The 136,838-nt window shown below is 47.4% G+C and overlaps 3 protein-coding genes across 4 annotated transcripts; 1 reads left to right on the top strand and 2 right to left on the bottom strand.

The window, feature by feature from the left end:
* The first annotated feature begins 24,631 nt into the window (after positions 1–24,631).
* Positions 24,632–45,366, top strand: csdc2a (cold shock domain containing C2, RNA binding a). 2 transcript variants are annotated; one of them, XR_015752570.1, is made up of 5 exons: positions 24,632–24,658; positions 25,254–25,453; positions 37,339–37,461; positions 40,615–44,462; positions 44,552–45,366. XR_015752570.1 is itself a non-coding variant. In XM_087978350.1 (4 exons), exons 2-4 carry the CDS (start codon positions 25,278–25,280, stop codon positions 40,775–40,777), a joined length of 462 nt encoding a protein of 153 aa, XP_087834476.1. In that variant the 5' UTR covers positions 24,632–24,658; positions 25,254–25,277; the 3' UTR covers positions 40,778–45,207. The 2 variants fall into 2 exon arrangements, 1 of the variants encoding a protein (XP_087834476.1); XM_087978350.1 differs by having other exon boundaries at positions 40,615–45,207.
* An 8,272-nt stretch (positions 45,367–53,638) lies between these two features.
* On the bottom strand, positions 53,639–113,198 carry LOC122542026 (phosphomannomutase 1-like). Its single transcript, XM_087978349.1, has 8 exons — positions 113,019–113,198; positions 110,940–111,057; positions 109,016–109,092; positions 103,711–103,802; positions 101,194–101,293; positions 98,360–98,435; positions 94,820–94,935; positions 53,639–55,492 (listed from the first exon to the last, which is right to left on the bottom strand). The coding sequence occupies exons 1-8, from the start codon at positions 113,109–113,111 to the stop codon at positions 55,391–55,393; spliced, it is 774 nt and encodes a 257-aa protein (XP_087834475.1). The 5' UTR covers positions 113,112–113,198; the 3' UTR covers positions 53,639–55,390.
* A 1,829-nt stretch (positions 113,199–115,027) lies between these two features.
* Positions 115,028–136,564, bottom strand: LOC122542285 (desumoylating isopeptidase 1-like). Its single transcript, XM_043679877.2, has 6 exons — positions 136,440–136,564; positions 126,297–126,318; positions 126,103–126,172; positions 124,489–124,598; positions 123,182–123,304; positions 115,028–122,223 (listed from the first exon to the last, which is right to left on the bottom strand). The coding sequence occupies exons 1-6, from the start codon at positions 136,522–136,524 to the stop codon at positions 122,133–122,135; spliced, it is 501 nt and encodes a 166-aa protein (XP_043535812.1). The 5' UTR covers positions 136,525–136,564; the 3' UTR covers positions 115,028–122,132.
* Between the last annotated feature and the right edge of the window lie 274 nt (positions 136,565–136,838).

The raw sequence follows: 136,838 nt of genomic DNA, 5'->3' as shown, positions 1-136,838 counted from the left end.
CACTGCACTAGAGAGTTGTATAGTCTGTAATGTACAGATATAGATAAAGGAGTGATACAATACATAATGAGTTGAAGAGTCTGACTCAGAGATAAGATGCCAACAGCCTTAGGGACAGTGTATATGCAGTCTCAATGTATTTCAGACTGATATCTTTTCATTTGATTTATTATTGTTACATGTACCTAGGTGCAGTGAAAAATTGTGTTTTACATGCAGATCATAACATACAACGATCACGTGGTGATAGAACAGAGTGAGGAATACAATGTTACAGCTGCAAAGAGGGTGCATAAAAAGCAAGATCAACATTGGATTTGAAATTTGAGAGGTCCATTCAGCAGTCTAATAACAACTGCATTGGAGAGTTGTACAATCTATAATTTACAGATAGAAATAAAGGAGTGATACAGTACAGAAGGAGTTAAAGAGCCTGACTTAGAGATAAGGGTGCCAACTGCCTCGGGGGCAGTGTATATGCAGACACCCTCAGTCTCAATGTATTTCAGATGTCTCCATGTACAGGAAGCCGTCTTGGCTTAAAGCAAGAGATAAGACACTGGTTCAAGCAATTAAAGATGGGCAGCAAATGCTGGCCTTGCCAGGGATACCCACATCCCTGATAAAATTGAAGGACAAAAGGACAGCTTACGAACCGATCAGCCAAGGTATCCTCCCAAAGCTTTTGCTTGCTCTGTGATGCCCTTCAATTTCTGCCCTGAAATGTCAGAATCAATTTGTGATGTGCTGGCAGGAGAGGAGAGGGATGGTTATCTGGGTTACCAGTCTCTGGTGGCACTTGTGTGAAATAGAATGTGCCAGCTCATACTGGTGAACACGCCAACACTATTTCTACCTTGAGTGACCTAATTGCGAGTTGGAAAACGATTAGATTGAAAAGCGAGAATCCCCCCACAGAGCGAACGAGAGGTTTAAATGCCAAGTTAAAGATGCTGGAAAGAAATTGGAGAGGGTCACTAGGGAAGTAACCCCATGCAGGGAAGCTGGGAGAAGGGTGCAGAATGGCATGGATGGGATTGTTCCATAGAAAGCTGGCTTTTCATCCCATTTGTCCCTGGGATGTGGGCGTTACTGATGAGGCTATCCCTAATTTCCCTGAGAAGGTAGCGTTGAGTTGCTGTCCAGATACTACTGTTGTATAGGGTGACGGTTCTGAAAGGGTTAATAGAGTCATTGAATTGTACAGCACAGAAACAGGCCCTTCGGCCCAATTCATCCATGCCGACCAGGTTTCCTACACTGAGCTAGTTTTACTTGCCTTCATTTGGCCCATATCCCTCTGAACCTTTCCTATCCACATATCTCTCCAAATGTCTTTTAAATGTTGTAAGTTTACTCACCTTTATCTCTTTGGAGAATGTGTTGGTCATGAAAAAGCAGACCAATCAGCTTTCGATCCCAATGGGGTCAGACGTGTTCTCTCTGGCTCCTGATTGGTGAGTTAGACATCATTACTAAGACAATGTAACTTTTATCTATTGCTGTCATGTAATAAACTACATCTTGTTGCCAAGGCAAGTTTGCCTACTCATTAAGACTCGTGGGTGGTTCATCCTCAATTAATAGTAACAAAACAGCCTATTAGACATGGCATCAGTGGGTAGTGTCCCTATCTCTGAGCCAGGAAGCTTGGGATCAAGACCCACTTGCTCCAGAGGAAGGTAATACCATCTCTGAGTAGGTTGCTTAGAAAACAAGAGGAGGATTTTGATAGCACTCCACCGATCCTATCCACAAGGGTGTTCCCACACAAATAGGCCAGGTACATCCACAGTGCTGTTAGGGAAGGAATTCCAGGATTTTGACCCAGCGACAATGAAGGAATGGTGATATATTTCCAAGGCAGGGTGGTGAGTCACTACAGGGGGTGGTGCGTCACTACAGGGGGTGGTGCTCCCATATATCTGATGCCCCTGTTCTTCGAGGTGGAAGTGGTCATGTGTTTGGAAGCTGCTGTGTGAGGATCTTTGGTGAATTTCTGCAGCGGATCTTGTAGGTAATACACACTGCTGCTGCTGAGCGTCGGTGGTGGAGGGAATGGATGCAATGCCAATTAAGCAAACTGTTTTGAACTGGGTAGTGTCAAGCTTAGAATCATATAAGCCTTACAGTGCAGATGGAGGCCATTTGAGCCATCAAATCTGCTCCAGTCCTTCGAAGGGCTGCCCTTAAACATGTAACCCCACATTCACCATGGCTAACCCACCCAGCCTGCACATCCCTGGATACTATGGGCAATTTAGCATGTCAATCCACCCTAACCTGCACATCTTTGGAAGGAAACTGGAGCACCCAGAAGAAACCTACGGAGAATGCACAAACTCCACATGGACAGTTGCCTGACGGTGGGATCGAACCCGGGTCCCTGGTGCTGTGAGGCAGCAGTGCTAACCACTGAGCCACCGTGCCTCCCAAGCTGGTTGACTGTTGCTGGAGGAAAGTTAGAGTTTTCCCTCACATTCCTGACTGGTGCCTTGTCGATGGCAGACAGGCTTTGGTAAGAAGAGAGGGAAAAACAGCTTCTGCTGGGCTAGCAAGTGTCGGACTGGGGCAGTATTATAAAATAAACCCAGGCCAGGCCATTCGGAAATGGGAGAGCAATAGGCAGCACCATTCGGAAAACTCTTCTGCAGACAGTAGTTGATGCTAGATCAGTTGTTAATTGTAAATTTGGGATTGGTGGATGTTTTTAATGGACGTGGGGCAAAGGCCAAGTGGGAGTTGGGATTGACAATGATGGGAATGCAGAGCTGAGCAGATTGGAGAGGCAGTGGGTGACTGGGACTGGATACAGGTTAGGGTATTGTAGTAGGACCAGCTTTAGAGAACAGAAATGCCTCACAAAGACCACGGCACCCCGATAGCCTTTGATTAGACTCCCTACAGTGTGGAAACAGGCCCTTTGGCCCAACAAGTCCACACCGACCCTCCGAAGAGTAACCCACCCAGACCTATATGATTAATGCACCTAACACTGTGGGCAATTTAGCACGGCCAATTCACCTGACCTGCGCATCTTTGGACTGTGGGAGGAAACCAGAGCAAACCCACACAGACACGGGGAGAATGTGCAAACTCCACACAGACAGTTGCCCGAGGCTGGAATCGAACCCGGGACCCTGGCACTGTGAGCCACCATGCCACCTTTGCTGTATTGCTGAGCATGAGCAAGCCATAATGAGGCAACACCAGCTCTTAACTCAACAAGATATTTTTTAAAAATCCAGCAGTAGAACATAGAACAGTACAGTACAGGCCCTTCGGCCCTCAGTGTTGTGCCAGCCTTTTATCCTACTCTAAAGATGAGAGAAGAATAGAAGGTTTATAAAAGCATGAGGGTTATAGATAAGGTGAATGACAGATGTATTTTCCCTAGGATGGGGGGTTTTAAGACGAGGGGGCAGATTTTAAAGGAGAGAGGAGAAAAATTTAAATAAAAGACATGGTGGGGGAGTCAACGTTTTACACAGAGGGTGGTTTGCGTGTAGAATGACCTTCCTGAGGAAGTGGTGGTTAAGGGTACAGTTACAGTTAGCTGCATGAATAGGAAAGGTTTGCAGGGGTACGGGCCAAGTGCAGGCAGGTGGGGACTGGTACAGTTGGGATGATGTTCAGTATGGACGAGTTGGACCAAAGGGTCTGTTTCTGTGCTGTGTGACTCTGTAACTCCATGAGTCAAAGTAGGACACCAGGAGAAAATGTTGTTCTTTTATGTTCTAAAAGAAACCCGTTAGCCACCTTATTTATCCCATATGAAAGAACTTGCATTTTTGTGGCGCCTCCGGCCATCCCAGAGCGCTGGGTAATGAACAGGTCCAATTAATTGTGTCGTACATCCTGTGGTTTTGTTTCATCAACCCAAATCTCACTTTACAAAAGCCTGCCTCATTATCTCCTGTCCTTTTTACATACCCACTAATCCCATCGTGAATTACAGAGGCCCGAAATGTAACCTAATTGTGATTAGTCAGCCTGTAATCTCCTTGTTTGATTCCCTTGCCTCTTTGCTTTTTTTTTTGGGAACATTTTTCTGGCTGTGTTAGTTTGACACAATTCCAAAGACATCGCTCCAGAAATCAGGCAATGTTCCGGCAATCTCCTGCCAAGCTGTCCATTTTCATGGACTAATGCTTCCAGAGCAGAGAGGGCAAGTGAGGGTTATTCCCAGAACAGAGAAGGTTAAGAGGAGGGTTTTTTTTCTTGACTTATTATTGCCACACCCACCTTGGTACAGTGAAAAGTTTTGTTTTGTGTACAGTACAGGCAGCTCATACCTTGCAAAGTGCAAAAGGGCAATAGAACGGAGCGAGGAATACAAAGTTACGGCTGCATAGAAGATGTACAAAGAGTGAGATCGACATTAAATTTAAAATTTGAGGGGTCCATTCAGCAGTCTAATAACAGCGGGGAAGAAGCTGTTCTTGAATCTGTCGGTACGTGTCTTTAAGCTTTTGTATCTTCTGCCTGGGGGGTCTTTGATGATGTTGGCTGCCTTCCCAAGGTAGGAAGAAGTGTAGATGGAGTCAGTAGATGGAAGGTTGGCTATGTGTGACAGACTGGGCTATATTCAGAAGTCTCTATGATCCTGGGCAGAGCATTTGTTGTACCAAGCCCGTGATGCATCCAGAATGGATGCTTTCTGTGATGCACCTGTAAAAATTAGTAAGGGTCTTTACCGACACGCCGAATTTCCTTCACCTCCTGAGGAAGTAGAGGCGTTGATCAAGGGGTTCAAAATCATAAGGAGAGAAATTATTCCCATTGGCTGAAAGATCAGGAGTCGGAGATTTAAAGGGATTGGCAAACTCGGCAGTGATGACCTGAGGAAAATCGTTCCCATGCAGGTGATGAGGGTGAGGAACGCAATTCCTTAGACTGCGGTGGGGGCAGGTTCAATCGAGGCTTTCAAAAAGGATTGGTTATCCTTTATCCGGAGGGGAGATCTTTTCAGGTCCACGAATAAAAGGCAGGGGGAATGCAAAGAGATGAACTGCTCCAGCAGAGAGCCAATGTAGAAATGATGGGCTGAATAGCCGCTTTCTATGCCATATCCGTTCTCCAATTCAGCTATTCATTGTCCTCAGCTGCAAAATATTTGCGGCTGCAGACCTTTCCATTTAGCTTTGGACGGCACGGTGGCTCAGTAGTTAGCACTGCTGCCTCACAGCGCTGGGGTTTGATCCCAGCCTAGGGTGACTGTCTGTCTGTGTGGAGTTTGCACATTCTCACCATGTCTGCGCGGGTTTCCTCCCACAGTCCAAAGATGTGCAGGTCAGGGTGAATTGGCCACACTAAATTGCCCCTAGTGTGAGGTACATGAGTAGGGGAATGGGTCTGGGTGGGTTACTCTTGGGAGGGTCGGTGTGGACTTGTTGGGCTGAAGGGCCTGTTTCCACACTGTAGGGAATCTTTTCCTTTTGGGATATTGACCTCTTGTGGTGGGTCTGGTTCATCCTCCTCAGTGTCACTGGTAGAACCATGGGTAGTGTGTCCTGTGCCTGTGGAATTATCAAGGAAATGGTGGCTTATGCAGGACCGTGTCTCCATGTGTGATCACGGCATAGCACAGGAAGCAGCAAGAAAATTGTATTTACGGTAGACGAGGTGTTGCTTGATGAAGAGCTCCGTACCTGCATTGGAAAATCAGGCATCAACTTTGGCCAACTAACACGGTCATGGGAGAACAACAAATAGACCCACGAGAGCAGGATGCTCACCAGTAAGGCCTGTATTCTTGTCCGGTACGACAACGAATCCTGAACAAACTGCGTCTATGAAGACAAAAGACTCACTAACAAGCATCTCCAGGATTAACGACATTTCGTTGGCATCACAAGCACAGGCCCTGATGAAGTGGTCCTCTCTGGGGCAAACATGGCGCGCGTGTCAGTGCTAAATCAAGCAAAGTAGGCCTCACACAGGCTTGGGCCTGCTCACAAAATGGTCAACAGCTGCATCCCCGAGGATGGGCTACACAGGGGGATAACCCAAAGCAAGAGCCTGTGAGGGAGGCCAAAGCTTTGATTCAAGAATGATGTCCAAATAGGCACAAAGTGACAGCCGTCAACAACAATGATGACAAGTGGGAAGCTCTTGCTATTGATCGACACGAGTGGCAGCACCAGTTACGGGCAAGATGTAGTTCCAAACTCTCCCGCTAGTAATCCTGAAGAAAATGTATACAACTTGGAATGTATTCCTCTGATGGTTTAACCACCCGGGTTGCTGGCTTATTTCTTGATCTCATTATTTCAACCAATTATTTGATTTTAATCAGTATCTATGAATCAGGGAGAAGAAAATCAGCCAGGATTTTGAAAAGAAAACATTCTTTCCCAGGATGTGGGCTGTCACTGGCTGGGCCCAGCATTTATTGGCCGTCCCTAGTTGCCCGTTAGAAAGGGAGTGCTCGGATTTTGACCCAGCGACACTGAAGGAACAGCGATTTACAGGTGTTCCCCCGTATCCACGGGTAATACGTTCCAAGGCTTACCGCGGACGCCTGAAACCGTGGATAATAGCGAACTCTATTAATTTAAATGGGAAACCTACCTCCCCAGCAGCCCCTGGAATTATTTCTGGAATGTCCGATGTAATATTTTCACTCCACAGTAAACCGTGGATACGGGATTCTACAGTATTTCCAAGTCAGGATGGTGAGTGGCTTGGAGGGGAACTTGGTGGTGTTCCCTACACCTGCTGCCCTTGTCCTTCTCAATGGAGGTGGTCACAGGTTTAGAAGGTGCTGTTAAAGGAGACTTGGTGAGATGATGCAGTGAATCTTGTAATTAGAACACACTCTTGGCATCGGTGATGAAGCTGGGGGATGTGGTGCGGTCAAGCGGGAAGGTCATCAATGAAGCAGCTGAGGATGGTTGGACTAGGTTTCCCTGCCCTAGCCCATATCCCTTGATGTCATTAGTAACCAGAAACATACTGATTTTGGCCTTGAATGGGCCTCCACATTCCAACAATTTCCTGCCTTCTGAGTGAATGCATTCCTCATAGTCACAGGATAATATCCTTTATCCTGTGACTATGATCCATAGGTCTAGGTCCCACACTGGAGTGAGAGTTGTTGAAAGGAACACAACACACATAAAATCCCTACACTGTAGAAACGGGCCATGTGGCCCATCAGGTCCACACTGACCATCTGAAGAGCATCCCACCCAGACCTACCCTTCTTCCCTATCCCTGTAACCCTGCATTTTCCACTGTCAATTCACCCTGACCTGCACTTCTTTGTGATTGTGGGAGGAAATTGGAGCGCCCGGAGCGCCCGCAGACACGGGGAGAACGTGCAAACTCCACACAGAGAGTTGCCCGAGGGTGGAATCGAATCTGGGTCCCAGGCCCTGTGAGACAGCAGTGCTAACCATTGAAATACTATGCTGACTGATGTACATGGACACTTGAAGAAGATGGATTAGTCCTTAAATAACATAATGATAAGTCAGAGCCTGGGATATTGAGGATGGCCATGAACTTAGGATGAAAGATTAGTCAATCATGTTGATTGCCTTTGAGTTTATCTTCTCCTTGACTGGTGTGGCTCCAGGCTAAACCCATACAGTGCCATCAAAGAGCCTCAGAAAAGACAGTCCTCCTGATCCACAGGACGAGCTGAGCTGAGACTGTGCCACATCAACAGAGGGCCACAGCAGTTGACTCAGCAGTTAGTTCCCTTAATTGTGAGTCAAGAGATTGTGGGTTCAAGCCCCACTCCCGACACTGGAGCTCCAAATCCCAGGCTGACACTCCAGCGCAGGACCAAGGGAGTGCTGCCCGTGCAGAGAATGGGCATTCGGCCTCTCGGGGAGGAGAAAGTGAGGCCTGCAGATGCTGGAGAGTCAGAGCCGAGAGTGTGGTGCTGGGAAAGCACAGCCGGTCAGGCAGCATCCGAGGAGCAGGAGAGTCGACGTTTCGAGCATAACCCCTTCATCAGGAATTCCTGACGAAGAGCTTATGCTCGAAACGTCGAATGTCCTGCTCATCGAATGCTGCCTGACCGGCTGTGCTTTCCCAGCACCACACTCACTCAGCCTGACAGGCAAGGGTTGACGCAGGGCAGCCTTGTTGACGTAGCCAATCATTAGTTTAATGATTAAATGGATAAGTGTGAGGTTATCCATTTGGATGGATGAACAATAAGACAATTAAGTGGAGAGAAGCTCCAAAACAGTGCAGAGGAATGTGTGTCTCCTCATACGTGAGTGACAGACAGTTAGTCTGTGGGTGCAGCGGGTAATACAGAGGGCAACTGGAATTTTGACAATTACTGCTAAAGGAATGGAGTATAAAAATAGAGATGTGTTGTTGCAGCTATACAAGTCAAAGACATTGGTGAGACTGAACCTAAAGTATTGTGTATGGTTTTGGTCCCCTTCCATGATGTAATTTGCATTAGAGACAATTCAGAGACGGTTTCCTGGATTAATTCCACAGTTGACAGACTTCTCTAATAAGGAGAGAATGAGTGGGTTTAGAAGAATGAGAGGCAATCAAATTGAGCTGCGTAAGATGCTAAAGGAATTGACAAAGTAGATGTAGAGAGGATGCTTCCTCACGTAGGGAGATCTAGAACGGGAGCTCAGAGCTGAGGAGAGACTACTTTGCTCATAGGGTGGTGAATCTGTGGAACTCACTCCCCAGAGTATGGTAAATGCTGGGACATTGAGTAAACATAAGGAGGAGGTAGACAAATTTTTATCTAGTAATGGGTCGGAGGGCGACAGACAGGGGGTAGGAAAGTGGAGTTGAGACTGAGATGAGATCAGCCATGATCGTATTAAATGGTGGAGCAGGCTTGAGGGGCCGAATGGCCCTACTCCTGCTCCTAGTTTTATTTCCCCAAATACATAATCTGGCCATTTATCATGTTGCAGTTTGTGGGAGCTTACTGTGTCAAAATCAGCTTGTTTGAGCTGACTGGAGACTAATTTCTCATCCTGACAATGTGAAATGCAATGGAAAACTGGCTACTTCCTTGCAGTCAGCTATGTACGGTTTCTCTCCTGTGGGGATGGTGACAAATGTTTTTGAAATCATATAATGAGTGGTTTTCCATGAGTGTTTTTTTTGGGGGGGGGGGGCGGGGTGGTGGGTGCAGGGTAAACACTGACACAAGGATTTTGATACAAGCTTTAATTGGAGTCAGTGGAAGCAAAATAAGGCTGGGAGCAAGGTATCTGTCGTGTGCTTTTCCTGTTCAAAATGAACAGTCAAAATGAAATGCTGTGTGGGAGGAATTCAGAGCATTTTATGAACTTACACTGAATTTTAACAGAAACAGAGCTTTTGGCCCATCTGGTTTCTACTGGCATTTGTACAATACACAAACACCCCCCTCCCCGCCACCCAATCCTCCTTTATTATACGCATTTACTCCCATTGCATTTTTCCTCATTTTGTTACCGTCTCCTTAGCTGGACCCACTATATTAATACTTGGGGTCTCGAGCAGGTCAGAGACTGGGAATACTGCAGTGAGTAATACTCCCCAAAGCCTGTCCGCCATATGCAAGGCACAGGTCAGGAGTGTGATGGAATATTCCCCACTTGCCTGGATGGGTGTAGCTCTAACAACACTCAAAACGCCTGACACTATCCAGGATGCTTGATTGGCAACACATCCACAAACATCCACTCTTTTCACCATTGACGCTTAGTAGCAGCAGATGGGTGCCATCTATAAGATGTACTGCAGAAATTCAGCAACAATCTTAGACAGCACCTTCCAAACCCGTGACCACTTCCAACTATAAGGAGAAGGACAACAGATACATGGGAACACCACCCCCTGCAAGTTCCCCTCCAAACCCCTCACCATTTGACTTGGAAATATCTCACCATTCCTTCGCTGTCGCTGGGTCAAAATCCCGGAATTCCCTCCCTAAGGTCATTGTGGGTTCAACCCCCAGCAGGTGGGCTGCAGCAGTTTAAGAAGGCAGCTCACCCCCATCTTCTCAAGGGGCAACTAGGGACGGGCAATAAATGCTGGTCTGGCTGAAGGTTGAATAACAATGTGACTTGCGTTGGAAACTCCGTACATTGTGTAAGGAATCTGGTTAAAACCATGTCACAACCTAATAACAAAAAAACACAATCAAATTTAGCAGGCAAGTGGTATAGAGGATGTTTAGAAAACGTTTCCATAGGGTTTCGACAGGGCAGCATTTGTTAGCCGTCTCTATTTGCCCGTGTCTTGAATGGTTTGCTTGGCCATTTCAGAAGAGTCGAGCTTCCCACATCTATGTGCATGAAGCATCAATCATGTGCTTTCTGACTGTGCCCTCTGGTGCCCCTCAGGGTTGGCTGTTGCTTAGACTGTGGCCAGGTCCAACAACTTTCTCCAACTCCTTTAGTTGTCTCATAGAGTTGCAGGTAGATAGGATAGTGAAGAAGGCATTTGGATTCCTTTATTGGTCAGAGTATTGAGTACAGGAGTTGGGAGGCCATGTTGTAGCTGTACAGGACATTGGTTCTTCAGCCAATTTCAACCTACTGCGAATCCTCTTACAAGGATGCCTTCCTTGAAGAAGCTCTCTTCCTCCCTCTACAAAGATTTCAGTGAGTCCCTCTCTCACTGCACCCCCCAGGTCATCTCCTCTGCACAGAAGCTCTTCAGCCATTCACCTGCACCTCCACACATATCATCTATTGCATCCTCTGCACCCGATGTGGCCTCCTCTATATTGGGGAGACAGGCCGGTTACTTGCGGAGCGTTTCAGAGAACACCTCTGGGACACCCGGACCAACCAACCCAACCACCCTGTAGCTCAACATTTCAACTCCCCCTCCCACTCCACCAAGGATATGCAGGTCTTTGGACTCCTCCATCGTCAGACCACAGCGAAACGACGGTTGGAGGAAGAACGCCTCATCTTTCGGCTAGGAACCCTCCAACCACAAGGGATGAACTCGGATTTCACCAGTTTCCTCATTTCCCCTCCCCTCACCCTGTCTCAGTCAAATCCATCAAATTCAGCACCGCCTTCCTAACCTGAGATCTTCTTCCCGACCTCTCCGCCCCCACCCCAGTCTGACCTATCACCCTCACCTTGACCTCTTTCCACCTATCACATTTCCGACGCCCCTCCCCCAAGTCCCTCCTCCCTACCTTTTATCTTAGCCTGCTGGACAAACTTTCCCCATTCCTGAAGAAGGGCTTATGCCCGAAACGTCGATTCTCCTGTTCCCTGGATGCTGCCTGACCTGCTGCGCTTTTCCAGCGACACATTTCCGGCTCTGATCTCCAGCATCTGCAGACCTCACTTTCTCCTCTCCCAGGACATTGGTTAGGCCACTGTTGGAATATTGCGTGCAATTCTGGTCTCCTTCCTATCGGAAAGATGCTGTGAAACTTGAAAGGGTTCAGAAAAGATTTACAAGGATGTTGTCAGGGTTGGAGGATTTGAGCTATAGGGAGAAGCTGAACAGGCTGGGGCTGTTTTCTCTGGAGCGTCGGAGGCTGAGGGGTGACCTTATAGAGGTTTACAAAATCATGAGGGGCATTGAAAGGGTAAACAAAATAAAGTCTTTGCCCTGAGGTGGGGGAGTCCAGAACTAGAGGGCATAGGTTTAGGGTGAAAGGGGAAAGATATAAAAGAGACCTCAGGGGAAAGTTTTTCATGCAGAGGGTGATACATGTATGAAATGAGCTGCCAGAGGAAGTGGTGGAGGCTGGTACAATTGCAACATTTAAAAGGCATTTGGATGGGTATATGAATAGGGAGGGTTTAGAGGGACATGGGCCAGGTGCTGACAAATGGGACTAGATTGGGTTGGGATATCAGGTCGGCATTGACGGGTTGGACCGAAGGGTCGGTTTCCATGCTGTACATCTCTAGGACTCTACGACAGTCTGGAACACTTGGCTTTGCTGACTGAAATTCCACACTGAACTGGACGTGTCAGATGTCAGGTCTGTGACCCACTGAGCTGTTTTACAATCATTCCCGATGAGTCAGTGGGTGAGTCAGACAGACAAAGGCAGAAATTGCTGGAGAAACTCAGCAGGATCTGGCAGCATCTGTGGGCAGAAAGCAGAGTTAACCTTTTGGGTCCAGTGACCCTTCTTGAGTGAATCTTCGGGATGATCGTGGCTCAGTCCCTCTTCAGACAGATGGTCTTTTGAATAAGACCTGAAACTAAGATCACTTGTATCCTCTTGGGTTGAAGATTTGGTCGGTTCTTCACTGACCTCTCTCTCTCTCTCTCTCTCGGCTGACATTAAGAATAACTGACTACTCTGGTCATTCTCACGTTGCTGTTTGTGGGAGCTTCTCTTTGTTAATTTGACAGGAAAAACTGAGGACTGCAGATGCTGGAGATTAGAGTCGAAGAGTGTGGTTGCTGGAAAAGCACAGCTGGTCAGGCAGCATCTGAGGAGCAGGAGAATCAACGTTTCGAGCATAAGCACTTCGTCAGGAATGAGGTCAGTCCTGATGAAGGGCTTATGCCCGAAACGTCAACTGCGCTCTTCCAGCACCACACACTTCGACCTTGTTAATTGGATGTCTTGCTTGGCTCAACATCATGGGCCGAAGGGCCCATTCCTGTGCTGTACCATTCTACATTCACCTCGGGGGCCCTCATCATCATTTTGGGAGCCCAGGGAGGGGGGAGTCTAGCGTGAGCCTTTCCTACTAGGTAACATCTTCAGTCATCCAAATAATCTCCCAGTTTACTCGAACTGTTTAATTGTGTCATTTTCTCTGAAAAAAAGGACTTGTTGGGCCTTTCCTACTAGGTAACATCTTCAGTCATCCAAATAATCTCCCAGTTTACTCGAACTGTTTAATTGTGTCATTTTCTCTGAAAAAAAGGACTTGTTGGGCCTTTCCTACTAGGTAACATCTTCAGTCATCCAAATAATCTCCCAGTTTACTCGAACTGTTTAATTGTGTCATTTTCTCTGAAAAAAAGGACTTGTTGGGCCTTTCCTACTAGGTAACATCTTCAGTCATCCAAATAATCTCCCAGTTTACTCGAACTGTTTAATTGTGTCATTTTCTCTGAAAAAAAAGAATAATTGATTGGTCAATCTTTGTGGCATCTGTTCTGTCACTGTTCTTTTGAAGGTGGACACCATGTTATCCTCCCAGTAATTCCTCAATGTGTCCACTGACTGTCACTATGGTAACATATCTCTTCCTGAGGCTGACTGAGCTCTCTGGGATAAATATCAAGATGGTTTATAAAAGAGCAACCTTTTTCTCCTGGTGTCCTACTTTTGTTTTGTCTCCTCCTTGGGTCACTCTTTTGGGTCCCTTGCTTCCACTCCGGTTCACTTGATTCAGAGACTGTTGATAGTCCAATGCATGACCACACACGCGGGGGTGTTTGAAAGTTGGGGTGGATGGGCTTTTTGGAGGTGTATGCGTTCCCTCCTGCACATTCCCAACAGTCGGTCTCAACTCCTTCCTTCTCCGTTTCGGTCGGCCACAGACTTCCATGAGTTGACAGGGGGGTTAGATTAGATTACCTACAGTGTGGAAACAGGCCCTTCGGCCCAACAAGTCCACATCGACCCGCCGAAGGGCAACCCAACCATACCCCTACACTTACCCCTTCACCTAACACTACGGGCAATTTAGCGTGGCCAATTCACCTAACCTTTGGACTGTGGGAGGAAATCGGAGCACCCGGAGGAAACCCACGCAGACGCGGGGAGAGTGTTGCTGAAGCTCTTCAGGGATGTTTGAAGAGCCCACCCCCCCCGACCATTCCAAAGACACTTGTGTTGGCCTCCTGGGAGCCTCCCATTGTGACTGAGCACTGAGTTGAGCTTTTGTTTCAGGAGTCTGGGGTACGATCGGTGTGACCCACCCAGCAGAGCTGCTTTTGGAAATGTTCCTGGGAAGCACCTTGAGATCATTTATTATGTGAAAGGTGCTATATGAGTAGAAAGTTGTTGTTGTAATCCACAGCCTCAAACAACTCAGTCAATTGTATCAGGCCTTTCTTTGTTTCGTTCAGCTTTGGTCGCTGTTCTTCATCATTGTCTCCCCTTGGGGAACCGTGGCGTCTGTTTCCTGTATCTGATTTGGATCATTAATCAGGCATTTACACTAACTCTCTGCCTCTCAGCCACTTGTGCTGATATCCCCTTCTAACCAATGTTTCTTATCCTCCAATCTCACAGCAACCAGGAGCAGTAGGCCATTCAGCCCCTTGAGCCTGCCCTACTATTCGATAAAATCGTGCTTGGCTTGAGCATGACTCCAGGTCTACTTTGTTGCCTGTCCCCCTTGACCTTTGACTCCCTGTTCATATAAAATCTCTCTAACTCAGACTTGAATATGTTCAGTGAGGCAGTCTGCACTGCTCGCTGAGTTCCACAAATTGAAAGGCTGATCCAGAATATTTTGGCTGATTGTGACACTGGGTCCACCCCGGTCCCTGACGCGCCACATGATAAACTCACTCAGTAACCTGTGGCACTCCTCAGGATTGCCCTATTTAGCTACCCAATCACCTTCTGCACCCTGGCAACCAACCTTTGACCCTTGCTAACATGGAGGCCAGTCTTATCTTCCTGAGTGATGGGCCAGTTGCAGCTTTCTCTCTCAAAAGGGGAAAAGGCCAGCTTTAGCAGAATCACCGAATTGTTAACAGAGTGGAAGGAGCCCACTCAGCCAAGTTCTGAAGAAAAGTCATATAGGATATGAAGCATTAACCCTGTTTCTCTCTCCGCAGATGCTGCCAGACCTGCTGAGTTTCTCCAGCACTTTTTGTGTGTTTCTCTTTATCTCTTCCTGGTTCTTGATTCATTTTGACTTGCCATCCCTGAGTGTTCTTCCTCGTTAAATAACTGTCCAGTTCCCTTTTGAAAGCCTCAATTGAACTTGCTTCCCCCACACGCTTGGGCAGTCCATTTCAGACCCGAGCCACTGAGTGTGTGAGGGAAATTTTCCTCCCATCCTGTTTGCTGTTTTTTTTTTGTTTGCCAGTTATTTTCAATCTGTGGCCTCTACTGTCATCGGTGGGTAACAACTTACTCCCTCTGTCCACACCCCACAGCATTTGAAACACCTCCATCAAAATCTCTTCAACTTCTCCCAACCATCTCCATCACCAAAGTTCCTCATCCCTGGAACCGTTCTCTTCAATCTTTGGCTCAAAGGGAGAGTGGTTGTTCAAAGTGACGGAGGGAGGGGTAAGCGTTGGGGCTGGGGGCGGAAGGCGAATTTGAAGGAATTATGGGTTATGTTTCTATGGTGCTGTCTCTCCATCACTCCGTCCCCTCATCGAGGGTTTGAGGGCATTCTGAAGGCGATCTTGTTGTCACCCTGGGAGTCTCCAGCCCACGATGGAGTCCTGAGTCATGGAAACTTGCTTTTCCCCAGCACAGGTCACCACCTTTGGGAGAGAAATGGAGACGGAATGGTGGGGTGGGAGAAGGGCCAGGGTAACAACAAGCATCTCAAAATGGGATTGATCTAGTTAGGTTGGTGCAGACTCAATGGACCGTGGGGCCTCTCTGTGCTCTATGACTCTAAGGCAAAAGTCAGTATTGCAGATGCTAGGGATCAGAGTCAAGATTAGAGTCATGCTTCTGAGGAGCAGGAAAATCGACGTTTCAGGTAGGAGCCAAGGGCTGTCTCGGACACTGCCTGACCTGCTGTGCTTTTCCAGCACCACTCTAATCTGGTCTATGACTCTATGCCCGATGTCATCACATTTGGAAGTTTGCCTGATGCAGACAGAGTGAACCTTTGGCCTCACAGTAGTCATCATCATCCAGCACAGAAACAGACCCTTCGGCCCAACCAGTCCATGCTGACCCTGTTCCCAAGCTAAACTAGTCCCACCTGCCTGTTCCTGGCCCGTATCATAGAACATAGAACAGTATAGCAATGTACAGGCCCTTCGGCCCTCGATGCTGTGCTGGCCTTTCATCCTACTCTAACACCAGACTAACCTACATACCCTTCATTTTTCTATCATCCATGTGCCTATCCAATAGTCACTTAAATGTTCCTAATGTATCTGACGCTACTATCACCTTTGGCAGTGCATTCCACACTCCCACCACTCTCTGAGTAACGAACCTACCACAGACACCTCCCTAAACCTTCCTCCAATCACCTTAAAATTATGCCTCCTCGCAATAGCATTTTCTGCCCTGGGAAAAAAATCTCTGGCTATCCACTGTATCTATATCTCTCATCATCTTGTACACCTCTATTAAGTCACCTCTCATCTTTCTTCGCTCCAGTGAGAAAATCCCTAGCTCCCTCAACCTTTCCTCATAAGACATGCCCTCCAGTCCAGGCAGCATCCTGGGAAATCTCCTCTGTACCCTTTCTAAAGCTTCCACATCCTCCCTATAATGAGGCAACCAGAACTGAACACAATATTCCAAGTTGGACCCCATTTACCAGCCCCTGAGAAAAAGAACAGGAAATGACATCACCATGGGAAATGTACGTTACCACCCCAAGGAAGCCCAAACATATAAACAGAAAGCAGGGAACACCAGTCCAGAGGCTCACTGAAGATGTTACCTAATAGGGTGACGAAACATCTGAAAATGAACCTTCCAGCTCAGCGAGCAAACCTACATCCAGAACCTCAACCTGAGCTACAAATCTTCTCAAACCTTGCTAATTCAAAGTGTGGTCCAACCAGAACTCGATAGAGCTGCAGCATAACCTAGAGGCTCATAAACTCAATCCGCTAATGAAAGCCAACACACCATACTTTTTCTTAACAGCCTTATCAACCAGGGTGGCAACTTTGAGGGATTCCACTTCCTGATCCAAGTCATTTATAAAAATCACAAACAACAGAGTCTCAGAACCGATCCCTGCGGACTACCACTGGTCACCGAGCTCCAGGCTGAATACTTTCCATCTACCACCACCCTCTGTCTTCTATGGGCCAGCCATTCTGTATCCAGACGGATGGGTTTCCCTGTATCCCATGCCTCCTTACTTTCTGAATGAGCTTCCATGGGGAACCTTATCAAATGCCTTGCTGAGATCCCTGTACACCACATCCACTCCTCTACCTTCACCAATGTGTTTTGTCACATCCTCAAAGAATTTAATATCCTTCTAAACCTTTCCTATTCATGAACTTATCCAAATGTCTTTTGAACGTTGTAACTATACACACATCCTCTGGCAGTTCATTCCACACACAAACCACTCTCTGTGTGCAAAAAGATTGCCCTTGTGTCATTTTAAATCTTTCTCCTCTCACCCTAAAAATACGCCCCTAGTTTTGAAATCCCCCACTCTTGGGAAAAGACCTTTGATATTTACTTTTACTATACCCCTCATGATATTATAAACCTCTATAAAGTTACCCCCCAACCTCCTATGCTCCAATGAAAAATGTCCCAGCCTATCCCTTTATAACTCAAACCCCTCCCCATTCCGGGTAACGTGCTGGTAAATCTCTTCTGAACCCTCTCTCCAGCTTGATAATATCCTTCCTGTAAGTGAGCCTAAAGCTTTCTGACTGAGAAGGTGCAGGGTTCAAATCCTGTCTTGGCTATTAGAAACTGCTCTGCGTTCTGGTTAATTAATCGTCTTTGTGTTGATGTGTGTTTGTGTGTGGTCCTGTTCTCATTGTACGGGCGGAAGGAAGCTCGAAAATCCTTCCTGTTCTGTTGGACTGGCTTCCCTGTCGTCTGGAACGAAGATGCTCACAGCTGTAGGGGGAGCGTTTGTGTTGTAGCCTGCAATCAGTCCATAACTTGGCACTTCTCTCTCTGAGGGGAGCAGCAGAGAATTCAACACCATCAGCGTTATTGCTCGTGGGTAATAAAGGCTGGATACTCATTATTATTCTGATCTATGCTGTTGCTATGTCATCGCTACAGTCTGTTGCTAGGATCCATTGTGATGTAGGGCACTGGCTGGGATGGAAAGAAGGGCCAATTCATTCAGATTTCTCTTGCTCTTTATTTAATTCATTTACTTCCCCTTTTTGTTCCGTCCCTCCTTCTCAGATCCCAGGCTGCTGGTTTCGACTTGGCCTGTGACTTGCTGAGCTGCGGTTCCATTTACCTAGGCTTGGATATGGCTGATCCTATTCCTGATGAAGGGCTTTTGCCCAAAAGGTCGATTTTCCTGCTTCTCGGATGCTGCCTGACCTGCTGTGCTTTTCCAGCGCCACTCTAATCTAGACGATGGCTGACCCTTGACACTGCGTCATTACTGCTGCTCGACTGCGGGGGCCATCACATCTGATGCACCATTCCAGCAGCGGGAAATGGTTAACTGGAATTTTTGGGGTCCGACCCCAACCCCTAAGACTGAATATATCCCCTAAATGCCCAACTGTAAATTCAAGAATTGGATCTTGGACATATTTCTGCTCTGTCTAGGCCAGCTTCAGATTGGATAAGTCTCTGAGTCATGAGGACTGTCAACTAGCAAGGGATTCTGTCAGATCGGGGGTTAGTTTAGCTCGGTTGGCTGGACAGTTGGGTCGTGAAGCAGTCATGAACCCACCAACAGTGTGGGTTCAATTCCCATCACCAGCTGAGGTTACTGTGAAAAATCTTTCTTCTCGCCCTCTCCTCAGGTCAAATCACCATCAGTCATCTCTGTCTAATGAGAGAACAGCCCTAAGGTCTGGTAAGACGATGATGACTCGCTCTTTCAAATCCCTTTCCAACCTTCTCACTTCATTCCTTTGACCTCCCCATCCCAATCAGTTCGGGCAATCTCGTGAGAAATCAGTTCAGCGCTGGGATCAAATATTCCGGCCTAAGATTGCTTTGATGAAGATGACCCAAGACTAACTTCAGCTCATCAGTCTGCCATCCCAAATGTACACATCACCCCCTTTCACAATCCCAATTACCCCATTACACTACCCTAGCTCTCCTTATCTGTGCAACATCTCTATCCTATTTTATTATTACATTATTTCATGGGGTGTGAGTGCCACTGGCTGGCCCAGCGTTTGTTGGCCGTCCCTAGTTGCCCCCTTGAGAAGGTGGTGGTGAGCTGCCTTCGTGAACTGCTTCAGTCCACCTGCTGTGAGTGGACCCAAAATGCGCATTCCTGATGAAGGGTTTATGCTCGAAACATCGACTCTCCTGCTGCTCGGATGCTGCCTGACCTGCTGTGCTTTTCCAGCGCCACTCTTTTCGACCCACAATGCCCTTAGTTCCAGGGTTGTGGCCCCGTGACACCGAAGGAATGATGATATATTTCCAAATCAGGACGATTTGGGTGAAACTTGCAGGGGGTTGGTGTTCCCATGGATTGTCCTTCTGGATGGAAGTGGTCGTGGGTTTGGAAGGTGCTGTCTGAGGATCTGTGGTGAATTTCTGCAGCGCATCTTGTAGATGGTACACACTGCTGCTACTGAGCGTTGGTGATGGAGGGAGTGGATGTTTGTGGATGTGGGGCCAGTCAAGTGGGTCATGCCACCATTTCATGTCCTGGATGGTGTCAGGTTTCTTGTGTGTTGATGGAGCGGGAGTGTTCCACTCTTGACTTGCATCTTGTAATGGTGGAGCCAGGAGGTGAGTTACTCACTGCAGGATTCCCAGCCTCTGACGAGTTCTTGTAGCTACAGTACTAATACACAGTCATGTTGATGGTATTGTCCAGGATAATGTTGATAATGGGGTTTCCAGTAATGGTCATGCTAATGAATGTCAATGGGCAATGGTTAGAATCTCACATTGATGTTGGGCTATTGTTTGGCACTTGGTGATATCTAATGGGCTGTGACCTGTGTTCTTGTTGTGGATCAGAAGGGTTGTGGAGAAAGTTCCAGAAACTGTCTGTAGGCCCCTCACCACTACAGACTGGGCGGAGCAGTCTGTCCGTAAAAGCTCACTTGTAGGTCCCGTGATGCCAATTTGTCTGTCTGAAACTGGGCGACTACACTGGGCATCCAAGGTAAGACCTGAATGGAATTGGCAATGGCGGGACTGCCTGGCATCGATTGGTGGTAAGTTTACCATCCCCAGCCTGAGTTAGTTTCTGCCACATTTTCATCAGGTGAGCTGGGGGGGGCAAACAAGAAGCCAGTGCCTCATCACCTCTCTGTCACAGGGGTCACAGCCTCCCACCAGCAGGTCGGCCATTTAGGATTAAAACAATGAGTAATTTCTTCACTTGAACGGTTGCAAATCTTTGGAATTCTCTCACATTGAGGCCAAGAGGTGCATAGAACGTGGAAAAGTACAGGCCCTTCGGTCCACGATGTGCCGAGCATCTATCTTAATTTAAGATCAACCTAACCCACAGCGCCCCCCCTCAATTTACTGCCGTCCCTGTGCTTGTCCAGCAGTCACTTAAATGTCCCTAATGTCTCTGGCACCGCTGACAGTGCATTCCACACACCCACCACTCTCTGCAGTATGTTCCAGACTCAGAGCGATAGGTTTTTGCAAAGATAGCATTGAGAGACAAGATCAACCACAATCTTACTGAAGTTTAGAGCGAGCTTGAGGAGCTGAATGTCCTGTCCTGCCTACGTTCACTGTGTGTGCCACATTTGTGCTGTCAATGAGTCACTCTGTAACTCTCTCTGACAAAGAGAGAGTTCTGAGGAAGGGTCACTGCATCCGTAGCATTAACCCTGATTTCTGTCCACAGATGTTGCCAGACCTGCTGAGATTTTCCACTCTCTCACATTTGTCTCTCACAATCTCTCTCTTACTCACTTCCTCTCACACTCTCTCTCTTACACTCTCTCCCCCTTTCTCTCTCACACACACTCTCTCTCACTCACACACACACACACAGTCTCTCCCTCTCTCTTCTCACCCTCTCTCTCGCCCCCTCTCTTTTCCCCCTCTCTCACTCCCCCATCCCCCCTCTTCCCTCTCCCTCACTCCCCCTCCCCCTCTCTCTCTCTCCCCTCGCTCTCCCCTCTCCAGTCTCTCTCTCTCTCTCTCTCCCTCCTCTCTCTCCCCACCTCTCTCTGTCTCTCCCTCCTCTCTCTCCCCCCTCTCTCCCCTCTCCCTCTCCTTCTCTCACATTCTCTCTCTCTCTCTCCTTCTTTGGGATCTTCCTTTTTTCTGGCTGCTGTATCTGCATTTCTTGTTCAGTCTGTCCGTGAAACTAAGTTGCTCCTTTTCCAGCTGTGTAATGTCGCAAGAGAGAGAGAGAGAGAGAGAGGTCTGCACTGTGCTGATGAGACACTCAAGGGGGTTAAAGACCTCTGTCTGCTACCAAGGTTAATCCCTTGGAGGAGGGAGAGTCTGGGAATTTCAAACTGCAGCACGTATTCAGATGAAGCAGACACGCAAGCCTGAGAGAATCCTGGCACCAGCTCTGCAGTCGGATCTCAGCTGCTGTGCGCGAGAAACGCTCTCCTCTCTGGAAGATTTCTCACTCTCTTTGTTCTCCTTATTTACCCTTCACTTTAACTTCCTCACTTTTATAACTTGGACCAGGTAGGCTGGTGGCCTCCTGGTGTTGTTGCTAAATGATTGATCCGGAGACCCAGAGGGCAAACTCAGTTCGCAATCCCACCAATGGCAGAATTTGAAGTCAACAGAGAGAAAAAAAAAGCAAAACCTGGAATTAAGAATCTAATGAAACTGTTGATGGGGGGGGGAATAGACCATCTGTTTCATGAATGAATTTAAGGAGGGAAATCTGCCGTCCTTACCTAGTCTGGCCTATGTGCAACTACAGATCCACAGCAATGTAGTTAACTCTGTATTGCCCTCTGGTCAATAAACACTAACTGAGCCATCACCTCCCACATCCTCTGAATGGATAAGAAAAGATCCTCTGTCACTTTCTTAGTTGTCCATTGGATACACCCACTAGCTTATTATCTACGTGTGTGCACCTCTGTTTGTCATTGCTTTCTCTCCCTCCTCCCACCAAACACTTTCTCCTTTTGCCTTTCCTTCCTCTCTGTTGTGTGTGTGTGTCTCCCTTGCTGTCCTTCAGGCTGAACCTCACCCACTTGGTGCTGGATAAACCTATGTTCTTTTTCTGATGTGAGTATGAATGTCTTATTTGATAGTTTTATGAGCTTGTGACTTTTTTTTTAGGGGATTTTGAATGTCCCTTTGCTTATTTGGAAGTTTTATGAGCATTCCAAGCCTTGCTAGTGTTATTATACAGCCCATTGCTTCTGTACTTAGAGGATGCTGAAAGGACAAGATGAAGAACGCTTGGGAGGTTTTGGAAGTTTGTGGAGATATGGAAAATGTAGAGTGGGTGTATGGAATGTTGGGAAGGGATGTGTAAGGGTTTGTGCAGATTTGGGAGATGGTCAGTGGGTTAAGGGATGAGGGTGAGTGCGAGGGGCCCCAACAGCCCAGAATAGAATGGGCCCATGTTCCAGCCCAGAGAGGCAGGCCTTATAGACTGCCAGACTCTACATTCACCGAGCTCCCATGCTTCCTCAGGCCTATTTCGAGAAGCAGTGCCTCTAAATCAAGTTGACCCCTGCTCCTTGAATTCCCTGTGAGTGGGTGATGTTCTGAAGTGGGCAATATGACCTGAGGAAGTAGCCCAACTGGCAGTTCCCATTGCTGAGGGGAAATGGAGGCCATTTGTATCACCCACTGTCTGCTTTGTATGTGTATCTCTCTCTGTCTCACTCTGTCTACCACACTCTGTCCTTCTTTTCTTTCTCTGGCCATTATTCTCTCTCTCTATCGGTCTCTATCTCTCTGTTGGTCTCTCTCCCTGTCTGTCTCACTCTTTCTTTGTCTCTCTTTCTCTTTCACTCTCTCAGTCTCTCCCTCTCCAAACATCGCTCTCTCTCTGTGATTCTGACTCTCAGTCTCTCCCTCTTCAAACATCGCGCTCTCTGTCTCTCTCCACATCTCTCGCTGTCTCTCTCCACATCTCCCTCTCCCTCTCTCTCTGTCTGTCTCTTTCTCTCTCTGTCTCTCAATCGTTCTCCCTTTGTATGTATCTCTCTTTGTTTGCCTCTCTCTGTTCCCTGTTTCTGTCTCCCTCTTTCTCCGTCCCCCTGTCTCTCATTCTTTCTCTCTCTGTCTCTCTAGCTGTAACTGGATCAGCTCAGGTGGACTCTCAGTGATACCTCTCTCGTTTCCAGGTCTAGTTGCCCGGGAGCCTCCAGGTACTCACCTGGATTTACTGGCCAAAGGTCCAGGAACTGGAACAGTTCATGTAGCAAAGCCTCCAGGAATTCTGACATTAGTCGAGGAGAGTTTAATACAGAGCTGAGTCCCTGCTTTCTGGTGAATGAATTTGAGGCAAGGTAGAGCTAAGGGACATATGTTGCTTTGTAAGTGATGATGTGAGATGGAGTAATCCCAGTGCGTTGACATAGCCAGTGGTCAGTTTTACCTAATGGGCATCTCCCTAACTGTAGCTTCCAGGTCTTGGCAAGTCTACCCACGTGCAACACTGTGCCATTGTTAGAAAGCCCCTGAATCCCAAACGCTGGTGCTCGATGTGTATCATTAGTTATACTGATGAGCTCAAAGATACATGGTGGAGGAGCTTGATTGATTGAGTATCTTGAGTACACATAAAGAGAGACCGTTGGAACACTGGGTGAGTACCTCAATGGCAGACACTTGTAAAGATTCATTTTGTGAATAAGTTAACCGTCAGCGAACTGGTCTCATTTCAAACTTCACCATCCATGTTCAGATCCATGTAACATTTGACTAGCTCCCTGTGTGCAGTCACTGAGTCTACAGTGGGCCCAATGTGACCAAACTGGTTCCTGGTCCAGGGCACTCGTCTGTTTGGCTTCATGTGATATTTCTTGGTCTCTCTTTCTCTATACCACTCTCTTTCTTTCTCTTTCTCAGTCTTTGATCCCTCTCTAACCTGGTCACTATCTCTCTCTCTCTCTCTATCTCTCTCTCTCTCGATTTGGAGGTGCTGGTGTTGGACTGGGGTGGACAAAGTTAAAAATCATACAACGCCAAGTTATTACCAGATAGTGAGGACTGCAGATGCTGGAAATTAAAGTTGAGAATGTGGTGTTGGAAGAGCACAGCGGGTCAGGCAGCATCCGAGGGGCAGGAGAGTCGACGTTTCGGGCAAAAGCCCTTCATCAGGATTCCTGATCTGCTGTGCTCTTTCAACACTACACTCTCAACACCAGGTTATAGTCCAACAAGTTTATTTGGAAGCACTAGCTTTCAAGGCACTGCTTCTTCATCTCTCTCGCTCTCGGTCTTGGTGTCTCTTTCTCTTTCTCCCCCCCAAGGTCTCCTGTCTCTCTCTCTCTCTCTCTTTCTCTCAGTCTCTCTGCCAGGTGATGAGGTTGAGAGGTCATGTTATGGAGGTGGGTTAGGGGAATTCATAGGGAAATGAATCTGTGCCACTGATGTGCAGCAATGACAAAGGCCTTTCAGGTTGGGTATCTGTCGGAGAAATTTGCCCAATAGGTTAGAGAGCACAAACCACAGCTCGAAGTGAAATTCACAAACAGTTTATTGCAAGCGATATCGCTGGAAGAGAAAGCAGACCAGCTGACGCAGAACTGACCGTCTGTACAGGTAGATCAGAGTTCTCTTCCCAGAGCTGAGGATGAGACTAGTTTTATAATAATGCTACACAATGAAATGGGAAACTACAATGTATCTGGGAATGGAGTAATCTAGTTACAAGGATGCTAATTGGAAAACAATGAACGTCCTGTTCCTTCACACAGTGCAACATCCTGACAGTATCGATGGTTCCATTCCTCTTTGCAGGTGGGTGTTAATGTCTCCTCTGAAGTGGTGAGGTGCTTCCATTGTCCTGTTCCTGGAGCATGTTCTTGCTGGTGCCTGTCTGTCTGACCTGCTCTTTGTGTGGCATTGGTATTGCTGGGTTGTGAAACTGCCCTTAGTTAGGGCTTTGAGATATCTGTGGTGCTCTATCATGTCCATGGGAGCTTAAAGTGTATTCCCTTGTCTGTGTGGGCTGTCCGATTCGGCTTGTGAGCTGCTGGGGAATTCTGGGTGTTCTGGTACAGTTTGGCCAATTTTGCTTTTGTGGGCCTGTCGTGGGTTAGCATATCTTTTCCCACAATACCAAAGTTACTAGAGCCATGGAAACATGGCTTCAGAGAGTTTTAAGTGAGCAAGAGGCAGAGAGAAAAGCGAAGAGTGGACAGGACTGGAGACTCGATAAGGGTTTGGAGAGTTGTAGGACGATAGCTCTTGAGCACCTCCTAGTGGTCACCTGTAGGGGAGGGCCAGGGTAGGGCTGTTACTGCCCTCCAGTGAGGATGATGAGTGGTGGGTTCAGGGAGGGGAAGAAAGAGCAGATAGGATTCTAACATTGGTCCCTCTCATTCTTTCCCAGACAGGAATCCTCACGAAAAGCATCATGTCATCGGAACAGGGGGAGATGTCACCTTCACAGCCGCCTCACTCCCTCAAATCATCAGTTTCCCCGCCTCTATCGTATCTCCGTGACAACATCAAAACATGGGAACGAAACAGCTCTCTACTGGCGGATCTGCCCAGTCCCCTCCCTACCAAACGTACCCGCACCTACTCTGCGTAAGTACTCCCAGCGCACAGTCAGGGACTTTTACTGAAGACCGTTGATCAATAAGCGTCTTTCGCGTTGGATTGGCAGTTTATTCAATGCATGTTATTGCTGTATATACTTAAGATAATACTCATAACTGGGGTCTTAAATGTGTTACAGTTCTGTAGAAATAGTGTTCAGTAGCTTGGTCTTTTACGAATCCAAATCCTCATTGCAACCTGCAACAGTTTGTCATGAGACCATTAGACAAGAAGATGGGCTATTCAGCCCATCGAGTCTGCTCCACTGTTCAATGAGACCTTGACAGATCTGATAATAAAGTCATAGAGATGTGCAGCACGGAAACAGACCCTTCGGTCCAGCTTGTCCATGACGACCAGATATCTTATCCTAATCTAGTCCCATTTGCCAGCACTTGGCCCATATCCCTCTAAACCCTCCCTATTCATATACCCATCCAGGTTCCTTTTTAAATGTTGTAATTGTACCAGCCTCCAACACTTCCTCTGGCAGCTCATTCCATACACGTACCACCCTCTGTGTGAAAGAGTTTCCCCTCAGAGGCCTTTTATATCTTTCCCCTCTCACCTGAAACCTTTGCCTCCTTAACTCCACTTTCCTGTCTCTCCAGCATAACCTTGTTCCTTTTTTGATGAAAGTTCCATCACAGGCTAGAGTGACCCTACTTAACGACCCAGCCTTGACAGCCCTTTGCGGTAAAGAATTCCACAGACTTACTCCCCTCTGAGAGATGGACTTCCTCCTAATCTCTGTCTTCAATGGGTGACCCGCTTACTTTGCGCTCTGGACCTGGACCCTCCCACATGGGGATGCAGTCTCCCCATATCTACCCTGTTGAACCCACTAAGAATCTTGTTAGTTTTAATAAGACCACCTCCCATTCTTCAAAACTCCAATGAGTTCAGGCCCAACCTACTCAACCTCTCCTCATAAGTCAGTCACTCCATACCAGGTAGCCTGGTGAACCTTCTCTGGACTGCCCCCAATGCCAGTAAGTCTTTCCTTCGATGACTTAATGATGACCATGAAACTATTGCCAATTGTTAGAAAAACCTGTCTGGTTCACTAATGTCCTTTTGGGAAGGAAATTTGCCATCCTACATGTGACTCCAGACCCACAGCATTGTGGTTGGCTCTTCAACTGCCTTCTGGCCAATTTCGGGACGGGCACCAGCTGAATTTTGGTGCTAGCTTTTTGTGATTCATGGGCCAGACTCCCAGGTCAGTCTGTAACTTTCTGCAGTCTTTCTCCATTTAAAAATATTCAGCTCCTCCTTTCTTGCTGCCAAAGTGACTCTCATTTTCCCACATTATATTCCATCTGCCAAATTCTTTTACCCATTCACTTAACCTACTTGGATCCCTGTGCAGAGACTTCAATCTTCATCTCACACTGACCACATTCTATTTCACCGTCTCTGCATTCCACAGACAGGACAACACCACAGGGATTGGTGCTGGGGACCTCGTTGTGGCGGTGTACATTAAGAATTTGGAATGAAATGTAGGTGGTGTTATCAAAAGCCTTTCAGATTGTGAGGGTCCAAGATAGGGTAGACTAGAGAATCTGTTTCCCTCGGCGGAGAGTTTAAGGACCAGGAATCGTAGATTCGAGCAAAGTGGAGAAGGATTAAAGAGGTGAGGGAAACAGTCTTTACATGGAGGATGAGTGGGTGTCTGGAACTTGCTGCCTGAGTTGGTGGAGGCAGGTGACCCTGAACTCTTTGAATTCAAGTGATAAAAATAGGCTGGGTCTTCTTTCACTGGACTGTCAGAGGCTGAGGGTAACCTTATAGTGTTTAACAAAATCATGAGGGGCATGGATAAGGGGAATAGCAAGGATCTTTAACACAAGGTCGGGGAGTTCAAACCTTGCGAGTATATTTTTGAATATGAGAGGGGAAAAATCTAAGAGATCTGTGGGGCGACATTTTCTTTTAAACAGTGGTTAGTGTGTGCAATGAACTTCCAGAGAAAGTGGTGCATGCAGGTATAGTTAGAACATTTTAAAAGACATTTTGGATAAGCAGATCAATAGGAAAGGTTTGGAGTGATATGGGCTCCAAGTGGGACTGGTTTAGTTTGGGAACGTGGTCGGCTTGGATTAGTTGGACTGAAGGGTCTGTTTCCGTGCTGTATGACTCGAACACGAAAACATTACATACCATCTCACACAAGGAGAATTCATTTAAACTTGTCCCTTCTCTAACTGTAATCGCGAACCTTCTTAATTTAAAGCTCTTTATCATGTTGGGCTGATGAGATCAGTGTGAGCGTGGCATAGTTACATTTATTGCAAGCTGAAAGAACATACAACTCAGAGGCAGTTATTGTCGGACGTACAGTAACACGTCAAGGAGATGATTGAGGGGTATTGCACGTGTCAGCAGTTGAAAGTAACACTGAACAGGTAGAAAAGAAACAAACCAAAACCAATCACTAAAGGGTGTCTCTCTCACCAGCTCCACAGCGATGTAATGAAGACGTAAAACTGCTGGAGATTGTAGGGTCATAATGTAGATCCTGAGCCATTGGAAAGGAGAGATTTACCATGACCATACTTGATCTCCTCCATTGTCAAAGCGAATCTAACTGCAATATGGAGGAACAATGCCTCATCTTCCGCCTGAGCAGCCTACAACCTGGAGGACTCAACACTGAGTTCTCCAATTTCAAATAACCTCCCTTCCCATCCATCCCCGAATCCCTCTCCAGTCCCTCCCCCTCCCTTCCATTCCAGACCGACCCTTCCTTCCAGCTACTGACCGGATTCGTTCCTGCCAACAACCCAATACCCAAGTTATCACTACCCCACCCCTCTGCCCCTCCCCCACTCCTTCCCCCCTTTATCTGCAGCTGCCCTTACACCTACCCCCCTTCCTGAAGAAGGATCACACTTGAAACGTTAACTTAGCGTCATAGAGATGTACAGCATGGAAACAGACCCTTCGGTCCAACCCGTCCATACCGACCAGACCCACCTGCCAGTGCCCGACCCATATCCCTCCAAACCCTTCCTATTTATATACCCATCCAAATGCCTCTTAAATGTTGCAATTGTACCAGCCTCCACCACATCCTCTGGCAGCTCATTCCATACACGTACCACCCTCTGTGTGAAAAAGTTGTCCCTTAGGTCTCTTTTATATCTTTCCCCTTTCACCCTAAACCTATACCCTCTAGTTCTGGACTGCCCCACCCCAGGGAAAAGACTTTGCCAATTTATCCTATCCATGCCCCTCATAATTTTGTAAACCTCTATAAGGTCACCCCTCAGCCTCCGACGCTCCAGGGAAAACACTGACTCCTGAGGCTTGCTGTGTTCTTCCCAGCCTCCTGCTTGTCTACCTTTTTAAAAAAAAAAACTTGTTCACGATCAAAGAAACCAAAGCAACATTTGTGTCTCGGAGCCACGGTGCGGCAACATAATGTCCTCATTGGAACGGTGTTTACCCGCTGCAGGGTCAGTCCGTGGAGCACCTTGCCGTTAATCGTACATGGCATGACTCAAACAGCAAGAGCCCCTCACTCGCCAAAGAACCCCTCAGTAATGCCTCAGTTTCCCATGCCCTCTAATATTCCCCACCATCCCATTCTTCCTCATGCTCCCCATGTATCCTATTCTCCATATCCTCCATGAGTTCTCCATCTCCCCATGTATTCTTCATAAGACCATAAAAACTGGAGTAGGCCATTCAGCCACTCATGCCTGCTCCGCCATGCAAAAGGATCATGACTGATCTGACTTTCCTCATGTCCACTTGCCTGCCCTTTCCCCGTAACCCTTGATCCCTGACTAACTAAGAGTCTCTCTATCTCATTCTTAAATATACCCACGGACTCTGCCCCCACAGCTCTCTGTGGTAAGGAGTTTCAAAGACACTCAACACTCTGAGAAAAGAAATTCTTCCTCGTCTCAATCTTAAATTGACACCCCTTATTCTTGAGACTATGGTCTCAAGACTCTCCCATGAGGGGAACATCGAATCCTAACAGTGTTGAAACAGGCCATTTGGCCCAACTAGTCCATACCGACCCCCCCCCCAAGAGTAACCTACCCAGACCCATTCCCCAACCTTAATCCCTGACTAATGCACCTAACCTACACATCCCTGTGCACTGGGGCAATTTAGCACGGCCAATTCACCTAACCTGCACACCTTTGGATTGAGGGAGGAAACCGGAGCACCTCTCAGCATTTACCCTATCAAGCCCCTTAAAAATCCTGTATGATTCAATGTGATCACCTCTCAATCTGAGCAGAGTCCCAAGCTATTTAACCTTTCCTCATAAGACAATCCCTCCATACCAGGGATCATCCAGTGAACCTTCACCGAACTGCCTCCAGTGAAATAATATCTTTGCTGCAATAAGGGGCTCAAACTGCTCGCAGAGCTCCAGATGTGGTCTCACCAGCACCTTGTACAGTTGCAGGAGGACTTCCAAACTCTTAGTTCAAGAGGGTTAGAGCATCAGGGCCAACATTCCATTGGCCATTCCTGATTACCTGCTGCCCCTGTGTGTTAGCTTTCTGGGGTTCATGTGCAAGTCCCCTCAAGTGCTGCATCTTCCTGCAATTTCTCTTCATTTAAATAATATTATAACCTTTTGTTCTCTCTTCTGCAATGAATACCTTTGTATTTTCTCACTTTATACTCCATTTGCCAATTGCTTGCTCACTCACATCACCTATCAGTCTCTCTCTCTCTATTAACTGTTTGTATCCCTCTCACCACCTGTCTTTCTACTTTATTTTTGTGTTGTCTACAAATTTGGCTACAAAACATTTGCTTCCTGCCTTCATTGCAATATGTTGTAAACGGTCCCAGCACTGCTCCCTGTAGATCCCCACTGGTCACCAACCTGAAAGAGAACCCTTTATCGCCACCTGCTGTTTCCTGCCCATTAGCCAATTCTCTATCCACCCACCTCCAAACGGACCCCACCACCAAGGATATATTTCCCTCTCCTCCCCTATCAGCATTCCGTAAAGACCACTCCCTCCGTGACTCCCTCGTCAGGTCCACACCCCCCACCAACCCAACATCCACTCCCAGCACCTTCCCCTGCAACCGCAGGAGGTGCAAGACTTGCGCCCACACCTCCCCCCTCACCTCCCTCCAAGGCCCCAAAGGAAACTTCCATATCCGCCACAGATTCACCTGCACCTCCACACACATCATCTATTGCATCCTCTGCACCCGATGTGGCCTCCTCTATATTGGGGAGACAGGCCGGCTACTTGCGGAGCGTTTCAGAGAACACCTCTGGGACACCCGGACCAACCAACCCAACCACCCTGTAGCTCAACATTTCAGTTCCCCCTCCCACTCCACCAAGGATATGCAGGTCTTTGGACTCCTCCATCGCCAGACCACAACAAAACGACAGTTGGAGGAAGAGCGCCTCATCTTCCGCCTAGGAACCCTCCAACCACAAGGGATGAACTCGGATTTCACCAGTTTCCTCATTTCCCCTCCCCCCACCTTGTCTCAGTCTAATCCATCGAATTCAGCACCGCCTTCCTAACCTGCAATCTCCTTCCCGACCTCTCCGCCCCCACCCCAGTCTGACCTATCACCCTCACCTTGACCTCTTTCCACCTATCACATTTCCGACGCCCCTCCCCCAAGTCCCTCCTTCCTACCTTTTATCTTAGCCTGCTGGACAAACTTTCCTCATTCCTGAAGAAGGGCTTATGCCCGAAACGTCGATTCTCCTGTTCCCTGGATGCTGCCTGACCTGCTGCGCTTTTCCAGCAACACATTTTCAATTCTCTATCCATGCCAATTTCCAACCCCCAACGCTTCGGGGTCTTTTCTTCGGACCTAACCTTTTGTGAGGTACTTTGTCGAATGCCTCCTGGAAGTCTAAATACTTGAAAACCTTCCGGGTGTTTAATTAGGATTTCACTCAGGCAGCCATTTTCTAATTGAAAAATGTTGAGCCAATCAGGGTGAATCTTTATCAACCAATCAAGCTTGGGCCCTGAGCCTGTTATGAGAATCAGTGGGAATGAACCAGCTGCTTGTCAGAAGTTGTCCCTTAATCTGTAAGGGGTTCCCGAATAGGCTCTCAGTCTAGCCCAGGTCTTGTACAAACTTAAGGGTTGGAGTCCAGAATAAATTTTGTTTAAGACTGGTTCTGTGATCACTGATACAGCCGCATGGGTATCGACCTCCATTCGAACCAGGTGACCATTTAACCAGATGTTTATTTTGATTGGTTCTGATCTGGATGTTGCTAAGCAACCTAACTGTTCCAGCCCAGGGTGTGTGTGACCTTACTCCCGTCAGGTCCTAGTGGGGACTGTCTTGCTGTCTCGAGTCCACATCCCAGCAGCAACTACAAACGGCCTGGATCCTGAAGAAAATGTTCACCATTTGGCCGAGGCCTGGCTGTGTTTTGGGGTTTCGCTGCTGGCTGACCTGGAGTCTCTCTGCTCAGGAGATGTCCTGAGTGAGACTGTGTAATGGCCTTCGCTCAAGTGGTGTTCCCCAAGCTCAGTCAGGGTGGTGAGGATCTCCTCTCCCATTGAAATACTCTACAACTCATTTGCTCCACTTGCTGCATTTTCCAGTGATAAAGCCAGTTGTAGTGCCTCTTTGAAGTTCTGTTGGGCTTCAGCCAGTAGGCACTTTTGCATGGTTACGTCATTAATCCCACTCTCATCATCACTGATATAATTCCACAGAGACTGGTATCCCATCAGCAAGTCACTCATAGAGATTCCTTTACACTGAGCCAGCTCTCGGTGAACAGAAACCCTGACACTCCTGTTTCTGTCTGTCAGCCAGGGCTCCCTGATTGGGACCAGGTTAATAGCCCCAGTCAGGGAACTCAGATTCTATGAGGTCCACCTTGTTACAATCGCTACGGTGAGTGTATAATCTCTGAATAAGGGGTTGCACATTTAGGGTAGAATTAAGGAAGGGTTTTTTTCTCCCAGACAATATGAATCTGCATGGAATTCTTTACCACAGAAGGCAGTTGAGGCTCGGTTGTTATGTATATTAAAGGCTGAGATAAATAGTTTTTAATCAGTGATGGGATCGTGGATTATGGGGAAAGGGCAGGTAAGTGAGTCATAGAGTCCTACAGCATGTAAACAGACCCTTCAGCCCAAATAAAACTAGCCCCTATTTGCCTGCATTTGGCCCATATCCCTCTCAACCTTTTGTCTATTTATGTACCTGTCCAAATATCTTTTAAACAAGTAACTGTACCTATCTCTACCACTTTCTCTGGCAATTCATTCCACACATGAACCACTCTCTGTGTGAAAAGGTTACCCTTCAGGCCCTTTCTAAATCCTTCTCCTCAACTTAAAAATATGCCCCTCTAGTTTTGGACTCACCAACCCTCGTGAAAAGACCTTTTGCTCTTCAGCTTATCTATGCCCCTCATGATTTTATAAATCTCAAAACAGTCACCCCTCGACCTCCTACACACCAGACTCTCCTTATTACTCAAACAGTCCAGTCCCAGTGACATCCTGGTAAATCATTTCTGAACCCTCTTCAGCTTCATAATATCCTTCCTGTAGCAGGGTGACCAGAACTGGACACAGACTTCCAGAAACGTCCTCGCCATTGTCCTGCCGTCCCAACTCCTATACTCAAAAGTCTGAGCAGGTGAGAGCAGATGTGTTAAATGCAATCTTAGCCACCCTGTTGAAATGTGACACAAAGTTTAAAAGAACTATATACCTGAATTCCAAGGTCTCTCTCCGATAGCACTAGGGTGGCACAGTGGCACTAGCACTGCTGCCTCACTGCGCCAGGGATTCAGTTTGAATTCCAGCCTTGGGCAGCTGTCTGTTTGTACCTTCTCCCTGTATCTGCGGGTTTGCTCCAGCTTCCTCCCACGATCTATAGACATTCAGTTCAGGTTAGGTAAATTGCCCATTTAGGGTGTGGGTTTGCTCACTGAGCTGTAGGTTTGATATCCAGACGTTTCATTACCTGGCTAGGTAACATCATCAGTGGCGACCTCCAAGTGAAGCGAAGCTGTTGTCTCCTGCTTTCTATTTATAATCTTTCTCCTGGATGGGGTTCCTGGGGTTTGTGGTGATGTCATTTCCTGTTCGTTTTCTGAGGGGTTGATAGATGGCATCTAGGCCTGTGTGTTTGTTTATGGCATTGTGGTTGGAGTGCCAGGCCTCTAGGAATTCTCTGCCATGTCTTTGCTTAGCCTGTCCCAGGATAGATGTGTTGTCCCAGTCGAAATGGTGGTTTTTTTCATCCGTGTGTAGGGCTACGAAGGAGAGAGGGTCGTGTCTTTTTGTGGCTAGCTGGTGTTCGTGTATCCTGGTGGCTAGCTTTCTTCCTGTTTGTCCTACGTAGTGTTTGTGGCAGTCCTTGCATGGAATTTTGTCGATGACGTTGGTTTTGTCCATGGGTTGTACTGGGTCTTTTAAGTTTGTTAGTTTTTGTTTGAGAGTGTTGGTGGGTTTGTGTGCTACTAGGATTCCGAGGGGTCATAGTAGTCTGGCTGTCATTTCTGGAACTTCTTTGCTGTATGGTAAGGTGGTTCGGGTTTCTGGCTGTGTTTGGTCTGCACGTCGTGGTTTGTTCTTGAGGAATCTGCGCACTGTATTTTTTGAGTATCCGTTCTTCTTGAATACGTCGTATCGGTGGTTCTCCTCTGTTTTCCGAAGTTCGTCTGTGCTGCAGTGTGTGGTGGCTCGTTGGAATAGTGTTCTGATACAACTTTGTTTGTGTGTGTTGGGATGGTTGCTGGTGTCGGTAAGTATTTGCTCAGTGTTTGTCGGTTTTCTGTATACGCAGGTTTGTAATTCTCCCCTGCCACCGCAGGAACTGTAAAGCCTGCGCCCACACCTCCTCCCTCACCTCTAACCAAGGCCCTAAAGGAGCCTTCCACATCCATCAAAGTTTTACTTGCACATCCACTAATATCATTTATTGTATCCGTTGCTCCCGATGCGGTCTCCTCTACATTGGGGAGACTGGGCGCCTCCTAGCAGAGCGCTTTAGGGAACATCTCTGGGACACCCGCACCAATCAACCACACCGCCCCGTGGCCCAACATTTCAACTCCCCCTCCCACTCTGCCGAGGACATGGAGGTCCTGGGCCTCCTTCACCGCCGCTCCCTCACCACCAGACGCCTGGAGGAAGAACGCCTCATCTTCCGCCTTGGAACACTTCAACCCCAGGGCATCAATGTGGACTTCAACAGCTTCCTCATTTCCCCTTCCCCCACCTCACCCTAGTTCTAAACTTCCAGCTCAGCACTGTCCCCATGACTTGTCCGGACTTGTCCTACCTGCCTATCTCCTTTTCCACCTATCCACTCCACCCTCTCCTCCCTGACCTATCACCTTCATCCCCTCCCCCGCTCACCCATTGTACTCTATGCTACTTTCTCCCCACCCCCACCCTCCTCTAGCTTATCTCTCCACGCTTCAGGCTCACTGCCTTTATTCCTGATGAAGGGCTTTTGCCCGAAACGTCGATTTCGAAGCTCCTTGGATGCTGCCTGAACTGCTGTGCTCTTCCAGCACCACTAATCCAGAATCTGGTTTCCAGCATCTGCAGTCATTGTTTTTACCTCTAGGAATTCCCTGGCTGTTCTCTGTTTGACTTGTCCTCTAATAGTAGTGTTGTCCCAGTCGAATTCATGTTGCTTGTCATCTGCGTGTGTCGCTACTAAGGATAGCTGGTCGTGTTGTTTCGTGGCTAGTTGATGTTCATGGATGCGGATCGTTAGCTGTCTTCCTGTTTGTCCTATGTAATGTTTTGTGCAGTCCTTGCATGGGATTTTGTACACTACATTGGTTTTGCTCATGCTGGGTATCGGGTCCTTCGTTCTGGTGAGTTGTTATCTGAGAGTGGCTGTTGGTTTGTGTGCTGTTATGAGTCCTAGTGGTCGAAGTAGTCTGGCTGTCAGTTCGGAAATGCTCTTGATGTATGGTTGTGTGGCTAGTCCTTTGGGTTGTGGCATGTCCTCGTTCCGTTGTCTTTCCCTTAGGCATCTGTTGATGAAATTGCGCGGGTATCCGTTTTTGGCGAATACATTGTAGAGGTGTTCCTCTTCCTCTTTTTGCAGTTCTGGGGTGCTGCAGTGTGTTGTGGCCCTTTTGAACAGTGTCTTGATGCAACTTCTTTTGTGTGTGTTGGGGTGGTTGCTTTCATAGTTCAGGACTTGGTCTGTGTGTGTGGCTTTCCTGTATACCCTTGTAGTGAATTCTCCGTTAGGTGTTCTCTGTACCATCACGTCTAGGAATGGGAGTTGGTTGTCCTTTTCTTCCTCTCTCGTGAATCGGATTCCTGTGAAGGTGGCGTTGATGATCCGGTGTGTGTTCTCTATTTCTGTGTTTTTACCCTATCTACGCCCCCCCATGATTTTGTAAACCTCTATCAGGTCACCCCTCAGCCTCCGATGCTCCAGGGAAAACAGCCCCAGCCTGTTCAGCCTCTCCCTGTAGCTCAGATCCTCCAACCCTGGCAACATCCTTGTAAATCTTTTCTGAACCCTTTCAGGTTTCACAACATCTTTCCGATAGGAAGGAGACCAGAATTGCACGCAATATTCCAACAGTGGCCGAACCAATGTCCTGTACAGCCGCAACATGACCTCCCAACTCCTGTACTCGGTACTCTGACCAATAAAGGAAAGCATACCAAACACCTTCTTCACTATCCTATCTACCTGCAACTCCACTTTCAAGGAGCTATGAACCTGCACTCCAAGGTCTCTTTGTTCAGCAACACTCCCTAGGACCTTACCATTAAGTGTATAAGTCCTGCTAAGATTTGCTTTCCCAAAATGCAGCACCTCGCATTTATCTGAATTAAACTCCATCTGCCACTTCTCAGCCCATTGGCCCATCTGGTCCAGATCCTGTTGTAATCTGGGTAACCCTCTTCGCTGTCCACTACACCTCCGATTTTGGTGTCATCTGCAAACTTACTAACTGTATCTCTTATGCTCGCATCCAAATCATTTATGTAAATGACAAAAAGTAGAGGACCCAGCACCGATCCTTGTGGCACTCCACTGGTCACAGGCCTCCAGTCTGAAAAACAACCCTCCACCACCTCCCTATGTCTTCTAACTTTGAGCCAGTTCTGTATCCAAATGGCTAGTTCTCCCTGTATTCCATGAGATCTAACCTTGCTAATCAGTCTCCCATGGGGAACCTTGTCGAATGCCTTACTGAAGTCCATATAGATCACATCTACTGCTCTGCCCTCATCAATCCTCTTTGGTACTTCTAGTTATACAAGGTCTGTTCTCATAGCATCCCTCCAGTGTGGAAATAGGCCCTTCAGCCCAACCAGTCCACACCATCCCTTCAAAGGATATCTCACCCAACCCATTTCCCTATCACTCTACATTTACCCCTGACTAATACACCTAACCTACACACCCTTGAACACTACGGGCAATTTAGCATGGCCAATCCACCTCACCTGTACTTCTTTGGATTGTGGGAGAAAACCGGAGCACCCGGAGGAAACTCCTGCAGACACGGGGAGAATGTGCAAACTCCACACAGACAGTCACCCGAGGCTGGAATTGAACCCAGGTCCCTGGTGCTGTGAGGCAGCAGTGCTAAGCACCAAGCCACCGTGTGGCCCTATGTTCTGACGAGGGGTCACTGGACTCGAAACGTTAACGCTATTTCTCTGCTGCCAGGCCTGCTGAGTTTCTCCAACATTTTGTGGGAATACAGCAAAGGGGAATTTGGGAGTAACCGGATTGCTCATCCGTAAAAGGACAGCACGGATCTGAGGGGAGGAATGGCCTTTTTCTGTGCTGCATTGCCCTGTGAATTGATGGGGTGGCTCAGATTTCTTCCCCAAGACCGGTATTTATGCTGTTCACACTTGCCTTTCTCGTTCCAGCTCAGCTCGGGCCAATCTTGGGCCCCTTTCAAAGGGGAAGTGCAAGTGTTTCTCCAGGTCGCAGGGTCACGGCTTCATTACACCCCTGGATGGGAAAGAGGACATCTTTGTACACATCTCCGAGTGAGTAGCAACAGCATCAACTCCTCTTATATATCTACGGCTGCGGGGTAAGGGAGCGTGGGGGAGGGGGGTGCAACTGGAGGTCTCACCTGGACACTGTGGTCAGTTCATTCATATGTGAGGAAAGAGATTTACCAGCAGTTGTTTGAGCGGTTTGTGGGTCCACCAGTAGGAGGCAGACTTGGACATGTTTCAGTCTCATCTCCCTCAAAAGGCCAAATTCAAAGTTTGGGAGAAGATTTGTACCTCGGGTGCTCGTTGTTGTGGTTCTGTTCGCCGAGCTGGGAATTTGTGCGGCAGACGTTTCGTCTCCTGTCTAGGTGACATCCTCAGTGCTCGGGAGCCTCCTGTGAAGCGCTTCTGTGATCTTTCCTCCGGCGTTTATAGTGGTCATCACAGCATCTCCGGCATCACAGAAGCGCTTCACAGGAGGCTCCCAAGCACTGAGGATGTCACCTAGACAGGAGACGAAACCCTCTGCCGCACAAATTCCCAGCTCGGCGAACAGAACCACAACAGGCCAAACTCTGCCGAGGTCAGTGACACTGCCGGACCGAAAGAAAACACATTTTTCAAAAAGACTTGGATTTATGTAGCATCTTTCACAACCAGGGAGTGTTTCCCTTTGAGCCAACAATCATAGGATTGTAAAATGTAGGAGTAGAGGTAGGCCACTCGGCCCATTGAATCTGTATAGCTGATCTGATAATCCCCAACGCTGATTTCTTGCCTCAACCCAGAAGCTCTGAGTTCGTGTCCCACTTCCAGGGGTTCAAGAGCAAGGAGCTGTGCTCATAATGAGGTCAAACAGGTACAGCATCATAGGATCCCTACAAGGGAGAAAGAGGCCATTCAGCCCAGCAAATGTGCTCCCACTCTCCAAAGAGCATCCCTCCACCCTATCCCCATATTTCCCACCTAGCCTGCACACTATGGGTAATTTAGCCTGGCCAATCCACCTAACCTGCACATCATTGGACTGTGGGAGGTAACCGGAGCACTCAGAGGAAACCCACGCAGACACGGGGAGAATGTGCAAACTCCACACAGACAGTCGCCTGAGTCTGGAATCGAACCCAGGTCCCTGGTGCTGTGAGGCAGCAGCACCAACCACTGAAGGACCGTGCCAATGTCAGGCAGTAGGAAGGGGAGCGATTCCTGGTCCATGCGATGGAAGGAATGTTGGGACCTCTACGTCATGCTCCACACTCCAACACGCACACTGAGCCAACGCCACAGGTACCATCTCCACAGCAACGGAGGGTTTGGGTAGGGCTCTGCCACCCCGAGAGAGGAAGGCAGTGACAAGCCAACACTGACAGAAACTGATCATCAGCTCAGGACGGGACTGCCAGCCCAGAACGAGGCAGCGACCAGCTTCGGGGCAGAGCACAGGGAGTGGGCTTAGTCTTCCACGGAATATTCCAGCGATTTATAGCCCAGATGATAATAAGACTGGCATAGTGGGAAGGTCACTGGCCCCGACTCATCCAGAGGGCAGGCTAATGTGCTGGAAGGATTAGTTCAAATCACGGAGGAATTTAAGTTCGATATATTCAAATCCCTGGAAGACGAAACTTGTCTCTATGATGGTGGCCATGAATTGAACTGGAGCAATAGTGGAGGGAATGTGGTGGATAATTCTGTGCGAGTTTTCACAAATGGCGATGTGAAACTACCCGCGTAATTTGTTTCTGTCCTGTTTGCTGAGGGATAAGTAATTGCACCTGGGAGATCTACCCTTCTCCTCCTGAGGGTAGTGCCAGGGGGTCATTGACATCTACTCAAGATGCAGATGGGGCCTGGATTTAACATCTCAGCCACAAGGTGGCACCTCTGGCAGTGCAGCACTCCTCCATACCCTCTGTCCAACAAACTCCAGCACCCTACTTGAAGTCAGCCCCATAGGCCCCTCTGACAGTGAACTCCCATGAAGTCAATGTTAATGGACTGGGCACTGTGCCCCTGTGACTGAATGAGCTCATACTCACCAGGGATCCTGATTTCATAGAATCCCTACAGTATGGAAACAGGCCATTCGGCCCAACAAGTCCACACCGACCATCCAAAGAGTATCCCACCCAGACCCATTCCCCTGCCCTATTGCTCTACACTTACCCCTGACTAATGCACCAAACCTACACTATGGGCAATTTAGCACGGCCAATCCACCTGACCTGTACACCTTTGGACTGTGGGAGGAAACCAGAGCACCCAGAGGAAACTCACGCAGACACGGGGGAGTGTGCAAACTCCACACAGTCAGTCACCCCAGTCTGGAATTGAACCCAGGTCCCTGGCGCTGTGAGGCAGCAGTGCTAACCACTGAGCCACCGTGCAGGCTGAGCTACCTCTAATGCAATGTTTTCTCAAAGCTGAAAGTGTTTCACAAAGAAGGCCCTCTGACACTGGGAAGGGGAGCACCTTCGACCTGAACGTCCAGGAAGATCTCGATGACTCAAAATGGCGCCACCAAGCCGCCTCATCCTCCCACGTCGCAACGTCTTAATAACAGGGCAACGCGGCCGCAGAGAGGGGAACAAATCCCACACTCAGGATCCCATTGCCTCGCGGGACATTGCCTCGAGGTCAGGAGAGTCTCAGCAGGTTTGGCAGTATGTGTGGGGAGAGAGAGAAATAGAGTCGACACCTTGAGTCTGATTTGATTCTCCTTCAGAAGAGGGAGGGGCTGGAAAGTAGTTGTTATGCTGTTGGGAGAGAAGGAACAAGTGGAACAGATACTGAGGATATCCAGAGCAAAAGATGATAAAGGTGGCAAAGGAGAGATAGAGGTGCAAAATAGGTGTTAGTGAAAGGTGTGTGAAGGAGAAAGTGGACCTGCACCACCAACAGCAAATACCAGCAGGACACAGATAGTGTTGGGTTTCTAAACAAAATAGAAGACCGATCTCTGACATTGTTGAACTCAATGCTGAGTTGTGAAAACTGCAGAGTGCTGAAGTGGAAAATTCCTGCAGATGGCATCGAGCTCAGAACTTTCGACCTTCAGTTTTGAAGGCGAATCATTTTCAATTCGAAACGTTATTTTGCTGTGGCTCTCCCCATTCTCTACATTACTTTTTGTCTTGTGATGGTTGGTGTCCATTGGGACCAGCGCCTTGACGTGTCTTCCCCATCTGTCTTCCCTTCCAGCATCGAGGGGGAGTACGTGCCGGTGGAAGGTGACGAGGTCACGTACAAGGTCTGCGCCGTCCCGCCGAAGAATCTGAAGTACCAAGCAGTCGAGGTGGTGATCACCCACCTGGCACCCGGCACCAAGCACGAGACCTGGTCCGGGCAGATCGTTAGCTCCTGAGGGAGGCCAGGCCTTGTGGGCTCGGGGCCTTTGAAATGAAGCGAAACATTCAACGACAGTAATTGTGGGGAAGATTATGTGATTTGTGAGCTGTGTGTTGTTATTTAACGGTTTAGGATTTTCAAAAAAAAAAAGAATTACATACAAAATGGAACGGAGTTCCTACAGGCTGGGGAAAGGGGTATGATTGTGGCTCTTTGTTTTTTATCTTTATTTATTTTCGCTCAAGTTCACTCACACTGTTGACCGTGAAATATTTCTGCTTCATTACAGCATCTGGATCGGATTATTCCTCTAGGGGCATGTTCAGTGGGAGATGGTAGTGTAACGATAATGTTGCTGGCCTAGCGATCTGAAGGCCCAGCCATTAGCCTCCCGGTGTCGAGAGTTCAAATCCCACCCACTACACCTGGTGGAATTTGAACCTGGAATCTGGACGGTCAGAATTGTTTCCCAAAATTGTAATGTCTAATACTAGGCACCATGTACTTAAGGTAAGAGGGGCAAGTTTTCTTTTTAACCCAGAGAGTAATAGAGTTTGGAACACGTTGCCAGGGGTGGTGGTGGAGTCAGATACGATAGGAGTGTTTAGGGGGCTTGTAGACAAGCACATGAATATGCAAGGAATGGAGGGATATGGACTGAGGACAGGCAAAAGGGATTAGTTTGATTTGGCGTCATGTTCAGCACAACATCATGGGCTGAAGAGCCTGTTCCTGTGCTGTAATGGTCTATGTTCTATTTCTAGTGTATGCCTTAATTTACCAAACATTTCACCTCCGGGCCCTAAATAAATATGGCCGCCACCATTGTCACCTGGGACCGGTGACCATTTTGTTCCCACAGAGGTTAGCCGTGAGCTCACGTTTCATTCCCGCCCCCCCCCCCCCCCCCCCCCCACAATGTGGGGTTTCAAAGGTGCGGCCTATACGTAACTCCTTCCCACTTTAACTCCCACCCAGCGCAGAACCTCACCACCCCCACCCCACCCAAACCCCTAACCTCTGGGAGGGGCAGGGAGGTGAAGGGGCACAGGTGATGGTGTGGCACCTTTGGAGAACTGGGCACGCCTGGACAGTGTATCTCTGGCACAAAAACAGAAAGTGCTGGAGAAACTCAGCAGGTCAGACAGCACCTGGGGAGAGAGAAAGCAGAGATAACATTAAGTGGTGACCCATCTTCAGTGCTGAAGATACTGCCAGGCCAGCTGCGATTAGTTTTCCAGCAATCTCTGTCAATGTTCCTACCAGTGAACATCTGGGTGTCTTACAAATTCTTGGCCAGAACTTGGTGCTGAGTTGTTTGCTTGTGTATGTGATTGGTTTCCCTCTGGAATTGTTCTTGTTCACAACAGGTATGGTAATCACAAACCCTGATGAAAACACATGGGAGGCAGAGACTTCACATCTCGGGTTTTCAGTCAGTTCTCTCGGTACTGTGACATTCCCCAGCCAATGACAGAGAGAATAGAAACACCCAATCGTTCCAATCCCTCTGACCCCTACAGATTCTGATTGTGATTACAGCTCCCTTCCATTTATCACATCTGTTCTTTTTGTTATATTTAATGGGAGGAACATTTATGCTGCCATCGACTCATTAACAGTTATCATCGAGAGGTTACATACAGAGTAAAGCTCTCGGTACAATGGTCCATCAAACGTTTTAACCAAGACTCCCGCCCACCCACCGAGGGCCCCCTTCTCCTGCCTCCAACACACCCCGTGCCGGCCTTTTACCCGCCCTTGACCTCTTCATTTCAAACTGCCGCCTCCCCTCTCCCCACATTATCCCAGTCCCAAGCCTCCAACTCGGCACAGCCCTCCTGACCTGTCCATCACTCCCCCTCTGGCCTATCACCTTCTCCCTCACCTTCATCCACCTATTGCTTTCTCAGCTACCTTGCCCCCAACCCCAAGTCCCTCCCATTTATCCCTCAGCACCCCCGGCCCAAAAGCCTCATCCCTGATGAAGGGTTTAGGCCCGAAACGTGGATTCTCCTGCTCCTCAGATGCTCCCACAACAGGGACAGCAGAAGGTCAGATACAGAGTAAAGCTTCCTCTGTATTGTCCATATTAAACACTCCCACAACAGGGACAGCACAGGGTCAGACAGAGAGTAAATATCCCTCTATATTGAGCGCATCAAACACTCCCATAATGGGGTCAGATCCAGAGTAAAGCCCTCTCAACACCTTCCACATCAAAAACTCCCAGGACAGGGACAGCACAGGGTCAGATACAGAGTAAATATCCCTCCACTCATTTAAACTAGAAGTAATGCTAACTTGATACTGTTCCCATGAACCATTTCCAGGACAGATACAGCACAGCATTAGATAGAGTGTAACCCTCCCTCTACTCTTTTAAACTGAAAATGAATTTCCCTCAATGCTATCCCCATCAAACACTCCTAGGACAGGGTTAGATACAGAGTAAAGTTCCAGCTATTCTTTTAAACTGAAAGTAAAGCTTTTTCTGCGCTGTTTCATCAAACACTCCCGGGATAGATACAGGATGGGGTTAGATACAGAGTAAAGCTGCCTCTACACAGTCTCTATCAAACTCTCCCAGGACCAGTACAGCACGGGATTAGACTGCGATGTCACTTAGGGTAAGTTATGAGCTGAGGACAGCTTAATCATTACCATCCTCCCACCTATTAACTAGCTTCATTCCCTCAGAATGATTGAATTCGGAGACACTGTACCTAATCCGATTGGACAGTGTCGATGTACACGTTTGGATGATTTGGTTTGTGACATCATTTTAAGATATTGAAACAAGCAAGGGGAACAAATGATGCAAGTATTTAACATATCTTTCCCTCAGACTTTATCAAATATTAATTTTCTGTATTTCACATATCTTTCCTTTAAACTTTATCAAATATTAATTTTCTATTTCGCATATCTTTCCCTTAAACTTTATCAAATATTAATTTTCTATTTCGCATATCTTTCCCTTAAACTTTATCAAATATTAATTTTCTATTTCACATATCTTTCCTTTAAACTTTATCAAATATTAATTTTCTATTTCGCATATCTTTCCCTTAAACTTTATCAAATATTAATTTTCTATTTCGCATATCTTTCCCTTAAACTTTATCAAATATTAATTTCCTGTATTAAACATCAAGCTTCTTATATTAGGGACTGGTGTAACCACTGGAGTGCTTTAAGAAATGACAATTTGAGATAGTGTGTGCAGGACAAGCAAGTGAATTTCACTGATATTCCAGTGACATAAAAGAATTCTTGGGGATTAAACGTGTGTCATAACATACTGTGTACATTTTTATAATTAAAATAATTGCAACCAAACATCGTTTTCAGAACAATCGAGTGTAACTATTGGGTTTTGTCCCTGTGTTGATCCTCATATTCCCTCCTTCGGCTTTGTCACCGGGTCTACTTCAGATCCTCCTCTTCAGTTGGTTTTGATGATCAGGAACAGCTGGGCAGAATTCCTGAGGGGAATTGCAACGAGAGGAGTTGCCAGCAATCAAGGATTTTCCAAGAATTTCCGGGAACATGTGGTTAATCTGCAGGCTAGCCAGTGGGAACCGAGAGTTTAGAGATGGTTAGAAATTGTTAAAGAAGATTAGAGAAGGTTAGCGATGGTTAGAGAAGGTTAAAGATGGTTAAAGAAGGTTAGAAAAGGTTAGAGATTGTTAGGAAAGGTTAGAGGAGGTTAGAAAAGATTAGTGATGGTTAGAGATGGTTAAAAAGGTTAGAGATGGTTAGAGAAGGTTAGAGATTGTTAGAAAAGGTTAGAAAAGATTAGTGATGGTTAGAAAAGGTTAAAGATGCTTAGAGAAGGTTAGAGATGGTTGGAAAGGTTAAAGATGATTAGGAAAGGTTAGAAATGGTTAAAGAAGAGGTTAGAGCTGGTTAGGAAAGGTTATAGAAGGTTAGGGATGTTTAAAAGAAGTTAGAGATGGTTAGACAATGTTAGAAAAGATTAGTGATGGTTAGAGATTGGAAAATCCTCCTCAAACACATCCAACAGCTATCTAAGTGCAGAAAGCTGCCAATGCTAGCGATCGGAGATTGGGTAGACAGGGGGATGTGGTGGTGAAGTTTTCAGATTTTCACACAGCGCCCCCCCCACACCCACCCACCTACCCACATCTCGGTTCAGGTAGCTCACCCGCTGAGAGCAGTACCCACAGCCCAGGTGGCACTGAGGAACAACCCTTCTCCCCCATACTTTGATCAGCCAGGGATCCCTTGTTTTGCTCTCCAGCTAACAGTCCCTGTTAAAGCTGGCGCTTAACACAACAAGCGGTCAGTTTCCTGTAACATGGACAGTTACTGCTCGGACAGACGCAGTGTTCCTGGCCAGGCCAGACCAGACAAAAATAATAGCTCCAACTGAAGTGAATCCACAAGGCTGGGGAGGGGATCAGCAAAAAACTAATTGCCATGCTGCCTCTGTGCTGGGAGTGTTTGATAGGGACAGTGTAGAGGGAGCTTTACTCTGTATCTGATCCCATGCTGCCTCTGTGCTGGGAGTGTTTGATAGGGACAGTGTAGAGGGAGCTTTACTCTGTATCTGACCCCATGCTGCCTCTGTGCTGGGAGTGTTTGATAGGGGCAGTGTAGAGGGAGCTTTACTCTGTATCTGACCCCATGCTGCCTCTGTGCTGGGAGTGTTTGATAGGGACAGTGTAGAGGGAGCTTTACTCTGTATCTGACCCCATGCTGCCTCTGTGCTGGGAGTGTTTGATAGGGACAGTGTAGAGGGAGCTTTACTCTGTATCTGACCCCATGCTGCCTCTGTGCTGGGAGTGTTTGATAGGGACAGTGTAGAGGGAGCTTTACTCTGTATCTGACCCCATGCTGCCTCTGTGCTGGGAGTGTTTGATAGGGGCAGTGTAGAGGGAGCTTTCCTCTGTATCTGACCCCATGCTGCCTCTGTGCTGGGAGTGTTTGATAGGGACAGTGTAGAGGGAGCTTTACTCTGTATCTGACCCCCATGCTGCCTCTGTGCTGGGAGTGTTTGATAGGGACAGTGTAGAGGGAGCTTTACTCTGTATCTGACCCCATGCTGCCTCTGTGCTGGGAGTGTTTGATAGGGACAGTGTAGAGGGAGCTTTACTCTGTATCTGACCCCCATGCTGCCTCTGTGCTGGGAGTGTTTGATAGGGACAGTGTAGAGGGAGCTTTACTCTGTATCTGACCCCATGCTGCCTCTGTGCTGGGAGTGTTTGATAGGGGCAGTGTAGAGGGAGCTTTACTCTGTATCTAACCCCATGCTGCCTCTGTGCTGGGAGTGTTTGATAGGGACAGTGTAGAGGGAGCTTTACTCTGTATCTGACCCCATGCTGTATCTGTCCTGGGAGCGTTTGATGAGGGCAGTGTAGAGGGAGCTTTACTCTGTATCTGACCCCATGCTGTCCCTGTCCTGGGAGCGTTTGATGAGGGCAGTGTAGAGGGAGCTTTACTCTGTATCTGACCCCATGCTGTATCTGTCCTGGGAGCGTTTGATGAGGGCAGTGTAGAGGGAGCTTTACTCTGTATCTGACCCCATGCTGTATCTGTCCTGGGAGCGTTTGATGAGGGCAGTGTAGAGGGAGCTTTACTCTGTATCTGACCCCATGCTGTCCCTGTCCTGGGAGCGTTTGATGAGGGCAGTGTAGAGAGAGCTTCACTTCCAGTTTAAAAGAGCAGAGGAAAACTTTACTGTCCCTGTCCTGGGAGTGTTTGATGGGAAGTGTCAAGGTAGCTTTACTTTCAGTTTAATGGGTTAGAGGGTGATTTACTCTGTGTCTAATCCCTTGCTGTAACTGTCCTGGGAGTGTCTGATGGGGGCAATGTAGAGGGAGCTTTACTCTGTATCTATTCCTGTGCTGTACCTGTCTTGGAATTATTGGGTGAGGGCAGTTGGAAGGAGCTTTAATGTGTATCTAACTGTGTGCTGTACTTGTCCTGGGATAGGGGCAGGCTAGAGAGGACTTTATTTGTAAACTAAAGGGAGAGTGTTACTTTCTGTTTGCATAGACAGAGTTTTACGTATCCTTGAGTGATTGATGGGGTCGGTGTAGAGGGAAAAAACCTTCAAGGAGAAAGTGAGGACTGCAGATGCTGGAGATCAGAGCTGAAAAATGTGCTGCTGGAAAAGCGCAGCAGGTCAGGCAGCATCCAAGGAGCAGGAGAATCCACGTTCCTGAAGAAGGGCTTATGCCAGAAACGTCGATTCTCCTGTTCCTTGGATACTGTCTGACCTGCTGCGCTTTTCCAGCAACACATTTTCAGCTCTGGTGTAGAGGGAGGTTTACTTTCAGTTTGAAAGAGTAGAGGAAGGTTTGCCTTTGTATGTAACCCTACACTTCCCTGTCCGGGCAGTGTTTGATGTGGATAGTGTAGAGGGAGCTTTACTCTGTATCTAACACTGCTGTATGTGTCTGGGCAGTGTTTGATGTGGATAGTGTAGAGGGAGCTTTACTCTGTAGCTAACACTGCTGTATGTGTCTGGGCAGTGTTTGATGTGGATAGTGTAGAGAGAGCTTTACTCTGTAGCTAACACTGTGCTGTATATGTCTGGCAGTGTTTGATGTGGATAGTGTAGAGGGAGCTTTACTCTGTATCTAACACTGCTGTATGTGTCTGGGCAGTGTTTGATGTGGATAGTGTAGAGGGAGCTTTACTCTGTAGCTAACACTGCTGTATGTGTCTGGGCAGTGTTTGATGTGGATAGTGTAGAGGGAGCTTTACTCTGTAGCTAACACTGCTGTATGTGTTTGGGCTGTGTTTGATGTGGATAGTGTAGAGGGAGCTTTACTCTGTATCTAACACTGTGCTGTATATGCCTGGCAGTGTTTGATGTGGATAGTGTAGAGGGAGCTTTACTCTGTATCTAACACTGTGCTGTATATGTCTGGCAGTGTTTGATGTGGATAGTGTAGAGGGAGCTTTACTCTGTATCTAACACTGCTGTATGTGTCTGGGCTGTGTTTGATGTGGATAGTGTAGAGGGAGCTTTACTCTGCATCTAACACTGTGCTGTATGTGTCTGGCAGTGTTTGATGTGGATAGTGTAGAGGGAGCTTTACTCTGTATCTAACACTGCTGTATGTGTCTGGGCTGTGTTTGATGTGGATAGTGTAGAGGGAGCTTTACTCTGTATCTAACACTGTGCTGTATATGTCTGGCAGTGTTTGATGTGGATAGTGTAGAGGGCGCTTTACTCTGTATCTAACACTGCTGTATGTGTCTGGGCAGTGTTTGATGTGGATAGTGTAGAGGGAGCTTTACTCTGTATCTAACACTGTGCTGTATATGCCTGGCAGTGTTTGATGTGGATAGTGTAGAGGGAGCTTTACTCTGTATCTAACACTGTGCTGTATATGTCTGGCAGTGTTTGATGTGGATAGTGTAGAGGGAGCTTTACTCTGTATCTAACACTGTGCTGTATATGTCTGGCAGTGTTTGATGTGGATAGTGTAGAGGGAGCTTTACTCTGTATCTAACACTGCTGTATGTGTCTGGGCTGTGTTTGATGTGGATAGTGTAGAGGGAGCTTTACTCTGTATCTAACACTGTGCTGTATATGTCTGGCAGTGTTTGATGTGGATAGTGTAGAGGGCGCTTTACTCTGTATCTAACACTGCTGTATGTGTCTGGGCAGTGTTTGATGTGGATAGTGTAGAGGGAGCTTTACTCTGTAGCTAACACTGTGCTGTATATGTCTGGCAGTGTTTGATGTGGATAGTGTAGAGGGAGCTTTACTCTGTATCTAACACTGTGCTGTATATGCCTGGCAGTGTTTGATGTGGATAGTGTAGAGGGAGCTTTACTCTGTATCTAACACTGTGCTGTATATGTCTGGCAGTGTTTGATGTGGATAGTGTAGAGGGAGCTTTACTCTGTATCTAACACTGTGCTGTATATGCCTGGCAGTGTTTGATGTGGATAGTGTAGAGGGAGCTTTACTCTGTATCTAACACTGTGCTGTATATGTCTGGCAGTGTTTGATGTGGATAGTGTAGAGGGAGCTTTACTCTGTATCTAACACTGCTGTATGTGTCTGGGCAGTGTTTGATGTGGATAGTGTAGAGGGAGCTTTACTCTGTAGCTAACACTGCTGTATGTGTCTGGGCAGTGTTTGATGTGGATAGTGTAGAGGGAGCTTTACTCTGTAGCTAACACTGCTGTATGTGTCTGGGCAGTGTTTGATGTGGATAGTGTAGAGGGAGCTTTACTCTGTAGCTAACACTGTGCTGTATATGTCTGGCAGTGTTTGATGTGGATAGTGTAGAGGGAGCTTTACTCTGTATCTAACACTGTGCTGTATATGCCTGGCAGTGTTTGATGTGGATAGTGTAGAGGGAGCTTTACTCTGTATCTAACACTGTGCTGTATATGTCTGGCAGTGTTTGATGTGGATAGTGTAGAGGGAGCTTTACTCTGTATCTAACACTGTGCTGTATATGCCTGGCAGTGTTTGATGTGGATAGTGTAGAGGGAGCTTTACTCTGTATCTAACACTGTGCTGTATATGTCTGGCAGTGTTTGATGTGGATAGTGTAGAGGGAGCTTTACTCTGTATCTAACACTGCTGTATGTGTCTGGGCAGTGTTTGATGTGGATAGTGTAGAGGGAGCTTTACTCTGTAGCTAACACTGCTGTATGTGTCTGGGCAGTGTTTGATGTGGATAGTGTAGAGGGAGCTTTACTCTGTAGCTAACCTCATGCTGTACCACTCCTGTGTGTGCTGATGGGGAGGGAGCTTTACGTTCAGTGTAAAAGAGTAAAGGGAGATTGCCTTTGTTTCTTACCCCGTGCTGTACTGGGAGTGTTTGCTGGGGTCAGTGTCGAAGGGGCTTTACATTTAGTTTAAAAGAGGGAGCGTTTCATTGTATCTAACCTGTCCTGGGAGTGTTTGATGGGGTCAGTGTAGAGGGAGCTTCACTTTCTGTTTACTTTCAGTTTAATGGTGGCTCAGTGGTTAGCACTGCTGCCTCACAGCGCCAGGGTCCCAGGTTCGATTCCAGCCTCGGGTGACTGTCTGTGTGGAGTTTGCACATTCTCCCTGTGTCTGCGTGGGTTTGCTCCGGTTTCCTCCCACAGTCCAAAGATGTCCAGGTTAGGGTGGATTGACCATGCTAAATTGCCCCATAGTGTTCAGGGACGTGTAGGTTAGGTGTATTAGTCAGGGATAGATGTAGGGTAATGGGTCTGGGTGGGTTACTCTTTGGACGGTCAGTGTGGACTTATTGGGCCGAAGGGCCTGTTTCCACACTGTAGAGATTCTAGGATTCTATTCTATGATTGTAACAGAGTACAGAGAGCTTTGCTCTATATCTAACCCTGTGCTGTCCCTGACCTGGGAGTGTTTGATGGAGAAAATGTAGAGGGAGCTTTATTCTGAATGTAACCCCTTGCTGTACTGTCCTTGGGAGTGTTTGATGAGGACACTGTCGAGGGAGCCTTACTCTCAGTTTAAAGGAGTAGAAGGAGCTTTACTCTGTGTCTAACCCCCTGCTCTGGGAGTGTTTGATTGGGAGGCAGATTTACTTTCAGTTTAAAAGAGTCTAATCCTGTGCAGTCCCTGTCATAGGAGCATTTGATGGGGACAGTGTAGAGGGAGTGGTAATTTTGTACCTAACCTAAACTGTAGAGCTGCAGGGAGAGATGGGACAGCATCAGGAGAATTTTCCAATGTGTCACATCATCTGCTGTAGTAACCCTGAGTGTTTGGTTTGACAGGCAGGTGTTACTCTGTACATAGCCAGGTACCTGTGTGGCAAATATTCAAACTGAATGATAATTTCTGAATTACAGAGAGTGTGTGTAACAGGACAGAACTCATGTTGTCTGACTCTCACTGTTTTAATGTCTCTCCCTGGCTCTTCTGGATACTGTAGCTCTGTGCTGTGAGCCGCTTCCCAGGTATTGGATTTTGCGTCTAACTTTGTGAGTGAGTCACTGGGAAACGGTCACCGAGCGGGGAGGAGAGGAGCTGAATTGCTGCCTACACCTGGCGCTCAGGGAGCCCTGCTGTGGTTGGTGAGGTCTGTGCATTGCCTATTCACTTCACGGGCCCCACCGAGGGAGAGCGGCCATTTTGTTGACCTCTCAAGGTGCCCCATGATGTCCGCCCGGGGGAGCCCTAACCCACAGCCTGAGCAGGACACAACTTGATCCTTTGAATCCAAACAGCCTCCGATTGGAGGCGAGAGTTTTCATCATGTCACCTCACGCTGTGACCCTTGCCCCACACACTCCCACCACTTGATCATAAGATACAGGGACTGAATTAGGCTCTTCGGCCTATTGATTCTGCTCTGCTGTGGCTGATGTCGTTCTCAACCCCCATAACCCCGGATTTCCGGGTGTCGGATTTGGATCAAGTTGATTGATCCTGGTGGAGAAGTTGAAGTAACCGAGAATCAATGGTCTCTATTGGGCCTTTACCCAGGGGTTGAAGGTTAGGGAAGGGATTGGTGGGGAGGCACGGTGAATTGGCAGAGATAACTGCAACAGTTTTGGGGGGGGTCGAGATTAAAGTGGTGCTGGAAAAGCACAGCAGGTCAGGCAGCATCTGAGGAGCAGGAAAATCGACGTTTCAGGCAAAAGCCCTTCATCAGGAATAGAGGCCTTTTCCAGCCCCACTCTAATCTAGACTCTGGTTTCCAGCATCTGCAGTCCTTGTTTTTACACAGTTTTGGTGGGGGTGGGGGGGTGTCAGGGTGCCTTGGATTCTGGATTAACCCTTTCGTCAGCCACATGAAAAAAGCTTCTCATTCTAGACACTTTCCCCATCTCAACCCAAACCAATCACTCGACCCCCACCCCCATTAATGCTTTGTCATTTGAGATTAAGATCTAGCCGCGTGTTATTCTGTCAAACTGTGCTAATGTGCATCATTAATAATCACTGTCAGTGCTGAATGGACACTGGAGTTGGGAACACCAGGAAGCAAGAATGGTTTGTGATTGGGTAATGGTGTCCTTGGCAAAAGCTATCAATAAAATGCAATAATACCCCAGCCCTCAAGTTCTCTGTCCATTCTTTCCACGTGGGATCTTGCTCTTCTCAATTGAAGAGAGAGCTGTTCCATTGGCCCAGCCAATTGGTCAAGTGGACAGCGAAGAGGGTTACCTCAGATTACAACAGGATCTGGACCAGATTGGCCAATGGGCTGAGAAGTGGCAGATGGAGTTTAATTCAGATAAATGCGAGGTGCTGCATTTTGGGAAAGCAAATCTTAGCAGGACTTATACACTTAATGGTAAGGTCCTTGGGAGTGTTGCTGAACAAAGAGACCTTGGAGTGCAGGTTCGTAGCTCCTTGAAAGTGGAGTCGCAGGTAGCTAGGATAGTGAAGGTGGTGTTTGGTTTGCTTTCCTTTATTGGTCAGAGTATTGAGTACAGGAGTTGGGAGGTCATGTTGCGGCTGTACAGGACATTGGTTAGGCCACTGTTGGAATATTGTGTGCAGTTCTGGTCTCCTTCCTATCAGAAAGATGTTGTGAAACTTGAAAAGGTTCAGAAAAGATTTACAAGGATGTTGCCAGGGTTGGATGATGTGAGCTACAGGGAGAGGCTGAACAGGCTGGGGCTGTTTTCCCTGGAGCATCGGAGGCTGAGGGGTGACCTTATAGAGGTTTACAAAATTATGAGAGGCATAGATAGGATAAATAGGCAAAGTCTTTTCCCTGGGGTCGGGGAGTCCAGAACTAGAGGGCATAGGTTTAGGGTGAGAGGGGAAAGATATAAAAGAGACCTAAGGGGCAACTTTTTCACACAGAGGGTGGTACGTGTATGGAATGAGCTGCCAGAGGATGTGGTGGAGGCTGGTACAATTACAACATTTAAGAGACATTTGGATGGGTATATGAATAGGAAGGGTTTGGAGGGATATGGGCCGGGTGCTGGCAGGTGGGACTAGATTGGGTTGGGATATCTGGTCGGCATGGACGGGTTGGACCGAAGGGTCTGTTTCCATGTGTTGTGGTGAGGAGCCCTCTGCTGGCATAGTTGGTAAGTACACCCCTTGATCCAGCAATAAACATTCAGACTGGGTCTAAAGTTCGATCCCAGGAGTTAATCAGCTCCATCGCGATGGTTGCTCTCTAGGTTAGGTCACAACCCTTTTGGGGAGGCATGGTGGCTTAGCAGTTAGGGTAGCACTGTGGCTTAGTGGTTAGCACTGCTGCCTCACGGTGCCAGGGAACTGGGTTCGATTCCAGCCTCGGGTGACTGCCTGTGTGGAGTTTGCACATTCTCCCCGGGTCTGAGTGAGTTTCCTCCCACAATCCAAAGATGTGGAGGTGAGGGTGGATTGGCCATGCTAAATTTCCCATAGTGTTCAGGGATGTGTAGCTGAGGTGCATTAGTCAGGGGGAAATGTAGAGCAATAGGGAAGTGGTTCTGGGTCAGTTACTCTTCGGAGGGACAGTGCAGACCTGTTGGGCTGAATGGCCTGTTCCCAAACTGTTGGGATTCTGGGAGAAAGTGGGAATATGGAGGTACATGCTCAAGGGGTTCCAATGCCCTCACCGTGACGGTGATTAACACCAATTCCCATGTGGCAGTGTGATACTGTGTCTTGTAAGGCTGAGATGAAGAGATGAATAAGGATGTTCGGAATAGCAGTTGCTGTAGGCCGTTCATCCCCTGACGTGTTCTATCCCATTCAATAAGGTCCTGGCCGATCCAGGTGTAGTCCCAACCCCCTGTTTCATACCTGCCCCATGTAACCCACGACCTGTGCATCAGTCAGACATCGATGTAACACCACCTTGAATAGATACAAAGATCTATCCTCTACCACTCACATGGGGTTTGGGGGCGGGTTTAGAGATTTGCATGAATTAAAGCTGCTTGAGACAAGAGATTCTTCCCCATCTGTGTTGTGAATGAGATGCTTTATTTTTAAACTTTGTTCTTTATCTGGTTTGATAGGAAACATTCTCTCACCAGCCGCCCCACCACCATCCTTCATGATCTTCCTGTCTGTGGTCCAATTGTATTTCACTAAATTCTGATAGGAGTGGACCCCATCGGCCTGAGCAGGACAACCCCTTCCCTCCCACACTCAGCCGAGTGAACCTTCTGTGAATTCCTTCCATTCCCAGTCTCAGGATGGGGAGGCCAAACCTGTCCCGGACTCTCACTCTGATCCCACTCCCCGCCAGCTCCTTGACTTTGTCGACCCTCACGCTCAGGGAGTGGAGGCCAGCATTGCTCCTTCTCCTTGCTGCTTCTCTGCACAGAGTTCCTGTGACATGTGCAAAAAGCACGTCTGACCCTCCATCTCTCGCCCTCCATCTCTCGCCCTCCATCTCTCGCCCTCCATCTCTCGCCCTCCATCTCTCGCCCTCCATCTCTCGCCCTCCATCTCTCGCCCTCCATCTCTCGCCCTCCATCTCTCGCCCTCCTTCCCTTTCCTCACTCCTTTCACTGTTGCTCTCTCTGCCCAATTGTTTAGAACTCTCTCATCCTGAGGAAAAGGCCGGTGTTCTTCACCATTCCTATTCCCTTCGCGATTATATTAACCCTCTCTCAGGTCACCCCCCTCAACCTCCTACACTGCAGTGGAAAAAAATAATCCCAGCCTACCTTTGTAACTCAAACCCTCCACTCCCAGCAACATCTTGGGGGAGTCTTTTCTGAACCCTCTCTGATTTAATAATCTCCTTCCTATAGCAGGGCGACCAGAACTGGACACAGTAATCCCAGGAGAGGCCTCACCAATGTCCTGTACTGCCTCAACATGACGTCCCAACTCCTACACTCCAAAGGTCTGAGCAATGAAGGCAAGCTTGCCAAATGCCTTTTTAACCACGCTGTCTGTATGTGGCACAGATTTCAAAGAATTATGTCCCGGGAGCCCTCGGTCTCTCTTTCCTACAACACCAGCTGTCCTGGCCCGGTCTTTATGAATGACAGCACAGTGTTCCCTCCTCCCCCACCTCATGTTCTCACCTCAAACCATCCTCTCCCAGAACTCTGAGCTGTGGAAATTCACAGTCTCCACGTTTCCCCATTTCAGGATTTTAAAATAAAAGAGTCTGTCACCCTCTATCCAACCCCCCCCTTCATTCTCTGGGACCGGCCTCACAACTCTCTGCAATCTCTTCAGCTCAGTTCTTGGTGTTCGAAAGTTCATGCAAACTCTCGGTTTTGGGTTTGAGCTTCCAGCCCCTTTTGCTTCCTGTTGTTACAATGTTTTTTTTTTGGGTGGGGGGGGTCGTGTGTTTTTCGATCAACATGCAACCACTGTAAATGGCTATGTCAACATTTTCTCCTCAAACGGTCACAGTGTAGTACTGGCCTTTGGCCAATAGGTAGCTCTGTGAAACAGGTTTCTGATATGTCCCAGCCATAGTTCCATCTTGTAGCTGCGTACAAAGGTAAATGCACATCTGACTGTGAACAACAAATAACGTAATTCCGGTCACACTGATATGGAACTGGATGAGTGACGTCCCACAGCAGCAGTATCCCACAATGCACAGCTGTTGACATGGCTGAGCTAATTGTCCATCCCAAATGGGCAAGGGGAGCCTGCAGTTCCGGTCACCCTCTCCATGATTTCCAGAAGCAGAGTTCCCGGGCTCGAGATCCAGGAATGACAGGATGTGTCCGCGGTTCGGTCCTACAGGAAGAGCTCCTTACAAATCCGAACAGTGTCATCCGGGGACGTCACGGTGTGGCCAATTGTCCTCGGATCGTGGAAGATCTCGTGATCGTTTCCACCCTGCACAGATCAGAGAGTCCAGTCAGTCAGATTTCACCGTCACCACCTACCCCTCCCCACCAATCCCCTCCTCCAAAAACCCTTTCTCACACACACACCTTTCTCTCACACACTCACACTCACCATTCTCACACACACTCACACTCACCTTTCTCTCACACACACACACTCACCATTCTCACACACACTCACACTCACCTTTCTCTCACGCACACACACACTCACCTTTCTCTCACACACATACTCACCATTCTCTCTTACACACTCACACTCACCTTTCTCTCACACACACACACTCACCATTCTCTCTTACACACACACACACACACACCTTTCTCTCACACACTCACACTCACCTTTCTCTCACACACACTCACACTCACCTTTCTCTCACACACACACACTCACCTTTCTCTCACACACACACTCACCATTCTCTCACACACTCACACTCACCTTTCTCTCACACACACACTCACCATTCTCTCACACACACACTCACCTTTCTCTCACACACACACACTCACCATTCTCACACACACTCACACTCACCTTTCTCTCACACACAAACACCATTCTCTCACACACACACCATTCTCTCTTACACACTCACACTCACCTTTCTCTCACACACACACTCACCTTTCTCACTCACACTCACCTTCCTCTCTCTCACGCACTCACACTCACCGTTCTCACACTCACTGTTCTCACACACACTCACCTTTCTTACACACACACTCACACTAACCATTCTCACACACACACTAACCATTCTCACACACACTCATCTTTTTCACACACACACACTCACCTTTTTCACACACACACTCACCGTTCTCTCACACACACTCACCGTTCTCTCACACACTCACACTCACCATTCTCACACACACTCACACTCACCATTCTCTCACACATTCACACTCACCTTTCTCACACACACTCACCTTTCTCACACACACACATTTCTCTCACACACACACTCACCGTTCTCTCACACACTCACATTCACCATTCTCACACACACACACACCTTTCTCTCTCACACACACACTCACCGTTCTCTCACACACTCACACTCACCATTCTCACACACACTCACACTCACCATTCTCTCACACATTCACACTAACCATTCTCACACACACTCATCTTTTTCACACACACACACTCACCTTTTTCACACACACACTCACCGTTCTCTCACACACACTCACCGTTCTCTCACACACTCACACTCACCTTTCTCACACACACACACACACTCACCTTTCTCTCTCACACACAGACACTCACCGTTCTCTCATACATTCACACTCACATTTCTCACACACTCACCTTTCTCTCTCACACACACACACCTTTCTCTCGCACACTCACCTTTCACACACACACACTCACCTTTCCATCTCACACACACTCACCTTTCTCTCTCACACACACTCATCTTTCTCTCTCTCTCACACACACACACTCACCTTTCTCATACACACACACACTCACCTTTCTCTCACACACACACACACTCATCTTTCTCTCACACACACACACTCACCTTTCACACACACACACATTCACCTTTCCCTCTCACACACACTCGCCTTTCTATCTCACACACACACACTCACCTTTCTCTCACACACACACTCCTCTTTCTCTCTCACACCCACACTCACCTTTCCCTCTCACACACACTCACCTTTCCCTCTCACACACACTCACCTTTCTCTCTCACACACACACACACTCATCTTTCTCTCACACACACACACTCACCTTTCTCACACTCACACTCACCTTCCTCTCACACACACACTTACAATCACCTTTCTCAAACACACACTCACCTTTCTCACACACACACCCACTCACCTTTCTCACAGACACACCCACTCACCTTTCTCTCTCACACAAACTCACATTTCTCACACACACCTTTCTCTCACACACACACTCACCGTTCTCTCACACTCACACTCACCTTTCTCTCACACTCACACTCACCTTTCTCTCACACTCACACTCACCTATCTCACACACACACTGACACGCACCTTTCTCTCACACACACACCTTTCTCACGCACACACACTTCCCTCACACACACACTCACTTTTCTCTCAGACACACACACTCACCTTTCTCACACACACACACACTCACCTTTCTCATACACACACTCACCTTTCTCACACACAACACACACCTTTCTCTCTCACAACAAACTGATGTTTCTCTCTCACACACACACTCACCTTTCTCACACACACACGCACACTCTTCCCTCACACACACTCACCTTTCTCACACACACTCATCTTTCTCTCATACACATGCACCTTTCTCTCACATACATACACCTTTCTCACACACAACAGACACCTTTCTCTCACACACAACATACTTACCTTTCTCATACACAACACACTGACGTTTCTCTCTCACACATACACACTCACCTTTCTCACACACACACCCACTCACCTTTCTCACAGACACACTCACCTTTCTCTCTCACAACATACTCACCTTTCTCTCACACAACATACTCACCTTTCTCTCACACACACACTGACACTCACATTTCTCACACACACATCTTTCTCTCACACACACACTCACCATTCTCTCACACACACACTCACCTTTCTCTCACACACACTTACACTCGCCTATCTCACACACACACCCACTCACCTTTCTCACAGACACACTCACCTTTCTCTCTCACAACATACTCACCTTTCTCTCACACAACATACTCACCTTTCTCTCACACACACACTGACACTCACATTTCTCACACACACATCTTTCTCTCACACACACACTCACCATTCTCTCACACACACACTCACCTTTCTCTCACACACACTTACACTCGCCTATCTCACACACACACACACTCACCTTTCTCATACACACACTCACCTTTCTCACACACTCACACTCACCTATCTCACACACACTCACCTTTCTCTCACACACACTCACCGTTCTCACACACACACTATCACTCACCTATCTCACACACACACTCACATTCACCTTTCTCTCACACACACACACACCTTTCTCTCAGACACACACTCACCTTTCTCACACACACACACACCTTTCTCACACACAACACACACCTTTCTCTCTCACAACACACTCACCTTTCTCTCAAACACACACGCACACTCTTCCCTCACACACACTCACCTTTCTCACACACACTCACCTTTCTCACACACACACACACACCTTTCTCACACACAACACACACCTTTCTCTCTCACAACACACTCAACTTTCTCTCAAACACACACGCACACTCTTCCCTCACACACACTCACCTTTCTCACACACACTCACCTTTCTCACACACACACACCCTTCTCACACACAACACACACCTTTCTCTCTCACACACACACTCACCTTTCTCTCACACACACACGCACACTCTTCTCTCACACACACTCACCTTTCTCACACACACTCACCTTTCTCTCACACACATGCACCTTTCTCACACACAACAGACACCTTTCTCTCTCACACACAAAACACTCATCTTTCTCATACACAACACACTGACGTTTCTCTCTCACACATACACACTCACCTTTCTCACACACACACCCACTCACCTTTCTCACAGACACACTCACCTTTCTCTCTCACAACATACTCACCTTTCTCTCACATACACTCACATTTCTCACACACACACCTTTCTCTCACACACACACTCACCGTTCTCTCACACACACACTCACCTTTCTCACACACAACACACTCACCTTTCTCACACAACACACACCTTTCTCTCTCACAACACACTCACCTTTCTCTCACACAACATACTCACCTTTCTCTCACACACACACTGACACTCACATTTCTCACACACACATCTTTCTCTCACACACACACTCACCATTCTCTCACACACACACTCACCTTTCTCTCACACACACTTACACTCGCCTATCTCACACACACACACTCACCTTTCTCATACACACACTCACCTTTCTCACACACTCACACTCACACTCACCTATCTCACACACACTCACCATTCTGTCACACACTCACACTCGCCTATCTCACACACACACTCACCTTTCTCACACGCACACACACACTTCCCTCACACACACATTCACCTTTCTCTCACACACACACACTCACCTTTCTCACACACACACACACTCACCTTTCTCATACACACACTCACCTTTCTCACACACTCACACTCACCTATCTCACACACACTCACCTTTCTCTCACACACTCACACTCGCCTATCTCACACACACACTCACCTTTCTCACACGCACACACACACTTCCCTCACACACACATTCACCTTTCTCTCACACACACACACTCACCTTTCTCACACACACACACTCACCTTTCTCACACACACACACTCACCTTTCTCATACACACACACTCACCTTTCTCACACACAACACACATCTTTCTCTCTCACAACACACTGACGTTTCTCTCTCACACACGCACACTCACATTTCTCACACATCTTTCTCTCACACACACTCACCTATCTCTCACACACACACTCACCTTTCTCTCACACACACACTCTCACTCGCCTATCTCACACACACACTCACCTTTCTCACACACACGCACACTCACACTTCTCACACACATCTTTCTCTCACACACACTCACCGTTCTCACACACACACTATCACTCACCTATCTCACACACACACTCACATTCACCTTTCTCTCACACACACACACACCTTTCTCTCAGACACACACTCACCTTTCTCACACACACACACACACCTTTCTCACACACAACACACACCTTTCTCTCTCACAACACACTCACCTTTCTCTCAAACACACACGCACACTCTTCCCTCACACACACTCACCTTTCTCACACACACTCACCTTTCTCACACACACACACACCCTTCTCACACACAACACACACCTTTCTCTCTCACACACACACTCACCTTTCTCTCACACACACACGCACACTCTTCTCTCACACACACTCACCTTTCTCACACACACTCACCTTTCTCTCACACACATGCACCTTTCTCACACACAACAGACACCTTTCTCTCTCACACACAAAACACTCATCTTTCTCATACACAACACACTGACGTTTCTCTCTCACACATACACACTCACCTTTCTCACACACACACCCACTCACCTTTCTCACAGACACACTCACCTTTCTCTCTCACAACATACTCACCTTTCTCTCACATACACTCACATTTCTCACACACACACCTTTCTCTCACACACACACTCACCGTTCTCTCACACACACACTCACCTTTCTCACACACAACACACTCACCTTTCTCACACAACACACACCTTTCTCTCTCACAACACACTCACCTTTCTCTCACACAACATACTCACCTTTCTCTCACACACACACTGACACTCACATTTCTCACACACACATCTTTCTCTCACACACACACTCACCATTCTCTCACACACACACTCACCTTTCTCTCACACACACTTACACTCGCCTATCTCACACACACACACTCACCTTTCTCATACACACACTCACCTTTCTCACACACTCACACTCACACTCACCTATCTCACACACACTCACCTTTCTCTCACACACTCACACTCGCCTATCTCACACACACACTCACCTTTCTCACACGCACACACACACTTCCCTCACACACACATTCACCTTTCTCTCACACACACACACTCACCTTTCTCACACACACACACTCACCTTTCTCATACACACACTCACCTTTCTCACACACAACACACACCTTTCTCTCTCACAACACACTGACGTTTCTTTCTCACACACGCACACTCACATTTCTCACACATCTTTCTCTCACACACACTCACCTATCTCTCACACACACACTCACCTTTCTCTCACACACACACTCTCACTCGCCTATCTCACACACACACTCACCTTTCTCACACACACGCACACTCACACTTCTCACACACATCTTTCTCTCACACACACTCACCGTTCTCACACACACACTATCACTCACCTATCTCACACACACACTCACATTCACCTTTCTCTCACACACACACACACCTTTCTCTCAGACACACACTCACCTTTCTCACACACACACACACCTTTCTCACACACAACACACACCTTTCTCTCTCACAACACACTCACCTTTCTCTCAAACACACACGCACACTCTTCCCTCACACACACTCTTCCCTCACACACACTCACCTTTCTCACACACACACACCCTTCTCACACACAACACACACCTTTCTCTCTCACACACACACTCACCTTTCTCTCACACACACACGCACACTCTTCTCTCACACACACTCACCTTTCTCACACACACTCACCTTTCTCTCACACACATGCACCTTTCTCACACACAACAGACACCTTTCTCTCTCACACACAAAACACTCATCTTTCTCATACACAACACACTGACGTTTCTCTCTCACACATACACACTCACCTTTCTCACACACACACCCACTCACCTTTCTCACAGACACACTCACCTTTCTCTCTCACAACATACTCACCTTTCTCTCACATACACTCACATTTCTCACACACACACCTTTCTCTCACACACACACTCACCGTTCTCTCACACACACACTCACCTTTCTCACACACAACACACTCACCTTTCTCACACAACACACACCTTTCTCTCTCACAACACACTCACCTTTCTCTCACACACACACTCACCTTTCTCTCTCACACAAACTCACATTTCTCACACACACCTTTCTCTCACACACACACTCACCGTTCTCTCACACACACACTCACCTTTCTCTCACACTCACCTTTCTCTCACACTCACACTCACCTATCTCACACACACACTGACACGCACCTTTCTCTCACACACACACCTTTCTCACGCACACACACTTCCCTCACACACACACTCACTTTTCTCTCAGACACACACACTCACCTTTCTCACACACACACACTCACCTTTCTCATACACACACTCACCTTTCTCACACACAACACACACCTTTCTCTCTCACAACAAACTGATGTTTCTCTCTCACACACACACTCATCTTTCTCACACACACACGCACACTCTTCCCTCACACACACTCACCTTTCTCACACACACTCATCTTTCTCTCATACACATGCACCTTTCTCTCACATACATACACCTTTCTCACACACAACAGACACCTTTCTCTCACACACAACATACTTACCTTTCTCATACACAACACACTGACGTTTCTCTCTCACACATACACACTCACCTTTCTCACACACACACCCACTCACCTTTCTCACAGACACACTCACCTTTCTCTCTCACAACATACTCACCTTTCTCTCACACAACATACTCACCTTTCTCTCACACACACACTGACACTCACATTTCTCACACACACATCTTTCTCTCACACACACACTCACCATTCTCTCACACACACACTCACCTTTCTCTCACACACACTTACACTCGCCTATCTCACACACACACCCACTCACCTTTCTCACAGACACACTCACCTTTCTCTCTCACAACATACTCACCTTTCTCTCACACAACATACTCACCTTTCTCTCACACACACACTGACACTCACATTTCTCACACACACATCTTTCTCTCACACACACACTCACCATTCTCTCACACACACACTCACCTTTCTCTCACACACACTTACACTCGCCTATCTCACACACACACACTCACCTTTCTCATACACACACTCACCTTTCTCACACACTCACACTCACCTATCTCACACACACTCACCTTTCTCTCACACACACTCACCGTTCTCACACACACACTATCACTCACCTATCTCACACACACACTCACATTCACCTTTCTCTCACACACACACACACCTTTCTCTCAGACACACACTCACCTTTCTCACACACACACACACACACACACCTTTCTCACACACAACACACACCTTTCTCTCTCACAACACACTCACCTTTCTCTCAAACACACACGCACACTCTTCCCTCACACACACTCACCTTTCTCACACACACTCACCTTTCTCACACACACACACACACCTTTCTCACACACAACACACACCTTTCTCTCTCACAACACACTCACCTTTCTCTCAAACACACACGCACACTCTTCCCTCACACACACTCACCTTTCTCACACACACTCACCTTTCTCACACACACACACCCTTCTCACACACAACACACACCTTTCTCTCTCACACACACACTCACCTTTCTCTCACACACACACGCACACTCTTCTCTCACACACACTCACCTTTCTCTCACACACTCACCTTTCTCTCACACACATGCACCTTTCTCACACACAACAGACACCTTTCTCTCTCACACACAAAACACTCACCTTTCTCATACACAACACACTGACGTTTCTCTCTCACACATACACACTCACCTTTCTCACACACACACCCACTCACCTTTCTCACAGACACACTCACCTTTCTCTCTCACAACATACTCACCTTTCTCTCACATACACTCACATTTCTCACACACACACCTTTCTCTCACACACACACTCACCGTTCTCTCACACACACACTCACCTTTCTCACACACAACACACTCACCTTTCTCACACAACACACACCTTTCTCTCTCACAACACACTCACCTTTCTCTCACACAACATACTCACCTTTCTCTCACACACACACTGACACTCACATTTCTCACACACACATCTTTCTCTCACACACACACTCACCATTCTCTCACACACACACTCACCTTTCTCTCACACACACTTACACTCGCCTATCTCACACACACACACTCACCTTTCTCATACACACACTCACCTTTCTCACACACTCACACTCACACTCACCTATCTCACACACACTCACCATTCTGTCACACACTCACACTCGCCTATCTCACACACACACTCACCTTTCTCACACGCACACACACACTTCCCTCACACACACATTCACCTTTCTCTCACACACACACACTCACCTTTCTCACACACACACACACTCACCTTTCTCATACACACACTCACCTTTCTCACACACTCACACTCACCTATCTCACACACACTCACCTTTCTCTCACACACTCACACTCGCCTATCTCACACACACACTCACCTTTCTCACACGCACACACACACTTCCCTCACACACACATTCACCTTTCTCTCACACACACACACTCACCTTTCTCACACACACACACTCACCTTTCTCACACACACACACTCACCTTTCTCATACACACACTCACCTTTCTCACACACAACACACACCTTTCTCTCTCACAACACACTGACGTTTCTCTCTCACACACGCACACTCACATTTCTCACACATCTTTCTCTCACACACACTCACCTATCTCTCACACACACACTCACCTTTCTCTCACACACACACTCTCACTCGCCTATCTCACACACACACTCACCTTTCTCACACACACGCACACTCACACTTCTCACACACATCTTTCTCTCACACACACTCACCGTTCTCACACACACACTATCACTCACCTATCTCACACACACACTCACATTCACCTTTCTCTCACACACACACACACCTTTCTCTCAGACACACACTCACCTTTCTCACACACACACACACACCTTTCTCACACACAACACACACCTTTCTCTCTCACAACACACTCACCTTTCTCTCAAACACACACGCACACTCTTCCCTCACACACACTCACCTTTCTCACACACACTCACCTTTCTCACACACACACACCCTTCTCACACACAACACACACCTTTCTCTCTCACACACACACTCACCTTTCTCTCACACACACACGCACACTCTTCTCTCACACACACTCACCTTTCTCACACACACTCACCTTTCTCTCACACACATGCACCTTTCTCACACACAACAGACACCTTTCTCTCTCACACACAAAACACTCACCTTTCTCATACACAACACACTGACGTTTCTCTCTCACACATACACACTCACCTTTCTCACACACACACCCACTCACCTTTCTCACAGACACACTCACCTTTCTCTCACACAACATACTCACCTTTCTCTCACATACACTCACATTTCTCACACACACACCTTTCTCTCACACACACACTCACCGTTCTCTCACACACACACTCACCTTTCTCACACACAACACACTCACCTTTCTCACACAACACACACCTTTCTCTCTCACAACACACTCACCTTTCTCTCACACAACATACTCACCTTTCTCTCACACACACACTGACACTCACATTTCTCACACACACATCTTTCTCTCACACACACACTCACCATTCTCTCACACACACACTCACCTTTCTCTCACACACACTTACACTCGCCTATCTCACACACACACACTCACCTTTCTCATACACACACTCACCTTTCTCACACACTCACACTCACACTCACCTATCTCACACACACTCACCTTTCTCTCACACACTCACACTCGCCTATCTCACACACACACTCACCTTTCTCACACGCACACACACACTTCCCTCACACACACATTCACCTTTCTCTCACACACACACACTCACCTTTCTCACACACACACACTCACCTTTCTCATACACACACTCACCTTTCTCACACACAACACACACCTTTCTCTCTCACAACACACTGACGTTTCTCTCTCACACACGCACACTCACATTTCTCACACATCTTTCTCTCACACACACTCACCTATCTCTCACACACACACTCACCTTTCTCTCACACACACACTCTCACTCGCCTATCTCACACACACACTCACCTTTCTCACACACACGCACACTCACACTTCTCACACACATCTTTCTCTCACACACACTCACCGTTCTCACACACACACTATCACTCACCTATCTCACACACACACTCACATTCACCTTTCTCTCACACACACACACTCCTTTCTCTCAGACACACACTCACCTTTCTCACACACACACACACCTTTCTCACACACAACACACACCTTTCTCTCTCACAACACACTCACCTTTCTCTCAAACACACACGCACACTCTTCCCTCACACACACTCTTCCCTCACACACACTCACCTTTCTCACACACACACACCCTTCTCACACACAACACACACCTTTCTCTCTCACACACACACTCACCTTTCTCTCACACACACACGCACACTCTTCTCTCACACACACTCACCTTTCTCTCACACACATGCACCTTTCTCACACACAACAGACACCTTTCTCTCTCACACACAAAACACTCATCTTTCTCATACACAACACACTGACGTTTCTCTCTCACACATACACACTCACCTTTCTCACACACACACCCACTCACCTTTCTCACAGACACACTCACCTTTCTCTCTCACAACATACTCACCTTTCTCTCACATACACTCACATTTCTCACACACACACCTTTCTCTCACACACACACTCACCGTTCTCTCACACACACACTCACCTTTCTCACACACAACACACTCCCCTTTCTCACACAACACACACCTTTCTCTCTCACAACACACTCACCTTTCTCTCACACACACACTCACACTCACCTTTCTCACACACACACCCACTCACCTTTCTCACAGACACACTCACCTTTCTCTCTCACAACATACTCACCTTTCTCTCACACAACATACTCACCTTTCTCTCACACACACACTGACACTCACATTTCTCACACACACATCTTTCTCTCACACACACACTCACCATTCTCTCACACACACACTCACCTTTCTCTCACACACACTTACACTCGCCTATCTCACACACACACCCACTCACCTTTCTCACAGACACACTCACCTTTCTCTCTCACAACATACTCACCTTTCTCTCACACAACATACTCACCTTTCTCTCACACACACACTGACACTCACATTTCTCACACACACATCTTTCTCTCACACACACACTCACCATTCTCTCACACACACACTCACCTTTCTCTCACACACACTTACACTCGCCTATCTCACACACACACACTCACCTTTCTCACACACACACACTCACCTTTCTCACACACTCACACTCACCTATCTCACACACACTCACCTTTCTCTCACACACACTCACACTCGCCTATCACACACACACTCACCTTTCTCACACGCACACACACACTTCCCTCACACACACACTCACCTTTCTCTCACATACACACACTCACCTTTCTCACACACACACACTCACTTCCCTCACACACACACTCACCTTTCTCATACACACACTCACCTTTCTCACACACAACACACACCTTTCTCTCTCACAACACACTGACGTTTCTCTCTCACACACGCACACTCACATTTCTCACACATCTTTCTCTCACACACACTCACCTATCTCTCACACACACACTCACCTTTCTCTCACACACACACTCACCTTTCTCTCACACACACTCTCACTCGCCTATCTCACACACACACTCACCTTTCTCACGCACACTCACACTTCTCACACACACCTTTCTCTCACACACACTCACTGTTCTCACACACACACTATCACTCACCTATCTCACACACACACTCACATTCACCTTTCTCTCACACACACACACACCTTTCTCTCAGACACACACTCACCTTTCTCACACACACACACCTTTCTCACACACAACACACACCTTTCTCTCTCACAACACACTCACCTTTCTCTCAAACACACACGCACACTCTTCCCTCACACACACTCACCTTTCTCACACACACTCACCTTTCTCACACACACACACCCTTCTCACACACAACACACACCTTTCTCTCTCACACACACACACTCACCTTTCTCTCACACACACACACACTCTTCTCTCACACACACTCACCTTTCTCACACACACTCACCTTTCTCTCACACACATGCACCTTTCTCACACACAACAGACACCTTTCTCTCTCACACACAAAACACTCACCTTTCTCATACACAACACACTGACGTTTCTCTCTCACACATACACACTCACCTTTCTCACACACACACACTCCCCTTTCTCTCACACACCCTCACCTTTCTCTCTCACACACACTCACCTTTCTCTCACACACACTCACCTTTCTCACACACAACACACACCTTTCTCTCTCACAACACACTCACCTTTCTCACACACACACACTCACCTTTCTCATACACACACTCACCTTTCTCACACACAACACACACCTTTCTCTCTCACAACACACTGACGTTTCTCTCTCACACACGCACACTCACATTTCTCACACATCTTTCTCTTACACACACTCACCTATCTCTCACACACACACTCACCGTTCTCTCACACACACACTCACCTTTCTCTCACACTCACACTCACCTTTCTCTCACACTCACACTCACCTATCTCACACACACACTGACACGCACCTTTCTCTCACACACACACCTTTCTCACGCACACACACTTCCCTCACACACACACTCACTTTTCTCTCAGACACACACACTCACCTTTCTCACACACACACACTCACCTTTCTCATACACACACTCACCTTTCTCACACACAACACACACCTTTCTCTCTCACAACAAACTGATGTTTCTCTCTCACACACACACTCACCTTTCTCACACACACACGCACACTCTTCCCTCACACACACTCACCTTTCTCACACACACTCATCTTTCTCTCATACACATGCACCTTTCTCTCACATACATACACCTTTCTCACACACAACAGACACCTTTCTCTCACACACAACATACTTACCTTTCTCATACACAACACACTGACGTTTCTCTCTCACACATACACACTCACCTTTCTCACACACACACCCACTCACCTTTCTCACAGACACACTCACCTTTCTCTCTCACAACATACTCACCTTTCTCTCACACAACATACTCACCTTCTCTCACACACACACACTGACACTCACATTTCTCACACACACATCTTTCTCTCACACACACACTCACCATTCTCTCACACACACACTCACCTTTCTCTCACACACACTTACACTCGCCTATCTCACACACACACCCACTCACCTTTCTCACAGACACACTCACCTTTCTCTCTCACAACATACTCACCTTTCTCTCACACAACATACTCACCTTTCTCTCACACACACACTGACACTCACATTTCTCACACACACATCTTTCTCTCACACACACACTCACCATTCTCTCACACACACACTCACCTTTCTCTCACACACACTTACACTCGCCTATCTCACACACTTACACTCGCCTATCTCACACACACACACTCACCTTTCTCACACACTCACACTCACCTATCTCACACACACTCACCTTTCTCTCACACACACTCACACTCGCCTATCACACACACACTCACCTTTCTCACACGCACACACACACTTCCCTCACACACACACTCACCTTTCTCTCACATACACACACTCACCTTTCTCACACACACACACTCACTTCCCTCACACACACACTCACCTTTCTCATACACACACTCACCTTTCTCACACACAACACACACCTTTCTCTCTCACAACACACTGACGTTTCTCTCTCACACACGCACACTCACATTTCTCACACATCTTTCTCTCACACACACTCACCTATCTCTCACACACACACTCACCTTTCTCTCACACACACACTCACCTTTCTCTCACACACACTCTCACTCGCCTATCTCACACACACACTCACCTTTCTCACACACACGCACACTCACACTTCTCACACACACCTTTCTCTCACACACACTCACTGTTCTCACACACACACTATCACTCACCTATCTCACACACACACTCACATTCACCTTTCTCTCACACACACACACACCTTTCTCTCAGACACACACTCACCTTTCTCACACACACACACCTTTCTCACACACAACACACACCTTTCTCTCTCACAACACACTCACCTTTCTCTCAAACACACACGCACACTCTTCCCTCACACACACTCACCTTTCTCACACACACTCACCTTTCTCACACACACACACCCTTCTCACACACAACACACACCTTTCTCTCTCACACACACACACTCACCTTTCTCTCACACACACACACACTCTTCTCTCACACACACTCACCTTTCTCACACACACTCACCTTTCTCTCACACACATGCACCTTTCTCACACACAACAGACACCTTTCTCTCTCACACACAAAACACTCACCTTTCTCATACACAACACACTGACGTTTCTCTCTCACACATACACACTCACCTTTCTCACACACACACACTCCCCTTTCTCTCACACACCCTCACCTTTCTCTCTCACACACACTCACCTTTCTCTCACACACACTCACCTTTCTCACACACAACACACACCTTTCTCTCTCACAACACACTCACCTTTCTTTCTCACACACACTCACCTTTCTCTCACACACACACTCACCTTTGTCTCACACACACACTCACATTTGTCTCACACACACACACTCACCTTTCTCACACACACACTCACCTTTCTCTCACACACACTTACACTCGCCTATCTCACACACACACACTCACCTTTCTCATACACACACTCACCTTTCTCACACACTCACACTCACCTATCTCACACACACTCACCTTTCTCTCACACACACTCACACTCGCCTATCACACACACACTCACCTTTCTCACACGCACACACACACTTCCCTCACACACACACTCACCTTTCTCTCACACACACACACTCACCTTTCTCACACACACACACTCACCTTTCTCATACACACACTCACCTTTCTCACACACAACACACACCTTTCTCTCTCACAACACACTGACGTTTCTCTCTCACACACGCACACTCACATTTCTCACACATCTTTCTCTCACACACACTCACCTATCTCTCACACACACACTCACCTTTCTCTCACACACACACTCTCACTCGCCTATCTCACACACACACTCACCTTTCTCACACACATGCACACTCACACTTCTCACACACATCTTTCTCTCACACACTCTCACCGTTCTCACACACACACTATCACTCACCTATCTCACACACACACTCACATTCACCTTTCTCTCACACACACACACCTTTCTCTCAGACACACACTCACCTTTCTCACACACACACACACACCTTTCTCACACACACACACACACCTTTCTCTCTCACAACACACTCACCTTTCTCTCAAACACACACGCACACTCTTCCCTCACACACACTCACCTTTCTCACACACACTCACCTTTCTCACACACACACACCCTTCTCACACACAACACACACCATTCTCTCTCACACACACACTCACCTTTCTCTCACACACACACGCACACTCTTCTCTCACACACACTCACCTTTCTCACACACACTCACCTTTCTCTCACACACATGCACCTTTCTCACACACAACAGACACCTTTCTCTCTCACACACAAAACACTCACCTTTCTCATACACAACACACTGACGTTTCTCTCTCACACATACACACTCACCTTTCTCACACACACACCCACTCACCTTTCTCACAGACACACTCACCTTTCTCTCTCACAACACACTCACCGTTCTCTCACACACACACTCACCTTTCTCACACACAACACACTCACCTTTCTCACACACAACACACACCTTTCTCTCTCACAACACACTCACCTTTCTCTCTCACAACACACTCACCTTTCTCTCTCACACACACTCACCTATCTCACACACACACACTCACCTTTCTCACACACAACAGACACTTTACTCTCACACACTCACACTCACCTTTCACACACTCACCTTTCTCACACACACTCTTTCCTCACACACACACACACACCTTTCTCTCAGACACACACACTCACCTTTCTCAAACACACTCACCTCTCTCACACACACACTCGCCGTTCTCACACACACTCACCTTTCTCACATACACACACTCACCTTTCTCACATACACACACTCACCTTTCTCTCTCACACACACACTCACCTCTCACACACACACTCACCTTTCTCTCTCTCACACACACCTTTCTCTCGCACACATACTCACACTCATCTTTCTCACATACACTCATCTTTCACACACACACACTCACCTTTCCCTCTCTCACACACACACTCACCTTTCTCTCACACACACACACACACTCACCTTTCTCTCTCACACACACACACTCATCTTCCTCTCTCACACACACACACCTTTCTCTCTCTCACACACAGACTCATCTTTCTCTCACACACACACACCTTTCTCTCTCACACACTCACACTCACCTTTCTCTGTCACACATACACTCACCGTTCTCACACACACACACTCACCGTTCTCACACACACTCACACTCACCTTTCTCACACACACTCACCTTTCTCTCACACACTCACACTCATCTTTCTCTCTCACACACACACACCGTTCTCACACACACACACTCACCGTTCTCACACACACTCACACTCACCATTCTCACACACACACACACACCTTTCTCACACATACCACCTTTTTCACACACACACTCACCTTTCAGTCTCTCACACACACACACCTTTCTTTGACACACACACTCACACTCACCTTCCGCTCACACACACACACTCACCTTTCTCACACACACACCCACTCACCTTTCTCACAGACACACTCACCTTTCTCTCACACAACATACTCACCTTTCTCTCACACACACACTCACATTTCTCACACACACATCTTTCTCTCACACACACACACCTTTCTCTCTCACACACACTCACACTCACCTATCTCACACACACACACCTTTCTCATGCACACACACTTCCCTCACGCACACACTCACCTTTCTCTCAGACACACACACTCACCTTTCTCATACACACACTCACCTTTCTCACACACAACACACACTCACCTTTCTCACACACAACACATTGACGTTTCTCTCACACACACACTCACCTTTCTCACACACACACACGCACACTCTTCCCTCACACACACTCACCTTTCTCACACACATACACTCACCTTTCTCTCACACACACACACTCACCTTTCTCACACACAACAGACACCTTTCACACACAACACATTCACCTTTCTCACACACAACACACTCACCTTTCTCACACACAACAAACACCTTTCTCTCTCACAACACACTCACCTTTCTTTCTCACACACACTCACCTTTCTCTCACACACACACTCACCTTTGTCTCACACACACACTCACCTTTGTCTCACACACACACTCACCTTTGTCTCACACACACACACCTTTCTCACACACACACACCGACCTTTCTCACACACACACACACACCTTTCCCACACACACACTCACCTTTCTCTCCCACACACACTCACCTTTCTCTCACACACATACACCTTTCTCTCACACACTCACCTTTCTCACACACACACACCGACCTTTCTCACACACACACACACACACCTTTCCCGCACACACACTCACCTTTCTCTCCCACACACACTCACCTTTCTCACACACCTTTCTGTCAGACACACACACTCACCTTTCACAAACACACTCACCTCTCTCACACACGCACTCACCTTTCTCAAACACACTCACCTCTCTCACACACGCACTCACCTTTCTCTCACACACACTCCCCTTTCTCTCTCACACACACTCTTCCCTCACACACTCACCTTTCTCTCACACACACTCACCTTTCTCTCTCTCACACACACACTCACCGTTCTCACACACAGACTCACCGTTCTCTCACACACACCCACCTTTCTCACACACATTTACCTTTCTCACACACATTCACCTTTCTCTCACACACATACACACTCGCCTTTCTCTCACACACACACACTCGCCTTTCTCTCACACACACACACATTTCTCTCACACATACACACTCACCTTTCTCACACACACACTCACCGTTCTCACACACACACACTCACCTTTCTCTCCCACACACACTCACCTTTCTCACACACACACTCACCTTTCTCTCACACACTCATCCCTCACACACACCCACACCTTTCTGTCAGACACACACACTCACCTTTCTCAAACACACTCACCTCTCTCACACACGCACTCACCTTTCTCTCACACACACTCCCCTTTCTCTCTCACACACACTCTTCTCTCACACACTCACCTTTCTCTCACACACACTCACCTTTCTCTCTCTCACACACACACTCACCGTTCTCACACACAGACTCGCCGTTCTCACACACATTTACCTTTCTCACACACATTCACCTTTCTCTCACACACATACACACTCACCGTTCTCACACACACACTCACCGTTCTCACACACACACACACTCACCGTTCTCACACACACTCACCTTTCTCTCACACACATACACACTCACCGTTCTCACACACACACTCACCGTTCACACACACACACACACTCACCGTTCTCACACACACTCACCTTTCTCTCACACACAACACATTCACCGTTCTCTCACATACACACACACTCACCTTTCTCTCACACACACACTCACCTTTCTCTCACACACACACTCACCTTTCTCTCACACACACTCACCTTTCTCAAACACACACACTCACCTTTCTCACACACACACTCACCTTTCTCAAACACACTCGCCGTTCTCTCGTAAACACACTCGCCGTTCTCTCACACACACTCTCGCCGTTCTCACACACACACTCTCGCCGTTCTCACACACACACACTCGCCGTTCTCACACACACACACTCACCATTCTCTCACACACACACCCTCACCATTCTCTCACACACACTCACCTTTCTCTCACACACACTCACCTTTCTCACACACACACACTCACCTTTCTCTCACACACCCTCACCTTTCTCTCTCACACACACTCACCTTTCTCTCTCACACACACTCACCTTTCTCTCACACACACTCACCTTTCTTACACACAACACACACCTTTCTCTCTCACAACACACTCACCTTTCTTTCTCACACACACTCACCTTTCTCTCACACACACACTCACCTTTGTCTCACACACACACTCACATTTGTCTCACACACACACACTCACCTTTCTCACACACACACTCTCACCGTTCTCACACACACACTCACCGTTCTCACACACACACTCACCGTTCTCACACACACACTCACCTTTCTCTCCCACACACACTCACCTTTCTCACACACACACTCACCTTTCTCTCACACACTCATCCCTCACACACACCCACAACTTTCTGTCAGACACACACACTCACCTTTCTCAAACACACTCACCTCTCTCACACACGCACTCACCATTCTCTCACACACACTCCCCTTTCTCTCTCACACACTCTTCTCTCACACACTCACCTTTCTCTCACACACACTCACCTTTCTCTCTCTCACACACACACTCACCGTTCTCACACACAGACTCGCCGTTCTCACACACATTTACCTTTCTCACACACATTCACCTTTCTCTCACACACATACACACTCACCGTTCTCACACACACACTCACCGTTCTCACACACACACACACACTCACCGTTCTCACACACACTCACCTTTCTCTCACACACAACACATTCACCGTTCTCTCACATACACACACACTCACCTTTCTCTCACACACACACTCACCTTTCTCTCACACACACACTCACCTTTCTCTCACACACACTCTCCTTTCTCAAACACACTCGCCGTTCTCTCGTAAACACACTCGCCGTTCTCACACACACACTCTCGCCGTTCTCACACACACACTCTCGCCGTTCTCACACACACACACTCGCCGTTCTCACACACACACTCACCTTTCTCTCACACACACACCCTCACCATTCTCTCACACACACACTCACCTTTCTCTCACACACACTCACCTTTCTCACACACACACACTCACCTTTCTCTCACACACACACTCACCTTTCTCTCTCACACACACTCACCTTTCTCTCACACACACTCACCTTTCTCACACACAACACACACCTTTCTCTCTCACAACACACTCACCTTTCTTTCACACACACACTCACCTTTCTCTCTCACACACACTCACCTTTCTCTCTCACACACACTCACCTATCTCACACACACACACTCACCTTTCTCACACACAACAGACACTTTACTCTCACACACTCACACTCACCTTTCACACACTCACCTTTCTCACACACACTCTTTCCTCACACACACACACACCTTTCTCTCAGACACACACACTCACCTTTCTCAAACACACTCACCTCTCACACACACACTCGCCGTTCTCACACACACTCACCTTTCTCACATACACACACTCACCTTTCTCACATACACACAATCACCTTTCTCTCTCACACACACACTCACCTCTCACACACACACTCACCTTTCTCTCTCTCACACACACCTTTCTCTCGCACACATACTCACACTCATCTTTCTCACATACACTCATCTTTCACACACACACACTCACCTTTCCCTCTCTCACACACACACTCACCTTTCTCTCTCACACACACACTCATCTTCCTCTCTCACACACACACACCTTTCTCTCTCTCACACACAGACTCATCTTTCTCTCACACACACACACCTTTCTCTCTCACACACTCACACTCACCTTTCACCGTTCTCACACACACACACTCACCGTTCTCACACACACACACTCACCGTTCTCACACACACTCACACTCACCTTTCTCTCACACACACTCACACTCACCTTTCTCACACACACTCACCTTTCTCTCACACACTCACACTCATCTTTCTCTCTCACACACACACACCGTTCTCACACACACACACTCACCGTTCTCACACACACTCACACTCACCTTTCTCACACACTCACACTCATCTTTCTCTCTCACACACACACACCGTTCTCACATACACACACTCACCATTCTCACACACACTCACACTCACCGTTCTCACACACACTCACACTCACCTTTCTCACACTCACACTCATCTTTCACACACACACCTTTCTCACACACACCACCTTTTTCACACACACACTCACCTTTCACTCTCTCACACACACACACCTTTCTTTGACACACACACTCACACTCACCTTCCGCTCACACACACACACCTTTCTCACACACACACCCACTCACCTTTCTCACAGACACACTCACCTTTCTCTCACACAACATACTCACCTTTCTCTCACACACACTCACATTTCTCACACACACATCTTTCTCTCACACACACACACCTTTCTCTCTCACAACACACTCACCTTTCTCTCTCACACACACTCACCTATCTCACACACACACACTCACCTTTCTCACACACAACAGACACTTTACTCTCACACACTCACACTCACCTTTCACACACTCACCTTTCTCACACACACTCTTTCCTCACACACACACACACACCTTTCTCTCAGACACACACACTCACCTTTCTCAAACACACTCACCTCTCTCACACACACACTCGCCGTTCTCACACACACTCACCTTTCTCACATACACACACTCACCTTTCTCACATACACACACTCACCTTTCTCTCTCACACACACACTCACCTCTCACACACACACTCACCTTTCTCTCTCTCACACACACCTTTCTCTCGCACACATACTCACACTCATCTTTCTCACATACACTCATCTTTCACACACACACACTCACCTTTCCCTCTCTCACACACACACTCACCTTTCTCTCACACACACACACACACTCACCTTTCTCTCTCACACACACACACTCATCTTCCTCTCTCACACACACACACCTTTCTCTCTCTCACACACAGACTCATCTTTCTCTCACACACACACACCTTTCTCTCTCACACACTCACACTCACCTTTCTCTGTCACACATACACTCACCGTTCTCACACACACACACTCACCGTTCTCACACACACTCACACTCACCTTTCTCACACACACTCACCTTTCTCTCACACACTCACACTCATCTTTCTCTCTCACACACACACACCGTTCTCACACACACACACTCACCGTTCTCACACACACTCACACTCACCATTCTCACACACACACACACACCTTTCTCACACATACCACCTTTTTCACACACACACTCACCTTTCAGTCTCTCACACACACACACCTTTCTTTGACACACACACTCACACTCACCTTCCGCTCACACACACACACTCACCTTTCTCACACACACACCCACTCACCTTTCTCACAGACACACTCACCTTTCTCTCACACAACATACTCACCTTTCTCTCACACACACACTCACATTTCTCACACACACATCTTTCTCTCACACACACACACCTTTCTCTCTCACACACACTCACACTCACCTATCTCACATACACACACCTTTCTCATGCACACACACTTCCCTCACACACACACTCACCTTTCTCTCAGACACACACACTCACCTTTCTCATACACACACTCACCTTTCTCACACACAACACACACTCACCTTTCTCACACACAACACATTGACGTTTCTCTCACACACACACTCACCTTTCTCACACACACACACGCACACTCTTCCCTCACACACACTCACCTTTCTCACACACATACACTCACCTTTCTCTCACACACACACACTCACCTTTCTCACACACAACAGACACCTTTCACACACAACACATTCACCTTTCTCACACACAACACACTCACCTTTCTCACACACAACAAACACCTTTCTCTCTCACAACACACTCACCTTTCTTTCTCACACACACTCACCTTTCTCTCACACACACACTCACCTTTGTCTCACACACACACTCACCTTTGTCTCACACACACACTCACCTTTGTCTCACACACACACACCTTTCTCACACACACACACCGACCTTTCTCACACACACACACACACCTTTCCCACACACACACTCACCTTTCTCTCCCACACACACTCACCTTTCTCTCACACACATACACCTTTCTCTCACACACACACTTTTCTCACACACACACACCTTTCTCTCACACACACACACCTTTCTCTCACACACACTCACCTTTCTCAGACACTCACATTCACCCTTCTCTCACACACACACACACTCGCCGTTCTCACACACACTCACCTTTCTCACATACACACAATCTCCTTTCTCACACACACACACAGTATCACCTTTCTCTCACACACACACCTTTCTCTCACACACACTCACCTTTCTTCCACACACACTCACTCACCTTTCTCACTCACATACACTCACCTTTCTCTCAGACACACACACTCACCGTTCTCTCACACACACACTCTCCTTTCTCACACACACAACACACTCACCTTTCTCACACACAACACACACCTTTCTCTCTCTCACACACACACTCCCCTTTCTCATACATACACACACACTTCCCTCACACACTCACACTCGCCGTTCTCTCACACACACTCGCCGTTCTCACATACACACAATCACCTTTCTCTCACACACACACCCTCCCCTTTCTCTCACACACTCACCTTTCTCTCACACACACTTACCTTTCTCACACACACACACACTCACCTTTCTCTCACACACACACACACCTTTCTCTCACACACACTCACCTTTCTCACACACTCACATTCACCCTTCTCTCAGACACACACACTCGCCTCTCTCACACACACACACTCGCCGTTCTCTCATACACTCACCTTTCTCACATACACACAATCTCCTTTCTCACACACACACAGTATCACCTTTCTCTCACACACACACCTTTCTCTCACACACACTCACCTTTCTTCCACACACACTCACTCACCTTTCTCACTCACATACACTCACCTTTCTCTCAGACACACACACTCACCGTTCTCTCACACACACACTCTCCTTTCTCACACACACAACACACTCACCTTTCTCACACACAACACACACCTTTCTCTCTCTCACACACACACTCCCCTTTCTCACACATACACACACACTTCCCTCACACACTCACCGTTCTCACACACACACACTCACCGTTCTCTCACACACACACTCACCTTTCTCACACACACACACTCATCATTCTCACACACACCCTCCCCTTTCTCACACACCTTTCTCTGACATACACTTTTCTCACACACACACTCACCTTTCTCTCTCACACACACACTCACCTTTCACACACACACACACCTCTCTTGCACACACACACACCTTTCTCTCTCACACACACACACACTCACCTTTCTCTCTCACACACACACACCTTTCTCACACACATTCACCTTTTTCTCTCACACACACACACCTTTTTCTCTCACACACTCACTTTTCTCTCACACACACACTCGCCTTTCTCTCACACACACTCACCTTTCTCTCACACACACACTCACCTTTCTCTCACACACACACCCACTCATCTTTCTCTCACACACACACTCACCTTTCTCTCACACACACTCACTTTTCTCTCACACACACTCGCCTTTCTCTCACAGACACTCGCCTTTCTCTCACACACACTCACCTTTCTCTCTCACAACACACTCACACACACACCTTTCTCTCACACACACACACACTCATCTTTCTCTCACACACACACCTTTCTCACACACACACACTCACCTCTCTCTCACACACACACTCACCTTTCTCACACACACACTCACCTTTCTCACACACACACTCAACTTTCTCTCTCACACACACACTCACTTTTCTCACACACACACTCACCTTTCTTCCACACACACTCACCTTTCTCACTCACACACACTCACCTTTCAGGCACACACACCGTTCTCTCACACACACTCACTCACCTTTCTCACACACACAACACTCTCACCTTTCTCACACACAACACACACCTTTCTCTCTCACACACACACACTCCCCTTTCTCTCTCTCACACACACACTCCCCTTTCTCACCCATACACACACTCTTCCCTCACACACTCACTTTTCTCACACACACTCACCGTTCTCTCACACACACACACTCACCGTTCTCTCACACACATACACCTTTCACACACACACTCACCTTTCTCTCGCACACACTCGCCTTTCTCTCGCACACACTCACCTTTCTCTCACACACACTCACCTTTCTCACACACACACTCACCTTTCTCTCTCTCATACACACACCTTTCTCACACACACACACACACTCACCTTTCTCTCAAACACACTCACCTTTCTCTCTCTCTCACACGCACCTTTCTCACACACACATTCACCTTTCTCTCACATACATTCACCCTTCTATCACACACACACACATTTCTCTCACACATACACACTCACCTTTCTCTCACACACATTCACCTTTCATACACAACACTCACCTTTCTCTCTCTTTCACACTCACACCTTTCTCACACACACATTCACCTTTCTCACACACACATTCACCTTTCTCACACACACATACACACATTTCTCTCACACACATTCACCTTTCTCTCACACACACATTCACCTTTTTCTCTCACACACACACACCTTTTTCTCTCACACACACTCACACTCACCTTTCTCACACACACTCACCTTTCTCTCTCACACACACACACACACACCATTCTCTCTCACACACACTCACCTTTCTCACACACACACTCACCTTTCTCACACACACACTCACCTTTCTCTCACACACACACACTCACCTTTCTCTCAGACACACACACACCTCTCTCTCACACACACACACACTCCCCTTTCTCTCTCTCACACACACACTCCCCTTTCTCACACATACACACACTCTTCCCTCACACTCACTTTTCTCACACACACACTCACCGTTCTCTCACACACACACACACACTCACCGTTCTCTCACACACATACACCTTTCACACACACACTCACCTTTCTCTCGCACACACTCGCCTTTCTCTTGCACACACTCGCCTTTCTCTCACACACACTCACCTTTCTCACACACACACTCACCTTTCTCTGACACACTTTTCTCACACACACACACTCACCTTTCTCTCTCACACACACACTCACCTTTCACACACACACACACCTCTCTCTCTCACAAACACACACACACATTTCTCTCTCTCACACACACACACTCACCATTCTCTCTCACACACACTCACCTTTCTCTCTCACACACACACACCTCTCTCTCACACACACATACTCACCGTTCTCACACACACACTCACCTTTCTCTCACACACACACTCACCTTTCTCTCACACACACTGACCTTTCTCTCTCTCATACACACACCTTTCTCTCACACACACACACACTCACCTTTCTCTCACACACATTCACCTTTCTCTCTCTCTCACACACACCTTTCTCACACACACATTCACCTTTCTCTCACACACATTCACCCTTCTATCACACACACACACATTTCTCTCACACATACACACTCACCTTTCTCTCACACACATTCACCTTTCTCACACACACATTCACCTTTCTCACACACACCTTTCTCTCTCTCACACACACACACTCACCATTCTCTCTCACACACACTCACCTTTCTCTCTCACACACACACACCTCTCTCTCACACACACATACTCACCTTTCTCTCACACACACTCACCTTTCTCTCACACACACACTCACCTTTCTCTCACACACACTCACCTTTCTCTCTCTTTCACACTCACACCTTTCTCACACACACATTCACCTTTCTCACACACACATTCACCTTTCTCACACACACATTCACCTTTCTCACACACACATACACACATTTCTCTCACACACATTCACCTTTTTCTCTCACACACACACCTTTTTCTCTCACACACACTCACACTCACCTTTCTCACACACACTCACCTTTCTCTCTCACACACACACACACTCACCTTTCTTTCTCACACACATACTCACCTTTCTCACACACACACTCACCTTTCTCACACACACTCACCTTTCTCACACACACACACTCACCTTTCTCTCAGACACACACACACCTCTCTCTCACACACACACACACACCTTTCTCTCTCACACACTCACCTTTCTCTCTCACACACTCACTCACCTTTCTCTCACACACTCACTCACCTTTGTCATACACACACTCACCTTTCTCACACACACACACTCACCTTTCTCTCAGACACACACACACACGCCTCTCTCTCTCTCACACACACACACCTTTCTCACACACACACCTTTCTCTCTCACACACTCACCTTTCTCTCTCACACACTCACTCACCTTTCTCTCACACACTCACTCACCTTTCTCTCACACACTCACTCACCTTTGTCATACACACATTCACCTATCTCACACACACACATTCACCTTTCTCACACACACACTCACCTTTCTCACACACACACACCTTTCTCACACACACATTCACCTTTTTCTCACACACACACACCTTTCTCTCTCACACACACTCACACCTTTCTCACACACACTCACCTTTCTCTTTCTCACACACACACTCATCTTTCTCACAAACACACCTTTCTCTCACACACACACACTCACCTTTCTCTCACACACACACACTCACCTTTCTCACACACACACTCATCTTTCTCACAAACACACCTTTCTCTCACACACACTCACTCACCTTTCTCACACACACACTCACCTGTCTCACACACACACACACACCTTTTTCACACACACACTCACCTTTCTCTCTCTCACACTCACCTTTCTCTCACACACACACTCACCTTTCTCACACACAGACTCACACACTCACCTCTCTCACACACACACACACCTTTCTCACATACACACAATCACCTTTCTCTCTCACACACACACACACTCACCTTTCTCTCTCACACACACACCTTTCTCACACACTCACTCACCTTTCTCACACACTCACTCACCTTTCTCACACACACACACCTTTCTCTCACACACACTCACCTTTCTCTCACACACACACACTCACCTTTCTCATACACACACCTTTCTCATACACACACCTTTCTCATACACACAACACACACCTTTCTCATACACACAACACACACCCTTCTCTCTCTCACACACACTCCCCTTTCTCACACATACACACACTCCCCTTTCTCACACACACACTCTTCCCTCACACACTCACCTTTCACACACACACACTCATCTTTCTCTCTATCACACACACACTCTCACCGTTCTCTCTCACACACACACACCTTTCTCACACACATTCACCTTTCTCTCACACACATACACACTCACCTTTCTCTCACACACACACATTCACCTTTCTCTCTCACACACATTCACCTTTCTCTCTCTCACACACACACCTTTCTCACACACATTCACCTTTCTCTCACACACATACACACACCTTTCTCTCTCACACACTCACCTTTCTCTCACACACATACACACTCACCTTTCTCTCCCACACACACATTTCTCTCACACATACACACTCAACTTTCTCTCACACACATTTCTCTCTCACATACACACTCACCTTTCTCTCACACACACACATTCACCTTTCTCTCACACACACACATTCACCTTTCTCATACACACACTCGCCTCTCTCACACACACACTCACCTTTCTCTCACACACACACACACTCACCTCTCTCTCACACACACTCACCTTTCTCTCTCTCACACACACACTCACCTTTCTCTCTCTCACACACACACCTTTCTCACACACATTCACCTTTCTCACACACATTCACCTTTCTCACACGCATTCACCTTTCTCTCATACACATACACACTCACCTTTCTCTCACACACACACACTCACCTTTCTCTCTCACACACACACACCTTTCTCACAAACACTCACCTTTCTCACAAACACTCACCTTTCTCACACACACATCTTTCTCACACACACACACCTTTCTCACACACACACTCACCTTTCTCTCTCACACACACACACATTCACCTTTCTCTCACACACATTCACCTTTCTCACACACACACACACCTTTCTCACACACACACACCTTTCTCACACACACACACCTTTCTCACACACACACTCACCTTTCTCTCTCTCACACACACTCACCTTTCTCTCACACACACTCACCTTTATCTCTCACACACACACTCACTGTTTTCACATACACACACTCACCTTTCTCTCTCACACACACACTCACCTTTCACACACACACACACACCTCTCTTGCACACACACACACACACACCTTTCTCTCTCACACACACACACACTCACCTTTCTCTCTCTCACACACACACCTTTCTCACACACACTCACCTTTTTCTCTCACACACTCACTTTTCTCTCACACACACACTCGCCTTTCTCTCACACACACTCACCGTTCTCTCACACACACTCACCTTTCTCTCACACACACTCACCTTTCTCTCACACACACACTCACCTTTCTCTCACACACACACCCACTCACCTTTCTCTCACACACACACCCAATCACCTTTCTCTCACACACACTCACTTTTCTCTCACACACACTCGCCTTTCTCTCACACACACTCGCCTTTCTCTCACACACACTCGCCTTTCTCTCTCACAACACACTCACACACACACCTTTCTCTCTCACACACACACACTCATCTTTCTCACACACACACCTTTCTCACACACACACACACTCACCTCTCTCTCTCACACACACACTCACCTTTCTCACACACACACTCACCTTTCTCACACACACACTCACCTTTCTCTCTCACACACACTCACTTTTCTCACACACACACTCACCTTTCTTCCACACTCACTCACCTTTCTCACTCACACACACTCACCTTTCAGGCACACACACCGTTCTCTCACACACACTCACTCACCTTTCTCACACACATAACACACTCACCTTTCTCACACACAACACACACCTTTCTCTCTCACACACACACACTCCCCTTTCTCTCTCTCACACACACACTCCCCTTTCTCACACATACACACACTCTTCCCTCACACACTCACTTTTCTCACACACACTCACCGTTCTCTCACACACACACACTCACCGTTCTCTCACACACATACACCTTTCACACACACACTCACCTTTCTCTCGCACACACTCGCCTTTCTCTCGCACACACTCACCTTTCTCTCACACACACTCACCTTTCTCACACACACACTCACCTTTCTCTGACACACTTTTCTCACACACACACACTCACCTTTCTCTCTCTCACACACACTCACCTTTCACACACACACACACCTCTCTCTCACACACACACACACCTTTCTCTCTCTCACACACACCTCTCTCTCACACACACACCTCTCTCTCACACACACATACTCACCGTTCTCACACACACACTCACCTTTCTCTCACACACACACACTCACCTTTCTCTCACACACACTCACCTTTCTCTCTCTCATACACACACCTTTCTCACACACACACACACACTCACCTTTCTCTCACACACACTCACCTTTCTCTCTCTCTCACACACACCTTTCTCACACACTCATTCACCTTTCTCTCACACACATTCACCCTTCTATCACACACACACATTTCTCTCACACATACACACTCACCTTTCTCTCACACACATTCACCTTTCATACACAACACTCACCTTTCTCTCTCTTTCACACTCACACCTTTCTCACACACACATTCACCTTTCTCACACACACATTCACCTTTCTCACACACACATACACACATTTCTCTCACACACATTCACCTTTCTCTCACACACACATTCACCTTTTTCTCTCACACACACACACCTTTTTCTCACACACACACTCACACTCACCTTTCTCACACACACTCACCTTTCTCTCTCACACACACACTCGCCTTTCTCACACACACACTCACCTTTCTCTCACACACACACTCACCTTTCTCTCACACACACACCCACTCACCTTTCTCTCACACACACACCCACTCACCTTTCTCTCACACACACTCAATTTTCTCTCACACACACACACTCATCTTTCTCTCACACACACACCTTTCTCACACACACACACTCACCTCTCTCTCTCACACACACACTCACCTTTCTCACACACACACTCACCTTTCTCACACACACACTCAACTTTCTCTCTCACACACACTCACTTTTCTCACACACACACTCACCTTTCTTCCACACACACTCACCTTTCTCACTCACACACACTCACCTTTCAGGCACACACACCGTTCTCTCACACACACTCACTCACCTTTCTCACACACATAACACACTCACCTTTCTCACACACACCTTTCTCTCTCACACACACACACTCCCCTTTCTCTCTCTCACACACACACTCCCCTTTCTCACACATACACACACTCTTCCCTCACACACTCACTTTTCTCACACACACTCACCGTTCTCTCACACACACACACTCACCGTTCTCTCACACACATACACCTTTCACACACACACTCACCTTTCTCTCGCACACACTCGCCTTTCTCTCGCACACACTCACCTTTCTCTCACACACACTCACCTTTCTCACACACACACTCACCTTTCTCTGACACACTTTTCTCACACACACACACTCACCTTTCTCTCTCACACACACACTTACCTTTCACACACACACACACACACACCTCTCTCTCACACACACACACACCTTTCTCTCTCTCACACACACCTCTCTCTCACACACACCTCTCTCTCACACACACATACTCACCGTTCTCACACACACACTCACCTTTCTCTCACACACACACTCACCTTTCTCTCACACACACTCACCTTTCTCTCTCTCATACACACACCTTTCTCACACACACACACACTCACCTTTCTCTCACACACACTCACCTTTCTCTCTCTCACACACACCTTTCTCACACACTCATTCACCTTTCTCTCACACACATTCACCCTTCTATCACACACACACATTTCTCTCACACATACACACTCACCTTTCTCTCACACACATTCACCTTTCATACACAACACTCACCTTTCTCTCTCTTTCACACTCACACCTTTCTCACACACACATTCACCTTTCTCACACACACATTCACCTTTCTCACACACACATACACACATTTCTCTCACACACATTCACCTTTCTCTCACACACACATTCACCTTTTTCTCTCACACACACACACCTTTTTCTCTCACACACACTCACACTCACCTTTCTCACACACACTCACCTTTCTCTCTCACACACACACTCACCTTTCTCTCTCACACACACACTCACCTTTCTCACACACACACTCACCTTTCTCACACACACTCACCTTTCTCACACACACACTCACCTTTCTCTCAGACACACACACACACCTCTCTCTCTCTCACACACACACATCTTTCTCACACACACACCTTTCTCTCTCACACACTCACCTTTCTCTCTCACACACTCACTCACCTTTCTCTCGCACACTCACTCACCTTTGTCATACACACATTCACCTTTCTCTCACACACATTCACCTTTTTCTCACACACATCTTTCTCTCTCACACACACTCACACTCACCTTTCTCACACACACTCACCTTTCTCTTTCTCACACACACACTCATCTTTCTCACAAACACACCTTTCTCTCACACACACTCACCTTTCTCTCACACACACACTCACCTTTCTCACACACACTCACCTTTCTCTCACACACACACTCACCTTTCTCACACACACTCACCTTTCTCTTTCTCACACACACACTCATCTTCTCACAAACACACCTTTCTCTCACACACACTCACCTTTCTCTCACACACACTCACCTTTCTCTCAGACACACACACTCACCTCTCTCTCACACACACACTCCCCTTTCTCACACACACACACCTTTCTCACACACACACACACACTTTTCTCACACACACACTCACCTGTTTCACACACACACACACACACACCTTTTTCACACACACACTCACCTTTCTCTCTCACACACTCACTCACCTTTCTCTCACACACACTCACCTTTCTCTCACACACACACTCACCTTTCTCACACACAGACTCACCTTTCTCTCAGACTCACACACTCACCTCTCTCACACACACACACACACACCTTTCTCACATACACACAATCACCTTTCTCTCTCACACACACACACTCACCTTTCTCTCTCACACACACACACTCACCTTTCTCTCTCACACACACACCTTTCTCACACACTCACTCACCTTTCTCACACACTCACTCACCTTTCTCACACACACACACCTTTCTCTCACACACACTCACCTTTCTCTTTCTCACACACACACTCATCTTTCTCACAAACACACCTTTCTCTCACACACACTCACCTTTCTCTCACACACACACTCACCTTTCTCACACACACTCACCTTTCTCTTTCTCACACACACACTCATCTTCTCACAAACACACCTTTCTCTCACACACACTCACCTTTCTCTCACACACACTCACCTTTCTCTCAGACACACACACTCACCTCTCTCTCACACACACACTCCCCTTTCTCACACACACACACACACTTTTCTCACACACACACTCACCTGTTTCACACACACACACACACACACCTTTTTCACACACACACTCACCTTTCTCTCTCACACACTCACTCACCTTTCTCTCACACACACTCACCTTTCTCTCACACACACACTCACCTTTCTCACACACAGACTCACCTTTCTCTCAGACTCACACACTCACCTCTCTCTCACACACACACACACACACACCTTTCTCACATACACACAATCACCTTTCTCTCTCACACACACACACTCACCTTTCTCTCTCACACACACACCTTTCTCACACACTCACTCACCTTTCTCACACACTCACTCACCTTTCTCACACACACACACCTTTCTCTCACACACACTCACCTTTCTCATACACACACCTTTCTCATACACACACCTTTCTCATACACACAACACACACCTTTCTCATACACACAACACACACCTTTCTCTCTCTCACACACACTCCCCTTTCTCACACACACACACACTCATCTTTCTCTCTATCACACACACACTCTCACCGTTCTCTCTCACACACACACACACCTTTCTCACACACATTCACCTTTCTCTCACACACATACACACTCACCTTTCTCTCACACACACACATTCACCTTTCTCTCTCACACACATTCACCTTTCTCTCTCTCACACACACACCTTTCTCACACACATTCACCTTTCTCTCACACATTCACCTTTCTCTCACACACATACACACACCTTTCTCTCTCACACACTCACCTTTCTCTCACACACATACACACTCACCTTTCTCTCCCACACACACATTTCTCTCACACATACACACTCATCTTTCTCTCACACACATTTCTCTCTCACATACACACTCACCTTTCTCTCACACACACACACATTCACCTTTCTCATACACACACTCGCCTCTCTCACACACACACTCACCTTTCTCTCACACACACACACTCACCTTTCTCTCACACACACTCACCTTTCTCTCTCACACACACACACTCACCTTTCTCTCTCTCACACACACACCTTTCTCACACACACACTCACCTTTCTCACACACATTCACCTTTCTCTCATACACATACACACTCACCTTTCTCTCACACACACACACTCACCTTTCTCTCACACACACTCACCTTTCTCTCACAAACACTCACCTTTCTCACAAACACTCACCTTTCTCACACACACTCACCTTTCTCACAAACACTCACCTTTCTCACACACACACATCTTTCTCACACACACACCTTTCTCACACACACACTCACCTTTCTCTCTCACACACACACATTCACCTTTCTCTCACACACATTCACCTTTCTCACACACACACACACACTCACCTTTCTCACACACACACACCTTTCTCACACACACACACCTTTCTCACACACACACTCACCTTTCTCTCTCTCACACACACTCACCTTTCTCTCACACACACTCACCTTTCTCTCTCTCACACACACTCACTGTTTTCACATACACACACTCACCTTTCTCTCTCTCACACACACCGTTCTCTCACACACACTCACCGTTCTCTCACACACACTCATCGTTCTCACACACACCTTTCTCACACACACATTCACCTTTCTCTCACACATTCACCTTTCTCTCACACACACACACTCACCTTTCTCTCACACATTCACCTTTCTCTCACACACACACACACTCACCTTTCTCTCACACACACACTCACCTTTCTCACACACACATTCACCTTTCTCATACACACACTCACCTCTCTCACACACATACTCACCTTTCTCTCTCTCACACACACACACCTTTCTCTCACACACATACTCACCTTTCTCTCTCTCACACACACACACTCACCTTTCTCACACACACACACCTTTCTCACACACACCTTTCTCACACACACCTTTCTCACACACACACTTTTCTCTCACACACACACTCACCTTTCTCTCACACACACACACTCACCTTTCTCTCAGACACACACTCACTTTTCTCTCACACACACACTCACCTTTCTCTCTCACACACACTCACCTTTCTCTCACGCACACACTTTTCTCTCACACACGCCCCTGAAGAGACAGGGTTTGACCTGGGCGATGGTGACTGGTGAGAACATCAGGTTCCAGCTGTTACTGTTTCTATCCAAATCTCAGACTGTGCTCCTCATTCCCAAAGCCCCATGTCTCTGGTGCCCTCGCTGCCAGTGGAGCTGGGCATTGGACACAGGTCTTCAGCCTGTGAGCCCTCATCACCAGCACCAGCACCTGACAGTAACCACCCTCCCTCCCCCACCCCCACTCACCACCCTCCCTCCCCCGCCCCAGACACTCACCACCCACCCTCCCCCGCCCCCAGACACTCACCACCCTCCCTCCCCCGCCCCAGACACTCACCACCCTCCCTCCCCCACCCCCAGACACTCACCACCCTCCCTCCCCCGCCCCAGACACTCACCACCCTCCCTCCCCCACCCCCACTCACCACCCTCCCTCCCCCACCCCCAGACACTCACCACCCTCCCTCCCCCGCCCCAGACACTCACCACCCTCCCTCCCCCACCCCCAGACACTCACCACCCTCCCTCCCCCGCCCCAGACACTCACCACCCTCCCTCCCCCACCCCCACTCACCACCCACCCTCCCCCGCCCCCAGACACTCACCACCCACCCTCCCCCGCCCCAGACACTCACCACCCACCCTCCCCCGCCCCAGACACTCACCACCCACCCTCCCCCACCCCCAGACACTCACCACCCACCCTCCCCCGCCCCAGACACTCACCACCCACCCTCCCCCGCCCCAGACACTCACCACCCTCCCTCCCCCGCCCCCAGACAGTCACCACCCTCCCTCCCCCGCCCCAGACACTCACCACCCTCCCTCCCCCGCCCCCAGACAGTCACCACCCACCCTCCCCCGCTCCCAGACACTCACCACCCACCCTCCCCCGCCCCCAGACAGTCACCACCCTCCCTCCCCCGCCCCAGACACTCACCACCCACCCTCCCCCGCCCCCAGACACTCACCACCCTCCCTCCCCCGCCCCCAGACACTCACCACCCACCCTCCCCCGCCCCCAGACACTCACCACCCTCCCTCCCCCGCCCCCAGACAGTCACCACCCACCCTCCCCCACCCCAGACACTCACCACCCACCCTCCCCAACCCCCAGACACTCACCACCCACCCTCCCCCGCCCCCAGACACTCACCACCCTCCCTCCCCCGCCCCCAGACACTCACCACCCTCCCTCCCCCGCCCCCAGACACTCACCACCCTCCCTCCCCCGCCCCCAGACACTCTCCACCCTCCCTCCCCCGCCCCCAGACACTCACCACCCACCCTCCCCCGCCCCCAGACACTCACCACCCTCCCTCCCCCGCCCCCAGACACTCACCACCCTCCCTCCCCCGCCCCCAGACACTCACCACCCTCCCTCCCCTGCCCCCTGACACTGACCACCCCCCTTCCCTGCCCCCCAGACACTCACCACCTCCCTCCCCCGCCCCCAGACACTCACCACCCACCCTCCCCCGCCCCCAGACACTCACCACCCTCCCTCCCCCGCCCCCAGACACTCACCACCCTCCCTCCCCCGCCCCCAGACACTCACCACCCTCCCTCCCCCGCCCCCAGACACTCACCACCCTCCCTCCCCCGCCCCCAGACAGTCACCACCCACCCTCCCCTGCCCCCTGACACTGACCACCCCCTTCCCTGCCCCCCAGACACTCACCACCTCCCTCCCCCGCCCCCAGACAGTCACCACCCACCCTCCCCCACCCCCAGACACTCACCACCCTCCCTCCCCCGCCCCCAGACACTGACCACCCACCCTCCCCGCCCCCTGACACTCACCACCCTCCCTTCCCTGCCCCCCAGACACTCACCACCCTCCCTCCCCCACCCCCACTCACCACCCACCCTCCCCCGCCCCCAGACACTCACCACCCACCCTCCCCCACCCCCAGACAGTCACCACCCTCCCTCCCCTGCCCCCAGACACTCACCACCCTCCCCGCCCCCAGACACTCACCACCCACCCTCCCCCGCCCCCTGACACTGACCACCCACCCTCCCCCACCCCCAGACACTCACCACCCTCCCTCCCCCGCCCCAGACACTCACCACCCTCCCTCCCCCGCCCCCAGACACTCACCACCCTCCCTCCCCCGCCCCCAGACACTCACCACCCTCCCTCCCCCGCCCCCAGACACTCACCACCCACCCTCCCCCGCCCCAGACACTCACCACCCTCCCTCCCCCACATCAGCACCCTCTCCCTCCCCCTCTACAACATCACCTCCCCCCCCACTTCCCAAACCCTCATTCACCCTCCTCCCACTCCGAGAAACAAACTTCCTCACTAAAATCCAAACCCATAACATCCCCTGACCCCCTCGTTAACTCCCTGACCCTCCCGTTAACCTCTGACCCTTTTGCTAACCCTCTGACCCTCTCATTAACATACTGACCCTTTTGTAAACACACTGACTCTCTCATTAACCTCTGACCCTATCGTTAAACCCTGACCCTCACATTATCTCCCTGATCCAACTCTCTGAATCCCCAGGTTAACCTAATACCCACTTCTTAATTTCTGACCCTCTCGTTAACCTCTGACCCTCTCGTTAACCTCTGACCCTCTTAACTTCCTGAACCTCTTGTTAACTTCCTGACCCTCTCGTTAACCTCTGACCCTCTTGTTAATGCCCTGATCCGGCTCTCTGACCCTCAGGTTAACCCATGACCCTCTGGTCGACTCCCTGACCCTCTGGTCAGTTCTTACCGGCTCAGTCTCATTCCCAAAGAAGTGGATGGTTTGTATCCCGTCCTTCTCCAGGATATCCAGGCAGTACCGTTTGTCCCAGCCCTCGGGAAAGATATCGAAACTGATCATTCCTCCTGGAGGAGAGAGGGACAGTGAATCCTGGAACGAGGGAGGTTTCCTGCTCTCCCAGCCGGAGCTGCTGTGCTCGCTAGGGGAAGGGGCTGTTTTTACAGCACAGGCACTGCCGGTCCTGAATGGTGTTCCTGCACCACACAAGGATTCTGTCATCCTGACCCCTCACTATGTACCCCCATAGGTTCCCCAATGCTATTCCCCTCAACAACCCCACCAGAGAGACAGAGACAGAGACAGAGAGAGAGAGAACCATATTGTGGAAGTGGAATCAAGGGATGGTTACAAACATTGAAACTAGAAGCTGGAGGAGGCCATTCAGCCCTCCAATCCTGCTCTCCTTTTCAATACAATTCTGGCTGATCATCCAACTCCGTTCCCTGTTCCTGCTTTCTCCCCTTTGATCCTTTTTAGCCCCAAGAACTATGTCTAACTCCTTCTTGAAGACAGGCGATGTTTTGGCCTGAACCACGTCCTGTGGTGGAGAACTCCCCCAGGCATTGCTGCTCTTTGTTTTTGTATCATTCTTGCTTCTCCCTCCTGCCGTTGCCTTGGAGATGAATCTTCAGGTCTCTCGTGAATCAAGGACAATCCTGCAGAGTTAGCAACTCCTTATCCTCATTCACAACCATCTGTGTGTACGTGTGTGTGTACACGTGTATGTTGGTGTACTCTATGTGTGTGTGTGCATGTGAGAGGGAGTGTGCCCAGGGCTATTTGCATGTTGTCTCTGTAGCTACTCTGGGAGTGTTAGTATTTATACATCCGAACATATGAGCAAACGTGTGTCTGTGTGGGTGTGTGTGTTAATGTGCATCTGAGTGTGAATGTCTCTGCTTGATTCTGTACCTGTGTGTGTATGTGGCCGTAAGAGAGTGTGTGTGTGTGTGTGTGTGTGAATGAGAGAGAAAGAGAGACAGACAGACAGTGTGTCTGTTTGAGAGAGAGTGTGTGTGTGTTTGAGAGAGAGAGTTCATGTGTGTGAGAGACAGAGACAGTGTGTGTGTCAGAGAGCGAGAGAGACAGACAGAAAGAGAGTATGTGAGACAGTGACAGAGAGTGTGTCTGTTTGAGAGAGAGAGAGAGAGAGAGTGTGTGTGTATGTGAGTGACTTGTGTGTGTGTGAGAGAGCGAGAGAGAGACAGAAAGTGCATCTGTTTGAGCAAGAGACATGGAGTGTGTTTGTGTGTGTGTGTGTGTGTGTGTGTGTGTCTGAGTGAGTCTGCTTGTGTGAGAGTCCCTGTGCGTGTGTAACACACCTTGTTTGTATCTCAGACACGGGGCCAGATTGAGAAAGTCAGGCCTTCAAGGTGACTTCACACTGTATGTGTGGGTGCACATGCGTGAGTGTGTGTGCATTTATCTCTAACTGTGTGTGTCTGTATGAGTGTGTGTGTGTTTGTGAGCGTCTATGAGTGTGTGTGTATATGAATGTACGTGTGTGTTTACACGTACATGTGTTTGTTTGTTTGTTCCTGTGAGTGTGCCTGTGTCTCACTTTGTCCATCCACGTGTGTGTACGTGCTTGTATCTCGGGTGTTAGTTGATTGATATTGTTTGCACGTGGCTTTGCGTGCTGCTTACATTTCATTACTAGGCGATCGCAGTGTTGAGAAATGAATAACCTTTGCTCTGACAGAGATGTAAACAAGGCTGTTTGATGAAAACAGTTTAAAGTTTTGTTCTAATCAGATTGAGGGCTGCCCATCGATTCCCAGACATGACAGCTCTCACTCTGAGGAGGCTGAAGACCAAACTTGCTCAATCTCCGTCAGGTTATAGTTTAGATTGCTGATTGGTTACAGATTCACCCCTTAATCCCACTTTGTAAATGCCAAGTAAACACAAACCACAAGGAATACAGCTTCTGAATGTTTGGTAAAAAGGCAAGGTTCACAATGGAAGGCAGTGCCACAGGCCGGGAGAAGATGGGCAAAAGGAATAAAGTGCAGAGCCAAAGCTTCTCTCTCTCTCTCACACAGACATACACACACAGACATACACACACAGACATACACACACAGAGGCACACACACACACAGACACACACACACAGACATACACACACAGAGAGAGACACACACAGACATACACACACAGACACACACACACAGAGGCACACACACACACAGACACACACACACAGACATACACACACAGACATACACACACAGAGAGAGACACACACAGACATACACACACAGACATACACACACACACACAGACATACACACACAGAGACACACACACACACAGAGACACACACACAGACATACACACACAGACATACACAGACATACACACACACACAGAGACACACACACAGACATACACACACAGACATACACAGACATACACACACACACAGAGACACACACACACAGACACACACACACAGAGACACACACACAGACATACACACACACAGAGACACACACACAGACATACACACACACAGAGATACACACACACAGACATACACACACAGACAGACACACACACAGACAGACACACACACAGACAGACACACACACACAGACATACACACACAGAGACACACACACACACAGAGACACACACACACACAGACACACACACACACAGAGACACACACACACACAGACATACACACACACAGAGACACACACACACACAGACATACACACACACAGACACACACACACAGAGACACACAGACATACACAGACACACACACACAGAGACACACAGACATACACACACACACACACACACAGACATATACACACACAGACATATACACACACAGACACACACACACAGAGACACACACACACAGAGACACACACACACAGAGACACACAGACATACACACACACAGGCACACACACACACAGACACGCACACAGACACACACACACACACAAACATACACACAAACACACACACACAGACATACAGACACACACATACACAGACACAGAGACACACAGACACACACACACAGACATACACACACACAGACACACACACACACAGACACACAGAGACACACACACAGGCAGACACACACAGGGACACACACACAGAGACAGACACACAGACATACAGACACAGAGAGAGACACACAGACGCACACACATACACACATTCACATATACAGAGACATGACACACAGACAAGACACACACATGACACACAGAGACATGACACGCACACAGAGAGACATGGCACGTACACACAGAGACATGGCATGCGCGCGCACACACACACGTGACACACACACGACACACACACACAGACATGACACGCACAGACATAGAGACATGACACACACAGACATGACACACACAGACATGACATGCACACACACACACACACACACACACACACAAATATACAGGGACATGACAACTGTAGACACTCAGACAGATGTTGCTGACTTGCCTCTTGTACACTTCACCCCTTTCCCAGCGAACTCTGTCTGTAAAGCTGCAACAAACCTCTCCCTGATCTTCTCTTCCTGGGGAAAGAATGGAGGAGAAGGTGAGAACAAATCATCTCATGTCCATCCAGATCGGGAGACTGGGAGCTCGTGCTCCATGTGAGGTTAACCAGGTACACAGTGTCAGAACAGAGAGTGCTGGAAACAGACACAGTGAATGGTTCGCTTCACTAACCCTTCATCAGAATCACCCAGAGGTACAAGTGAGGAACAGCTTTGAACCAGAAACAGAGAGAACAGAATGAAAGCCCAGTGATTGGGCGGATAGAACATGGTATTTCCTCTCTCATTCCAGCTCACAACCGCCACCTCCCCCCCCCCGCCACCCCCAACCCACACACAGAGTAAGAAGCTCATCTTGCAACCAGCTCCGTGGGGAGGGGAGGGGGTCGTGTTGATTGTGTATCTCACACCAGACTCCCCAAAACAACATCGACTAGGAACCCAGTCACAGCAGGAGACTCCGTGAGGGGGAGGTGCCTGGAGATCTCCTCAAAGCTTCCCTGAGGAGGTTGAACACATCTCCCCCCCCCACCTCCCTCTCATGAGAGTCTCCGGTTTGTGACTGACCGAGACGGAGAGTGTTGATTCGGGAAAGCACCGAGCCTTACTTCGGTTGTGGGTAAAGTGCTGGAAAGGGTTATCAGAGATAGGATTTATAATCATCTAGAAAGGAATAAGTTGATTAGGGATAGTCAACACGGTTTTGTGAAGAGTAGGTCGTGCCTCACAAACCTTAGTGAGTTCTTTAAGAAGGTGACCAAACAGGTGGATGAGGGAAAAGCAGTTGATGTGGTGTACGTAGATTTCAGTAAGGCATTTGATAAAGTTCCCCACGGTAGACTATTGCACAAAATACGATCGCATAGGATTGAGGGTGGATCCAAAATTAATTAGATTAGATTACTTAAAGTGTGGAAACAGGCCCTTCGGCCCAACAAATCCACACTGACCCTCCGAAGAGCAACCCACCCATACCCATTCCCCTACTTTTACCCCTTCACCTAACACTACAGGCAATTTAGCACGGCCAATTCATCCTAACCTGCACATCTTTGGATTGTGGGAGGAAACCGGGAGCACCTGGAGGAAACCCACGCAGACACGGGGAGAATGTGCAAACTCCACACAGGCAGTTGCCTGAGGCGGGAATTGAACCCGGCTCTCTGGCGCTGTGAGGCAGCAGTGCTAACCACTGTGCCACCGTGCTGCCCATTAGCTAGCTGAAAGAAAACAGAAGGTGGTGGTTGATGGGAAACATTCATCCTGGAGTTCAGATACCAGTGGTGTATGCAAAGATCTGTTTTGGGGCCACTGCTCTGTCATTTTTATAAATGACCTGGATGAGGGCGTAGAAGGATGGGTTAGCAAATTTGCGGATGACACTAAAGTTGTGGAAGGTTCTGAAGGATGTTACAGAGAGAGATAGGTAAGTTGCAGAGTTGGGCTGAGAGGTGGCAAATGAAGTTTAATTCAGAAAAGTGTGAGATGCGTCGCTTTGGAAGGAGCAACAGGAATGCAGAGTATTGGGCTAACGGTAAGATTCTTGGTAGTGTAGATGAGCAGAGAGATCTCAGTGTCCATGTACACAGACCCTTGAAAGTTGCCACCCAGGTTGATAGGGTTGTTAAGAAGGCAAATGGTGTGTTAGCTTTTATTGGTAGAGGGATTGAGTTTCAGAACCATGAGATCATGCTGCAGCTGTACAACACTCTGGTGTGGCCACATTTGGAGTATTGCGTACAGTTTTGGTCACCGCATTATAGGAAGGATGTGGAAGCTTTGGCAAGGGTTCAGAGGAGGTTTACCAGGATGTTGCCTGGTATTGAGGGAAGGTCTTACAAGGAAAGGCTGAGGGACTTGAGGCTGTTTTTATTAGATAGAAGGTTGAGAGGTGACTTAATTGAGACATATAAGATAATCAGTAGGTTAGATAGGGTGGACAGGGAGAGCCTTTTTCCTCGGATAGTGATGGTTAGCATGAGGGGACATAGCTTTAAATTGAGGGGTGATAGATATAGGACAGATGTCAGAGGTAGTTTCTTTACTCAGGGAGTAGTAGGGGTGTGTAACGCACTGCCTCCAGCAGTAGTAGACGCACCAACGTAATGGCATTTAAATGGTCATTGGATAGGCATATGGACAAGAATGGAATATTGTAGGTTAGATGGGCTTCAGATTGGTTTCACAGGTCAATGCAACATTGAGGGCCGAAGGGCCTGTACTGCGCTGGAATGTTCTATGTTCTATGAACACGTGGCGAGACTCCACAGTGAGGCTCCAGAAAGAGAGCCTCCAAACAAGCCATCCTCCAAATATTTTTCCCCAAACCCGGGTAACATCTGCATATCACACATCGGACTATCAACAGTCTCTGAACTGGGGGGGGTTGGGGGAAGCAAGTCATCCTTGGTCCTGAAGAGGGAAGGTTCACTGGAAAAAGAACTTTGATTGGTGCTCAGGTCATTTCCTGCAGCCTTAAAACCCATGACAGAATCGGGGTGTTAGAAGGACTGAAAATGCTGCCATCTCACTGAAGGGAGAGCAGGCTTGAGAAGCTGAATGGCCTCCACAGGAAAAGAACCTCAGTGTCTGGTGTTCACTGTTCCTGGGGACATGGGCATCGTTGGCCGGGCCCAGTATCTATTGCCCGTCCCTAATTACCCTTCCTGCCCCCTACCCCTCCCCCCATGGGAGGATTCAGGAGGGTAGCGCATGCTGAATGGTGCAGGATCTTACTGCCCCCACTCCCCAACAGCCCACACCCCAGGGTTACCTTGTCAATCCGGGAGAACTCGATACGTTCCTCCAGGGTGCAGCTCCGGCCGATGGGAGATACATTCAGCATCCCATTCCGGAATTCGATGAAGGTGCCCCTGAAAGAGAGACATGTCCCACAGTGAGGTCAGAACCGGATCCAGCTGATCGACCATGAGTGGCCTGGAGCCCCCCGAGCTGCCTCACGGAGACTGAGCTGGAGGGCCACCAAACACAGGGCCACCTTGGCTTAGCCAGTGGCTAGCACCACGCCAACCACTCACCATCCCCGCTGGGCCACAGGCACCCGGAAGGGAGGGCCATAGAGGCAGCAAACCTCACAACATTTACAAAATGTCCGGGAGGGCGCCAGAAATACCATTCAAATTCAAGTACAGCAAAGGGGCACTCGTGTAGCTGGGTTGGCACAGACCCGACGGGCTGAAGGACTTTGTCTGTGTTGTGCGGCTCTAACTAACCAGGATCCAGGATAAAACAATAACTCCAATGATGGCAAAAGGGCTGATTAACGTCAATCTGAGCACGTGAGGGGAAGAATTCCATTTGTATTTTGGTTCAATCCGTTTCTGGGATGGGTGTGTCATTGCCAAGGGTCAGCATGTGTAGAGTCCTAGATCATGGTACAGGCCCTTCGGCCCAACTCGTCCATGCCTGTCAGGTTCCCAAACTGAACTAGTGCCATGTGCCCATGTTTGGCCCATATCCCTCTAAACCTTCCCCATCCATGCACCTGTCCAAATGCCTTTTAAATGTTGTAATTGTACCAGCCTCCACCACTTCCCCTGGCAGCTCATTCCATACCCGTACCACCCTCAGTGTGTAAAAGTTGCCCCTTAGGTCCCTTTTATATCTTTCCCCTCTCACCCTAAACCTATGCCCTGTAGTTCTGGCTCCCCCACCCCAGGGAAAAGAACTTTGTCTATTTATCCTATCCATTCACATCATGATTTTATAAACCTGTCTAAAGGTCACCCCTCAGCCTCCTACACTCCAGGCAAAAATGTCCCATCCTATCCAGCTTCTCCTTATAACTCAAAGCCTTCAGTCTCAGTAACATCCTTGTAAATCTTTTTTGCCCCCTTTCCAGTTTAATTACATCTCCCCTATATTAGGCGACCAGAACTTGTACAGCACACCCCAAATGTGACCTCACCAATGTCTTGTGCAGCTGCAACAGGACGTGCCAACCCCTATACCCAATGCTCTGACCGATGAAGGCCAGCGTGCCAAACACCTTCTTCACTGCACTGTCTGCCTGTGACTCCACTTTCAAGGAACTCTGTACCTGCACCCCTGGGTCTGTCTGTTCGACAACACGCCCCAGGGCCCGACCATTAACTGTCTTAAGTTCTGCCCTGGTTCATCTTATCCAAAATGCAACACCTCACATTTCTCTGCATTAAACTCCATCTGCCACTCCTCGGCCCATTAGCCCACACGTTGTCCCATCCCTAACTGCCTTTGCCATTTCAGAGGGACAGTTACCAATCCACGAATTGCTGTGGGCCTGAGGCCAGATTTCTCAGAGTGAAGGTTTTGACAACAATCAGGAGGAGCGACTGATGGGCTTTCAACTCCAGGTTCATTTTGTTTATTTGTTGAGCTGAAACCAGCTGCCAGGGCTGGGATTTGAACCCACATCACCACAGCATTATCCCAGGGCCTCAGGATTACAAGCGATAACGTCACTACACCACTATCTCCCTTGACACTGGCCTGACCTTACAGCCATTGAAGTGGTGTCGAGGCATAGCCCTAGAGAATGATGGATTCTCAGCTCGATGGACCTCAAGGTCCTCAGTTAGAGTGGGGGATGGGAGAAGACCGAACTACAGGGGTCAGTATTTCATAGAAACCCTACAGTGCAGAAAGAGGCCATTTGGCCCATCAACAAGTACTGACCCTCCAAAGAGCATCCCACCCAGACCCACTCCCCCTACCTTATCCCTGTAACCCTGCATTTCCCATGGCTAACCCACCGAGCCTGCACATCCCTGAACACCACGGGCAATTTAGCATGGCCAATCCACCCGACCTACACATCTTTGGACTGTGGGAGGAAACCGGAGCACCTGGAGGAAACCCACACAGACACAGGGAGAATGTGCAACTCCACACAGACAGTCACCTGAGGCGGGAATTGAAATTCTTCAGCCACTGTGGAGGAGTGAATGCAAGCATTCCTGTCCAGTAGCTCCCACCTCCACCATTCCTGCAAATTTCCATTCATATTAATTCCCCCCTCTGCTCCACCAATCACACTCTGTCCATTCACCCCTCTCCTTTCCTGCCCCATCCTGCCGCCAATCCCCAATCCCCAGCCCCAAGCCTGGCTCCGGCCCCAGGCCCAGGCCCAGCACCAATCCCTGGACCCACCCCCAGGCCCAAGCCCCAAGCACAGCCCAGGCCCTGCCTCAGGCCCAGCCCCCAGCCCAAGCCCAGCCCCAGGCCCCAGCCCAAGCCTAGCCCCAGACCCCAGTTCCAGCCCCAGCCCCAGGGTCATGGGGATTGTTACCTTTTCCTTGGCAGTTTAATGAGAGCCATGTAGCCCAGACAGAAATTAATCAGCTCCTGCAGCAACTCCTCACCGAGCTGGTTCTGAATAGCCTGAGGGAGGGACACAAACAACAGAGGGGACAGGAGAGAGGCAGGTGGAGGGTGGGGGTTTTGTGTATGTGTATGGAGGGGGGAGGAGGAGAGGGAGGGGAAGGAGGAGAGGGAGAGAGGGGTGGGGGAGAGTGGGGGTTTTTTGTGTGTGTATGGAGGGGGGAGGAGGAGAGGGAGGGGAAGGAGGAGAGGGAGAGAGTGGTGGGGGAGGTAGAGAGAGGGAGGAGTGGGGTGGGGGAGAGAGGGAGGGGAGGGGTGGGGGAGAGAGGGAGGGAGGGAGGAGAGGGAAGGTGAGGGAGACTAAGAGAGGGACGGAGTCAAGGTGAGAGGAGGTGGTAGAGAGAGTGAGTGGAGGGAGGGAGGGATGGAGAAAGCAAGGTGAAGGAAGGAGGGGAGGATAGTGGGTAGTGGGAAAGGTGAGTGGGGGGTGGAGGGAGGACAGAGAAGGGAGATGGGAAGATGGTGAGGGAGAGGGGAGGGGAGGGTACACTGGTTAGAAAGGGATATGGACACAGAACACAGTGCCTCAGGATTCTGCAGAAACACCTCCTTCTCCCAGACACATTCCCGCCTTCAGGTCTCTGATGGGTTTTGTCCATTTTCTCCCCGGATTCCGGATTCAACATCAAAATCCTGACAAAGCAGCACCTGGCCACACGTTTCACTGACCCCATCCATATCAACATGTTTCAGATTCCCCTCCCCTCAATCCCTGTCCCAGACTGCTTCAGCAAACTCACTGTCTCCCCCCTCTCTCCAACATCCTTGGGAATATTCACACCGTCTCCACACTAACCCTGGGGCTGAGCCCCAGCTCCTCACAAAGCTTCTCCTGCCCCGTGTCCACCATCTCAGACCGTTTCATCTTTAATGTCTGCCACTCCCTCAGTCTCGATGCCTCTGGTCGGTAACGAGTGAAACCTGCTTCCTCATCCCAGCCCTGGGTCAGGTTCCACGTTCGATTTCAACAACTCCCTATTTTCCAAACCTCGTCCCAAAATAACCAGAATTGTGTTGAATGAAAGAACAGGTTCAATGGGCCAAATGGCCTCCCCCCCCCCTCCCCCAACCCTTTCTTCTATTCACATGAGCTGCCTCTGATTGGGAGGGAGAATCCCTATGGGAGAGACCATTTGGCCTATCCAGTTTGCAGCAACCATCCGAACAGCGTCCTGTCCAGACCCGACCCCCTACCCTATCACTGTAATCCTGCATTTCCCCTGGCGAATCCATCTAGCCTGCACATCCCTCCATGCAATGGGTAATTGAGCATGGCCAGTCCACCTAACCTCCTAATCTTTGGACTGTGGGCGGAAACCAGAGCAATCGCAGGAAACCCACGCAGACATGTGGAGGATGTACAAATTCCACACAGTCACCCAAGGCTGAAATCGAACCTGGGTCCCTGACGCTGTGCGGCAGCCATGTTAACCACTGCATGTGGATCTTATACAAGACGGATCCAGATAGCAGACTGCTTCCCTCTCAGTCCAGCTCCTGTGTTGTATGGGGAGACACCCTATGGAATCTACACTAATCACCTAACCAGGCGACTGTCTGTGTGGAGTTTGCACGCGTCAGCGTGGGTTACCTCCGGGTGCTCCGGTTTCCTCCCACAATCCAAAGATGTGCAGACCAGGTGAATTGGCCATGCTAAATTGCCCGTAGTGTTAGGTGCATTAGTCAGAGGGAAATGGGTCTGGGTGGGTTACTCTTCAGAGGGTCAGTGTGGACTGGTTGGGCCAAAGGGCCTGTTTCCACACTGTAGGGAATCTAATCTAATCTAATCATACAGATATATTTATGATGGTGTATCCTATAGATTTCATTTCCTTTGGTGACAGTGGATTATAATTGGAGCAATATATACACTTCATGTTGACACTCACTATATAGCTGGACTGGTTGTGCTTGGGTGGGGGGGGAGGGGGTGAAGGTTGAGAGGAGATTTGATTGAGTTCAAAATCAAGAGGGATGGAAGCAGAATTTTTTAAAATTTCATTTACGGGATAATGGCGTTACTGACTGGGCCAGGATTTATTTTCCACCTCTAATTGCCCAAAGGGCAGATAAGTGTCAACCCCATTGCTGTGGGTCTGGAGTCACGTGTAGGCCGAGACCAGGTAAGGAAGGCAGCTTCCTTCCCGAAAGGGTATTCGTGAACTAGATGGGTTTCCTCTCCCCTGACAATCAACAATGGATTCATTGTCATCATTAGATTCGTAATTCCTGTTTTTTTAGATTAGATTAGATTAGATTACTTACAGTGTGGAAACAGGCCCTTCGGCCCAACAAGTCCACACCGCCCCGCTGAAGCGCAACCCACCCATACCCCTACATGTACCCCTTACCTAACACTACGGGCAATTTAGCATGGCCAATTCACCTGACCTGCATATCTTTGGACTGTGGGAGGAAACCGGAGCACCCGGAGGAAACCCACGCAGACACTGGGAGAACGTGCAAACTCCACACAGTCAGTCGCCTGAGGCGGGAATTGAACCCGGGTCTCTGGCGCTGTGAGGCAGCAGTGCTAACCACCGTGCCGATGGTGGAATTGAATTTACTGAATTCAATTCCACCATCTGCCATGTCAGGATTCAAACTCAGGTACCCAGACATTTCCTGGAGCTCTGGATTATAGCAGAGTCCAGCCAAAATACAACCAGGCCATCACCTCCTGAGGAAGAGGCCTCTGCCATTGGTGGAGAATTGAGAAACACAGGACTTGCAAAAGAACCACAAGTGACATTTAAAAGACATTTGGACAGGTACATGAATATGAGTGGTTTAGAGGGATATGGGCAAAACGCAGGCAAATGGGACTAGTTCAGGTTGGGAACTCTGGTTGGCATGGAGGAGTTGGACCGAAGGGCCTCTGTGACCCTGGGGTAGAGCGGGATAGAGTTTGCTGTTGTGTAGTAAGTGGTTAGGAACAGGAAACATGGCCTGAAACAGCTCGGAGGAGACAGATATCATCGATTCTGGACAAGGACCAGGTGAGAGGGGGAGAAATCACGGGGCAGTAGAGGAAATGAGCAGGGTGCTCCGAACTGCTGTTGAGAGCTGGCACAGTCACAATGAGCTGAATGGCCTGTGCTGTAACCATTTTCAGTCTTTGTGCCGTTCCAGGGGTTCATATATACCGTATGAGGGTAAGAAATAGGAGCAGAAATACAGCCACTCAGCCCATCGAGCCCGTTATACTATCCCACGCGATGGTGGCTGGCCCTCTGTTTTATTTTCCTAGATTCTACACTGATGTTCCTGACAGTTCGGAGAAAATAGGCCCTTAACGGTCATCAAAATTGGATGACAAAATTGGAGGTGTTTCTTTCTGACTGAAAAAGGATGAGGGCAGACACACTGGTGACCAATGGTGAGGCATTTACAGGCAGGAGTGGGTCATGTGATAAAAACTCCAGGCCACTAGAGTTGGCTACTCTGCTGGGCTAAGAACATAAGAGATAGGAGCAGGAGTAGGCCATTCAGCCCCTCAGACCCGCTCCGACCTTCAATAAGATCACGGCTGACCCGAGTGCAGTTTGAACTCCACTTTCTTGCCTCTGACACCCTCCGTGATATATATGCAGAAGTTGTGGTTCTGTTCGCCGAGCTGGAAGTTTTTGTTGCAAACGTTTCGTCCCCTGTCTAGGTGACATCCTCAGTGCTTGGGAGCCTCCTGTGAAGCGCTTCTGTGATGTTTCCTCCGGCATTTATCGTGGCCTGTCTCTGCCGCTTCCGGTTGTCAGTTCCAGCTGTCCGCTGTAGTGGCCGGTATATTGGGTCCAGGTCGATGTGTTTGTTAATAGAGTCTGTGGATGAATGCCATGCCTCTAGGAATTCCCTGGCTGTTCTCTGTTTGGCTTGCCCTATAATGGTAGTGTTGTCCCATCTGTGTGTGTGGCTACTAAGGATAGCTGGTCGTGTCGTTTCGTGGCTAGTCGGCCAAGACAGGGGACGAAACGTTTGCAAGACAAATTCCCAGCTCGGCGAACAGAACCACAACAACGAGCACCCGAGCTACAAATCTTCTCCCAAACTTTGCATATGTGTAGAAGTCTGGAACAGTTGAATGTTACCTCAAATATAGAAGATGTGGTTACTGTATGGCAAATAGATCACTGAGAATACTGAATCACCGAAGCAGAAGTGACAGCCTACTGGTATTATCACTGGACTGTTAATCCAGAGACCCAGGTAATGTCTGGGGACCCAGGTTCAAATCCTGCCAAGGAATTTGAAAAAAAATCTGGAATTAAGAAACTAATGATAACCATAAATCCCATTGTCGACTGTTGGAAAAACCCATCTAGTTCATTAACTCACTGTGTCTCACACCTACACACACACACACACACACCATGGGGAAAAAAAAGGGAGGAAAAAAAAACCAAGAATGTTCACACCTGTGCACACACACAACATGGGTGCTGGGAAAAAATAAGCACTACCGCAGTTAGGCGGTAGTGTGGGAGATTTTTAAAAAAAAAGAAAATAAATGCAAGCTTAGCCAGCAACACCCTCATCCCGTGGATGGATAAAGAGATAAATAATACTCCCTCCTTAATCAGGAATCTACCTCTGCCTTAAAGCCATTCCATTGCTCTACATCCCTCGCAACTCTTTGAGTGAAAAACTTTCCTCTTCACCACATTCCCCTGTTGTACAAATGGTTGTGAGATTTGAAATTTGTCATTCGTGTCCTGATCAGGTGAATTGGCCATGCTAAATTGTCCCATAGTGTTCGGTCAATTAGTCAGAGGGAAATGGGTCTGGGTGAGTTACTCTTCGAGGGTCGGTGTGGGGTTGTTGGGCCGAAGGGCCTGTTTCCACACTGTAGGAAATCTAATCTAATCAAATCTAACAAAACATTTCAACGTGTCCCACTCTTTAGTGGACGCATAGTATTCTGACAGTCCTGAGGCGTAGTGTAATGCCCCTATCTCTGAGACAGGGGCTGCAGATTCAATCCCAGCTGCCCTGAATACACAGAAACAAGAAGCAGGAGTAGGCCATTCGGCCCCGTGTGCCTTCTTCCCCATTCCATTTGATCTTTCTCTCCAAACCTTTTCATGCGAGTAATAATATGTCCAAACAGGTTGGTTAAAATCGCGTTTCTAAATTTGTTCTCGATGCATTGCCTGGGATTCGTAAAACTGTGTGATCCTGGTCTGGACCGTGAAGTGACCTTGGGTGATTTCTGGACCCACCTCCTTTGTGATGAACTTTCCGTCTCGGTACTGGACTGTTCCGTTTTCGGCGAAGACGTAATCGAATTTCTGAATGACTGTGGAAAGGAACGGAGAGCTGGGTGAGATTGTAAAGATAGAAGAGTAAAAGGAGGCCATTCAGCCCACTGCATCTGGCCTGCTGTTCACTAAGATCATGGATCATCTGATAATCCTCAGCTCCATGTAATCGTGGGGCACAGTGCTCAGATCGTAGGACCCTTACAGTGCAGAAAGAGGCCATTCGGCCTCTCAAGGCTGCACTGACCCTTCATAGAGCATCCCTCCCAGTCCCAATCCCTGTAACCCTGTGTTTCCCAATAGCTAACCCCTTCGCCTGCATATCCCTAGACACTATGGACAATTTAACATGGGCAGAGTCAAAAAGTGTGGTCCTGGAAAAGCACAGCCGGTCAGGCAGTATTTGAGGAGCAGGAGAGTCAACGTTTCAAGCATATGCTCTTCGTCAGGCATGTGTGTGTGTGGGGGGGGGGGGGGGGGAGACCAAGCGGGGGGGCTGAGTGATAGAGGGGGGAGGAGAACTTCTTCAAGGTGGGCATCCTTGGAAGAGGCTTCACGATAAGATTACAATCAAGCGCCAGACTTTTCCAGCACCACGCTTTTGACTCTAATCTCCAGCATCTGAAGTCCTCACTTTCTCCTAATTCAGCATGGGGCAATCCATCCTAACCTGCACATCTTCGATAGGACAGGCACAGTCACAGAAAGAGAGGAGGATTTAGTATCGCCCCTTCAAGATCCTGAGCCATTCCATCCAGGTCCATTTTGTATTGACTTGTGATGGGTGAATTGGCAATGTGGGCTGTCGTTTATTGCCCGTCCCTGGTTGCACTGGAAAGGTGGTAGTGAGCTGCCTTCCTGAGCCACTGCCTGCACTGGCACTGCTGGTACACGGTCACAGTGGTGGCTGGTGCTTACCGCACTCCTCCACGGTTTCAGAGCCAAAGCAGGGAGGTGCCTGAAGAAAGGGACCAACTGTGAACCCAAGAAACAACTTATTTGTGGGACTCGGGCCATCACCGGCCCAGGCAGCATTTCTTGCCCACCCCTAGAACTGAGTGGCATCTTAGAGGCATTTCAGAGGATCATTAGGAGGCAATTACATGACTGTGGGTCACATCTAGGCCAGACTGGGTAAGGGTGCCAGATTTCCCTCCCTCAAGGGCATTGGTGAACCAGATGGGTCCTTATAACAATCAGAAGATGTCTCGTCGTCAGTGATACTAGTCATACAGCACGGAGAGAGACCCTTGGGTCCAACCAGTCCATGTCGACCATAATCCCAAACTGAATGGGTCCCACCTGCCTGTGGTTTATTATCCTGGGACATGACCACGACACCAACATGGGGCGGTATGGTGGCTCAGTGGTTAGCACTGCTGCCTCACAGCACCAGGCTCCCAGGTTCGATTCCAGCCTCGGGTGACTGTCAGCGTGGAGTTTGCACATTCTCCCCGTGTCCATGCAGGTTTCCTCTGGGTGCTCTGGTTTCCTCCCACAGTCCAAAGATGTGCAGACCATGTGAATTGGCTACGCCAAAATTGCCCATAGTGTTAGGTGCATTAGTCAGAGGGAGATGGATCTGGCTGGGCTACTGTTCGGAGGGTCGGTGTAGACTGGTTGGGCCGAAGGGCCTGTTCCCACACTGTAGGGAATCTAATCTAAAACCACCACCTAGCCCTGGCATAATCGTAACGCCCAGTTATCTCACACAAAGGAGCTGATATCCACCAAGGGAACTTCCGGGCAGTGTTTCCCACGAAGGGCTGACACATGCGCAGGGACCCCAGCAAACCCGCTCGCGGCTGACCACGTGCGAGAACGGCCCGTCGACGGGAACCCAGGCCTCCTGCTCCAGCGCCCCCATGTGGCCCAGTGGCCTCACCTTCCTCTCCTTCCCCCAGCTGCTCCGCGATCTTGATGTAATCAGAGCCACCCACCACACCGATCTTCACCTTGGTCCGGAGCCGCTGGAAAAACTCGTCCAGCTCAGGCGTGATTTTCTATAAGAGAACAAGGTGGTGAGAGGCTAGTTCAACCGGGTGTGTGTTCGGGGGTGGGGGCGGGGGCGGGTGGTTGTCCCAGGTGCTCGGGTCGGCTTGGCCTCATGAAGAGTTCAGCCGGGAATGCCTGACCTTGGCTGAGGCCACAGCAGCTGAGGAAAGTGATTGGGAGCCAGAGTCACCTCAGGAACCCACGCACCATTACTACAAGAGAGATCTGAATTAATCTCGCGCCTTTGACAGCCTCAGGACATCCCAGGATTAACTACAACCAAAGGCGTGCATCTTAAAGTTGTGCTGTAGGAAACGGGGCAGAAGTGTTGCACAGTTAGCTCCCACACCACAAGGACCAGATAGTTTTTTTCCCAACCTGGTATTTGTTGAGAGCTATGCATTCTCTCAGAGATGAGGAACTTTCTCTCTCTCTCTCTCATACCAGAGAGCTTTCATGCTCCATCTGAGAGAGTGCACCCCTGACAATGCAGCACTCTCCCCCCCCCAGTACTGACTGCCCTTTGTACTGAAGTGTCTGGAACTGGGGCTTGAACTCATGATGCTCTGCCTCAGAGGTGAACCGACTGAGTCACTCCTGCTGTATTTACACCATTGGGAGTCGCAGGTAGACAGGCTACTGAAGGCAGCATTGGGTAGGCTTTCCCTTATTGGTCAGTGCAACAGGTATAGGAGTTGGGAGGTCATGTTGCAGGACAATGGTTAGGACGCTTTTAGAATATTGTGTTCAATTCTGGATTCCCTGCCATAGGAAAGATGTTAAACTTGAAAGAGTTCAGAAAAGATTAATTAGGATGTTGCCAGGATTGGAGGCTAAAGGGAAAGGTTGAACAGGCTGGGGCTGTTTTCCCTGGAGCGTCGGAGGCTGAGGGGTGATCTTATTGAGGTTTGTAAAATCATGAGGGGCATGGATAGGATAAATAGGCAAGGTCTTTTCCCCAAGATAAGGGAGTCCAGAACTAGAGGGCATAGGTTTGGGGTGAGAGGGGAAAGACATAAAAGAGACTTAAGGGGCAACTTGTTCCACACAGAGGGTGGTGCGTGTGGAATGAGCTGCCAGAGGGAGTGGTGGAGGCTGGTACAATTGCAACATTTAAAAGGCATCTGGATGGGTATATGAATAGGAAGGGTTGAAGAGGGATATGGGTCAAATGCTGGCAAACGGGACTGGATTAATTTAGGATATCTGGTTAGCATAGACAAGTCGGACCGAAGGGTCTGTTTCTGTGCTGGACATTTCTTTGACTCCATGAGTAATCACCAGGCTCCCCGTTGTATCCAGACTGGATCAGATGACAATTCCTTAACAAAACACATTCAATTGCAGTTTTACAAATATCGATTTGAGCACATCATCAAAAGCTTTACAGGGGAGGGGGGAGGCAAGGAGGGCCTCAGATACCCATAGCCATGAACCTGGAGGCAGGGCTTCCTGGACAAACCCTATTTTAGCTTCTTGACTCCCCAACCCAAGAGGATAAAGAATTGATAGAGAGAGAGAGAGAGAGAGAGAAAATCTATTAAATCCTTTAATAGTCTTAAAACACTTCAAAGTCAAGCCCTTCTGTTCTGACATTGCGTATATTCCCAAATCTCCTGTTCAACTTGCCCTCCTAACTCCCCCTGTTATTATTCAGGACACTACTCCTTTCCCCAGTATCCTGCCACCAAGGGGGAAAGCCAGACCGAACAGTTTGTTAAAGGGCCGTTCATATCAGCCCCTGTCCTGATATAGCCCTTTTAAAATGATCTCTTGAAGGAGGCGGACTTTGGTCTCTGATCGAGAGCGCACAGGGGTTTGAGCAGAGGGGCATATTCTGGTGAGCTCTCTCTCTCTCTCTCACACACACACAGACACTTGCTTTAACTAACATTGCAGCAAAGTGAACTGACTGAGAGCAGAGCACAGCACTGACCTTGTACAAGGTCCCCTTCCCCTTCCCCCTTACCTGTCTTGCTGCAGTCAGAGTGCCGTCCACATCAAACAGGCAGAGAGTGTGGGGCTCCGGCTCTCTCTCAGCCATATCCCCCCCAGCTTCCATGAACCTCCTCTCCTTCCCTCTACCACATCAGGATCCGCGGGGATCACCGCATTCTGAAACTGACACCCTCCTCGAACTGACGACAGCGATCACATGCCAGAGGAACAGAAGGGGAGGGAGCTGTGTGGTTTCTCTCTCCATCACACCCGAGAGTCAACGGTCAGGCAAGTTACACAAACCCAATGACTCATCGCAGCCAGCAAATAAAATTAGCACAATTTGTTTTTGGGAGACTTCCTTCCCCTCTTTCCAGGTACGAGGAGCATTCAATATTATTGGCCCTTGAACTAAAATCTTTTTTCTCAAAATCCATATATTTTTAAAGCAAGTTGGGAGGGGGCATTTCAGTCCCTGAGACACAGGTTTCAGATTTGAACCTCACCCCCAGCTAACTGGATAAGATACCAAATGTACATATTATCATCCTGCAGATCTCCCAACACACACACACACACTGATGGCAGGGACAAATCACCGCAGATACTCGAGTCTGTACTGAAAACAAATAAAAAATGCTGGAAACCACAGCGGCTGTAGAGAGTGAAGATAACTTTAAGTCGAGATGACTGTTCATCAGAACTCTGAAGAGGAGTCATCTAGACATACTAATGGCAGCTGGTTAGAGTGAGAGAGATTCTTGGTCAGCTACATGATGGCCTGGAACTTCAACCCTCACTATCCATAACATACAGGTCAAAGTGTAAATTGGTTTAGTAACTCGGACTCCTCAGGCAGGCTGGTTGGCTGGTGTGGACCAAATTGGTGGCAGTAACACAAGGTTTTTGTGCAGCTGCAAAAATACCTCCTTGTGGATATATCAGTCCCTTAGCTATAAAGGCCAAAGTTCCACTAACAATTGGCAGAAGTCACACAACACCATGTTATAGTCCAACTGGTTTATCTGAATTTTTTTTGATTAGATTACTTAGCGTGAAAACAGGCCCTTCGGCCCAACAAGTCCACACCGACCCACTGAAGCGCAACCCACCCAGACCCATTCCCCTACATTTACCCCTTCACCTAACACTACGGGAAATTTAGCATGGCCAATTCACCTAACCTACACATTTTTGATTGTGGGAGGAAACCAGAGCACCCGGAGGAAATCCACGCAGACACGGGGAGACTACACACAGTCAGTCGCCTGAGGCTGGAATTGAACCCGGGTATCTGACGCTGTGAGGCAGCAGTGCTAACCACTGTACCGCCCATATTGCAAGCTTTCCGAGTGCTACTCCTTCACTAGGTGAAGTCCCCATTTCACCTGAAGAAAGAGCAGTGCTTTGAAAGCTGGCGATTTCAAACCAACCTGTCAGACTGTAACCTGATTTTGTCCACCCCAGTCTAACACCGGCATTTCAGCATCACCAGTAACAGTTGTGAACAGGTTTTGCAGTTCTTGCATTTTGGTGATCTTTGGAGTCGAATCCCTAAATCTCTCTGGGTCATTGTTTCTAGCTTTTCATCTTTTGAAGGCTGGGCCAAAACTGAAACGGACCTGTTCCCACATTGAAAATGTGCAATGGATGGATTTCAATCCACCAACATTGTGCAATTTCACACAGCAACAACCCAGCCTCCACTACCAATCTGAATTTAGTCAGAAAATTCACATTTGTACTTTGAGCCATTAATAAGATGCTATGAAGAGTTGAGGCCCTGGATACAGGTTCATTTGAATCACCACCAGTAGCTTTAGTCCAAAGAGTGTGCACTCATGACTTACCCTTTCTCTCGGTTGACCCAACTTACAGTGTTCAGTTCCGTAAGTTTGAATCTTAGTTAAACAGTCTCTTATGTGGATCATGATTCAATGTCTTCTGGAAGTTTGCAGAAAATACATACCCTGCTACATACAGCAGTGCACTAACTAACTAAATAGCAGGCCAATGTCTCACAGAACATAAAGATTAGACTGAAAGTTTAAAAAAAATCTTTATTGGCATTTGAAATGGAACCTACACACATGTATGAAACAACTTGCAGAAACATTTGCTGTGCAACATTTTAAAAACTTTTCTCATCAACGAAAATAAGAGCCAGCAGCAATTGCATCTTGTGCAATTTAACTTTAAATAAAGCAAAACAATTTACAAAATCAACTCGTTTAAAATGTGCCCGGTCATAAGGGACAAATTGGCAAATGGTTTGTACTATTACAGAAACACTGTGCAAAACATTTAGAATGCCTTGGAAAAGCAGGACCAGATTGCTTCTCAGGGTACATGGAATGCACATAGCTTAAAAACTCAAACATGTCAAGACAGAAGGGGGTCTGATCACTCAAAGCAAGGCAACAAAGCAAAGTTCAGTCAGGATGACTCCCAGCAACTGGTCTCTAAGACTGATGGGTGCCATTTGTGCTATTGGATGTAGATAACAGGTAAGTTACCTGCACTCTTCTGTCTGTAAGGAAAATGGATAAACTGGGCAGTTCCTGCAAAAGGACCACAGTCCCAAACTTCAATTGTGCTTTGAAACTACTTGCTTCATAGATGGATTGGATAGAGGCCTTCCATTAGATGCAGGCTAATGGCAATTAATCCAAGTACCTCCCTCTGTACATCCCCTTCAGTTAGACAGAAAACATGACTACAAAATGAACTCAAATGGAGTGCGATACCACACAGGTGCTGGGTCCAAACGGGTTGGGAATCAAGAACAGGAATGGCAAATTTAAAACATCATTTAAACATTTTAAAAAATGCATGGGAACATCAACAGGTATCCTGTAGTCTACTGCATGGGTACTCTTCTGAAATCATGGACATGTAAAAGCACTGTTGGAGATTAGCTGATGATTCAATCACCACCCACTAATTTTTATTTGATTCCAATATTGTGTTCATTTCCTATGTTAGCACAAATAAAATGTAATTACAGGATGACAGTTGAAGAAAACCACCTCCAAAATGCTGCCTATTTATTGGTTATTAACTAATATTTCAGACACATCTATAGACGTTCATGTTTTCACAGTAGATTTAGTCCAATGTGCTGGGGAAAACTGTATTCTTTTATTTTTCTCTTGCACCAATTTTTTTTGTTTTTTTAAAAAAAAACTAAGTTTTGACCAATGATTTAATGACGGGCAAACATAACTGCTCAGGAACTTGTATGTGCCAACTCAGTTCTCATTTTATGCCAGGAAAGCTCAGGGCTCCATATTGTGCTCTACCAAAGTTCCAAGGCAGGAGAACCTCCAAGTGAGTTGCCTACACACTGAACCAGTTGTTGCTGGAAGTGACATTACAGCAACCTCTAGTGGGAGCAATTAGAACTGCAAAAACTGGGACCACTTAAAAAGACCAGGGAAAGGACAAACCGTCCCTCGCTGCGAATGTGCTACCCTGACCTGCAGGCAAGGATTAGGTGTATTCCATGGAGGAAACGTAAAACAATAAAACTCAGGAAAGAATCTGTGGTTACTCACCAACTCAATACACTTCCCACTTAGTGCACAGCAAGAGTACAGGAGGTTGTGGCAATAGCTTTATGGAATATAAATGCAAATGCAAAATTAGGAACAAGCTGTTGCTAGCCACCTGAAGGCAGGCTGAAGATGGCATCCTAACTATGATGTGCACAACTGCATTTGTTGAGGTACATTTCCCATTCGCCAAGCCAGATGTCAAGTCTTCAACTCCATGACTATAAACATTTCAAACCTCCCAAAATAAATGTGGGTGACATGCCTGCTCATGCCACTTCATGACCAGCTGAGAGATGGTACCTCGAATCAGAACAAGGTGGGCAATGCTTGCAACCTTCCAATCATTCCAAACAAGGTAATGCAATGGCAAGATCACTCCCCTTAAAGTTAACAATTAAACCATCATGGCAAGAAATCGGTGACAAGCAACCATGCAATTTAGCAACATGCACATTACCACTGCAAGCTCAAGAGAGGTGCTACATCCAATAACTTGGCTGAGCATCAATATAATTAACAGCAACAGAGACAGAAAGAGACAAAACAACCATGCAATAAGCTGGAGCAACTGGACCCTTACGAATCATCAGTTAAATAAAAGCAAAGTTTTTCAAAGTAAAACATTTCATATATTAAATAGACAAAAACTTTGACATTAATAAGCACAAACACAAGACATGTTTTCATATAAATTGAACTGTGATGTGGCAGATGCTTAAATGGGCAAGGAGTTTTGAATGTGCACTAGGATCCTGTGCCAGTCAATGCTTCTTTTGCCTTACGTTTATAAACCATTATTGAAGAGGTTGGTAAAATACAATTCCCTGATTTACATATCCATTAAAATCCATCAATATTTAAATATTGTAAACAGATATCTAAGATAAACAATAATACATTCAAATACATAAGACCCATGTCCATACAGGCTGATATCTGGTCTTAAATCCACTGTTAATTTGAAGTTAGTAATTTGAATGATCTGATCACAAGTTGTTTTTCAGCATTGAATTTGTACTTGGACGTTAACAACACTGAACGTCTGATCACTTGAATAACGAATTTCTTTTTAAAAAGCAAAATAACTTTCCATTAACAGGAGGAAACGGTGTCCTGATGACATTCTGGAGGGTTTTTTTTGCCAATGCTTCTGCTGGAAGACAAGTCATTTCTGAGCAGGACCTGCAGTGAACTAAAGAAAAAACTGAAGAACAGTAACAGTTTCTAATTGGGAGCCTAAGGTCAGTTCTGATTTCTCCCCTCCCCTCCCCTCCCCCCAAAACTACCACCACCAACTACTGCAGCACCTTTGGTTCTGCAGGGGCCAAACACACTTTGATAATTCTCAGGTCTTTCCTTAAGGTCCCAGCTCACGCTGCAACAGACTGCTCCTGACACCCATCACAATCTGCATGTCACCCAGGACAGCTGAGCCTTATTGCGCCAGACACTGCTGACAAACTACCGAGCTGGAGGCGCAAGGCAGCAATACAGTACAGCTTAATCTGATTAATGCCCAAAACACAAACACTGCAACAATTCAGAATGTAAATCCTGACTGGTTATTGTCCCTCAGTCACAGCTTAAGGACAAGGAGAACTACAACAACTGTGGGCATATATTAAAAAAAAACAGGTTAGGGGATCAAAACTGGGATTCCTCCTCAATTGCTCTGGTACACCTCAAGGAGTCATTAACAATAATACCCCACATGAGTCATAAAGTTTAGGGTTCAAACCCTACTCCAGACATATCTGATGAGTGGGGAACATTGCACAGGCTTCAGTGGATCTGCAGTTCAATGATGCTTTCTCTCTCTCTCGCTCGACCCCACCCCACACTCATTGCTCACACTGTGGGAATTCAGTGGTGTGAAGATGGTTATGGCCTTGAAATGAGTGCTTACGCCACAGCACGTTAATCAGCCTGTGAATCTGCCCACTGCTCCATGGGAAGTGTCAAGATAGAACATCAACTGAGGAAGCTGCTGATAATGAAACTCAAACCTAGGCTGACAGATTGCAAGCAACCATCTGAAAAATAAAACTCAATGGACTCAGAGGCTTCAGCTGCAAAACCTCAACAGCCCAATTCATCTGCTTTGCAAATACGAAGGAGGAACGGGAGGAATGGCAGGGAGACGGTCACGCATGGGCAAACTGTGATGCTTGGTGGCACTGACACCTGGAGAGAAAAGGATTAATAAACTCAAGATCTAACAAATAAAACATTAAGGAATAAATGTTCAAATCAAGAAATTCAACAATATGCACATAATTAGCAGGGCGTTACAATTCAGGAGAAGTTAGTTTGGGAACATGATCGGCATGTACTAGCTGGACCGAAGGGTCTGTTTCCATGCTGTATGAGTCTGGTAAATTCACAGGACAAGTAATTCAGAGGATTGGCCTAATGTTCTGTGGAAAATGATTTAAATCCCAACAGCGGCTGGTAAAAGTTGCATTCAATTAATAAACCTATAATTTAAAAACAGTTTCCATAACATGGTCATGAAATTATCAACTGTCGTAAAAATCTACCTGCTGCATGAGATAGGAAGGAAGCCTGTTGTCCTTACTTGACCAGACTGTCGTACAATTGTGGACCAATAGTAATATGGGTAAGTCTTCAATGCCCTCTGAAATAGCCTAGCAAATACCCAATTGTAACCAACTGCAGCAGATACTGATGGACCACAACAGAACAAGGTGGCAGCTTTGGTGCAATTAGGGCTATGAAATGCTGGTCTTGCCAGTGACACACCCATCCCAAAAAATGAAAACCACTTTCAAAACCTCTGGTGTCTCCCCCCACACCCAAACCACCTAATGCTACTCAGACAATGGCAGAACTGTACGATGTTGAACAACGCCAAAGAAATCACTGTGCAAGTTCTCATCTCAAGCAGCCAAACCTGCAGAGGCAGGAAATTAAAACAGGGCAGTTGGATTTGCTCTGAAGATTGCAGTTGCCATGGTAAAAGACAGAAAAAGTCACCAAGAGACTGCAGCACTGCACTCAATTATTTTTGTTTGCGTATTCCATGCCAACTGCTGACAATTGGCTTCACTGCTTGCAGTTAGATCAGTCCCTGACCCCTCAACAGCAAAGTTACAAAGAGAAAACATTTCAAGTTGGAAAATCTCTAATATTAAACTCAATTTGAATTCCCAATCCATCAGCTCAATTGAGACAGAATTATAGAACTTTACTTCCAAACAATGCTAATGAGTATAATTAGACTTTATTAAACCAAGCTGCATTGAGATTTCACTGAAGTTTAGGCTCATTGAGATAGTTCTGCTGAAGGGCTGGGGGTTCATACTCTGCACATGATTTTCCATGGCAAATGGCATCCAACTGGGTGAAGTTACTCAATTAAGGGTTCAAGACCATGCTCCCAATTTCCACAAAATTACACCAATACAGGAAAGCTTTTTATATCATACCAATAATAAGTTTTCAAACCCTGCCCTGCACTTGAGAATTTTGTAGCTGACTTGTTCAAACTGATTGCTATATTAACAAATTTACAAATATGGCAAACTCACTGCCAGAACCCAAGGCAGCATAGTCTGCTGGGCCACTGGGGTGGACTCGACTGTCAGTAGCTGGAAATATTAAAAAGTCCTGCCTGATTCTGGGAAACTGAACGAGTATTGTTAAGAAATGGAAGGAGATGAGTAGGATTGCAGGATCATGTTCTCAGTTGAGTGTGTTTTTGGTGCCTGTCCAACCCACACCATTGCAATACCATGGCATTACTGAGCAACAATAAATAAACTGATGTACTGAGAGCATGAGAAAGGAAGAGAGCATCCAGCATTATCCACTACCTGTGTCAGGCTGCCTAATTACACAGGGAGTGGCAACAGCAACACCATTTTGGCCATGTTTGGCTACAGCTAGAACAAGAAGCCTCACATACACCTCACACAATAGGCTTGTTTAACAAACATCTGCCATCATTCAGGAACCAAAAAAGTGAAGTACAATCAAACCAAAACACTTGCACTCCATGAGAATTAATTGGATAAAAAGGTTAAAGTTTTCGAATTTACGTTGCAAACTCTTGTGAATAGAGGCCACACCTAATAATGCCAAATGATCACTTTTTTGGCCAACATATTAGACAATCCTGCACTAGATGAGGTTGTGGTGTAATAATCCATACCACTGGGATAACTAGAGGCTGGAGGAGTTTGAACCCTTGCAGCTGGCTGTTCTGTCCATTGGCATTGGGGCAGCCCCTGGTCTAAAACATTAAAGCAGGGATGGCCAATACTGAGCTGTACAGAAAACAGCTGGTTTATTCCCCAAGTTGTGAATTAGTTGGTCACAAATGGAATGGGTGTGAAAAAAGCAGAGGTGCAACCTCATGGATTAGGGGAGACAGAGTATGTACACCACCCAGGATTCATGTTTCTGACTGCTGGCCTGTAGCTGTGAGGAGAAATACGTACATAGGGATACATGGCAAGAATTGTGTCATGTCTGGGAGCAAGGGCTCTGAAGTCCAACAAGCTGTCTGCACTCACCATTCCATATGTGACCAGCTGCCCCTGTGAAGTCATTGCCCAGTATCATATACTGGGCAAGGGGATGGACAGAGCAACTATTTACAGCAAGAAACAAAGTGGACTGAAGTAATCTGAAACTGGGACTCTCATGATTTCAGCTCAAGTTTAATCTACTGATTTGATCAGGTGAAAGAAAAAAAAACGAACCAACATCTCTTTCAATTGCAGCCGAGTGCTGATAGATACACGATACTCCCGGGGAAGTACGCTACTAACGGAGTGCAGCCCCTAGAAGGTTCATTGACACTTAAAGCCACAGCGGAGTGCCAAGTGCCAGAAAGAAAAGGGACGTGGAAGCTGGTGTCAGCCGAAGCAGAATGGGAGGCTGAGCAAGGGGAAATCCTCCCACCATGTTGAACTGGACTGTGAAAACAGGCGAGATCCTCTCCTCCCGAATGTGGGAGGATTCTGAAGTTGGGTTAGGGCAGGCAGCAATTTGAAGTGCACACATCAGACCATGGCATGATATGAAAAGCAAGGTGACTCAAGTATATCTTTCCTTCCCACATACAACATAGCTATCCCTAAACAAACCCTGACAACACTGCAAACACTACCCCTTGAATTGGTCAATGCATTGGCAATGATGTTGGCATAACAACGACGGAAACACCTTTAAGGTCTCCATGCTGGTGGCCTCTTTCAGAAGAGGAGGAGGAGGGTGGGGGGGTGGGAGGGGTACTGGCTGGCTAAATACATTGTGAAAGAAGCAAGGAATCAATCTCTCATGACTGCTGCTTGCTACAGCTTATTCAAAGACAGTTGACAAAAGGGAGCTGACAACAACCTGATAGATTGCACTGTAGAATTCAGTGCTTCTGTATTAGATGCATGTTTCAAATGGATTTTAAAAAAGCATTTCTACCACTTTTTAACGTTCTACGTTAAGTCAGATATGAGATGAAAGATGCTTGAAGGGGATTTGTTTTTTGGAAAATCATTGTATAGTTCAGTGAGGCCAGTGACTGTACACGTCCCTGCAGTCAGCAGCTCTCTGGACTGCAGCTACTAACTCGGATTCTGATCATTGAAGCTGCTTCCTCCCACCGGCTGAATCTGAACCGAGTCCAGGATGGGCTTAATGAGTTGGCCAAAAGGGCTGATGGAAAAATAAAACAGGAACAAAGATGTTAGTCATTACAGAAAAAAATATCACTTTTCTTAAAAAAAAAGTCTCTTTTCCCATTTTTGCCCTTCCCCTCCTTACAAAGAAACCTGTCCTCTGCTGGTATTGGATTCCGTGAACACCAACGATTCCCTGGCTCCATCGCTAAATGTGAGTGCAGCAGATGCTGCTGGGTTACTCAACTGAGGGATCGCCAAGGAAAACTGCTCCTACTCTGCCATGATGCTTTTCTCCTTTTAATATTTCATGGAATGTGAATCTTACTATATTTGCTACCCAACCTTATTGCCCTTAAATTCATGGCTTTCAATTTCAGAGGGCAGTTAAGAGGCAGCCACACTGCTGTGGGTATGGAATCACATCTCGGTGTGATTTCCAGATGGGATTTCCTTCCCTACAGGAGGAGATTAGTACATATACTTTCCAGCAGGAATCACCTGGGAATCTGGCTGGCAGTTCCTCCCTAGACCATGAAGGCCAAAGAAATTAAGATTAGATTAGATTACCTACAGTGTGGAAACAGGCCCTTTGGCCCAACCAGTCCACACTGACCCTCCGAAGAGTAACCCACCCAGACCTATTTCCCTCTGACTAATGCACCTAATACTATGGGCAATTTAGCATGGCCAATTCACCTGATCTGCACACTGTGGGAGGAAACCGGAGCAAACCCATGCAGACACGGGGAGAATGTGCAAACTCCACACAGACAGTCACCCGAGGCTGGAATCGAACCTGAGACCCTGGTGCTGTGAGGCAGCAGTGCTAACCATTCAGCCACCGTGCCGCCATTAAGGGCAGAGATCACAAGTCAAGGCTATGAACTGTGGTCTTTGTAGTCATGCTGCAGAGACTCTTGCAGTAGCCCAACATGGGTCAATGCCTTCGAAGTATGCAGAGTGATTAACACCTCAGTGGGAAATGTACTCACGTTGATAAAACCTCAGAAGGCAGGTCAGTGATATACGACGGAATCTTCTTCCCAGTGAGGAATTGGGAAACTTCGTTACTGAATGTATTGCAATTATGTTCAAACAATTTGTAGCACTCTCCCCTGCAACAAAATGATAAAGTGAGAGATGTCACAGAATCACAACCACTACAATAAGGAATACCATTCAGCAGTTGTCCCTGCACGTGTCCCCTTCAAAATCCTTTGTCATTGTTGTGTACATTCCTCCCCTTAAAGCCACAATTGATTCTGTCTCCATCACACTCCCAGTCAGTGCAATCCTAGCCCTCATCCTTCACTGTGGATTCAGGGAGGAGAGAATATTTACCCTGATCAATGCTTACTGCATTAAATAAATAGTTTTGCAATTACTCCACACCTCTTATTGCATCAATGCATGCATCCAGATATTAATGAAAAGTCAATGAAATCTCAGTGTATTGAATAAAATCAGATAATTGGTTAACATAAAAATGCAGTACGATATTGAGTGGGCATTTTAAATCAAGGACTTTCTCTGCTGTCTCAGCACTGTTTGAACAGCACACCAATATTCATCCTTCGCTCAACATCCAAATCCAAATGGCTTTGATTTCTGGATGAAATAGGCAGACACACGGCATGAAGCTCAATGTGGAGAAATTACAAAAGTGACATATTTTGAGAGGACAACAAACAATGGCAATACAGTAGATAAAATTTATCTGGATAAAAAAAAATCAGAGAATGAAGAAACAAATTTCCACTTTGACCTCACTGGAATGCTAGTAAAATGCAACATAGAACTAAAAACATGACACATATGTAGTAGACATTACTGCAATCGTAATAAGGAGAAACTAGGCCTCAAATGTTTACTACTAAGCAAACCCAAGAGGTTACAACTTCAGTTTGCCCGAAGAGCGCACACCCACTATACCCTTCAAACACAAACTGTAAACAGATGAACTAATTACAGTGGTGCTTGCAGAACGACCTCCACAGCACGAGGCAGCGGCTACAAACAAATTGTCTTTTTCACTAATGTTATCTGCCATCCTTTGGTACAACATTGCCTCCATTGGCAGCAGATGCAATTACATAGTACTTTCTACAACAAACGCCCTTACAGCACAAATACCTGACAAGATATGTGCACAGTTGTTAGATTTAATATACAGATGAAAGTGCAGCCATTGTTTATGCCTGCTCGTGACCTCAAAGACATGGGCGTTCTGGCCATTCAGTTCTAGGCAACGCATTAAGTTGGCCCACTGCAAAAGCACAGACTGCAAAGAGGAACTAACCTGAATGCTGACTCTCCTAGAGAGGATAAATATTCCATAATTAACTCCTCAGTCACTTCAGTTGTCCCCAGATCAATGACAGAGTCAGGTGGCCCAAGTAAAGTCCCTCCCTTGGGAACAGAAAGAGGAAACACAAGACTATTATAATAAAGAAAATGGCCACAATATCATACAGATACTGGGTTAAATACATTCCATTATCATAAATTTGTTGTGAGTGTCAAATTTCCTGTCCTTCCCACATAGGTCACTCAAATCAGTAATTTAGGGAAGATTACACAACACAAGTATACTTCTAGCATTGTTGGTATCAGGACTTTAATTCATCAGGAATGGAAGTCAAAAGGAATGTAGCAATGCAAGTGATGACATTACAACGAACATCACCAAAATATTAGCTCCCCTGATACTGTAGCGAGTGAAACAGCTAAATTAACTCAGCATCCCTAGATCAGGGAGAAGAAAGTGAATGGGGACTTTTTTGTTCTTGTTCTCTCAGGATTTGGGAGATGCTGGCTTGACCAATGTTTATTGCTCATCCCCAACAGTGCCCGAAAAGGTAACGGTGAGCCGCCTTCTTGAACCACAGCAATACTTGAGATGCAAATAGACACAATGCTGTTAGGGTTCCTAAACTTGATCATTAACACCACAGCTGCTATAAAGACAGAGTTGATGCGTAGCATTTCAGTTTGATCATAATAGGTTAATGAGAGCATGAACAGCATTATTGTGAATATTTGGTTTGTGTTGGTGGGGTTTAGGGAACTTTAGGCCACTTTTACAAACTAAGACACCTGTTTGAGGACTATCCAGAATTAAGTCTTAGCTTTCCCTATGCAGCTGATCAACCAGCCAAGCAAGATTCCAGAAGAGGGTGTGAAGGCCATGTCCTTAGTTTCTTGTAAAGCAGGTCATGTTAGAAGGAGTTTAAAAAAGATTCAGTCAACTGATACCTGGGATAGGGTAATCTTTGTAGGAAAAAGGTTGGATAGGCTGGGCCTATTCTCATTGAAGTTTACAAGAATGAGAAGTGACCCCATTCAAAGAAAACCCTGATTGGAATTATCAGGATAGAACTGAAAGGATGCTTCTCTTTGTGGGTCAGTAAGAACTGGGGAACACACTTTAAAAATTAGGGATCTCTCATTTAAGATGGAAATAGGGAATTTTCTCCTCGAGGGACTTGAAACTCTCTACTGCATAGAGTATCGTGGATACTTTTAAGGCATAGATAGATTTGGATAGATGGGGGTAGGTGAAATTTGTGGAGTTAAGGTCACAGGTGATCTGTGACCTTAACGGCTGAGCCAGCTCGAGGGACAATGACCTACTAAGTCACATGCTCCCAAAGATGACATTTGATGGATTTCCAGAAAACATGATGATCACAGTATTCAAAGGCAAGAATCAATTCTATTCTGGAGATGGGTTTTCCCAATTGTGCTTGTAGATTGTATGAGAATTTCTTTTGAAAATGAATTGCTCCATTGGCTAGTATTCAGCTTCATTTACCCCTTTAAGAGGAGGGTTGATGCACAAACATGAAATCAGTTGAAGATGAGGCAAGTATGGATGGATAAAACATTCAGAAAGTAGAAAGAAAATACTCACTGGCTGACAATTAGCTATTCCACCCGACCCATAGAAGAACTCCTCTCCGTTGACAACTATTGCAGTGTGCCTGAAGGAGGAGCAAATTCACATTTAAATAGACACACGTGCAAGAATTATTTTAATGCATAAATATACAACTCTTTGATTGCTGAAGTGAAAGACTAGTTTTGAAATTTCACAGATTAACTCACCATATTCCATCAAGTTGTTTTCCTGTTTTGAGAAGAACAAAAGAAGATGGGTGAGTGTCAGAACAGCAGGTGAGGATGATCAAAAATTAGCAGGCTGGATTTTAACTCAGATACTGCAAACTCTGATCAAACACCAAATTAGGGATTACTTTGCACTGACTAACTTGGGTAAAGGACCATAACCACTAAGCAGGAGATTAAGGAAGAAAGAAAGATTGATAAAGTGATGGTTTAAATCAGGAGGCAAGTAATGAGGGCACAGCATCCCAAACTGTGGGTTACGGCGATTGGTGGGGTCAGGAGCTCCAAGCCAACAACGGTTGCCACGCAGCTGAGGAGCCTCATTAAAGCCCTGGTTTTAAATAAAAACTGAATATGGCCTAATGGATAATTCGTGAACTTGAGTCCTGCTTCAAATTTTTCAAAAACACTGAAGAGGTAGGATTCTCAAAGTCCCCTCTCCCTAGCTTCACATCCTGCTCCAAGCCCAGCCATGGATGTGGGTTACATTAGGGCCTACAGTGATTGGTTCAGAGGCCAGAAGCAGAAGTTTGTGATTTCTGTCCCAGTGCTGCCCTCACCACAGTTTCAGCTCCTTAACCACCCTGCTCACAATGAGCAGACACTGAAATTCACAAGTCTCATACAGTCACAACAGGAAAAAAGAAAAGTTTAGGTAACACTGGATATGGGAATACTGTGTTTCAAAAGCTTAAATATTCTGAGAGGAAGACTGAGACAAGCAATGAATTCAAGAGATTGCAAATACTAGAAGAGAACGTTATTGGAGTAGGTGTTTATCTAACGGAGCTCATTTCAGCCAAGTAAGCCCATAAGGTGGGTGCAATGAAGAAAATAGGATGACAGTCGACAAGAGAAAAAAGAACATACAGAGACAGAACAGGATCAAGGCATAATTAAAGAGAGGAGAAAGTGAGGACTGTAGATGCTGGAGATCAGAGCTGAAAATGTGTTGCTGGAAAAGCGCAGCAGGTCAGGCAGCATCCAAGGAACAGGAGAATCGACGTTTCGGGCATAAGCCCTTCTTCAAGAATAATTAAAGAGAGACAATGGTATCAGAGCTGAGGAGAATAATGTATCAAATGGTCTGCTTTTTTCCTAAAAATGGTTAATTTTTCGATAATTCCATCTTTCTGACTCAGAGGTCCAGCTGTTCACTCCTACTTGCACACAGACCAAGTGGTTGGTTAACTCCAACAACAGGATACAAGTGCTACAGGAAGGATAGAAAGGGAGGCAAGAGAGGAGGGGAGTGGCATTTTTGATAAGGGATAGCATTACAGTTGTGCTAAGGGAGGATATTCCCGGAAATACATCCAGGGAAGTTACTTGGGTAGAACTGAGAAATAAGAAAGGGATGATCACCTTATTGGGATTGTATTATAGACCCCCCAATAGTCAGAGGGAAATTGAGAAACAAACTTGTAAGGAGATTTCCGCTATCTTTAAGAATAATTGGGTGGTTATGGTAGGGGATTTTAACTTTCCAAACATAGACTGGGACTGCCAGTGTTAAGGGTTTAGATGGAAAGGAATTTGTTAAGTGTGTACAAGAAAGTTTTCTGATTCAGTATGTGGATGTACCTACTAGCGAAGGTGCAAAACTTGACATACTCTTGGGAAGTAAGGCAGGGCAGGTGACTGAGGTGTCAGTGGGGGAGCACTTTGGGGCCAGCGACCATAATCCTATTTGTTTTAAAATAGTGATGGAAAAGGATAGACCAGATCTAAAAATTGAAGTTCTAAGTTGGAGAAAAGCCAATTTTGACGATATTAGGCAAAAACTTTCGAAAGTTGATTGGAGGCAGATGCTCGTAGGTAAAGGACGGCTGGAAAATGGGAAGCCTTCAGAAATGAGATAACAAGAATCCAGAGAAAGTATATTCCTGTCAGGATGAAAGGGAAGGCTGGTAGGTATAGGGAATGCTGGTAGGTATAGGGAATGCTGGATGACTGAAGAAATTGAGGGTTTGGTTAAGAAAAAGAAGGAAGCATATGTCACGTATAGACAGTAAAAAGGAAGTAGGAGTATACTTAAGAGGGAAATCAGGAGGGCAAAACGGGGACATAAGATAGCTTTAAGGAGAATCCAAAGTGTTTTCACAAATATATTAAGGACAAAAGGGTAACTAGGGAGAGAATAGGGCCCCTCAAAGATCAGCAAGGCGGCCTTTGCGTGGAGCCACAGAAAATGGGGGAGATACTAAATGAATATTTTGCATCAGTATTTACTGTGGAAAAGGATATGGAAGATATAGACTGTAGGGAAATAGATGGCGATATCTCGCAAAATGTCCAGATTACAGAGGAGGAATTGCTAGATGTCTTGAAATGGTTAAAGATGAATAAATCCCCAGAACCTGATCAGGTGTACCCGAGAGCTCTGTGGGAAGCTAGAGAAGTGATTGCTGGGCCTCTTGCTGAGATATTTGTATCATCAATAGTCACAGGTGAGGTGCCGGAAGACTGGAGGTTGGCAAACGTGGTGCCACTGTTTAAGAAGGGTGGTAAGGACAAGCCAGGGAACTATAGACCAGTGAGCCTGACATCGGTGGTGGGCAGGTTGTTGGAGGGAATCCTGAGGGACAAGATATACATGTATTTGGAAAGGCAAGGACTGATTCGGGATAGTCAACATGGCTTTGTGCGTGGGAGATCATGTCTCACAAACTTGATTGAGTTTTTTGAAGAAGTAACAAAGATGATTGATGAGGGCAGAGCAGTAGATGTAATCTATATGGACTTCAGTAAGGCGTTCAACAAGGTTCCCCATGGGAGACTGATTAGCAAGGTTAGATCTCATGGAATACAGGGAGAACTAGCCATTTGGATACAGAACTGGTTCAAAGGTAGAAGACAGAGGGTGGTGGTGGAGGGTTGTTTTTCAGACTGGAGTGCCAGAAGGATTGGTGCTGGGCCCTCTACTTTTTATCATTTACATAAATGATTTGGATGTGAGCATAAGAGGTACAGTTAGTAAGTTTGCAGATGACACCAAAATTGGAGGTGTAGTGGACAGCGAAGAGGGTTACCTCAGATTACAACAGGATCTTGATCAGATGGGCCAATGGGCTGAGAAGTGGCAGGTGGAATTTAATTCAGATAAATGCGAGGTGCTGCATTTTGGGAAAGCAAATCTTAGCAGGACTTATACACTTAATGGTAAGGTCCTAGGGAGTGTTGCTGAACAAAGAGACCTTGGAGTGCAGGTTCATATCTCCTCGAAAGTGGAGTTGCAGGTAGATAGGATAGTGAAGGCGGCATTTGGTATACTTTCCTTTATTGGTCAGAGTATTGAGTACAGGAGTTGGGAAGTCATGTTGCGGCTGTACAGGACATTGGTTAGGCCACTGTTGGAATATTGCGTGCAATTCTGATCTCCTTCCTATCGGAAAGATGTTGTGAAACTTGAAAGGGTTCACAAAAGATTTACAAGGATGTTGCCAAGGTTGGAGGATCTGAGCTACAGGGAGAGGCTGAACAGGCTGGGGCTGTTTTCCCTGGAGCGTCGGAAGCTGGGGGATAACCTTATAGAGGTTTACAAAATTATGAGGGGCATGGATAGGATAAATAGACAAAGTCTTTTCCCTGGGGTCGGGGATTCCAGAACTAGAGGGCGTAGGTTTAGGGTGAGAGGGGAAAGATATAAAAGAAACCTAAGGGGCAACTTTTTCACGCAGAGGGTGGTACGTGTATGGAATGAGCTGCCAGAGGATGTGGTGGAGGCTGGTACAATTACAGCATTTAAGAGGCATTTGGATGGGTATATGAATAGGAAGGGTTTGGAGGGATATGGGCCAGGTGCGACTAGATTGGGTTGGGATATCTGGTCAGCATGGACGGGTTGGACCGAAGGGTCTGTTTCCATGCTGTACATCTCTATGACTCTAAGAAGAAAGAGCTGACTCTGAATATTTTTGAGAGTTTTAAAATCAATTGTAATTTGCCATACCTTTATTTTGAAATTTATAGTTCAAAGGCAAAGATGCAGAAGTCCAGAGAAGAAGGACCTGTGATTAGTTAATACAATTTCAATTAAAGGGACTACCACTAGACCCATAAGCTCCAGTTCAAACTCCACCTGTTTGAGAGGCATGTAATCACATCCTGACCAAGTTGATTAGAAATACAAGTAGATCCACTCGTAGTGCAGTGGTCATCCCTGAACAAGGCAGCCCAAGTTGAAGACCCCACCTTCTTCATATATGTAATAATATCTGAGCAGCGTGATGTACAAAATAAAATAAATAAAGTCGACCCAGCTCGGGCTCTTATGGCACAATGGTTGTGTCCCTACCGTTGGGCCAACAGGCCCAGGATCAAATCCCATTCTGTTCCAGAGGTATGTGATAGCTCTGGAACAGTTTAATTAAAAAGAAATAAAAGCAAAACCAGTGGTGTCTCTACCTCAGGGTCAGAATGCCTGGGTTAACGCCTCACCTGCCCCAGAAATATGTTATAACATTTCTGAACAGGTCGATTTGAAAACAAGCTCCTTGGATGCTGCCTGAACTGCTGTGCTCTTCCAGCACCACTAATACAAAACAGACTCAGCCCACTGAAACCATTTTGACTTTGCCCTCTTCTGTAATGTTAAAAGATTAACGAGAATCTCTCTCTGGACATTAATATTAAAGAGTTAAACTGCACTGAGTGAACATTCTGGAAATGGGTCAAGCAGGAATGCAGATGACCCCCACTCCAATGAGAGTCATTTACTACTAACCTCCTACTATTACCAAATTAAACTCTCATTCAATCTCTTCCATTCAGAAATGCTTTCTAGCTATCCCCCGAAGCTAGGACACCTCACACCTACATTGTCTTGGGGAAATCGCTGAGTCAGGAAAGAGTCTGCACAGCGATTCCCCAAGATTAGGGCATTTATATTATCTTGATATCATCCTCGCATTGTACCTGGGGTAACATGTGACTGTGAGGGAGTGAATGGGGGGTTGTCTTGAGTGGCATGTGACTATGAAGGAGCGGCCAGAGCATCTGTAAGCATGGCCAACTGACCTGCATAAAGGGGATGTGTTTTCCTTGTTTAGGGCCTCACTGACTCGACTCGGCATACCTGCAAAGAGGGTCAAAGGGGGTCACCTAGCTGGTACACGCTTTAATAAACTAACTGTTTGCAGAAGTTGGTGAGAGAGTGAATTGCATCACGTGTGTGAAACTTCAGGAAAAATACCTAACACTTTTCCACCCTCCACCTCCTCCTCCATCTCCATCCCCTCCACCCCACCCCCAATATACTTGTGTCTGCATTGCCCATAATGGAGGCTGCATGTAAATTTCTAATCAGCAACATGGGCGATTTACTGGTGGCATTGGTAAAGAAAAAGTCACAGTGATTTAGTGGTGGGAAAGCCATTCAGTTGTGTGGCAGTGGGCGGCATGGTGGCACAGTGGTTAGCACTGCTGCCTCACAGCACCAGAGACCTGGGTTCAATTCCGCCTCAGGTGACTGACTGTGTGGAGTTTGCACATTCTCCCCGTGTCTGCATGGGTTTCCTCCGGGTGCTCCGGTTTCCTCCCACAGTCCAAAAACGTGCGGGTTAGGTGAATTGGCTATGCTAAATTGCCCGTAGTGTTAGGTGAAAGGGTAAATGTAGGGGAATGGGTGTGGGTGAGTTGCGCTTTGGCGGGTCGGTGTGGACTTGCTGGGCCGAAAGGCCTGTTTCCACACTGTAAGCAATCTAATCTAAAACAGACCTGGTTAGCCAGTTGCCACTCCCCTACCTCACTTTTGATGGTTTGCATTGCTCTTAATGGGCTTTACATGCAAATATCCACTTGGCTACATAGTGACTTGACATGGGGAGCGGGGAGTGAAAACCAACATTCAGATGTTGCAAGAGCACTTCTGGATATAAAGAGAAACACAAACAGACCCAGGATGGTTCTTGTTAATGGTCAATCTAACATCGGTTGTGGGAAAATACTGAAGTCCATTATAAAATATTTAATAGCATAGCACTTGGAAAACAGTCACAAGATCACTGTGAACATGGATCCACAAAAGGGAAACCAGGCTCAACAAATCTACTAGAATTTTTCTTGGTTATAATTAGTAGAGTTGATGATGGTGTTGGGGGATAGGGGCATTGGATGCGGTTTACTTGGATTTTCAGAAAGCGTTCAGCTAAGGTCCCACAGAAGAGATCAGAATATAAAATTAAAGTGCATGGAATTGGGGCATAGATAGAGAACTGGCTTCCAGATAGGAAGCAGAATAGGAATAGGCAGAAGCAAAGAATAGAAGTTGAGGCTTGGGCAGATTCGCCCTCAGTTGTACATTGAATGGCCTCCGAGGCTTGAGGGGCCAAATGACCACTCCTGCTCCTATTTATGTTGTACACACGAAGGGAATTGTAAAGCATGGAACCAGAGTAACTCAAGTCACGGCCACCAATGTTAATGCATTTTTGACTGAAAATGCACAAGAATCTAGAATCAGGAAAACAGATATGAGGCTGGACTAAATTACAGAATTAGGTCAGGTGAGTTATGAGGCAGGTGGGTCTTGAAATCAGGGATGCTCATTTTAAAATTAAGACTGGGTGCCAATTTTGACCAGTGAGCAGAAAGAGACGATAGAGAAGTAGGATTTTCTGAGAGTTAATGACAGGCAGAGCTTTGGATGACATCACGTTTACAGAGATTAGAATGTGGGAGACCAGGAAGAGTGCACTGCAATAGTGGAGTATGAGCTAACAAAGGTTTCAGTAACAGACAAGCAATGCAATTCAAGAAATACAAATAGGTGACATTTAGGTGGCTGATGCACCCCAGGTTGGTTACTGTAAAGGTAGCAAAGTCAGAAAAATGTATCTTCTGCTATCTTGAAATGCACAGCTTCTCTAACATCCTTATCCGTTCAGGACACTTGTCTAGATTCAGATAGTCTGTAACCATTACATCGGATTGTTTGAGATGAGCTTTCATAAAAGTGGCTCTTACTGTCTATTTCCATCTTGTCCGAGCTTCAGCTAATCTGCTACTGAAATCCTCACCTGTTTGGTTCTTTCAACTCGACTGCAGTATTCCATTGCCCCCTTGCCAGCCACTCAACTACACTCTCGACTCAAGCTCATGCTGTTCCTGTACCCAAATTCACACCAAATCTCTCAACACTTGTGCTCACTCTTCAACCACTTCCACGTCAAATAATGTTTAGATTTTAAAATTATTTTCAATACCTCCATGTCCACACCCTTCTGACTAATTTCACCAGCTCCAGAGTGCCAAGGATATTTACTCTAATCCTTGTTCTTGTGTGCCACTTATTTAATCGCTCCACCATTCCTGCGTGGCCCTCAGCTCTGGAATGCTCTCCATTGGTGTGCAGCACAGTGGCACAGTGGTTAGCACTGCTGCCTCACAGCGCCAGGGACCCAGGTTCAATTCCACCCTCAGGTAACTGTGTGTGGAGTTTGCACATTCTCCCCGTGTCTGCGTGGGTTTCCTCCCACAGTCCAAAGACGTGCAGGTTAGGTGGATTGACCATGCCAAGTTGTCCATTGTGTCCAGGGATGTACAGGCTAGGTGGGTTAGCCACGGGAGATACAAGCTTACAGGGATAGAGTGGGATGCTCTTTGGAGGGTTAGTTGGACTTAATAGGCCAAATGGCCTGCTTCCACACTGTAGGAATATGATGTAAATACACCTTGCGACTGAAATTGCTGAGTTACTGTCAAGTTTTGGCAATGGACGTCCTGGTTGGAATGACAACACTTATCTGCCTACTTCCCCATCTCATCTGGAAAAATGAGAATGCAAGGAAGACAGAATACTACAAACAATAACAAGGGAGATATGACAAAACCTTCCTGTTGCTTTTGGCATTTAAATTGACTTGCCCACAATGACTTTTTTTGAATGCCACTGGTTGTATTACCCATTCTAATTGGCCAGAGGATGGTGGAGAGTCAAACAAATCACTATTGATATGGAATCATGTGTCAGCCAGACTAATTAAAGATAGCAGGTTTCCTTCTGTAAAGGTCACGAGTGAAACAGATGGATTTTCTTTGATATTTGATAGTGTCAGATGGTCACCGTTAGGTGAGTTTTACACTGAATTCGAATTTCACCATCTATCATGGTGTATTTAACCCCATGCTCATCAAACATTAATCTGGGGTTCTGAATTCAGATCTGTGACAGATTTGGAAAGATTGAACTTGGAGATTAGAACTTCACGGCATTGAATTTACAACCTCTTAATACGAATGCTCTCTTTTCAAGACCAAATGCAAGCACTGATCAAGGAAAATAAACCAAACTTTGCTCGTGTCAGTGCTCAGAATGCATTTGGCCAATGGCCCTTCACAATCATTATGACTAGTCAGGATCTTCTGAAGACAGAAAATCGAAAAAGTTCAAAGGCTGTGGGATAATGAGTCAGCAATTTGTAGGCCTAAATGTCAGATCACCAGCAAAATGCAAGAATAGAATTCAGATTTTTTTTCAAAAAACAGTGCAATGGAAAATCCAATTCAGTCCCTTGAATCTGTTACACTGACTTTGAAGGAAGTAATCATGAATTGGAGGTGCCGGTGTTGGACTGGGGTGTACAAAGTTAAAAATCACACAACACCAGGTTATAATCCAACAGGTTTAATTGGAAGCGTTGCTCCGAAAGCTAGTGTGCTTCCAATTAAATCTATTGGACTATAACCTGGTGTTGTGTGATTTTTAATCAAGGAAGTAATGGATGATCTGCAACCCACATGTACTTGCGTTTTCCTCAGAGAGGAACATGGGAGTAGGAAGAGCAGGCCTTCAGCTTCAGGGGCTGCACAGCATTCAACAAGATAATGACGAAGCTTCTACATCAACACAATTTTTCCCATGGTTAACAAAAATCAATCTCATTTCAATTTATTTGTAAAGCATTAGCTTCAGAAGAGATCCAACCCTCCCACAGGAGCCACTCTTCTCATGTGGAAGTGCTTGTACCAGTGAGGGATGAAAACACAATCCACTAGCGTTTTCAAGGCTAGTTCAAAAGATGTAAAGTGGGATTTTAGGAACATTTTTTTAAAAGAGCTGGCACAGGCATGGTGGGCAGAATAGTCTGATTCAGCTCTCAAACAGCTGAAAGCAATTTACAGATAACTACAGAGATTGTAGTCAACAGCAAGGACAAAGAGAGCATCATCTCAATCCAGAAATAAGAAAAAAGACAAACAGCTTTGGACTGCCATGGTCAAGAGCGGAATATCAGTTAGGACAAACAGCTGTTCCTCTTGTCATGTATTGTTACTGAACACAATGTCTATATTGTATACACAAGTCAGCTGCAAACACTCAGGCAAGGAAATTGTAAATTGGTCACACAAGTCACCTTCCACCCTTGAATCTCTGGAGTGGTGCCTCAAAGGCCATCTCCAAGCTTGTGTTCCAGTTCTGCTCATAACATAACAGAAAACTGGATTTTTGGGTCAGGCACAGGAGGATTTTGTTCCCTTGTGTGTGATTTTATTAAGATAGAAAAGTAGGCCAAAGATTTGTTTCTGGTCCCTAAAGTGCACCTAAACAAGCCAGAAACTTCCAGAATTAAGCAAAACAGTTCAAACCAAGAGTCTTCATCAAGGCACTGGCTCTTCTGTTACCCTCTTCAGATAAAAGCATTTCAAAATTCAGCCTTTCAGGAAAACTACTAGCAGCTGGAGGCCAAACCAAAGTTGCTGGATAACCTTGACTTTCAAAGAGGTAAAAAGTGCTGGAAGTCGAGCAGGAATTCAGAAAAGACAAAATTAAACATCAGAAATGGGATGTGAATTTTCAAAAGGTACCAAAGACATTAATATTGCCAGGCAAGAATTATTAGTTTCAATTCAAAATCATGACAACATGATTTGAAAACAAGTTACAACATCAAATTTAAATCCATTTCACCAACTTATCCATCGCCTCCTACAAAACTCCCTCAGTAATGCAAGGCTTAACTTTGCAGTCGGTATGAATATTTAATAAAATAAGGTGGAACATTTCACAGTCTTGGAAAAAAGTTGCGGCCTAGTAAAGGTTACCCGATCCCCGACCTCGAGTTGCCGCTGCTGCCCGCCTTGCCACCCTCATCTCCCCGGCAACCATTTTACTCAGCTCACCGAGCATGATCGGGCTAAACTGTCGGGCCAGCCCCCGGGAAAGGTCGTAGACGTAAAGTTTGACGGGATGTGGTGGCGTGTCCATGTCAGCAACGTGTTTCTTTCCTGTTCTTCGGTACCGGGCTCTCGACACCCAACCGCCCGCCTCAGAGGGGTCCCCCCAAATGAGGCAATTCTCACCACCCCTCAGACCGCGCCGCCCCCCCCCCTCAGCGTCGTCACAAACCGTCCCGCTCCGCCCCGCCCCGCCCCCTCGGTTGACAGCTCCACCCCCAGAACCTCAGGCCAGCAGGCCCCGCCCCTACTAGAACGTCACTCGCAGTGACACCCCCTTCCCCTCAGACCCGCCCCCAAAACATGCACGTTCCAGAGACCCCGCCCACCACCAGCATTACTGAC

This window comes from Chiloscyllium plagiosum, unplaced genomic scaffold, assembly GCF_037043375.1.
Source record: "Chiloscyllium plagiosum isolate Xiang-an unplaced genomic scaffold, Cpla_swu_hap1 HiC_scaffold_33, whole genome shotgun sequence".
NCBI lineage: Eukaryota > Metazoa > Chordata > Chondrichthyes > Orectolobiformes > Hemiscylliidae > Chiloscyllium > Chiloscyllium plagiosum.
Note: the sequence above shows the minus strand (reverse complement) of the source record. Positions and strands in the feature narration are given on the sequence as shown.

Bases quoted from the DNA above. Each gene is read 5' to 3' on its own strand.
- LOC122542026 (XM_087978349.1), bottom strand. From the start codon at position 113,111: ATGGAAGCTGGGGGGGATATGGCTGAGAGAGAGCCGGAGCCCCACACT. The intron at 98,436-101,193 runs GTAACCCTGGGG...TTCTTTCCCCAG, and splicing joins AGTTCTCCCGGATTGACAAG to GAAGAGAAGATCAGGGAGAG. The intron at 55,493-94,819 runs GTAAGAACTGAC...TGATCTGTGCAG, and splicing joins TTGGGAATGAGACTGAGCCG to GGTGGAAACGATCACGAGAT.
- LOC122542285 (XM_043679877.2), bottom strand. From the start codon at position 136,524: ATGGACACGCCACCACATCCCGTCAAACTTTACGTCTACGACCTTTCC. The intron at 124,599-126,102 runs GTGAGTATTTTC...TCTGTTCCCAAG, and splicing joins GAATAGCTAATTGTCAGCCA to GGAGGGACTTTACTTGGGCC. The intron at 122,224-123,181 runs GTGAGTACATTT...TTTTTCCATCAG, and splicing joins CCTTCTGAGGTTTTATCAAC to CCCTTTTGGCCAACTCATTA.
- csdc2a (XM_087978350.1), top strand. From the start codon at position 25,278: ATGTCATCGGAACAGGGGGAGATGTCACCTTCACAGCCGCCTCACTCC. The intron at 25,454-37,338 runs GTAAGTACTCCC...TTCTCGTTCCAG, and splicing joins CGTACCCGCACCTACTCTGC to CTCAGCTCGGGCCAATCTTG. The intron at 37,462-40,614 runs GTGAGTAGCAAC...CTTCCCTTCCAG, and splicing joins ATCTTTGTACACATCTCCGA to CATCGAGGGGGAGTACGTGC.